We start from the raw sequence: 133498 nt of genomic DNA, 5'->3' as shown, positions 1-133498 counted from the left end.
ATAGAATGTAAAGTACGCAAATTAATAATTTCGCATTGCCAGTTACTATAGTGTGTATAAAATATTATTTTGCAGTAACGAGCAATGCGTTTTCCTAGTTATAGTCTCTAATACCTTGGCTCTGTACTCTGTTGATAAATAACAATTAGGTTTAGGGCAACTTTTCAATTTTTTCAAATTATATTGTGTAGATGTAGATCTTTAATTACGGATTTCAAGTTTGAACTGAGATTGTGCGTTGATTTTTACTTGAAAGTGTAATATGTATCATTTTCAAGTAACAAGCAATTCGCTTTCTTAGTTGCTCTCATAAAGCTTTCACACAAGTAATTAACTTAGGGTTTTATGATATACTTTTAGGATGTAAATTCTCATAATGTATATTAAATTATGCTTTCGCTTAGTCAGTTACTGTTGTACCATGTAAATAACTAAATATGACATTCTAGACAATGCGCTATCCTAGCTATATTTAGTATCAACTAGAAGTTTTATTAGAGAATAATCTAAAAATTATTAGAATAACATATTATTTTTAATAATTTGCAATTATATACAATATCCACACTATAAAAACATAGAAATTCAACTAAAGTCTTCAAGATAAAACTGGGATTCCGCATTTCCAGTTACTACAAAATGTATAAAGTATCGTTTTGAAGTAACGGGAAATGTGTTTTCCTAGTTATACTCAACAACAAAGGAAATAAATAACATAGTATTTCATAACACATATGCACAATTATAAACAATATCAAAAATATTAATGCAATTAATGATAATTATGGCCGATATACCAAGATTGGTCATTTTGTGTTTTACTTTTGGGTTTATTGTAATTATTCCAATAATCATGAAATGATAAAATTAGCAAAATAATACTTTTTTTGTAAACTGTTTATTATAATTCATAATCTAAAAAATATTATTTAATTCGTGCAATTAGACTCTTGTAGATTTTAAAGATTTCTAAAGGACATAGATTTGGTTGACAAAAATTTGTCATTTTTAGGGGTTATTTTAATTATTTTAGCCCACTATACTTTCATATATTCTGAACTTTAGCGTTTGTATGTTATATCGATTAGAAACATAATTCCAAAAGAAAGTTTTAGATTTCTCTGTGCAATGAAGTATACTCCATCCAGAACCATACCATATTTTTAAACGTAATTAGTTGGAGCGATGATGTAAATTTTGTATTCAATTTCGTATCAACGGATACAAATACCCAGGTGAGCACGAGGTTTTTGGGGCTTCGCAGTTTCAATTACGCCTCGTCCCTGAAACGGCGCGGTCTAATATTACATAATTATTGCACATGTACCCTTTCGCTCTGCGAAATGCGGAGAGTCCCTGTTTCAGCACTGAAACCGAACGAACGAGCGCCCAGCAATATTCATTGTGCAATCGCCGTTGGCATAAATCACCATAAACCACCCACATTTCGCGATTTCCAATTCGACATTTATTGCGGCCGCGAACTTTATCATTGCCTCATTAATCAATGATGTACAATTGATGAAAAAATATGCTGATACAATCATGCAGCTTCGCTGATCAAAAATAGTTATTTCTTAATTAGATGATTGGACTATTTCAATAATTGAAAGATTTTTGTTAATAATACTTAATATTATCTTTAAATATCATTACTAATGTCTATCATACCAATTTAATTATCAAAGGAAACATGTTTCTAATTATAACACAATTTACTAGATTAAAGAATTATCTAAAATAATAGTCAACCAAAGTCTGAAATAATTAAATTACATTTTATAAAATTACACCAATCTATTATATATAATCTTTTCTTTATATAACTGTACCTAAATTTTTCTATTTTCAAACTTAATTACAACATTCATCAATCTTGATTATTTAGATTAGCATATTTTTTTAAGACGGCCAAAAATATAGCTTTTATGATCGAGTGCTGCAGTCTTAATGCTTAAAATTTCATATGATGTAATCGAGTAATTTAGATTGTAATCATATTATATTGTTCACATAAACTTAATTTTCATTATTTTACAATTTGTTTATATTATAGTTATTATTTATTTCTATAAAATAATATAATTATTTTTTATTATTGGAAAACGAATTTTTAACTGTAATATAAACAAATTGTAAAATAATGAAAATTAAGTTTATGTCAACAATATAATATGATTACAATCTAAATTACTCGATTACATCATATGAAATTTTGAGAATATATGAATACTTTAATAATTACAGACAGCATCAAATGAATACTACATTTGAAGTAGTCTAATACAATTTGCTACTCTATTCTATAGACAAGATGTTTTTATATGTGACGCGTGTAATATTTCAAGTTGGCACTTCAGCTAAAAGTGTTTGTCTTACTAGATATTTTATGGTCCATTAAATACAAAAGATACCGGACATCTGTCCAAGTAGTAATCACTTTTACTTTTATTATCATTTTAGTATATGTAACTGTTAAAAGGTTTGTTTCTGAAATCAAATACGGTGTAGGCAGACAAATGCATTTTTTGGACGTAATCCAAGACTTTTCATCTCCGGACACTTTGTTCAGTCGATCAATAGCTGTAACCCTTTTAACAAAAGCCGCCCTTTAACACGCTCCCGCGTCTTCGCTTTCAACCTAAATATATCTATAAAAAAAGTTCAATAGCTCCATTTGGCCACTTCGCCCATCGCTGTTCTCACTCATCCCAAGGTCTAAATAAAACAGCTAATAAGATTATTGTCTCTGCCGAAGCTGCTACCCTATTTAATATAGGATTATTAGCTTAAAAGCTGCTGGAAAATAGGTGCGGAGCTCGGGTAGTCAGGATGTGTTTAAATATGAATGTGGTTCGTGAATAGTTTATACTTTTTATGAGCGTAACTAAAACGAAAAAGTAATTAGAACGCGACACACAATTTCCCTTTGTATGTATATATATATATAATATTTTTTTTATTCCCGTTGCGTTTTATTCCATTTTATTTCGCGGTTATCTTTACGACAATCCCACGTACACTTCATGTTTAACAAAATATAAACGCACTGTAACTACGTTACGAGGCTTTGTCCATTAAACCAAAAAGCTGTTTTATTTCCCCGAAACGGGTTGACAAAGGGCACGGGAATTATGCGGGTTCATTTTTCGGGATCCTAATTGTGGGATGTTGCAAACTTCGTGAATTTTGGCAGGTTTCTAGTTTTAGATTACCCTCAACCCAATATAATTCATGCATTGTCCGATTTGCAGGATTAAGAATATCAAAGGCGATAATATAAAGGACTCGATGTTCTTTTCTAAATTGTGCACACATAAACTTTGTCCCCATATTTTTCAAACGTTACTATACGTACCTCAATTTTATTAGATATTTCAAAATAAATAAAAGACCATCAAAAATAAATAAAAAATTCTCTGTGTATGTGGTATGTCTTATGTTCAGAACAATACGTTACTTATTTAGCTAATATTGTCTAGAGCAGTGTTTCTCAAACTTTTTGGTTAGCGACCCTCTTTTGCATTTAAAAATATGAAACGACCCTCGAAGAATTGGTAGAAAAATATCCCAGCTTGATCAATCATTAATTTTTCTGCGACCCCCACTTTGAGAATCACTGGTCTAGAGTGTTAGGACTATAGGGCTCAAAATTGATGTAAATTAAAGTTTTTGAAACGTGCAACAATTTTGATTTTGATCCAAACTCATATTCATCGTTTTATTTTATATTGCAAATTTAATATTATGTCATTTTGAAGGTATAAAAAGGACATTTGATAGATTCACTTTTTAACAATCGTGGTTTTTTTCTTGAAAATGTCTCTAAATGGTCCAAAGTTGGCAACTGCCCTTATAATTTACTTATTATCTCAATTTGGAGGAGACATACACTTCAATATTCAGATATCTCAATGCACACAAGGACGAATATAAGCCTTGCGTTTCATGCATGGACTGAATGACAATGTTACCCATTGTCGTGTTCGGGGTTTGCAGGATTAAGACTGACAGTGGCGGGAATTGCGAGGGCGGGAGGCGCGTACATTTTCGGGGATGATGCAGCTGCATTACCGATTTAATCTTTATCGCGAGAGGACGATGCTTGGGCTGATCTTTAGTGTAGTTGTGCTTGCACTTTAGAGCTACCCAAACTTCTGGAACGTGCACACATTAAATCCTTTGATGGCTTGTTTCAATTCCTATTCCGCCACCCCTCTTAATGTTGTTTACCGTGTGCCACACAGGCATATCCAATTTGCCTGACAAAAACTCTCTGTCTAAACTTAACTCAAACTCACCCAAGTATATGTACCACAGGGAAGACGATAACAAAGTAACCTTCAAATAAATAAGACGCAATAACTTTGTATCAGCTTTAATTCAATCTTGTAACAGAGTTAGGTTTATTTATGTAACTTAATTGACATGAAAATTAAATTTTACTCAGATATTAGATACATAAAATAAATTAAGTTTACTTAACGTTACTAATTCATAATTGTCAATGTATCAATTCTAAAAAAGATTGAAAATACTAAAATAATATTATAACATTAGGTTTATAATATTATTTTAGTATTTTCAATTCTACCTTCAACAATTTAAATTAAAAAGTCTTGAAATATTTTTTTTTAATATAACAAAGAATCTAAAATGGAATATATTCTTGATGTGGGAGTTGCTTTTCATTATTTTGCATGAATGTGCTTTTTAACAGCTTCCCTGTAGCCATAAAAGTTTTGCAATAAAAAGTGGTCACATATCGATATTATTTTATTATAGGTCGTTATGTGTATTATTTTTGTAATGATTTTATAGTATTGAAATATCTGTTCTATATGTTGTGTATGCTCAATATTAACAATAATTAGATAGTAGATAACTGTTAAAAAACACAATTTATAGGCAAAAAGTTTTTAAATTTCAATAGAAATGAATATAATTTTCAATTGTATTAAGTTTAGTCACTTCACAACCATATGATAATTACTGCATCTCGTTCTATTAAGATTAGTAGCAGAGATTGTTTGATAGAATCCTAGTAAAGAATATTGTAACATATTATGTATATCAAATATATCAACCAAGCAAGAATGTCTACGAAACAAACAAAAATTCAAGTATGCGATATCATCTAATAACTTGTCGAAATTTAACAAATAATCGGTTAATTGTTTGTGTTATTATCATAGCAACAGAAAAATATTGTACTCTTATTCTCTATGCTTTTTAATAAAAATTTCTATTCCAGTATTTTCTATAAAAGTGCAGTGCAGACCCAAGTAGTTTCTTTGTATGAAACACCAAATCAAGTAGTGGTTGTTTGTTACATAATTTGTTAAAAAGTTGATGATTCTACTTTTTTATTTTTTTCACTTTATTCTACTGGGAATGTAGAAATTGCTTTTTAGAACTACCTTCTGAGTTTTTTGTCTAATTTTATCATATACAAAATACTTGAACTGTACACTTAATATTTTTCGTTTTCTTTACACAATCCAGTTAAGCCCATTTCAGACAAAAACTTGTGCACTTGATGTAAAAAATTAAGTTCTGTGAAAATATAATGGTCCTGCGAACGAGAACATAACAGTAAAAGTAATTTAAAACTTGTTTCAATATTATTTTACTTTTAGTATTTCTTTCATGGACTTATTTAAACGTACATAATGAAAATATGAATATTTTTTAAATTTAAACAAAATTTGTTTAGAAATTACTTTTAAAAAAGTATCATATATTTACAAAATGGAACAAATCAACTAGAATAAATATAAATAACAAAATATGTGTTTTTTTCTTCTAAAATTAAATCAGAGTGAAAAAACTTTGTGAAATTTTATTCGACCTCAATGGATTCATTTCTATCATATTATAGTTTTATTTCTATAATATAAATAACTTAAACATTAACGATTATTTTAAATATTCCTGCTATAATGCAATGTGTACTATGTTTGTATTCCTGATAGATATTTATATCTAAAGCCTCATGTGTTATAGATTCAACATTATATGTTAAAGATCGAAAACTCACAGATCAACAGAAACACCCAATTTAATGTTTCTCGGAGTGCAGTTTAAGATCTCTGGAGGGTTATAAATTTGAGTTATAAATTACGGCGTACTAGACGACTGGACAGGGGCAGTAGCTAGATTCCAATATAGGAAAAGGTCTATTTGTGCACTTCCTTAATATATGTTCTAAGGGTGTATTTAGTGACTCATAAATTTGTACACTTATGACCTATGAAATACTTAACATTAAACAGAGTCGTCTGAGCTAATCGCTATTAACAGAGAATAAACTATATAAATAAGCACATAAATAGATCGTAAGTTGTGGATAATACAGTCAATAAACAGTTGAATAAATTGTAATCTAGTATGATACTTATATTTATTTATTGGTTATTAAAATTGTTTTGACTGCTATTATTAAATTTCTACCCAATATTAAATACCTCTATAAAAAACACATTATTTTTTTGTTTAAAAACTGATTTTCAGAATGTATCCTTCGCGATAAGCCGCATTGCGGATTCTTAGTGTGCAGTGAATGGGGGCGAAATGAGAATGTTGATTGCCCAAGAAAATTACAATACCTATTTTAAGATTATAACATGAATAATAATATTTTAGCGTTTAAGTGCTTTTCCTACTGCAATTTAGGTCATTTCGCTAAATGCTGATGCAATCCTGTCCCGAAAAAAAAGTTTTCATTTATCTGGAAAGTAGATTATAGTCTGCACATTAAGGGAATACTTATGGCATCATAAATTACAGTTACATAATAATATTTCTTGTCACGTGCAAAAATAACAAATTAAGAAATTTAGTAATTAAATGTGACAATTGTTTTCAAACATTTCTTAGATATTAAAATTTAAACAAATACAATATAATTAAATAAGAAAAAGAAGTCATGATTTAAAGTTTTCTAAAAATTTAACATGCAGAAAGAATTAGATCAATTTCGTTTTATATATTGTAATAATAATAATAATTTAAAAAATCAGTTACACTAATCTTAGATCTTCAAATATATAAGATTATGCCTTAAATACAGACTATAACAAACAAACAATCTACTAGAATCTAAATCTGTGAATTTTACTAAAAGACTTAATAGCATTATATGTTAATTTTTTTTTTAATTAAAATAAATTACTATCCAGCATTAATTGTCATTAGATTATGCAATCAATGTTCTATAATAAATTAGTAACACATGAAAGAAATTTATTAATAAGTGATTAGGAAATTGATATAAGTCACTTTATGTGATTATTTGATTGTTATGATTTGTTTACAATTGATAAAATAATTCATATATAATAAATTCAATGTAGAAACTAATACTAATATTAATAATTAATTAATGAACTAGTTTCATTTTCCAGAAAGTTATGGAGTCGATACTAACGCTAATGGAAGCATTAATAATGAAAGTATTTGGTTAATGAATCGTTATTTAAACGAAGAGTAATAAATTTTAATTTACGTTTTGATTTAGAAAAATAATTTATTTTTGTTTTTGTCTTACGTATTAAATATGTAACGAAAAATATATTATATATAAAAAATATAGCGAAAACTTGAACTATAAATTATTGCAGGAAATGTGATTTGACTTTCAATTTTAAAATCTGGATTTTTCTTCAAAGATTTGTTCAAGTTTAAAGTTTTTTTCTGAAAATATAATTTAATTTATATATTTCAGGCAGTAAGTAAAAGCGAAATAGGAAAGTTCAATAACCTAGTTTTTATTACGTTTTATGATGGACTGAAATATATTTTCCAGAAATTTCCTAATTACGATACACGCTGAAAGGAAAAGTTGTCTCTAATTGCGAATTAAGTTTAATTAGGAAACTTATGCTGCAATTACACATATGCTGGCATTCGCAGAAGTGCGTCAGAGTTAAAAATAAAAAAAAGTAGAAAAAGCAAGTGCAGAACCATATGTGTGCATATGGCAGTGAATATGACTGGAAATGCGTACGAAAGCACTGGAATTGATTATTACATGCAGAGACGACTTAATTGGAATTCACATGCGTTGCCTCTCCCTATTTATTTTCGGTAACTTCAAAATGTGCAGTTTCACCGCCACCATCAACCTCTATGTTCTATTTTTTTTTTTCCTATCTCTCTTTCTATTTCGAAACATCATCCATATAACTCTCGCTCCATCTCGCTTTCGCATCCTATATCCTCTATACACGTGTGTGCCTGTAAAGCAATTTTATTTCAATTTTCCTCACGCCGGTGTCACAAATATACACAAAGTACATTTCAAGTGTCAAAGAATGTCCTCATATGAACAGACATTTGTTCACACAGATAAATTGCATCGCGTTCTATAATAATGACAGTGGACAGGTGCACAACATTTGCAGAATGCACAAATTGCATACGGTTTCAGTTTCTGTAATTACACCCTAATTTAGCTTTGAAACTTAAAAGTCCGAGCCTGGTCTGTAAATTTAGAATATAAATCCGCCAAGTTAAAAATATGATTCTTGTTTTCTATCGACCCTCACTAACAATGTTTATCGACCACTGAGTTGTATTTTAGTTCGGTCAGTGGTCGAATGTTGTGATGTACGTATTATCGAACAAACATTAAAGGAATGTACGTTAAGTGAGCATTGACTGCAATACCGTTTTAAAATTTCAAGATTTAAAGTAATGTTCTAGTAGCTCTACATATACTAGTAGCTTTACTAGTTACTAAGAGATGTACCACTTCTCTTTGTACGTTCGTACAGATATTTGTAGCTTATTCGTTCGTAAGTAACGTATTACCAAACATTCGTTAAAAAAATGTACGTAAAGTAAATCTTATCTTAATATCTCTATTATGTTTAAAATTCAGAAAGGAATATTTTATTGTGATGTTAAAGCGGTTCTACATAAATCTCTTAATAAGAGATTCACTACTTCTCATCGTCGTATGTTATTTCGATAATTCGGTAAGTTATTATATATGTATTATATAACGACTATTAAAAATATATACGTAAAGTGAACGTTAACTTCATATAGAATATCTTCATTGTATTTAATATTAAATAAATCTTACATATACTATAGCGGTTAGTAAAAGAGATCCGTCATTTCCCTTAGGTATTCTTGGAGCGTAATTTTGTTTTGTTTTGGGTAATTAAATTTTGGGTGTAATTATTTTTTCGCCGCACGTTAACGTACATTGCGTTCGGCACCGGGAGGATGCGAAGAAGTACATCCGAGGGCGTGCTCTGTACACACGGTTTACGATGAATAATTTATGTGGGGCGCAAAACTGGGGGCCCTTTAGCCCTCCGTTATTTCATTTATTTTATTTATATAGCATTTTCTCACATAAAAGATACCAGAGTACGTCTCTTATCATCACGGCGAATAGCACGACCGTGAGAGATTGCCGGTAAGCCGACACCTGTGACCTCTGTGCCTCGACGCGCTATCTTAGAGTGCCGTCACGACTGTCCGCCCTCCTTCTCCTCTTCCTCCACTTCTTCGTCCGTTGCGCCCTGCATTTTCTTGATTAACAAAAACGGAATTCCTGCACTGCGAGAGTTATTTGACCCCTCCACCTACAACAATACCTACACACCATATAATTGTTCCAGTACACAGTTATTTCCATATCCATTGCAATTCTGAACAATAAGAGTAAAATTGCTGATGGTAATAATAAAATAAATAAATTTCAACATATAAAAACACTGAATAATATTAACTATTGCAACAATTATATAAATACATAAATATTTATAACAAAAAAGAATGAATTTTAAAAACATACATGAATCATAAATCATTCCATCCAAAAAACAGTAGTAATGTGTACATTTCATAGTCTGGCTTTATTATTAATTTTACTTTGTGAATCATATCATATTAAAAAATAAAGAATAACTTTTAATTTCGCCTTAATTTAACTGATTATTTTATTTATTTTTTAGTATTGTTTAGACAATAAAAAGTAAATTTTATAGAATTTCTGTTTTGTACTTTATATTCAGATCTTCTTCTTAAACAGTTAATATTTCTATTAAAACGTCATACATAGTTGTTATGTAACATTATCTTTATAAGTTCTATGTATCATGAATAAAGGGTGAATAAAGCTTTTCCTGCAAGGCACAGTAACTTACCGAACTTTGACGTTATAAATTTTATGTATATTTCATGGGTTGTATACGCCTGTTGCGTAAGTCAAATGATGACATGTTCTCATTAAAATTCGTCCTTTCTAGGTTACCTTGATCTTAGTTAACGTTGATCATCATGTTTCTCCTAAATATATAATTTATTGTCTATTCTAAATTAGTAAATAAATACTCGCGCATGTTGAATCTATATTGTAAGAAAACGTAACACGCATATAAAGTTGCCTATTAATATAATATAATAGTATACTTTAAATTGGTGGCAGAACAAGAGATGTAGTTGTGTGGAAAATATTGAATTCTAAATTATGAAACAACATATTTAATTTATCAATTTATTTTTATAATATTAGAATAGGACTTTATAAAGAGGTACATGAAATAATAAAATAATATTATTTTCATTTTTAATGAAATATTTAGTGAATTTATAGATTAACTACATTATAATTGTAACATATAATATAAATTAAATAACATTAGTTCAATTCATTGTGATAATTTCTTTCATTTATTTAGTATATCTCAAAGAAATTTTAAGTTGATCATCAACTTTGGTATCAGTTAGGTATTAGCTTAAGCAACAAAGGCACTGGCGAAAGCGAACAAACTCGAATTAATAAAGGTGATTAAGATTAAGTGAGTTTTCGCCGGGAAAACTGGGGACGATCCCATTACAATAAAACTTAATCCGTTGCACTTAGCGAGGGTTCTGGATGCGCCGAAACACACAATCGATGTAATTAAATTTCCCGTTTTCTTACTACACCGGCAATTTGCATGGAAATATGCAGGGAGGCGAAATATGATCGCAAATGGGCGAATTCGAACAGCAAAAGAAAAAGTCAACAAAAGTAAAATGTACATTACTTTTAATTTTATTTTTATCCATGTTAAATTACAAAACGTCGAGAGTAAATAGTGCGTGGTTCGTGTACGAATTAAAATGGAAATAAAAATAGAAAAACAAGAATGGTGATAGGATTAGAGAACCGGGTACATTGTATTTGCGTACGGTGGAAAATTTTTAGCACGAGCCTCAGCATATCTAATTTGTATTTGCTTTGCGCTTATTATTTTACACGTTGGAATTCTGAAATGATGATGACTGTAGTACATAATTATAATTCCATTTGAAGTTGGAACTTCAGGGAGGGCTACGCCAAAGCAAATGCAGAGTCTACTACTTTTGAAAGGCGGTCGCAAAGCTTCGCCGTCGTGCCCGCACCCTCGTCCATCCCCTCCGTGAACATTGTGCAACGACAAAACTTATATAATTCTCCCATTTCCATAATACGTATTTGCGCTAAAAATTAAACATTTGTCTTTTGCTCTAACGCAAATTTGGAAGAACTTCATAGAGCGAAACGAGCAAACCGACGTATTTATGGAAAAGAATGTAAATTTAATGTTGGATTTCTGCCCTAATGGAACTCTACTCTGCACAATTTTTTTGTTTTCTTTACAATAGTAATAAATTGCATAATGTAAGTTTCTAGAATAAACAAAAAGTAGGCGTTGATGTTGACATATAGTAAATGACATCTATCAAACAACTATTCAAGATTCTCAAACCGACCGTGTATGTAAAATAAAGGTGATTGTGAAAGAACTAAATCAAGTTTCAGTTGGTGAAATATGGACGAGGACTATCATGAAGTGAAAAATAATTCGGTTTGGATGATTCATGGTGAGATCAATGTAATTGGTAAAGTATGTAACGTTTAAAAACAACTATAAAAGCTTTAAATATGACAAATAAAAAAAACCATTTGAAATTACAATAAATATGTACATATAAACTAGACCACATCGCAAAATATTTTGGAGTGAAAAACAATTTTTCAGATTATATTTTTTGAGTAAAATATATCCAATAAAATGATTCTGAATGAAAAGAGCCGCAATTACTCATTCAAAGAGTCGGGTTACTAACATCTGAATTGGCATTATCGACACATCCCAAATCTGCATAGAAATTTTTAAATATTAAGCAATTCATATTTCATTTTAATTCAATTTAAAGTTTTGAATGTACAAATGTGTCAATTTAATTTCTTTTGCTCTTCGTATTGTTTAATTTATTAAACTTAGTGATTTCTATAATAAAAAAAATATATAGTTTATTGGTATATGCGCCGGGTAACTAATTTAATTTGATAATGTATTAAAATGTATAAAAGATAATTAAATTTATTTTTTACATGGTTTTTGTTTATTCTGAATGCTATTAATTAAGTGGATACAAATATTTATAATCAAAAAATATATACATTTTATTTTATTATTATTTCATATGGACTTTTTGAGAATATATGAATTTTATATAAATTTCAAAATATCATTGTTTATTTAATTACGTGCATAATAATGTTACTTTATATTTATGTATAAATAAATTTAATTTTAAAATGAGATGCAAACTTTTGTTTATAAAACGTGTTTGCGATAATTATGGGAACGCCGAATGTATTTTCATTTCTGCTTTACATCCACTTTAAATGCAATTGTTGTGCTTGCACAAATAATATTGTTAACGTTAATTATTTGCAATGTGTTCTTGATCCGCATATTCCACTTTTTCACGTTAGTCAATATTATTAATAATTTTCATAGTGTCGGGGATGAGGGTTGATGGACGAATTTAAGAAAGGGGTGGTGCTATACCAGGTCCTTCAAAAACCGATATTCCAACTCTATCATCATCAATTATGTTTATGGTCCATATTTATTACTTTTTGCAATATATAATAAAATAACCAAAATAACAGATTCTATAAAATATTACTAAACTAATATTTACCGTGAACTTTTTATAATCTTTCTGATAACGATAATCCATACGATTATCGTTCATATAAAAATAAACAACATTCTAGCAATTATTAGAAGACCATATGGTTTCCATACCTTCGATCATATCAAGTCTGTATCGCAATAAACAAAACAAAAATTCGAAAACAAAAAATGTATAGGCTCATTTCACATATTGTTCATAGATATCAATTATTTCAATACGGTAAATTGAAACAATTCAATTCATATTTGGGACGCAATTAAAACGAATTATTGTATTATCTGCATATTCAATTGTGATTTAAATTTCATTAAAACACAGCGAATTATTCGCCATTATTATTTAACATATTTTTTTTTTACTGTTTATTCTTCTGCGAGAACCATGTATTCCGGTGGAATTATCATGTGCAATCGCAGCTGTCTAGTTGCTATTCTTCCTGAAATTTCGATTTGCCGGTGACAATAGCCCTAATATCGATACAGTGTATATGCAGCGTGTATTATTGATTTTGCATGTTCAGTAATGGTTGCGAGCTCATCCACAAAGGAAATCATAATTCGGTTTCGGTTTGGACGCTGTCAGGATTATCGATGCTCTCATTTCCTTTGAGCAATAATAAAGATATGTTTTTTTTTCACTTCTAATTATTTTCAATTCTGTTTTCCGCACATGCACACCTCTGGTCCGATTGAAGTCGAGCTCCGTGTATGGTTGTATGTTTTTCTTCTTTCAGTGTTTTCGGCGGAAAATTCAAATTAAACTCGATAAATATACACAGACAAGACACATAGACAGTATTGATGGAGTATTTGTGGATGGATAAAAAAAAGTATTCAATGATTGCAATTCTGTAGTGATCCGATGATTTGTGTGTAAGGTATTCTCTTCAATATACGCATGTCATTGGCTTCATCCGACTCGATACAATCCCTATTCATTTAGAGCCGCAAATTCCTGCAATAGCTGTTTGAAATATATCTAATATTGATCAGTAGCAAAGTTCGATGTACCTTACAGTATAGTCTAATATTAAGTATTTGATCTAATTACAAAAAAAGTTTAGATCAGTTTAGTCATTTTTGTCTCTAAACTATACTCCATACAATGATTATTAGATAAGTCACACTTAAATTACATTTGAAAGAAATAATTTATAAGGAATTATGCACTAATTTTTAATAGTAACATTCTTTAGTAATTACAAACGAGCAAATTTTATGTCATCAAATATGTTTTAATTAAGAATTAAGAGTAAAACTTACATCATGTCGGATAATATAGGTTAATCTAATCCAATTTTTTTTTATTTATTCACTTTTATTTAGTCACCTAACGAATATGATATATGTTATATAAATACGCAGTTGAGCGAACTTTTTATATTTCGAGTATACAGGAAAGGTTCAACATTCAACTAAACATTCCTGCAATTGTAAACAGATTTATATTATATAATTTTTATATTTTTCGACTAGGAGCGACTAATAGCCGAATGGTTAAGTCGCCCTACCTACGATTTTGTGGGCGCCGGTTCGAATCCTGGTCAAGCCAGGCCCTTTGTGAGTCCTCTCGGTGCTTGCAGCAATAGCGCCATCGTTCATCACAGATGGACACTCAAATGAATGAGGTTCAGCATATGGACCTTCAACCAAGTCGATGGATGGACAGTGTTAAGGATAACAGCAGATTCACAGTCAAAGGAAATAGTAGAGTCGCAGAGCATCAATATACTATTGAAGTTAAACTACAAGACGATAGCCAACCAACAAATTAAAAATTAAATCATCATGATGGTAACAATCCACCGGGAAAGATTATCTATTTAATGTCAACCGCGATCTTAAATTTACTCAATGCTCACATTGATGAACAGATAGTCAATAAAATTATAAGACAGATAAGTTGAAAACTCAATCTTTTTAAATGAATTGGAACCGCGTAAGTCGAGGACTTACTGTATATGCAACTTATGAAACATAAATATCTATCATATGACTAAACTTCTAATATGATCAATATGCCTTTTTACAATGTTTATAATTTCTTACCATGTTGCAGCTGACATTAATGTGCATCCAATGGCAATTGATATAATGATCTTGAGACAAATAAGAACCCACGTGTGATTTCAACTATCTATCATTCAACTGCTATAATAAAATCAAGATGTTTCTTATTTTTTAGTATACTACTTTTTTCTAAGCTTTGAAATAAGTCTTAAAAATTATCATTTGTCATAACACATGTCATTCATAATAGTATAGTATCTTACCGGATACCATTAATGAAATAAATATCTTTTTATTCTATTGTCGCTTAAAAATGCATAAATAAAATTTAAAAAAAAAAAATGTTAAAATCATATATTCATGGATTTTTCTTAAACTCGGAGCTAATATCTATATCAAAATATATACTGTGAGATCTCGTTTTGCGTTTTCAATTCCAATATAAGCATTAAATGATCACTTTAACATATAGTATATATAGATATAATGGGCAAATTCAAAGCTATTTATGTTAAGTATAGATTACGATATATCGAATCAGCGTTTATAGATGAAGCGCTAAGTGAGGTCTTACTGTGTTTCTATTAAATAGAAGAAATCAATGTTGAATTTTTCATACAATTTCATCAAAAGTTGTCTAAACTGATAATATTGTTATTAGTTTAAAAATACAGCAATAACTCGTATGCAGGTAATCAATAAACTACTACTATGCAGTGCTTTTATTTAATATAGTAATGTTATATAATTTTAATGTTAACGAAGTGCATGCCCTTGTAAACCTTAGCTCTTTCAGCATAAATCAAGAAACTAAATATACTACATAACAAAAAATGTGATTATGTATTTTCAAACATAAGTATTCCTGTATTCGATATAATTAATTCGAAAGAAAATTTTATTATTTTATATAATATTTTTACAGTTGGTTGATATTTTATTTCAAACAAAAAAAAAATGAAAGTACGACATGCAAAGAGAGAAGGGAAGCAATTGGCTGTTAAATGCTTGAGTATTATCCTTTAATGTTTGTTGTGCGCTTTCTGCGAGGGTAACGATAACAAGCCAGAAAAGTGCCCTCACGAGCAAAGCAGAAAGGATTTTTAAGCAACAAGGCGTTAAACTTTATTGCACATGCCCCCTTCACCCCCTGCCCAAGCCGTTGAATTAGAAGGGAGCCGTTGCGGGAGGAGCGGAATGGCATTAGTGAAGCATGTAAATGTTTAATTCTTTCATCAAATGGCCGCTGCACCGGTCTTAACTGTTTATTTATATTATTCCGAGACTGAAATTACACAGGAAACGCGATTCTCCCTATCCGACTTAAAAATCCAGCTCCTCCCCAGATGCATTTAATATTAAAATGAGTTATGCCTGTTTACGGTTCCCTGTATTTTTCAGCAACTCGACGAATCCCGCAGACCAGAGTACTTTTAATCAAGCTAAACTTACGCTTTAAACATATACGTGTTTATTCTATAAATTAAAGTTTGTTTAACATTCATTATATATTTATCTTCTCAAAATCATACCGTGATTTCTTTTAGATATAGCTAACAACTGTATTTCAGATTAACTTCTTAAAGAAGTTAAACTGTTTTTCGCTTATAATAAATATAATTGTTACAAGTTAAATATTATCATAATTAGTTAATCTGTAATTCTCTTATATCTCGATTTCTCATATAAATAAGCCTCCAAATTACTAATACTTAAAATTGTGGTCACTTTTTACTACAACTAACACAAATACATCTTGAATGACTTACAGAATTCATGTAACAAACATGTTAGTTCTAATGAGTTTTGCAACATAAGTTAGTTAAGTTTTGCGAGTATAACTTGTTAGTTGAACAAATATTTGTATCCTATTACTCGTTTACCTATTACGTAATACTCGTAAAAATTTAGAGTAAAAAAGAATGTTATGTGTATGTACTAATATTATATAGTCTATAAAGGATTTAATGCCAGTATATAAATATATTAAATAAGATACTATAATAAATAAAAGAAAAAAAGATTTTTGTTGTCATTGCTACCATGTTTGCAAATAAATATCATTTTAATGAGTATTATTCGGATACATTTCCTGAACTGACGCAAAGTACGTGTCCACACAGTCGAATGAAAAGGCTTTATACTCTCGCTCTATGTTATTATCGTCTTTCCGCTTCAGTTAATCAGTATTGCGGGATTTAAAAACAAGACCGATATATCTGATACAGTTATCGATTAGCAAATGGTAATATTTGAATACTTGATTACGAAGCCAATTTCATTTTACATAATAGCCGTTTACAATTTTGTATTCTATTAAACTGATTCTGCAGTATAATAATGTTGTATTATAAGTACGAAAAATATAAAAGATTCATATTATGATATCATTATTTAATAATAAAAAAATTGGAAAAAATAATAGTTTATAAAAATAACTTACATTTATAGTGAATTATTTAACGCCTCTTTAGGTAATCTTTGCACTTCTGATTAATTTCAATGATTGTTTTTCACTTAATTGACAGTATTAGTTAAATCTCTGAAAATACAAACCTCAGTGAAAGTACTATAGATCCTTGATTTTAACATTTTCAACTTACAATGCAATTTTTCATTAACAAATCCTTAATATGATATTGTTTTCAACACTTTAGAAAATATGTATGTTACTTTTTCTCTTATTCTTGTGACAGTAAACTTATCATATCAGTTGTTTTTTTAATTATAAAGGTGCGTACACACAAGTCATTTTTGAAGACTTTGGTATGAAAAGCTGTTGCGCAAAACTTTAATAGTATTTGCTTAATTTTATATTATAAAGTGTAGGTCAGCACCTATCAGTTTTTGTTTAAATTTGGTTAATTGCAAAAGTCAAATAACAACCACAGTGGAATCTCGGTTGTAAAAAATAATTCATTTTGAAAACTGTTCAAAAACCGAAACCATTTACCATATATGGAATACCTTTAAAATAGAATATATGTATGCATTATATAATGTTAAAAAACAATTAGATCAAAATTATTATTTAATATATTTATTGGTCAAAATTTTTACTCTCAGACAAGGTTTTTCTGCCCGAAGAATAACAAATATAATTCGAGAAATAAAATTCTATTATAAAAAAAATTATTCTTGCTTTAGTTGCAAGATCGTTATAATCTAGTACAGAACAAATTACTTGTAGCTAATGTAACCTCCTTTTCTCATACATATTTTGTATCTTTCATAAGTTACTAAATGAAAAGTAAATGATGGACGCGTGATGACTAATAAAAATGAAATTCTGTAGATGAAATATGTAATTAGCTAATATAAGCTGGAGGACCTCGTTGTCTTTGCCCGTTTAGGAAGAAAACCTCTTAACGAATATAGAAACTGCGTACATTATTGAATCTTCTCATTTATGTTATCCCGCAAACCGGCTCTGATATTTACGATCATATTTTTTGCGATCGTCTGTGCCATAAGGAGTTGATGTAGTATATTGTTGAAGGGGGGTGTCGTTATTTTAGTTTGGGTAAAATAGATGACAGATCAAACTTGGTAGCATGCAATCGGCATTCCGATAAAGGCTGATTGCGTAGTCGCTGCCGTGGAAACCGGACGTCATAAACGACTACAACGATACCTGAAAAACGTTGAGGCCTTATCGTGGCCCCCGAAGATATGGATGTCGCCGACTCGGCTCGCTAACATACATAGGCATATCATCAACACGACCTCATATTTAGGATACGTTTTTAAACATTTTTTCCGCCCATTTGCAAACCCCTCGAAAACCACAATGAATATATTACATTTTATATACATATATATATACCAAAATATTCCCAAAGGATAAAGTGTATCCAGTTTTTCTCTCCCTCTATCTACCTCTTCCTCTGCGCAAATCACCGGTTCAACCTCATTAAGGATTTAACATTCAACCGAAAACAATGTTTTGAAGCATTTCAAATTTGAACTGAATGGATTTAGTTAAAATGTAATAATTCATAAATGTTTTAAATCGCTCGTCCGTGCTGGTATATTTATTGATCCGCAAATGCAGCTCTAAAGCTAATTAGGTAATTAATTAAATTAAAAATAATCCCGATGAAATTAATTAATTTCCGCTGTGCGTGTTGGCTACACATCAACACTTATTATTGTTTAAATAATTCGCGCTGCAAATACATTATTATGTTTCATATTTACTTCTCTACTTCAATGTACAATCTATGCAAGATCATTAATACACGATATATTTTAATGCAAATTAATGTTATTTACAAACCTACACTAATAATAAACAATATTTAATTTACTAATTATTTTCGTTTGTTACAGATCAAACAATTGTTAATTGGAAAATCGTTTGAAAAGGTAAGAATCAACATTTTTTGTAACCTTAAAATACATTAAAATGAAAATTTTAACTTATTATTATAGTTAAATAAACAAAATACAGTCCTTTTTTATACTGAGTTACTTACTGAGTGTCATGTCTAAACAAATATACAAATTTATTATTAATTTGCCAACATAGAATTTTATTTTAAGCTAATATGATTTCATTTTAGTATCTTGAAATTCCTACACTTTAGTAAGTATAATTTTAAGAAATTTATATAAATCATTGAATTATTTTTCTTTGTAACTTGATTAAATAGTATTTAGTATAAAGTTATCAGTAGATTTTGAGGAAAATGCTACAACGGCTGAAAACGTTAGTATTATGATATACCTTCATTGTGGAGCGTTCGAGTTCTTTTATATCTGATGAGGCTCGATTTATTTTTACGAGCTTAGATAAAAACTAATGTTTGCAAAACCAGACTTAAATATTCAGTAGATCAAAAAAAAAACAAAATTAAAGGTGAGAAATAAATTTAGAAACTTTCATAAATTGCAACAAATTTATTAATTATTATTTTTAACAAAAAATATGTTTTGTTACAAAATTCTAATATTTATTAATATAGTTTCATATAAACACAGAGTCACAATATTGAACTATGAATTTCAGCAAAACCTCGCGTAATAAGGCTTCGATTAGTCCGGATTAGTCCGGTATACTATTTTTTAGAATTTAAATATATATTATCAGTTTTTCCCTTTATACAGTCAAGTCTGTTTTATATTTAGTTCCTCGTTTAGTCTGGTTTCAAACAGTTCCACTCACCAGCACTATGTGATATTGCTGTATTATATAAATTCTTTGTAAAATCAAGTTTTTTATGCATTTTTATCTGTGTAATTAAATAGAAAGTCAATCATCCTTAAAAAGGAAAAACGATAAACTTGCATCTAACTTATAGACCTATACTTAACTATAATCACATATAAAATGGAACACGTTCTCACACATGTAATTATAAGACGTTCCTATTGAATAATTTAAACGTTAATTAAGACATTCTTTAAAAAAACAATGTCCAATTAGATTCAGCTTTACTTAACAAAACTATTATGCACGAATCTTTTTTTTTATAACTTTCTATAGGGATACGTATAATTACAGAACCTGTACAATAGCCTGACTATTTTTTTTACTTTCCATTAAATAATTAATTACCTAATTTAGTTATTAGTCTGACAGATACTTTTAAAAGCATTTTTTTGTGCTATCCAATTAGCAAACAATGGATGAATACATATATTTTTACTTTGAATGATTATATGAAAGTTTGTGTCTTCATTTAATAATTGACATACTTTTTCGATTGTATGCTTTGATCTCTTATATTATTCACGTTTTTTTACACTCTGTTCGGAAAAGTCTTATTACATAACATTATAATTGTGATGGCGAACTTGTTGTATATCTATACATATTTTTATTGTAAATGATATTTTCATTCGACAAAATAACTGACTTGCCTTTTAAATGTTTATCATTTTATAGTTTAGTGTAATTTTATAGTTTCTGCAAATACTTATGTCTGTGTAAATAAGAAATAGCGGAGTTTCATCTCGGAAAGTGTTCTTAGAGCACTGTTTCATGTTTCTCGCATAAAAAATGCATCGGTCTCTTAGAACAGATCATAAGTTCCCCTTTTTATAGGTAACTCGATTCGACAAAAAAAATGCATCGCATTGTGCGCTTTACTCTAGTTGTTATTAATAATTAAGTAATTCCCTTCTTAAATATTTACGTGTTTTTCTATCTTCAATTTATGTTCTCATCATTATTTTTATTTATTTATATTACTTTCATCGATCAGACTCTCTTTAGAACTCATATATTAGTCTCATATTTTATAACTTCTATATTTCGATCCGTCATACCATAATTAAATGCTTTTATATGGATTAATAGAAAAAAATCTAATTTAATAAATTAATAAAAAATACGAATATGAAGAATTTCATTCGATAATGGTATCAGAATTTATCTTAATTTTCTATGGTATCAGAATTTGATTGAAAATCATAGTTAAATTTATCAAGTGCACTATATTTTTTATATAACTGTATTTTATAAGCTTATAAAATAAATAATTTAACAACCAAACTAGTTATTAGAAAACGTTACGAGCGAAGATGATCCGAAAGTTTATGATTATAGTCTTCTAAACCAAGAATTAAAGTACATTTAAAATATTAATTATATATCGTTTTCAATGTAATAATTTACTAGAGTTATGGATCTTTTTAAATCAATTATTAATATTATATTGAAAGCAGATCTACGTTTGAGGCACAAATATCAATTTCAAAGTTTCTTATTGATCTATAAAACATGTTGTGCAAATGTTTTATACAATCCTATATTATTCCATTAATTTAATGTTTAAAAATGTCTTTTATAACGTTGCAAAAATAGAATTACTGTGCTTTTTAAACTACTATTAAAGTACATTAAATTATTAGATAAACTATGTATATAATGCTATGAATACGGACCGAGCGTGAAAGGCATTTTTTTGTACATAAATCCACTACGACTCAGAGATCCTCATATAAAACTTTAAAAGATAAATGGAAAGAATTGAAAGAAAAATGAGAGGAATAAAAAACTACACGCAATTCGTGAATTTTCTTTTAATCCGGCGGATACATTAGCGCAACTAAAATTTTAATCACTTTAATACTTGTTTCAACCAGAAAATAAGAAAATAAACTATAACGATCCAACAAAAGTTTTTTTAATTTAATTAATTTATATACCTTATTTATTATATGCCGTCCTTGCATTGTTATTTTCAGTAATTTCCACCCATTTAATAAATAGTTTATAAGCACAACAATTCATGTTCTTTATACTTGTTACAAGAAAAAATAAAATCTTTAATTTATACAAGACACAAATGAAATTGCTTTCAATCATTTTTTGTAAAGTTTGTACTCGTAAGATGAGAACTATTATTACATATTTCCAAAATAATTACTTTGGACCAAAATACAGGTATCCTCAACTTACGAACTAGTTCCGTTCCAAAGGGTTGTTCATAAGTTGAATTTGTTCGTAAGTCGGGGGAATTTTAAATATTTCAAAATATACTTATCTTACCACATATTAAATTCCGTATTACTAACTGCATAAATTTGAAAAATATATTAATATATACAAAATACTTACTTAGAAATACTTTTCAATATAGACATCACAATTATTTAATAAAAAGCTTTTAGAATATTCTTTATAAGTCCGGGAGTTCGTAAGTCAAAGAATACCTGTACTAATAAATATAATATAAATACTAATTATAAATAATTTAAATCTTCTTATTCTTTGAATTGTTTACCTAAAGTAGCCCAATCAACTTTTATTAGTACAGCAAAAGGTTGCAGATCTAGTCGCATTTCCTTTAAATGTATATAAATTGAAATATAACATACTTAAATATTTTTGAAGCATTAATAATTGGCTTACAAATTAAATTAATGCGCCTCGGAATTGTCAAAGCCTTAAGAGACAAAGAGCTAATTTGAGTTTAAAGATCAATATCTTCGTCCTCTTGCTCTTACATTTTTAAGAGATCTTCATTCATGACTTCTTAAGTTTTTTAACATCTGTTGTAAAGGTATGCAGTTTCAGTATATTAACAAGAGTAATGATCATATACACTCTTATGTGATTCTTCGAATTTTTAAAAAGTAAAGAGGAAAATCGACAGAGCAAAAAAGACAAAATCATCAAAATTTATATAGTTTTTCTGTAACATACAAATCCAGTTCTGATGTATGTAAGGAGAAGTTACTAAAAAAAAATAAAATGTGAAAATTCATGAAAATAATAACAAAAAATAATTTATTATAAGTTACTATTAATCAGTTTTAGACGTTTATAATTATATTTAAATGCACTTACAGTTGGATAATAACAGCATACAAAGTTAAGCATATGTAGACATAGCAATTTTGCATACCAAAAATATATTTAGAATGCTTTCTTATACAATTACATAAATAATTATAGATGCAAAAGAAATAAAAACTTCATGAACCTAGTTTTGCTAATATTAATTTATTTATTATATAATACAGTTGAATATTCAATTTTACAAACCCTTATTGGTGCTGAAATTATATCTGCATTGATGAAAATCGGATTTGCTCCCTATTTCCCGGACGTCATCCCTAGCAACCATCGTGTTGTGTAAAATTATAAATATTGTATTTTCAAAAGCAATCCGCACAAAAATAGGGTGGAGGCTGTAAGGGAGATTTGTATGCGATTTCCTCGGATTAATTCATGCAATTTTCGAATCAATACGAAATGTATTAAACTGTCCACCCTCTAGCAACTCGCCACCCCCTTTCCATCAACAAAAAAAAACAAAACAAAGCGAAACAGAGAGAGAAAAAATGATGTATTTAACGCGCATCGTCCATCAAGTGTTCCATGCATATAAACTGTTGATATATGCGCTTTAGTTACTAAGCCATCAGCGCAAAAAGTATGGACAATAAATAAAGTTTACGCTGTAAATGACGATGCCCCGAAAAATTTCACATTTTGGCCGCTCACTAATTACACATTTACCAACTGCAAATTGTAGACAGCAGCTTACCATATTTTTTCCACGATCATTACTCCATTGCGCATAAATTTGAATATAGTTCTGCTGTTTTGTCATCCGTTCCTCGTCCCTTTTTTTACACGAGGATTAATATATTTTTTTTATGTATAATTTAATATCTCATGAAATGTGTATTAAAAATAATTCCGCCTGTGCGGGCATGGGTATTCCACGTTTCATTTATCACCAAACAAATGCACGCAAAAAAGGCTTTACATTGGATATACGCTATTTCATTTATTTTATATTTCTATATGAGTAAATATATATAAATATTTTTTATTACACTTGTTTGTTTATTTTTACGTTGTTGTTTTAAATTAAACTCAAATGTTCAAATGTGGTGTTTACTTAAATAAAAGTTGGGGGTGGAGGTCAGAGGATGCGTGCAGTGGAATTAATGGAAGGTTTTGTCGGGTGTGTGGAGTGTGCAGGGGTGAGGGTATGTGCGGAAAACAAGGGGAGAGGATGGCCGAATTCTCCACACTCGCTCACTTCCCTCTCGCATCCCAGACAAATTGCCTGTGCGAAGTCGTGGAAACGGGATTTATAGATCTGTGGCCCATTGAGTTCATCTCTTCGCTCATCGCTCATGTGATAAGGCCTGATAATGGCAATATCCATGTTGGGAACCAACATCCACCCCCGCATTGACCCTGCACTCCCTGATCCTTTACACGCCTGATTGATAGGTAGCTTTTCTAACATATATACCGCAATTTACTCGCACCGACCATCCAAACATCCAACCATCTCCTGCATATCTCCTATCGTGATTTCATATTCCATTCCTCAAAGAATCGGAAATATCGGAAAAAAAAACATGCACACGGACCACACGCATGTGAGGGTGTGCGTGTGCGTCGATAAAGCAGCTTCCTTTTTTCTGTTCACTTTCTGACAGGTTATATATTTTCTAAAGCTTTTTCCTTAACATAAATATGTTTTACTCATATAAAAAATTGAGATCGATTTTAAGATTTTTTTGCTCCACATCCCTCCATGACGTATAATAAATTTCTATTGTAGCCAATATCACACTTAGTTATCATTATCTTTAATACTTTTAATAATTATTTTTTATATCACATGTAGACACTTAATTTAACTCATTAACCTTTTGAACATGCCTATTTAATATAATTTTCTAGAAATTTTACAGAAAAGAGGAATTACCATTTAATTTGGTTGGTATTTCAAGGGATCAATCTTAATAGGCCTTACCATCCTCTTTTGTTGCAAGTATCGAGTCTATATTTGATGACAAAATTGTTGTATCATCATTATAAGTTGCAACTGTAGTTTTTGTAATTGTTGGTAAATCAGATGTATAAATTATGTAAAGAAGGGATCCCAGTATATTTCCCTTTCGATTTAAAAGACTTTTATTTGTGTAGATATGCAACACAGAGAATGGTAATTGTTAAGGGGTGGCGTATATGTGAGATTGTCGGTCGTTTAGCCAGAAATACAAAATATATACATATTTCCCTGTGCAACGCCTGATTTTATTAGAAATAACTGGGATACCTCATTTTCAATTCTAATTTGGAACAGTCGATCGCATAAAAACTATTTAATTAAATTGAAACTTTTTTTCACAATTTTTTAGTATTTTATATCTATTTGAATTTTTATAGCAATAAAGTGTAAATGTATAGCATGTAAGTAATTTAGCAAAGTCCACTATTATCAACGATCTGTAACAACTACATTATAAAAGGACGGTAAACGAAGAAGTTGATAATTTCTTCAAACGCAATATTGAAACTTTATACGTACATCCATAATAAAAATCTTAGATTTCAAAAAACAAAAAATAACTTAAAAAATATTATTTTCTATTATCTACGCAACATAAATTCCTTTCTCCCTAAAGCCCACCTTATTAAATCCTATATAATTAAAAATAATATTTCCTGTTCCCTGTTTGTCGAAACAATTGTTAACTCCAGTTTTTTTTCCCTTATTTTTCTGTTGTTCATTGTATATTATTATTATAATACTGATATTATTTCATAATTAAATTTATGTTCCCGGGCGGAAAGACCTCGGTTCCTTTGACCAGCCTATTAATATATATTTTTTTATTGTACGTTAAAATTTATTTATGTATAAATTGTACTTTTTTCTTCTTCTTATGTATTGATGCTTGACCCATAAATTATTATTATTATTTTTTAATTACTATATAGTCAATGAAACGTTCAATAATAAACTTTAACTATATTATTAATCAGATATATAAACTCGTATTATATTTCTATATAATAGCTTTTTATATTATTCATTAGAAATTTTGTATTAACACCGATTGAAAATTCAATAAAAGTTTTAGATTGAAAATAGTTTTGGTGCATGGATTATATATATGTGGTAAAGTAAATAGAAAACGGCAAAAATGGAGCTGTTCCAAATCACGTACTATTAAGATAAATTGGTGGGGCGCGTTGGAATGGCGGAAACGGAAACGCGAATGCACATAGATGCAAACTTTAAATTGAAATCTGTTTATCTGATATGTGCTGCGAACGTGTCTGATGTGCGGTTGCTGGGATTTGTAGCGTTCTTTTTAAATATTACGACCGCTTTCTTCCTTTCTACATATGGGTCTTCAAGCATGCTGTACGAGTTTCTTTGGTCTTCTGAACGAACGGCAATCAAGTAAGAAGGCGAAATGTATGTACTATGCATGAAAGAAAGAAAGATGGAAACGGCCGTGCCACCTCTTCTTCTCTCTGATTACGTGTGTATCCGAGAAGAGCGTTGAAGATGAAAAAAATATAAAGAAGAAAACGACGAAGGTGTTCGTTCTCGTCCTTACCCACATCCCGACGCTAATTGGTTGCTTTGGGCGACCTGAGATGTATACATATATACTTCTGCACTGCGACACGAAACTCCGGTTATGAAAATCCAGCAATAGCCACTCTCATTACATGTTGGAATTGATGCGGCCCTCATGTTGCCCATTATATGGCCCATGTGTTAAACACACTTTTCCTCATGAAATATGCATCGCAGTCTTTATGCTTTCGCACAGGTTATTCCTTTTTTAACATTGAAACTGCCCTACGGCATCATGAAAACATGTCAAAGAGAGATCCCGCACATCCTATCGTCCCTTATCTACTAATTCGCAAATTAAGATATCGCAATTGCCATCTATACACGATGCTGCAGGCTGAACATCCTTTTAAACCTCACCAAGTACCAAATAATCTCCTTTATGTAATACTCAGTCTAAAATCAAAACATTTAAAGATATGATATCATCTGATATATATGATATTAATCTATGTATTGATATATTTAATGAAATAGATTTATCTAAAGATTTATTGAAAATTATTTAAAAGTCACTTTTAATTAATCAATTTGTAATATGTGAAACTCTATGTCACATACAAACAACTTTTAATTAAAATAATCATCTATTATCAATTTTTATATCTCTAATTTTGTTTTCAATATTCTATGAAATATAGAACTAGCTAGTATTATATAAAGTCCATGTACTACTAGGTTTTAACAACATGATATGTCATTTATATTTTTGATAACTTAACTAGATAATCTGTAATATAATACAGTTATATAGAAATAATAATATAGAATATTACTAAAGTTAGAGTATTCAATTGTTTAACGAAAATATTTCATTACACTCTTTAATGGTAACATCTATATTAGAATCTGCACGAAAATAGATTTGATTTTTTTATGTAAAGGGGGATAGAAAATTGCTCTCATCAAATGTTATCTATCTGTCGTCAGTTTATACTCGTCTTCAGGCAATCAATCACTAATGGAAATAATCGTTTTCGTAATCTCTGCATTTCTCTGTCTGCCTAGCTTCCATTTGAAATAAGTTCTTCTTAATCCTGCGTAGACTTGTCAGAACAGAAATAAGGGAATGGCATCAAATTTCCACCATTTCCGCTGTTAATCTCAAAATGCAGACTAAACTGACCTACTTTTTTTCCCTTTCATACTCAGAAGCCCGTGGATAATGATGACAAGTATCATATTTACATCCATTTTATCCAAATATTGTTTTAATATGGTAGCGAAATTTATTGTTTACTATAAATTAATTGTATATAGCTTGTATCCTGTTTACAGCAGTTACGCAAGTAATATTATTTGAATTATATAAATAATTACTACTATTGAAACATATATTGTACATTACAATATTTTAAGATATAAACAGTAATATTTTTAACTTTATAATATAATTCAAACATGAAATTTATTGCAACCTATATAATACACACAAACCGCAGTCTGTCCAACCAGTTTAAATTATTTAAATATTATTATTTATTTATTTCAGTAACCTTCACGTTTATTAATTATATATTAATCTACTAATTAATTAAAATTATCATACAAATTAATATTCTAAAAAAAAATATTTTTATTATAACGAGATATATAAAATAAACCAAACGTAATCAATTTTATATATATTAAAATTTCATGTCAATCTAAGTAAGATTTTATAGTTTATACGATTCAATTATTTTACAACTAAACTAAGTTTATAATTAAATAATCCAAAATAATATATTAATAATAATGGAAAATGTCCTTATATTATCAACAATATGTAATTAATTTTATTAGTACTTTGTGATTGAGATACAATTGTATACCATTTAATTATTTTTCACAATATATTTTAAGAAAAATGTTGTTACGGCTATATATATTAGGCTCTATGATTGAGTAATCTTAAAATTTGCATTTGTCAGGAAGAAGATAATAGCAGTAGAGAGAAAAATATTGCGACATCTGGTTGAAAATGTACGGTACATATTGCAGATTGAATATTACAGATGATGAAGCATAGAATTTGATGTCTTTCTTTTGTAATTCTACATACGAGTGGTATAGTCAGAGCGGATTTGAATAGAACTCTTGGAAACATGGGCACGATGCATTCGCTGGTTGCATTAGAATTGGTCTGATTGGGGTACAGGAACATAGTATACGTTTCCAGGTGCATTGGTTACATTTCCGGGAATCTATGCAATCAACTGTAACGGAATCGCGGGGCCGCAGTGCACATCAACAAGTGGCCATGGGGCGCATTTCTCTTCGAGCTCGCTTCGGGTTCATTGAACACGATGGGCTCGGCCAGGATATAATAATAAATCACTTAAAATTCAACCCCCGCAACTCCTCTTCACCATCCAAGCTTCACTTCCGAGATAACCGAAATGTGTCGTCCCCGTCCATATAAACTGGGGAAAGGAGAAAAAATTGTCTGCTTCGTTAAGTTCGAAAATAGCGTCACGTCTGGTCTCATTGTGTTTCGGTTTATTTCAGAAGGTACAAGACAAGGAGCAAAAATAAGAGAAAGGAAAAAGAACAAAACAGAACGGAGCTGTATGTTTTGCCGATATAGATATAGAGGGGATCTAGCTTGTTCCGCCGTTTATTCCTAGACTAGATTATGTACACTCGGAACATCCCCCTATGACATTTTCTTGTCTCAAGTATTTGCTAAATATATACCCGCAGACCATGTGCGCTCGACGTTCGGTATTCTAGGATGCGAAGGGTGTTTGCGTTCCGTACTAGTTGCCACCCCCTCACGTGATAACGTCGCGATCTGTAAATACATCCCAACCTAGAAATGCTCACGCTAAACTTGGTTTCAATTTCCTTCTACATCCAACAAAGAAGTACACGAGCATTGAAGCGACAAAATAAACCTACTGCATCCATCATCGACTCTGCAAAAACCGTTAAGACTTACAGTACTGAGTCTAATAAATTACCCTTCGGGATCTCCCTTAATAGCGTTGCGGTGGAACCTATCCCCAGTGTTAAATAAAAATGTAAATAAGTAAAAAAATAAATAAATAGAGAGAACGCCACGCGCTTTGTGTGTGTGTACAAAATTGGATTAAGCGCAGATTTATCAGATCACTGCGTTTTAATTCCCATGCAGTTTTCAATTCCGCAAGTTAACAGCCTTTATACTCTATATATTGATGGGGGACTCTCGCAAATTTCAATTTACATTCATTGCCAACTTACGGGAAATATATATTACCACTTTCGCGAACACCTAAAAACCGTTTTCCCTTCGGTAAAATAAAATCGATATATATCAACTTGTATAGAATAATTTTGTTTATTCAAAAAAAAGTCATCTAATTTAAATCAAAAAGAAAGTATTATTTTACAATAAATGAGTAATTAATTAACACGCTATGACAGTTATCCTTTTGCTCCTTCAGTCTTCAATTTCTTCAGAATAACAATTTCTAATACAGTGGAATCTCGCTTAACGAGTTTAATCCGTTCCAAAATTTCCGGATTTTTACTCTTATATTGAAATACTCGTATACATAATATGTATACACAAGTTTTAAAATGATGCGGCAGGCGCGCAATCCGGGACTTCTCTTCTAATCGTTGTGCAAAACGTCACTCGTTAAGCGAGTCATTTTTCTTACAATTAATTTTGCTCGTTATGCGAGGTTCTACTTTATACTTTTTTTTCAAATTTATTTATGTCTAAGTGTTACAATAAAAATTGTTATTATTTGCTTATTTAAGTTGCAATTTCAGAAAACATATTATTTACACTAAAAGAATGAGATAATGAAAGTCATCAATTACTCTTTGACATCTGTCATCCGAGATGGCAATCTGTTCGCGTTCGTTGAAATACATCAACGCCCTCACTAAAATCCATTAATATTCTTGGTAATATTCATTATGCACAAGAGATTCAATTAAAATATTCAACGTTGTTTTGTTACCATGCAGACATATTAATTTATTTCATCACAGCTAGTAAATCAACAAAATATTAATTAATCTCATTTAAATGCGTGTAGAAAATACATCAATAAATTGCATTTTTTAAATAATGTATTGTTAATATTTGCATATGTAAATTATACACGGTTATTTGGACAAAAATGACTGATTGCGTTTCGCACTTTCATTATAGAATTAATGAAATATTATGATAATCATGGAAATTAATTCAGGAATATAGTTTTTCTGTGGGTAGAAATTCAGTCAATTATTTTGAATGTACATAATTAATAGAATCACTACATGTGAAGCTGAACCAACTATTGCATATGTAATTAAAGTTTCATTTAAAAAAAAATATAATCACGATATGCATCATTTGATTTCTTGTTACAGTTAATCATAATTATCTTATTGAGTTAACTAATATATATCATTGTCTTGTAAATTGAAAATGCTGAAGTATACTTCTATAAGACTATAAGTATAATTAAACTAAATTAACTTAGTTCTATTTAAACTGGTATGAAATTGTCTTCAAGTTTTTTTGTGTATTTTTTAACCATAGTTTTCAATAGAACAATATTTTTTTCACATATAACTTATTTGACTTCAGGAGAACTTAGTAAATAAGATACCTATATTAGATCTGATCCCTTTCCTAGTTTCCAGAAATTTAAATGTTCCATATTATTCCATATTATTTAACCCTACTTGTTTTTATAAGATATAAAGTTTTTTTTTTGAACTATGACAATCTCAATTAGCAACTACAGTAATACTTAGAGTAGTGTAACTTTGACTAGTCCGGGATATTGGCGGAATCGATTACACGGATTATACCACGTATTGCTGTATTGTACTTTTTGATTATCAGAAATGCTATTACAGAGGAGAAGTTATATGGATATTATTGATTAAAGCAGGTTTTCCCAAAGTTTTCTTGAAACGAAACACTTCGTAAATCCTGCAATTTTCACGGAACACCTATTAACTTTTTGCGGAACACATAGTTTGGGAAACCCTCGATTATACTAACGTTTTGGAAAAAAATCCATTTATAAAATCTGATCAACTGTACTTTCAAGCAAATTAGTGTGACCTCACATAATTCATAGTCGCATAAAATAAATGGTAATTTCTGGTAATTAATAACCACCCCATTTAAAATTTACTAATTGGAATGTTTAGGTTTTATAAATAGATCACCATAAATCTCGGTTTAAAAATACAAAAATATTCCCTCCGCTGGACGTGTTTTCTCTCATAGTTCGAGCTTGTACACTTTTATTATGCCCCATCAATAAATTCCCGTTATACCCTTAAAATCGTTTTCACACATTTCCGTCCTCCTCTGCTAACCATATTTTCCACAGCATCTTGGAAATACTTAAAATATTCCGTCTGCAGATGGACACCAGAGGAAACTTGGTATAATTATAATTGCCTCCACCACAGACTCTCGGGGTCCGGGAATATCCTATTTACAAATACAGCGGAACTTCATTTTGAAATTTCTGGAAGCAACTTGTTGATACGTTAATACCATTCCAAAAACTTTATCCGTCCCACAGGAATGAGAAAAAAAAACTACATAATCGCGTATAATTAAACGGACAGCAATTCGAACAAAGCATCATTCTCTTAGCCTTTGCTGGTCCGTACATCCTTTTAATGTTTGCATGTACGCATAATTAATTCAAACTCATTTAACTTTCTTAATTAATATAAACCGACTTTGCTTACAATTGCATCAAATATATATTTAATTACTGGAGAGACTGCATTGCTTTTGTAAATGTGTATTTGTGACACGTGACTTCTGTTGTACACATGCTGTAGTGAATGAAACTAAAATATTTGCGGAGCACTATTATAATTGGAAGCTTTTATTTATACATTCGTATTTACCGTAAGCGTAAACAAGTTTCGGTGATTATTATTGTTAGCGCCCTTTGCGCGTTTTTTTTCGCCAACGTAATTGGTTAGCTCTTTGTGAAATTTGCACGAATTGACGCAAGCGAAAATAATGACCAAAGTAGGAATTGGCCAACGAAGGCAAACAGAAACACGCACCCGACTCGATCACATGTCTTTTTATGATGCTTTGATTGATAAATCACCGTCTCTTTGCTAACTTTATTTTTCTTTTCTCCCCAACGGCTTTATATGAAAGAACAAAAAAAGGAGCTTCTGTCTATAAATAACACATATCCAATCCATCCTATACATTTACTGGGTGTTTTCCACCCTGTCAATATTTACTCGATTTTCCTGATGATAAGCATTCGATCTTAACGGATTAACTATCCAATTTATTGACTTCAGACTGACCTTTATTTATATTTAATCGGTTACAAAAATATATAGATTTATCCAATTTTAATTCTTAAATTAATATTTCAATGAGTTTGTTTTCTATTTTATATTGCAAAATTAATTATTAATAATATATGAACATTTCCTTTGCAGCAATTCAATTTAGTTTTATTTTTGTTGTTATGTTATTGTGTTAAGTTTATATTATATTATGTTTGTTGCAATACATTTTATTATTATTGTTTATTATATGAATATCAAAATCATCCCTCAGCTCATGCATCTATTCTTAGTAGACATTCAATAAATTAACACAAGCTTGACATTTGTTAGAACGTGCCGAATGGCAATTTCCTTTTGCTACATAATAGTGTCGTACAAATACAGGTGTTAATCAATAATTGAAGGTAAATCTCGTCGTTTAAAACGTTTCTGTCATTGGGGTGTTAGGCTGTATATTAGTATGTTATTTAAGCCTATATTCTCGTTTCAGTAGTGTTTTTATGACTTCCCTGAATGTTTTAATCATATGATCGATTATAATATTTTTTAATTTAAATAATCTGATTAAGTTTTTGAATTTTATTATACAATTAAAGCAACAACTCACCTCGTATAGTCCGGCTTCGATCAAATGATTAAAAATGAAATATTTTCTCAAGTTTTATTATAGTCACATTCAATTTTTTTTTCCGAGATAGAAAATAAGACAATAAACTGAATTTGTGGCTCTGGAAAAAAAAAATAAAAAGAATCCTTAAAGGATTGGCCTATTGACCAACCTTCATGTGGGTTTATTCACACACGCACATGCACGTACATTCACAGAACACAAATCTGGTTGGCAGGTCCTGTGGTCTCTTTAGACGACTCTGGTCACCTGAATTTGCAATTCGATTAAGTAAGTTTTTTCATGACCAAAAATCTCACACAAATGTGGAACAGAATTATTTAATGTAATTAAAAAATTTAAAAATTGAAAGAATTTTGTCGCTAAAAGTTGTTTATAGTTTTAAATTCAATCGATGATATTGTTATAAATATCTCAATGCTTTACAAACAAATAGATAAATCATTGGAAAAAATATAATTACACATTTTACATATCTAATAGTAATAAAATAGACTAAGATTCAAATCTTTCTTGTATTTTACACATATAATTATAATCATGAGAGTTATTATTAATAATGGTAATGATACTTTGGTCACTTTCTAAACTTGTAAGAATTATAAGCTGTTAAAGTACATCTATTAAAATCCAGTTACCCGTTAACATAGTATCAAAAATGTGCTAAATATGGACAGAGGCGGTTTGGGTTGGCGAGGTACCGGGAATTTCCAGGCAAACCGTTGTTAAAATGGCCTGCACCGAGATTATATTATTTTCTAAAGTATTACCAAATTTTAAAAGTGTTAAGAAAGAAAAAGCATCCTTGGGACAAGAGTTTATAGCTTATCCTTTTTGAACAAGTAAAGAGGATAGAAGCCCAGATTTTCCTATTAAACAGGAACTGTAAAAATTCCAAATGTCCGTGACGCCTGGTAAAAATTTAATATTTGACACCTCATAAAAGTGCATGAATAGGTGACAGGAAAATTTTGCAAATATAGGATAAATAAAATGACACATAGTTAACCAACACTTCTCATGTACCACCTGAATAGGACACAAATAATGTTTACAAGTATATAATTTAAAATGCAAGAGATTTTGTTATAAATAATAATTATTATATATTGAAACATCCTCATAATCAGCGTTTCTCAACCTTTTTGCCACACGACATAGCATTTCACCAGTTCCTCTCTTTGACCATTCCTCGTTCCTACCATTTCACGACGCACTAAAAATTTAAAGTAACACGAATTTTCTAAACATCATAGGTTGAGAAACGCTGCTCATAATCATAAAAAATGATTATATGATTATAATTATTATAAATGATACTCTAATAGTTAATTCTCATATACAGTTTAGTTTCAATTGTAACAAATATAATGAAAAGTACAGTGGTACCTCGCTTAACGACTTTTATCAGTTCCATAATTTCCGGATTTTTACTCGTTAAGCGAGTCATTTTTCTTACATATCATTTTGCTTGTTAAGCGAAATGCTCGTGAAGCGAGGTTCCACTGTATATCAGTAAATGCACTAATTATATTATATACAGGGGATCCTCGCTTAACGAGCATAATCCGTTTCAAAATTTCCGGATTTTTACTCGTATAGTGAAACAATTTTCCCCATATAAACAAATGTACTATACGATAATGCGTTCCATATTGCGAGTCATTTTTATTTTTTTCGTTAAGCGAGGTTCCACTGTATATGAACAAAAACAATAATTCGATCGGTGTAAGTTTGGTTGCATATATTATTAAAAATCAATATTTAAAGCAAACTGTCCTCATAAACTAAATGTATCATAGGATGTGAAAGCGTGTAGGAAGAAAGAAAAAGAAGAAACCGTTCTCGTAATGCACAAACAAATTTTCTATAATTTATTTTTGTTATTGCATTTATAAATCTATCAAATATCAATTAATTTATAGTATTAATTAGATCAAGTGCATTTCAGAAGATTATATTGAATTCCGAGGAACACATGTAACCGGGGAATCAAATATGAATCATTGTTTATATTAATTCTTATAATTGGATGTAATTGAATTTGCTTGATGATTATAAATTTAATTCAATGTACGAGGGGGAAATTGATGAGAAAGATGAGTCTCTTATAAAGATTGTATACATTTGGGACATGACGAAATACACTAAATTGAATATATTCGTTCACAAATATGTAATTATACAAATAAAACTTCAATGTCAACTTATATAATTTCAACATTTTATTATTTATTTGTTTGTTATTAAAAAATTTAAATTATATTGTTTTGCACAAATTTGTATTATGGAATTATTGAAATTTCTAGACATAAATGAAGCTAAGTTTTCAATATATGTAGGCAGAAGTTTATATTGAATAGTGGTGGGAGCGCGTATTATTGAAATGGCATTGAATCCGTTGAAATGAACTAAAGCCCGGATTATCCCAGTAAACTAAAGTTTGCTTAATTACGGTTGTTCCATGACACACGACCCCAATTATTACTCAAAATCATTGTGATTTAAATATTTGAAAGATTATTACTGTGATTAATGATATTTACTTTTGATTGTACGATTCATTGTTTTTATTTAAACATATTTTGTATTCACCATTTCTGCATTTTTGTTTACATTTAATAAATTTATTTATATTTAAATAATAATTATTTATATTTTAATAGCAAAATAAGCAAAATGCAAGAACATTACCGTTTTGCTTTCAAATAATAAATTGAAAACCCATTATTACGAATAAATGTGTATATGTTTTGAGTTGGCTTTATTTACCTCAGTTTTTGTTTAATTTAATATATTTCTAAAATAATAATTCATTATATTATTGCATTAAAGCAGAACAACCGAAATACTATAAATCAATATATAATAGTTTTATTTAATTTTTCTGCAATCAATTCAAGCAGATATGATGAAAGAAGATAATTTTATGAAGTGAGAGCACACTGTTTATATTTCTTTGATTTTACTTCAGATTTGCATCTTAGTAGCCATTATTTCAGTAAAATTAAGCAAACTTTCCGCTTATTGATATGAATCTCTTTAAATTAATAGTACTATAAAATCAACTATTTGTAAAAGATTGAATCTTCAAATTAAATTATAAAGAATACTTGAAATTTTATTAAATAAAAATAGAGGCAAATCTAAACTTTACATTATCATTACATACTCGTTGCCTTCAAAGCAATTTTCATTACTCATTTCAATGTTCTGTTTCATGACTATATTATAGTATGAGAAAAATCGCATTATTGACATTAATTGTTTGTTCGTTATAATGATATAACATTAAGAATCTTTAAATTAAACCATTGAACTGTAAGGTTTTTCTATAAATTGAATGAAATGTACAAACGAGACAGAAGAAAAGGCAAAAACAAACGTATATTAAATTGACTCTATATTTTGCTGAGTTTTTTTTTTATATTTTTGTGATACAATTATTTTAATTTTATATACTTTACGAGATGATATCAGTTTGGAAATCCACTTTAGTCATCAAATAGGTCGAGTAATACGTTTTTGTTATGATTATAATCCAATTTATTTGTAATTGATGTGTAAATATCTGTAATGTAACCTTAATGTTTTGTTTTTTAAACCATACATAGTAATTACAAATGATTCATTATGACATGTTAACTTTCGTTTTAAAATTGTACTGAAAACTGATAATATTTTGTTTTGTTAAGTAAAAAGTGATTTAAATTAGTCTTTCTTTCAACTATTTAGTAAGTCACTTCCGTAAAAATCTGGTTTATCATCATATTGTCAATTTTTAAGTAGTTTGGAACACTACGTAATATGTGTCAATTATTTGTTCTCTTATGTAATAGTAATATTATTGTTAATACTTATGAATACATTTCTTTCAAATCGATGAAAATTTTAACAAAATAATGTCAATAGTTGTTAACAAATACACCTTAAATTTAAATAGTTTTATAAGGAATGTGATAATAAATTTTATAATCGAATATATTTATTAAACAAAACATAAATTTATACATTGCCTGACAAACTTTTCTTTAAAAAAAATTGTTTGTTATTGAAAATACACTAACCTTTAATATTTTATTATTTCTTTTATATTTGAATATCAGTTTTGTACTGAGAATACTATTTTCATAATATAATTCGACCTTCATTTTTCCGCCTGGGAAATCTAATGTAATTTGTTGGTAAAATTATAAAAATATAACTAATTACATCAAACTTTAAACAATAATACTTTATAAAATTAAACGCTTCTAATTAAACATTTGAAAGGAAATTAATCATGATATATTTTAGTCTTTTGTATTGCTTTTGGTTTTATGAATGAATAACTCGTTCTAGAAGCATGTTTCGAGTTATTAAGAGTGTTTAACTTTAGTAATCTGTGAAATCCGAGTATTTTAATAAACTTATTGTTTATAATTCCGTAGCTATGCATCCCACTAATTGATCCTAGGTCGTTAAGAATGAGGTGTGAAATCTTGTAATTTCCTTCGTTGTTCCACAGACGATCGGTAGCTAGTGTTAATTTCTTGGGGAGGTAATGATCCGGAAATACGATATCAATTGTTCTTAGGTCTTAGAAGTAGGTTGCGGACGTCGTGGTTTTGTTTATGTTTGTCGGCTCTGATTGATGCGCGTTCGGAGTTGGATTCGGTGGAAAATTATGCAGAACCTCCCTAACAAACTTACCCTACTCGATTTTATGGCATCACAATGGCCCCCAAGTCGATGCACTTCGTTCCATGCTCAAAGCCGACTCCTCCAGTCTGAGGTCCCCTCGAGTTTTTGTTAGTTGTGCTGCAGACGTGAGAGTGCGTGCAAGTGCGAAGTGAGACCGACCCGACCGTCCGTACTCCATGTGCTCATACAGTGTGCTGTTTGCCTGTGCCTATGCGTGTTTCCATCCATCAAAAACGAACGAAAAACTAAAATAAATAAATAAAAAGCGAGAGGAATAATATACATATATATTATAAAAACTGGATAAAATGTGAATTTAGGTGCGCGCTACGAATACGAAAATCCATAAAATTCACACGCTCACTATTCGCTTGAATTTTTTTAGTTTATGTTTTTATTATTTTGGTGTTTCATTTAATGTTATTATTATTAAATGCACACCAAACTAGATGAAAAGTGAAAACCGCGAAGCTGCGAAGTAATATAATAACGGTGAATCTCGAGTTCAGTGTGTATTTATATTTCCTTATAAACATAAACCGAATGGTGATTTTTGTTGTTACGGACTAGCCTAAGGAAAAACTTTGATATATCACCAAGCAATATTAAAGGTAATTTAAATTTGAAATTTATCGCACGATTCTCTTTTGCATTTAAATAATGCGCTTTCTACCTTTTCGTGTTTTCGCCTCTTATTATATTTGCACTTTTGTTTTGCTTCCTTTCGCGTTTGTTTATTTTAATAAATAAAAAAGTAGAAGTATATAAGAAAGGAGTCCAGAATATTTTATCCTTGCCTCTGTTGTCTGATGCGAGAGCATCAAAAGTAGAATGAAAAAGAAGCAATTTCCGTGTCAATGGTCTCGTAAAACTGGATTAAATTATATGTCCTCTCTACTCCTCGGCCATTGGCGAAAACTCTAGTATTATTATTTTCTGCACGGAATTTAGATCATGCAATTACGAAAACGTAGTTTTATAATTTAAAAATATAACTAAAAATTAAAGATTGTACAAAAAAACAGACAAATGTTTATATTTCTTTTCAAAATTTTAAGATCTATTGGAAATTCAGAATAAAATCTATAAAAGTTATCAGTATATTTATTATTTATAAAAACTTGAATAATCTAGAAGTTAAAAAAAATAAATTAAGCATATTTATTACTATAATATCCTGAAAAATTTACTTAATCTTGTTTTCATTCCAGCTACAATATTACCTGAATTTGAACATACTGTTTTATAACTTAATTTTTTTAACGTTAAAATAATAAATCTACCTTAATTTGGTTCTTGATATACCGAAACAATGTTTGGATTTGATATTATTACGACTTTAAGTAAAAAAATAAGTTTTTTATTGCAGTTTTACATATTAGACTATCAAAAACTGGTTTATGTAAAATTAAAAAACTGTACTCGTGTTTTACAAATGTATCCAAAAAGAAAATGTATTTTTAAAACCGGTTACAAAAAACCGTCAAATCCTAGTGAGAATGTTCAGAAATGATAGGAATGCTCTAAATATAAATGCATCTCGAACCCTAAGAGCGCGTGTTAGTAGTAATTCGCACTCTGATGGCTTTTACGTGTATCACCCAATATGATTTTCCGAAGACGCTAGACTGAATAAAGCGCGCAAAAATGTATCCATTAATATAATGTTGTTTCGTCTAAGTATCTTCTACAAAATGGTACTACCGTCCGTTCTGAATCAAATGGTGTATTATATTTAGTGGATGAGGGAGGCTAAATGTCTGCTTATCACGTGAGGTTACGCCAAATCGATATGCAGCAATTATAGTAACATATGTTTTAGGTTTTCGAGCTTTGGGGAATTGCCCTCAGATAATGTTAGCTTTTTGCCTGAGCTAAGCTTTTTAATCTCAATTAAATAATGCCTTAATCTGATCCGGCCGTTACTCACGGGTTTTCTCCCTTTATACTTTATAGATTCCGTGTTCGAATATGCAATATTATTACACAACCGATCTAACGTTTATGATACCCAGTTTAATGCATTGCTAATTCCACATCATTAATATCGCCGCATGCGTTTGTTACCATTTGCAAATTCCATGTCATCAAGCTCTCGAACCGCGATCAAAATCAATTCCTATGTTAATAAATACCATAGTTTCAGTCGTACAGGTACGTCGCTTGTATAACGAATATAATCTTATTTACTAATGAAGTTAACAGTTCTGTATTTATTCAGAGATGGAAATCTTATACTGTAAAACTAGCCATCATATTTAAATATTTATCAAATACTTAACACGTTTCTATTTGCTGGTTGTTATTTGTTCAGCTCACACTTCATTTGCAGACTGGATTTTCAATATGCTGCATGCTGAAAATTATTTATAATGACAAAATAATTTTCAATATTTACCTAAATGAACGTTCTAGTAAATGTGCAAAAGAAAAAGAAAAGGATCTAATAAGTTTATTTAAAACTATGTATATAGTATGGCTCGGAGTTTTCATCCGAATTGGAAATAAGTAGTAGTATCACTTTCACTATTTCTCGTTATTCTCGTTTCCGTGAATGTTTCGCTTCTTTTTCTCAGGTAGACCGACCATTCCGTGAAGAGAAAAATATAAAACGTGAACACAGTTTTGCCTCTCGACAAACCACCGCTCGCTTTATGAGTTTAACACTTCAACCTCTTCATCGTGATTAACGTTCGCAATGCATATGACAAAGGTTTCAAGCTTTTCTACTGCAGCTCTCAGAACTCCACAGTAACACCCAATCTTGACAATCGTCATATCACATCAGAATCTCACAGTTTCAGTCAACCTTTTTTTAACTTAAGTATTTCTACTTCTAATTTTAATAAAAACTGCCCCAAATACAGCTCTTTCAAATATTTTTATGAGAAAGAAATTAGTATACAAAATAATATATTTCGAACGAATGCTTTAAAAACGTTCACAATAATTGTAAACAAGAAAAATCATCCTCTTGTAGATTGATTTTCAACTGGAAAACGAATCTAAAAAAATATCATTTAGCGTGAAACAAAATTCGTATATAATACGCACCTTTAACTTTTCAAAATTAAAATACATAAAACATTTGCTAATGTAAATTTAATAAAATGAAACTCTCTTAATCTATTGCACATCTCACTTTTGTAGGCGTATTATACACGATAATTATAAAAATTAATAAGTAACTACATAGAAAGTATTATTTAAAAAAAAAGTGTAATATTCAATTATTCAAATTACATTTCCTCAATTTATTCACTATTTTGTTCTGACACATAATAAGTTAACGAAATCCTTAATTACATTTTAAGAAACCCATTGGCCTTCCTTTGTTTGGAATTAAGCCAGGGAGGATTTGCATAATCACTTTGGAGATGCTTTGCAAAACAAAAAAAAAGAAGAGGAAGCGAGTTGGATGTTCTCGTTTACGCTTTTCGATGGGATGGCAAACATTGACTATAAATTCGCTAACCGGAGCACCGCATTAATTAATTAAGTCTGAAAACAAACCGTATTGACCTTTCACTCATAATTGCGTAAATTTCCATTGCAAATAGTGTATTGGCTTCCAGCTGCTTCTTTTATTTTTGCATGGCACAGCATGAAAACATCCAGCGGATTCAGCTCGAACAAAGCACGTTCTTCAAGAACTTTCTTCCAGCCTTGGTGATAGTATCGAGTTTGATTGTTGCTCTCGCGATAAAAATAGAACGGTATCGTGATTTATTTAATTCATTCTTCTTATATATTTTTTTATGTATATATAAACAAACGGTTTTCTTGTTTGCGGCAGCAGAATGATATTTCTTCCAGCGATTATAGTGATAATGCATTCTGGGAAGAAGGATGGAGAAGCACTTATCAAGCGGATTTGATAATGGAGAGTCTGTTGGGATGAAGCGGGAAAATATTGAATGGAGCATAAAATGCTATCGTCCAACTGTTAATTGAATCAGTCGAAGATAAAATAGATATCAATTTCTGGAGTGTGTGCTTAGAAATTTAATCCGGATCCATAGCGAAGTGGAGGAAATTACGTTTTTAATAGTGTACAAAGTTTTTGAAGCAAAAGTGTTTGGAATACGCAATGCATTGTGATGAAAATATGTAATATAAACTCGTTTAATCCTATATTAAATGAAATGACAATGGGAAGTTGAAATGATGAATATATTAAGTATATGCCCGCATTTGTTAGAAGGTATTTTTTAAATTATCCATCTATTCTTTAACTGTGTGTTTGAGAAAATTTATAAAATGTTGATGTTCAATTCGTGAAATTTTACGCTCATATTTTTTTTTTAAGATATTATTTTAAATTGGATTTGTTAATAAAACAGATATCAATTTCTCCAGTGTGTGCTTAGAAAATTTAATCCGAATCCATACCGTTCGTTGGAAATGGAGGAAGTTATGTTTTTAATAGCGAAAAAGTTTTTGCTGCAAAAGTGTTTGGAATACGAAATGCGGGGTGGAGAAAAAAATAACGCGAAGGGTGGTAGGTAGGTACAGCTGAGTTTTGAAATATGTTTCCGTCGAGATGATGTCATTTGTGCGGTTGAAGAAATTACGACGGTGCTGTACTAAAATTCATGCCTGGGATGGTATAATCCAGGTATATATAGAGAGAGGGTGGTATGTACAGAATTCCAGGTGAACAAAAAGCAGCAAGCTGCTTTCTTGTCCTGCCTTTCTCTCTCTATCTCTCTCTCTCTCTCATACTCACACATTCTCCTATATGCCACACTATCTCACTTTACCCTCACACAAACGCATTGGATGTTGGAAGGAGGAAGGAGCCCACATTTCAATGTTCCGCATTGTGTTGTTGCCTACGAAAATCAATAGGCCGTAACTGAAAGATTCTGCAATATCGACACTTCGCCTGATTTTTTACGGCCTGCTGCATAATATATTATTATATCCAGGGAAAAGTAACGGACACAATACCAGCGGAATATATTTCACGTATTCCCCGGTATTGCCGAACTTTTTCTAATCCCAGCAACTCGAAGAACTCTACCTACGCCCGATGCACTTCCAAATTCACTACTTACTTTTTTATTTGCATTACAATATATTCATTTAAAAAAATAATAAATTCACAATAATAATAACAACGTATATTGCAACAAACATAGAATTACAACATTCATTACAAATAAATTAACTTTTACTCAAAATATTTTTAAATATGTTACAAAAAAATCCATACAATCATTATCATTACATAAATAACTTATTATAGATAGTTTTACTCAATTTTCATTGTTTACTTACTTTTTAAATTAATGTATTTTCTCGCAAAAAAATAATTCAATGTTATATCTATATATATGTTTTTCTCAAAATATATTTTTAAATTAATTCTGTTATTTTTTCTGATTATTATTCAGTATATTATGTAATTGATTTGAAGTTCTTTTATGCTTTGAAATGTGATTGACGGATTTACTTATTAATATTTGCAATTTTGAATATATGAATATATTTAGCTGTAATCGTGTTGTAGTTCATGGGAGGTTTTCAGCTTGTTCAGGTAAATGTTATAGGCTCGTAAATTTAGATCAATTACGAGACGTGATTATATTGAGGACTATTAGAAGATAACGAGCTAAGTTAAAATCCATCTTAATTTACATATTATTTATGGCTGGTAAGTGCAGCCTAGGGGAAACATGTACCAATAAAATAAAAAAAAAGACGAAGTTCCAACCTCCGAAGTATTTCAATCCCCAATGCGAAACACAAAAAAGCACCTTCTAATCCCACCTCAACTCGAACTAGACTACTATAACCCCGATAGAGAGAAAAAAAATCCGGACGAAGAAGCAAAACGAAATCACTCTGAAACTCGATAAATTACAGAGGAGGCCGCACTTCGAAATAGATTTTATTACTCAATAAGTTTTTTTTTTCTAGTCAACCGAGTAAAAGTCGAAATTTCTAATGGGTTCCACAACATCATTTCATTTACATGTTCGATTGAGATGCAGTTGCGACACTTTTCAGATTTCTAACGACGATTGGAAATTCACTTGGTTTCACTTTTAATTCCGAGTGAAAATGGAATGCGTCTCTTGTGCAACGCTGGTTTCTGATGTTGTTCGCTCAGTTTTGTCATGTTAAATATTCTAAATAATGTGAGGTGCTTCAAGGTGATGCAAGTAGGGTCATTGTCAATGGTGGATGGTCAGTGACCACACTGAAAAGGGGGACGTTCTGGCCATGCAACGCGAGTCCATTGTACTTCCAGACATTATTAAAGCTATTTCAGAGAGTCAATTACGATTTTTTTTATTCGGTGTATTCATAATGGTCATTTATAAATTGATATATAAAAAAGATGACCTGAAAAAAAAACGTTTTCTTTCAATTATTAATTGAAACTCATTCTGATATAACGATTATAAATTATGTTATTGTAATTTGAATTTGAACAAACATAATTCCAACAAGCTAATCTTGTCGGAGGTATGCGAAATGTAAGTAATCCAATTAAATATTTTCTGGATTATGAACTAATTACAAGAGTTACCGAGGAACTAATAAAATCTAATTTGGTTCAGGTTTGCTGCGAACTTGATACGCGTATGGTACAAAGTAGGCAAAAGGAGATCAACGAATTTGATCATTGCGGGGGCTGCAGTTGATGTTTTAAGTAGATTTTAAAGGAATTCTTCATAAAGCATTTAACACTTGAAACACCCTTATCGGAAGTTCAAAGGCATCGTCGACGGCCGGCATACATTTGGATTTTCAAAACCCCATAAACATGACAAACTGATCTGCTCCTAGTCCTTTCACACATGCTCACTCCTATTACCATTAACGAGTTAATATGCCGAAAGCAACCATCTCCCCATGCTCCACCTTCGACGTATTTACTTTCCGAGAAGTTTATTTTTAACGTCCCTCCTTCAAATAATTCAGTTCAATCAACTTAAGAATCACATATTTCTAATGCATATTTCATGTTAAACGTTGCATACACAATAAACTTATGTCAGACGTACAAACTATGATTGGTTGTCATAATCTAAAAATGACAGCCATAAATATACACGGTGTTGGTGTAAACATTACGTCTCAGGTCATGCACAGCGTGGATGCAATATTGGATGTATATTTTTGTTTGAATTTACTCGAGATAGGCGACTAAAACTGATAGGCTTTTTGTGATATTATTTTTATTTATCAGCTTTACTTTAAAAAGTGTTAGCTTTAAGAAAGGTAAACTTCCATATTTAAAGTTTATTTTGGATTAAGTCAACAAATTTCACGAAGAGTACATTCTGAGAAGAGGTTTTTAAAAACAGGCACGTAAACTACGTGTCTATTGTTTTTCTAACTGGTAAATTTAAAAGAAACCTTGTTTAGTTTCATACCCATTTGCTGACAAATAAAGTACTTTAGCTAAGCCAATAATAAGCTTAGAAACAACATCTCGTTAGTGTATTCAAAGCACTTATTTCTGATAAAAACAAGTCAAAAACAAATCTTATATAAATACATCGAGTGGAGAAGCTTAGCTGAAACTCTTATAGACTCGATCATCCATAATATCCAAACTACTCCACAGCGTGTTACCACATCGGAAGGGTTAATATTATTGAATTACGGCTGAGAAAACGGATGAAGATCTTGGTGAACCTTCATCTCCGTTCACACACATAAATTCCTCTCCTAACGACCCAATTATTAAATTGCATAATCGATATGAGGACTAAAACTTAGACAGCGTAACTACTAGTTTTTTTTCATCCCCTCGAATGAATCTTGGCGCCTGTGCGCAAGATTTATGTACTTCTTGGGTGTTGAATCATTGTGCGAAATAAAATAAATTTTGCCACATGCCAACATAGTACAAATCGATTAACATTCGAGGGGCATTCGTTGTCGGAGGTTGTATGTTTGTGAACGGAACAGACTCAATTTTTGTGCTCGCATGGAAGATTAATGCCTTCGACGTATATGAATTCAACGCCATAGACATAATCTATTTGGTCGGAAAGGGCAGAGGGTGCGCATGGCCGTAATACAGAAAGTGTTATGGATATGCGGAATGTTACCCTAATGTTGTGGTGGGTCATTGGGGCCTCAGCCACATCTGTTTCCTACTCACCATTTTTTTTCCCTTCCGCCATCGTCGAATTATTGTTCTACACCCAAAACCGTAGAACATAAAACTACGGACCGAGCTCCATTAATTTCGACAATGGTAAATATTTGTGTAAATAAAGTGTCTCCCCTAGTTTTAAAATGATAAAAATTATTTACATCAAACTAAAACGTGTTCCAATTGAACAGATGGGAATAATAGCATCATGATCTTATTTACTTCTGTATATTTCTATACATTATATTGTGTACAATTAGTAGATACTTATTCAAATTATCAAACAGTTTTGTAGCGAATACTAATTGGATTATCAGTGGTTATTGACCAAAGCAGTATCAAAAGTACTATAGTAACGTAGATAACGTAGTTCATGATTGTTAATTATTGTAAATAATTGATATTGCAAAACATGGTTAAATTAGACAGATTTTTGTTTTGTGAATAAGATGGGAACGAGTTCAGACAAAGCATTTACTTTGTTTATTCTTTTGCAACTAAAGTAAATACTTCAATATTCTTATCGATTTTTTTGCTTGCCAATACAAAACCGCAGACATGTTCATGTAAATGTGTTTGTGTAGTTTCCTGTTTATGTGCAAGTACGACCATTCTTTGGAACCCTCGATGTTTGGAAAACTGCAAAGTAAACATTCTTTGATACTGCACTGTACGTGATTTATTCACTGTGCTGCAGCTACTTATAGGTACAAGGTATAAACATTGCATCTATTTATGAACTCGCAGACGAAAACAATAATTAATTATATGAAGTTTTCTCATTCCATTACCTCAATCTACATATGTACATTGTAGTTACATCAAAAAGTTTCTTATTAAAGTTTGCTTTCATCTCGAAAAATAATATAATATAAAAATATAACAATAAACATAACTAAATATATGCAGCTCAGTTTCCGACATTAAAGTATATATATTTTTTTAAATACTTTTTTCTAATCTAATTTAAAATAATTATAGTTGATTATAAACTTTTAATAATACAAAAAGTTAATCAATAATTTTTTCTGTACTTTAGTAAAATAAAAGTTCCATTGAAATTATACATAGGTTGAACACTAATTATTTATTATGAGTCCGCATTCAATTGTGATTGTTAACAATTCAAAAGGATTTCTTTTTGGACCTTAAAAAATGTTGTTATAAATGAATTAGTGGCAAAAATGGAGCGACATTTATATAACGAACTTTTTTTTGAATAGACATTCCATTCATGCGCCTTATCTACAAATCTACACATACACACGATTTGACATGACCCAAATTCTCATTTTGCGCTTTTTTGTCATCTATCTAGTATTTAAATCTGGATGCTACGAAAAAAACCTGAGTAAATTGAATAAGCCATGATCTTGCATTGAAATGTTTTTTCGTCATTGATGCGAGGTTAAACTAAAAATAATACAGCGCGTTGTTATTTTCGTTTATTATTTTCGTTTTCGATAATGAAAAAATGCAGACTAATGGCTAATGCATGTTCCTAAAATAGCCACTCGAAAACTTGTTTTCATTAGTCCAAGTTGCACGATTGATGGTTTCTCGTTATACAATGAAAGCGCACATGCATGTATCTGTTAATTGAACGTTTATTTAGTTCAAACAAAGAGTTACAAGTAATCACTATTACAATAACATAATTCTGACTATAGAGAATATATAAACATTTTATTTATACTTCCAAAGTAAAGTAATTTATATTGTATATAAAATAATCGAAAATGGTTAAGAGTGAAAATTAAATACGTGTCATCGTAGTTAATTTTTGGTTTTGCTATGACCTAAATTGCCGAGAACTAATTAGATACGTTAACAGAAACACGTTTCTTTATTTACTTGCTTTTTACTAATCAGTGGCCCATCCATTTAATCCAGATTAAACAAATTCTGATGGCTTTTTAGAAACAAAACAGATACGAAGACAACATGTGGTTCTCAGTCAAATCTACCGCCCCAGAAGAATTTCCCTATATACAACCTTATTTTTTTGTTTCTTCTTCTAAAGTAAATATTATCTTTAACAGTAATATTTTCATAAGTCGTAAAAATCCTGATGATCATTGTATTTATTATTCCTGCGACCCGCATTCGATTAATCCTACCACATTTTCTTCCTCGTTAATCACTTAGCTCCTCTTTAATTGAAATCTGTTCGTTTTATAGTTATAGTATGTGCTGTTTTTTTTTTGTTTATTCTATTATTATTTTTTTTGTCTTGCCTGCTGCTGCGTTGTTCTGTGGAAATGGGGCTTTCGAAATCATCTAATGAAACGTCATAATAGACCATTAAATAAAATGAAACGGCTTCCGGTGAAATCGAAAATGGAAAATTCATTAAAAAAAAATCGTTTCTCCACGCCTTGTAGTCATTAAAACCTAAACTTGATTCATATTCATTAAATTTTTAAATATTTTAAAATTATATTTTTTTTTTTATATATAAATATAATTTTCATGAGTAGAATAACAACAGTTGATAGCTTTTTGGTATACATGAAACAGTTCAAATTAAATTATTATGTATGAATTTTGACTATTTTAGATCATTTTAATACTTCTTTTCTATAACATATTTATTATTTTGATGAAACGCTTGTTAATCTTCAGATGGAAAGAAACGGCGCTGTAATTACAGCCGATTAAAAATAAAGTCATTGTCTATTGTTATTCGCTTGATAAGAAATGTCTCCTAATTAAATCCGAGAGTATTTTCTACAAGGATTAACTTTCTAATTGACCAGTGACCGTATGTTGTGTTGAATTATCCAGACTGAGAAATGGAGCAGATTTCGTTGCCGGTTTCCAATGCTATGAGCTAATTAGTTCTATATTTTGGTTTCATTTAAAAACAATGACTTGGATAGCATGACGCCACGTAACTGAAGAGCGGAACAAGAGTAAACGGACGTTGTTGTATATATTTAAATAAAATAAAACTTGAAGCTATACTTTTTATACTAGTATGTTCTGTATTTATTAGATGTTTTTTTCCTTGTTAGGCCACTATAATTAGATTCAAATTACGTTACTCAATGTTTCAAAATATTTATTCAAATAGAAACTTGAAATTTTAAATTTTCTATTTATGAGGTTTCTCTCAAATCGATCGAAAGGTATTTTATAATTAAAATTACTATTTTTCTAATATAGAATATTCTTTATGATGATATATATATATGTCCGTCTAAAAGATCAATTAATACACTATCATCTCTCACTTTCTCTATGAGTAAATGAATAGTAGAACAACACGCATATGTTAAATTTCAAGAAATACTTGACATAGTTATGTATTTGTTAGGACTCCTACCGCGAGGTGCTTGAGAAATTCACATTTTTAACTGAAGTGATATCTTGGGTATATATTCTTTCAAATGTTCATTCATAGCTTATGAAAGTTAAGCAATTTTTGCTGGGGAAAGATATTAAATAGACGATTGACACCTTTTGCAGTTGATGTTCATAACTAACGGAAATTAAACAATATTTTTCGGGGAAACAAATGAAATGAACGATTGACACCTTTTGTCAACTTCAAGAATGTGGTCACCTAATGTTAATGGAAAGTTTGGACAGAAACCTTTTTAGTAACATATGCATAAAACTTGTAAGATCCATGATTCTCAGTATCTACATTCGATTACTATACTATACTTCTTCTATAATAGAAATATGCTTCTTTAGTGCTAAGAATTTGTATAGACTATTGACCATACAAATTATTCTAGTTATAGAATAATTCAAAATGCTCTTCTCTAAATCTTCTGTAATCTATTATATAAACGCCCAATATTCAGTGATTCCTTCATGCACCATAACTTTGTACATCGGAATAATAGCAATAATTGGTGTCCGAGATAATGGACTAGAGGCTTGCAATTCCCGGTTTTTGTTGTATTGTTGTAAAGTTCGGCGATGTGCAAATAGAATTTAAGCCCTATTAATGTCACGTCTGCATGGACTTGTACACAATGCTTAAGAAGAGAGCAGCAGCACAGAAAAAAAGGGAGCGGGAGCTTCGGGTCCCGCTTTTGTTTATATGCCTGATCCCTTGTCGAATGTCGACCGGGCATAAATAGACTGAGCCCCAATTGTCAAAGGAATTCCTTTAGGATAGTGCCTGTAAATTTTACCGCTCGTTTTTCTCTTTTCCTTCTCTTCCCTTTTCTCGCTTCTCCTAGTCCTACATCGTTCCCGAATAGTTCGTGTATTTTTCCACAGGACGAGACCCAGGATGGTCGGCAGGTCGTAAAACGCAAATGCCGTCCGCGCGTGTCTGCTGTTGCAGTGGCACGTATTAGGTCTCAATAAGGGCTGTAATTTCCCAACCCCTAAGGTCGGGGCCAAAAGGGATTCCCCATAATACTATGCTCACCCGCTAAGAGAGAAGAGGAACTCAGACTCATAATAGGAGTTGATTGCCTAATTCTTTTGTACGCTTCTCTTTTTTTTTCTGCCTCCCTTCTCAGTGAACCCCACGCATTTCAAAAACAAGTGGAGGGAATGAGGGAGGGAAAAAATATATTTAATGACCTCTTTTTCTTGCATCTCCGGTGCCGCCGTTTCCGCCTAGAAATTTATAATTTAATTTTTCCAAAACATAAAATTAACTTTGTTCATTTTCCTTTCAGAATTACATTTGGACTTTCAAAGAGGATTAACCGGAGACAAGTAGAATAACAAACAGACAACTGTAAGTATCCTTTTTTATTTGATTCGTGTAATTACATTAAATTTTGAGTGATTAGTTCAATTAGAATTACCTCTGATTGTATACCGTTATATCCTTGGAACTTTTGCTTAATCAAAATTTACATGTGTACAATAATTAATTTGTAGCCTATTGCACAGTAGAACTTAGTTAATTAAATTCCACTGAGAAATAACTCCGCCTATGAAAGACAAATCACGATTTAATTAATTAGCAATTTAAACTTTATAATAATGCATATATGAAAATAATATTGCTATATAATGTTAGCGTGCGACTTGATTATTATATTATTACATATTTAGCACGATATGAACAAGAGTCGTGCAAATTTCAACTTGTTAGAACATCGTTCGCGATATTATCTAGTATTAATTTAACTATACGAAACATTATTCCAAGGTAAAATTTACATATGACTATTCGAGAAGTTTAATGGTATTTAATGTTCAAAATTACTATAGTAATAATATAAGATGATTCTATAGTGCATTTTAAAAAGATGCATTAATTTTTAATACTTTTAGTTATAAAAATGTAAAAGCTAACACTATAAATTTATGATTTTGATTTATAATATTAAATTTGTAAGAAAGATATGATATTTTAGAAATGAATAATCTGAGATGATCACTAAAATTGTATCGATGCCTCATGTTGACAGAAGTCAATTAGTCAAATTGATGGACCAATTACGTGCCGATGGGCTTTAATAAATCAATGAGCTAAAGCTATGTCGATTAATCGCGCTTTTGCCGTTTCTAGAGCAAAAAAATGTCGCGATTAGATTTTGTGAATGAATCATAAGAAATGTTTTTGTGCGGGAATAGTCTCTCTAATTGAACATCTGCCGGGAATCTGGATTCCGAATTGCATGTGTTCGTAGGGGAATAAATATACAGAGGATAAATATGAAACTCGACAGACTGTCTGGACCAGAGGATGAACCAACTCTGGAGTGTTTATTGAGGAAAAAAGGCTGGTACGCCAAAAACACTTATATTCCAAAGGGAACGACAGACCGCCGATCGGTGGCAATCCCTCCCCCTCATCTCAGGGAACATGTGCACGTGTTTGGGGAGTTTCCACCGACAGACAAACACCACCCTAATACAATAAAGTATAGATTTTTTCCCTCCATTCAATTTTCGTACTAATAATTAGATGTTCCATATGAATTAGCAAAAAAAAAGAATACGTTTTGGTATTATGGAAGTATATAATACCAAAAGAGAGGGGTTTCAAGTCAAACTTTCCACACCCGAAATAATTCGGATTATTCGATTTTAATTCGCTTTTCTTTGCCTTTGCTCTCTAAATATATTCTGTGTATTTTCATTAGATCCGGGGATAAAATACAATTTTGTTTGTTGTTCTTTTTCTATGTGTTTTCTCTTTCTTTCTTGTTTTGTTTCGTTCCGTTTGACGCGCATTTAGGTGGAAAGGTCGACGTCTCATTTGTTTATTTTCCTTGGCCCGCTCATATACATTTAGTGTTACATTTGACACATTAATAGGAAGCTTAATGCAGTCTTGAAATGCGCGCTAAAAACTTAAAATAAGAAACAAAATTTTGATTCGAATTTTGGTTGACTTTATTGCAACGCGAATGCCACGAGATTCAAGTTAATTTAAATTATAAATTCCGTGCTGCAGGACTCGAAATTAAAACCAGTCACCCATCAAAGTTGTACCTAAACCAGTGTTAGTAGCTTTATTTGCAAAACAAACGGAGCCCCATTACACGTTTTAAATTAAATTAAATTTAGAAAAGAGGTCAATAACCATAATTTACATTGATTATTTAGCTTTGTGTTCCATGAACTATGATAAAAACTTCTCCACACACGTACGTGTTTGTCTTCCTCATTAACCATTGGATTTATTTCACGTTCAAACGACGAAAAGTGCATGGTAAATGAAATGCGAAGCTATGACGCATTACAGAATTAACTTCGATTACGTTACAATTGATCAAGTATTATTTAATTAATCTCCCATCCGAGGCTGCTAATGGTTTGGAAAGAATAGTATATTTTTTTTTTGGTTCATCGTGTCGAAACATGAGATCTGCAAAACTTTTCTCTCTCACTTACTAAGCTCAAACAACAAACAATAAAGGAATCGGGTTACAACTTCTGTATCTTTATGGACGCAATAAAAACGGGAATCTCTCCTCTCATTGATGCAATTAGCTCGACGACGCAAAACAAATATGAACGACGGCGAAAGAGCAAAGGATATTCTTTACAAACTTAAGACTAGTCGTGTTTTTATGGATATGCATATTCAAATGGCTTGGAAACGTGCGTTGCATTCCTTAGTAATAATACGTACGTATTCCCATTTAATCCCATTAGGTGTCATTGGCTTTGGTGCTCTATGAACTTTGATAATCTTATTCTGCCTCTGCGGCAATGCTGATGCTCTTGTTGTTTGTTATTAGCATCGAAACTTCCCATTAATGATGGAAAACCAAAACAAGGAGAGTACTTTGCATAATTAATACGAAATATCAAACTGAAATATTCATATTTTACTGAAATTTTATAAATAAGTTTATTATAGAATATATAAAATAAATATTTATTTCAGTATAATAATTATAAATGCATTTTTATGAATATGTGATTTGTTACAACAACAAATTTTTTCACATTATTAAAATATCTGTATGAACGGTAATATTTAATTTATTTATCAATTAATTTTTACGTCTATGATCACAAAATTCTTAATATGTAAGTAAAATAAATATGTAAATTTTTATGTAATTTCCGTATTTATTATTTTTTACTTAAATTAAAATGCAACTGAAAAAAAGTACACATTAAAGAACTTAGACAATTTTTTACAATTTTTATAATAACAAAATGTATATAAAGCAATGGTCATATTACTTAATTTTTAGCAAATAAGCTGTATTATATTATCAATTTAAATATGAAGTGTTTATAGAAATTGGTAACAAAATGTGTACGCTTCGATACAAACAGATGTAACATCGGGGATATCCAGGTGTGTGTTGGAAAAGGTGTTCTGAAACGATAAATCATATCTATGGTTAAATGGTTATTTCCTATTGTGAAATTTGAGTTTATAAATTAAGTGTTAATAGGTTCCATAATAAGTCATAAATAATATCATAAAAGGAAATATAACAAATAAAAACTATTTTTAAAATTAATAATATAAATGTAAGATTTACTGTCTCGTATCTTCTGAATGTTATATGAAGATGAGGTGTAAATAAAAATGCACATACTGCATGATTTGAGAGGCTTAAGGACGTTAGCCTTTCACCTAATAAGGATAATATTATTCGAACTGGAAATATCTCGGATTTACACACAATGACTAATGGTATTCTTTATAAACATTTCCATTGACAACTCTCGCTGCTTTTATTTACGTTGAAATGTTTAGAAATAATAAATGCGAGCTGTGAACTTGATTGTATTGGAACTGTGAACAAAGGTGAAGATGAAATCAAGTAGCGTCCTTCGGCTGGATTCGCGTTCGTGTATTTATTTAACAATTTGATTGCGAGGTCAAGTGCGAGTAAACTGACAAAAAAGAAATATAAAAGGTAGTTGTTAATTGGTAGTAAATACTTTATAAAATTTGCATGCGAATTGTGGATTTTACGGTTTTCGATGAAAACGAAACCAGTCGATGATCGTATGCACACATATATACTCATCGTCGGAAAGCTGGAGGCATTATTGTGCACATACAATGCTTGTCTTTAATTAACTTCTAGAGTTAGTAACAAGTAAACTGGTTTAAGGCATGTTCGCTCTCCCACCAAAAACCCACCAGTCGCCGTGCAGACGACGAAGCTTAAAGGTCGATTAGATTTCAATATGAAACGAAACGTAACCGACTGTGCTTGTAGTGTTGCTGCTGTTATGCTGTTCATCCTTCTGCATTCTTAGTTCTGTTCGGAATACGAAACCAACCCCCGGTGCGTGTGTAAAAGACTACAAAGATCTACCCTCCACGCCCAAATGTGCCTGTTTCCTCCGGAGCCGGTTTTTGTTCGAACTGTAATTAAGGATATTCCGCCATGATAAGACGACTTAACGGCCATAAAAATGCATAAGGTATGATTCACCGCGCAGACCTTCTTTCGAAACGTGAATGCTGTTGCTGCTTCTCCGGCTCTGGCTGGATGTGGCTTCACTCTTCAACTAAATACAGTTAGCCGAACCAAACATGGCGGCCCCCAAGAAGATGGATTTTCTGACACTCCACTAACGAGAGAGGAACTCGCCTTATCTTCTCGTAGAATTCCGAATGCAAATAACTTCGTTACACAGTTTTGAATACACTTTGATAATGCACTATTTGGAATTAGATAACCTTTTATACATCCTTACTATCTTATATTCACACATATAAAATAATAATATAAAACGGGTTTCAATTCCATTTTAATCAAATCAAGTAAATGCATTTAAATTACAACAAGAAAATGCATCATACAATAATTATCATATCATTCATTAATTCAATTGTATTGTTATTGGAATAAAATTAATACTAAAACTATTTCAAAGAATATTATTATAGATTGAATTCCGCATATGCATCGCATTTCCGGTATTCGCCTCCATGTTTTATTTTAAATTGACTCACTTAAATATAAGTGATATTCATTCAAGGTCCGGTATTCCCATATATATTACCTACCATATTTTCAGACTATAAGACAGAGAAATCGAAGTTGTTAAAAAAACATTTTTTGAATTAGTTTCAAATTAAAAATCTTAAATTGTGTAATAATAATTACAATATTAATTTTTAATAAATTTACAATAAATAATTATGTACATAAGTGTGAATCATAAAACATACATCAATATAATTTAGTAATAAATATTTTCTTCTCAGATTTTTTAAACAAATTTAAAGTTCGTAATAGCAATAATTGTTAAAATTACTGGGAAATAATAAAACGTTGAATGCGTTTTTATTTATAACTGCAGAAACAATAATAAACTTTAAAAGCATGTCATTAATAGCATTTTTTCTAAACAAATCGTTAATAATGAAATTTGATATTTAAAGCGAGTACATTCTCAATAGTGAAACGTAAATATTTTGTTTTCAAACTAATATCTGGTGATTAAAACGGATCATCTGGGCGCCGTAATCTTTAAGGTCTGAGACCTTTGCAACCAATTATATGAACCAACAATTTTGGTATATAAAATATCAATTAATATCCGATGATAATGCAAAAATTCACACATACATTGGACGGAGTGATTTTCATATTTATTGCAGTTATTTAATGTCCACAATATAAATGAAGCATATAATAATATGTATATTCAATTAACAATAAAATATTCCACTCGCATGGAATAAAGTCCTATAATTGAACCAAATGTAAATTATTGTGACATGTTGCTACTGTTTTTGCCCTTCCGCCCTGTTCATGATTTATGTTACTTTTAATATATATTTTTTTTTGTTTCGCTGTTGCTCGCAGTTGACATTTTTCTGTAATTCCCTGAATGCTTGAAATTTGCATCGATTTGAATTTATCGTATGACATATTGCGTAAATAACGAATAGTTTAGTTTTTTTTGTTGGATTTTGTTTTTGCTCCAGGGAACTTCCCAGAAACATGTTGTTTTAACTGATTTTATAAAAACAAATTTCTCGCTTATACGTGTATTCTTTCGTAAATTGAAAACTTTATATTCAAAATTTTATGGTAAATTTATTATCTTTGGTTGATTTGTTCCAGACTAATTAGAAGAAAAGATATGTTTTTACAAATTTTCTTTACACTAAATTCGTAAATTGAGAAACCATAAATGGAGTTTGTCTCAATTTTCTAGCACACATAATTATAGGTACATTTTATCAATAATATCAAAATTTGTAAAATGACTTAAAATCTTCATATCGATAATTACACGTTTTTTATGTAATGTACGTTAATTATTAAAGTTCAGCTATGTAAATGATTATGCAGATTATTTTTTTTAGCATTTCCTGTTTAATATTCGAATCGCATGAGCGAAGAATAATTTAATGTACTGTTTCAAACGTACCGTCCATTTGCTTTTATGTGAATTGAAGTATTAAATAATTATTTTCGGATGTGTCCCATGCGTATATTTAAATGGAAACATAATGTTTTCAGGTTTAAACTCTCCAGTTCGTTATGGAATACAAACGTAAATGTATAAACCATACCCATTTTCCAATTACAAAACTTTACATGATTCTTGAATTTTCTCCAAACTCTTACATCTAAAGTTTAGAAGTTCTCAAAGCCAGTTATCGCATGTTTTAAATTTAAATAAACCCCAAAGTGTATTAAAAACATAACTGCCTTGGGCGTTTCAGTACTTTTATACCAATAAGAATTACGTTTACATTGGATTGAGCAATTCAAGTTTTCATGATTTAAACAACAAAAAATGTTTAACTGTCCTCGACGATATTTACGTAGGATATTCAATAACATCTCGAGCGACGACCATATTTGGAGGAAGGTTACAAATCTGAGTTATGACGGTATTAAAATGAAATTGCTTCGAGTTTCTTCCATGAATTATTTTATTGAGTTGTCCGTTGTTCCAATTGAACAGGACAAGTGGTTGCATTAGCCGTTCTTTGGTCGGCGAGGAAGCGCCTGAAATTAATAGAGTGTAATGAAGCGGCGTTTGCTTAGAGTGCTGGGAATATGGCAAATTGCTATTTCCCCTACATGCCATACTGTAGTTACTATATTTAGTACAATATATTAGTATATTTTCGAGGAAAAACCGTTACAATCGATATCTTCGATAAAATGAGAAAAATCAACAAACGATTTTTTATCATTTTACACTGAGAATTAGTTGCGTAACATCAAATGTTGATATATTTATAGCTCTATATATAAATGATATTTCTAAAGACTGCTATATAAATAGGCTCAGGCCAATATCCATTAATGAATGCGTTTCAAAGAACTGCAGATAAATAACGTCGTCGTCTGTTTTTCTTTTATGTCTGAGCTGATTAAGTTTAATTCAGCTGAGGCTATTACCGTTTAAGATTGTGGCCAGAAGTTGATTAGGAAATTAAATAGTGATTATTTGTCTAGGATTTTTTTGTTTCAACTGCGCCTATCATATCGGGATCGGGATCTGCGTTCCAAATAGGAAAGAAGTAACGCTAATCTTAATTGCATCCGGTGTTCACCGAGGAAGTGGCCCAATTACTAATGTACTTATAACCGGAGACTTGAATAATTCCACAATTAGTTCAGTTTATGATAGTTTCTTTTTACACATGTTTCGTAGTAAAATTTATTGCGAAACGGTATCATTAATTAATTTACTTATTTTAGAATTTGTTTAGTCGTTATGTCTAGCTTAAATTAGAGCAATTATAGGTATTTCTTATATAATACGGTAGTCATGTACCTATATAATTTTGTGTAACCGTATTATGTAAGATTTAATGCTTAGATGATGATTAGCTTCCATAACATACACAAATAAAGATGGTGTATTTTTGGTGGTAAATTATTGTTAATTCGATGAAAGTAATCAAGTAGTCGTTGATAAATTTGCTTAAGTTATAACAAATAATATATTAAAAATTTGGCATTAGATTTAAACCGGTTTTCGTTCTTTAATTGAAAGTGAAGAACACTTCCCCAAATACTTCAGTCCTTACTATATCGAGTTATTTGAATGTATCAGTGATGTAAGAGTATTGGGTTTAATTCATTAATCTCGTTAAAGCGAAACCGTGTCAAAAAAGTACCGTGTTATACGAAGGATACCAGTATATAATTGCATAGATTTTGTCGGTTGGAATACAGCTATTTGCATTATCTGTACGATGTCTGAATGGTCCCTATGGTAATGAGGATTGAGAAGTCTATAGGAGAAGGGTGGTATGTTTGTGCCTGAAGTCGTCAGTAAGTGATAGGCCTCGGTGTAATTTGAATGTGTACTTCAATTAACAATAAAGCCGTATCGATTGTGGCCAATACGTCACGAGAGTACAAATTCCCTCTTGGCACGAATTATTAATTAAGACAATTAGATCCAGTCATCGTGCGGTGGACCTTGGGGACAATAACTTTAATGCAAACCGGGAAACAAATCGGAAAGCTCTGGTCAATTGAATGGAAGTCAGGAGTACATAATTTACCACCTACGTTGATTTGTCTGGATGCCAACAAGCGTCCGCTAACTTTATTATGCAAAACAAGGAGCTTTTTGCATATTTAACTGGCAGTTAATTTGAAGTGTATTATTATGTTCTTTCCCGATTAATCAAAAATATTTTATAAAGCTTCAATACTTCTGATTATATTCCATATTAATACAACTTTGAAACGTGAATATTATTATTAATATAATAAAGTACTAATTATTCAAATATTTGTAACAAAGAAAAATTCTAGAAAACATAAAAAACTTTTTACTTTAAAAACTTTACTGTGAAAAATAAGAAACATTTTGAATATTTAACATAAAATATTGAAAAGTATTATAGCAATGTTTTTTTTTGTCTATTGATCTCATGTATTAAAAATGTTCATATCACTTATAAAACTTTTAAAATAATAGATGAAGTTCATACATAACGCATCATATTTTTTTTTAATAATGAGTATATGTATTAATATAATAAATATAATCATTTGTAAATTACTACCAAAAGCTTCGTTTTATGCAATTTGGAGCTTTTAGTTGTAGTAATTTACATATATAAATAATATATTACTTCTAAGAATTGTCGTCTTCTCGATAGATCTCTGAACGTCGAACTAAAATATGTATGGCTTTTCCTATGATTTGTTTTTATGCTTTCACGGATAAAAGGAGTCGGTTTTTGTTTGCTGCCCAGAAAGAACCTGCAATCTTCCACTCTCCTATGTTTTTTTCTTCCTTCGCACAGTGCATAAACAACATCCAGTGTGAAGCCTCTGCTACACCAGGCAACAGCCAGTATTCATATTAAAATTCATTCCAAAGCCACAAGGAAAAGCACAGAAGTTGTAATTTGGACGCGCATTTCATCGCCGCAGCTTACAAATCCACGTTTATGTCTGGAGCTCTGCAAGTTAATGTTTCTTTTTTTTGTAATTTTACGGCCGTTCAACATGCGTTATTGTTTCTGCGAAAACTCTTTACTATGTTTATGCATATGGCTCTCACGTTTTCGGTTTGCGTTCATTAAATACTATTGAGTTTTGACCATTTATTTAATATTCTCGCAGTACATTTACTACAAGAAATTTCAGAAAAATAACAATTCTGTTAAAATAAACTATGTTTGCAGCTTGAAATTAGTTTTTAACTAACAACCACAGCGTGAACACAATTCTTAGATAATAATTTGTATACAGCTATTATATTTGATTATATCATAAATAAATGAATAATAATGTAAATAATTTAATCAAGTGAAAGAATATTTTTATATTAATTTTATGAATTTTCTATTAATGTTTGTTATCAATAGTTTTATTCTGGCGATTGAAAATATTTCATAGGAAAAACCGTTGAGTATAATCAACATTTGTGTGACCTTTATCTATAATAGCTGGATTATTGAAGAAGAAAAGGGGCGAAGCTCAGTCATTTACTTTGAAAATTTCCATAATTCTCTCGTTTATATAATTTCAATGTAGAACAAAAGGTCTATTAATAAAGACCCCCCTCGCCTGTTCCAACGAAATCGAAAGGTCGTTATGCATCAAAATGAAAATCTTTTCCAATCGTATCCTGCCGTTTGCTAATCGCCAAGCATAAATAATTTATGGCCAATCGATTCGATACCCGTTCTAATTTGGAAAATCTATTTGCTGCCGAAGCACGTGTTTCTGTTTTATGGGTTCTTTGCATGCCGCCGATTCTTGTTGATTTTTTTCTTTCTTTCTCTGTTGTATATTTCGTAAACGCAACGAGACTTCGTACCGGACGGAGGTGTTTCTGTAATGCTATAATTAGGGTTTGCTTATTATTATTATCGGTAGAGTCAAATACTGTATCGAATCGACGTGGAACGTGCGTTTTCCAATTTACCCAAAACTGTTATCTTATCGAACGCGGCACTTCGTTTGCATTGGTGTGTTCACATATAACGATTTTTTTAATATGTATATAGTTCCACATTCTTGCGTGATTCGTATGGATCGGAATCATCGTTAGGTACAGAGTGCATTTCCATTCCGAGATTTATTTTTATTGGAATCAGTGATTCAGACTTTTCAACTCGAGATGAATCTCCGCTATTGAAATAATATTAGGTGATTGCATTGTTGATAACTAATAGAGTTAAACTAGAAATAGACTTACCTATTTTTTAATATTTTTAGTCTACAAAGAAATACTAAAATGCGTAAAAATTTTCAATTTGTTTCATATTTATGAAAGTGCAAAAATATAAGAAGAAATAAAATATTCATACTAAAATTCAATAATTCTGAAAAATATATTTTATATTTTTTTTACCTCAATAACTTCGGTTATTTCAAGAAACCTATGATTTTATTTTTCAAGGTTACTTTCTCTCATTAAATGTATCTCGTCTCAGATATATTTGTCATCGGAATTTGAAAAATGTAAATATAAAAACAATTTTTAATACCAGTCTTATGAGATGACCATAATTTAAGCTAGGAGAATTGATTCAAGTATGTGTGGGCATAATATGCAAGGGCTATCTCGATCCTCTCGATTCAATTTCCTCTCTCTCGCCCGTTTTTAAAGTTACAATAGGATTTCGGTATGAACGCAGCCCGCATTTAGGGATATTGAACGTAGTGAAAATCCCTTCGTCCCCCGTTCTCCTGTTTACATTACATGACACTGAATGGCCTCTTCTGCTAGAATTCTGATGCGAACACCACTTTGGCCCTAAGCGGAAGGACGATAAGAACCACCAAACCTTCATCACACACACACACGAATTCGGGGTTGTCCCCTTTTCTTTTTGTCCCGAGACTTCAGAAAAAGAAGAAAGAAAAAAAAATAGAGTGAGACTTTAAACGATAAAGCCCACACGTTCGTATAATCCAAACTATTTATAAAACGCTTCATTTAATACTACCCCCTTTGGAGAGTTCATTGAATAAATCTCTAGAGATAAATTGAACATTACTTTCATATTTTGTCTGCAGCACAACATTCGTTCATCACCTAGTTATTAAAAACGAATTCAGAATGAATAAAAATGTCGATATTCGATGATTGGTTAAATCAATCTTAGTGAAACCTTTCAACACTTAGAGCTAGTTTCCGGTTTTTCGCGGCAATGGTCCATTAATTTTGTTTTGCCGAAAGATTGATGGAGTTCCAAAATGCGCCATTAGTTCACTTATAAATTACGGCGTGTTAATTTTTCGCCACTTGCAAAACTATTTCGTGTGTTTCGTGCTTTTCATCTTATTTTTTTTCTTCTCTCCTCCTCTCGTTGCCATTTTAATTCTTTTGCTTTCAGAAGCTGCCAACAAACTTTGGGGTTTCATAAAAATGAAAACTTTTTTAATATAAGATTTTAATTCTTTATATTCCTCTACTTTCTCTCTCTTTTTCTTTCATACACACATGCAAACTCTACATCTCTTTTTTTTTGTATCGCATCGAAATTAAACAGTTTAATTAAATGTTTGCATCGGATTTCAGTTGACTACTGCATGCAAGGTTACGAACAAAAAAAAAGGAGCAATCGAACGTCGTTCAATAAAAGTCGAGCGCCCTCATAAATTCTCATATGATATTTAAGAAAAACAAGCATATCGAGTGGCTGCTGACTAGACATGAAACTTGGGAAAATCAATATATGGAAATTTTCATTTCTCAAAGGCGAACGAACCAAATTGAAATAACTTTAATATCGTTTTTTCTTCTACGTTCTTACGTATTCATTTTGGAGGCGTAGCTGCTGCACACATCAGCTTCATACATTTTATTGATTATATTATTACAAATTATAAAAAAAATACCCATTACTTAAAGAATCTAATATATTATATAATCAATAATTTACATTATCATTAATGTAATTCTATAATTTATTATTATATATTTAAAATAAAAAATATCACACAAGCTATTAAGCTATTTATCATATAGAAACATGTAAGACATTTATTGTATGCTATAAGTTCAGTTAATCTGTAAGGTGGTGAGAGAATCGATCTATTTAAATTGGCCTTAGCATTTAAATTAATTTTACATTCGCGTGAATTATTTTCCTTGCCTTTTTCTTTCTTGACCAATATAAAATTATGTAAAATGTCATTTGGAATATTAATAAACAGGAAAAATGTAAACAATCGCAAATCATTATAAGCAATTTTGAAATTCAAACAAGTCCTTTCCATTGTCATTGGTTGTTTCAATTAAGAACAATTGAGTGTTCCTTGTTAAGAGAAAAGAGCCAAGTTCTTGTACTTCCTCTGATGAATTGTAAGTGCAATGCAAATTTTTCAATCATGGTCATTTAGTCAATAGTCTTTTTTGTCGATGATGATACTTCTGTCTTATATTTTCTCACCTTAATTGTTGCTTACAATTTAGTTTTATTTTGTGTTTTCACTATTCAAGTGAATTCAAATGTATCTTCTATATTATAATTATTTTTAATTTCTTTCTATTATAAATTATTTCTTAACCTAAATACTTTATTATAGTAATAAATTACTCCTACTTGAATGTAAAAGTTGTTTGTCTCAATCTGCAATTTTGATGGAATGTTGCATGACATCATAATTTTGAATTTGAAACGTAATTTCGTAATGTTTGAGGAATAATTTTTAATAAATATTGCTTTAAATGTTATATTAAAATTATTTTTAATTATTTATATTTGCTTTTATAAGATTACGTAATTTTAATATAATGTAATATGTTGAATAGAATAATTTAAAAGAAATGTAAGCTTTTATCAGAAATTGCTTGATTTTTAAATAATGTAATAACATGAGATCATTGCGTTACAAGACATGACGCATAGTCTTGGAAACGGTTTGTTTCTTCAAAGTAAGTCCTACGAAGTTTGCAATATGCAAAATAGGCGCGATATTAATTAAGAACGTAGTGAGGAATCTTATTCTAATTATTTCGTTGGTTGGGAAGATAAAAGTAAATGCGCTGTGTTCTGTCTATAGACTGAAAAGTTCAATTAAATGGGAACATTTGCACGTAGCGATAGGACTGCGAAACAAAAATAAAATAGTGTAAAGCAGTAAACAGAAACAGGCAACAAAAGCAAAGAGTGCAAAACAAACAAATAAATAAATAAGCGGGAACCGGGGTCCGAAATGGGGCGCTTATTTAGCAATACATTTAAATTACTGTTAGCAGGAACTGCTGGTGGTGCTGCGACCGGATGGAAAATAAATTCCATTAAAAGATAAATTGGTCAAACAGTGCATTTGAAAGCAAATTAAAAACCAAACATTGGGACCATTCATCCAACGCCACCTACCACCGTCGGATTCAAATATTGCACATTCACAAAACTCAAAGCACACACAAACAAACACACAAATTTAAATCCCGCTCACACGCTGGACGTTCGAAAGCGTTTATTTATTTATTCGCAGTCTTTAATTTGTGCGGTAATTAAATTGAAAAATGAGTCGTAACCGAATAATTCCATACATTTCCAGCCTTTTATTACTGAACACGCGTTCAACTACTTATGGATTTACATCCCTTCTGTGGCGATTCCAGTGGTGCCCTTTTTTATTTTTATTTTTTTAATTGCTCTCTCTCTATCTCTCTCGTGTAGTCAGTATGTGTGTTTTAATTACTGGTGCTGATTTATTCCCATCGATTCCAGTTCATTTGTCCGTGGACAAATCGCCGCTTTCCTACTTTTGAAAAATGATCGAATGCATCGAATCACATAAATTCAATTCCGCTGTATTTGCTCGTGGAAGCACGTAATCTCAATTACAGAAAGGAAATAGTCCGTTTATATTTCGCCGTGGAGTTCTCAAAGGACAGACAGGCGCTCTTCATAATGATCGAATTGCCACGGAATAACAATTCTTTAACGACTCGTTTGTTAATACTTGATAGTAGTAATCTATTATTACCAACCACTTATATACCACTTCAATATTTCATACTGACTTTAATAGTTCCATTATGGTCTTTCAACAAATTTAGCTATTATAGACCATTATATCGAAATCGTCATAGAATCGTGAATATTTTATTATTTAACAATATTGTTTCGATAACTTTATATTTTTTTAATAATTTAGACATCATATCAACAACTAAATGTTTCCACCCACCGTTATTCGATGTTTTCAGCGTAAACTCATTAAATATTAACACAAGTATTAAAACAGTCAGATTTATTAAACGAAATTAAGTTAAGTCATAAATTCATTTTATCTTGTTAATGATAATAATACAAATTTAATAGAACACACTTCAAGTTATAATTCATTTATTTAAATTACTTACGTTTATCTTAACATTTATTAAGATTATTTTTCTCAGTTATTTTATACTTTGCAATGATTTATTAATTACTGCTTATGACTATTTATAAATAAATACTTTGACGATTTATGCTATTACGTTAGTATCTGTTAAACATTACTCGTTTTTCTGTTTTGACACATTAATGAACATATTCAAAATTCTGAATGAATAAAATTGTACATTTTATGTCCTTATTTTATTTATTTTTCAAGACATACTTATAACATTTCATAAATACTATTAAATATTTATAAACTGACCATTTGACAACTGTTATCCTTGAAACACATATATAATTTTATGACTGGCATATTATGCAATTTTTGATTGAATTCTTTCAATTTTTAAAATTTCAACAAATAAATATGTATTATAATAACATAAAATCATTATTGGAAAAAGCTTAATCACATCTGATTATTAATGAAAAGGCGTAATTTATAATGTTGATGCTCAACAAATGGCTTTAAACTGTATACTTTAATGCACTTTAATATTAAGTACCAAATATGTTAAAATCTAAAATTATTTCTGATCAATATCTGTACTTAGAAACACGAATGATGGTTGTATGTATTCTAAGAATCCTAAGGGGTCAACGATTTACCGTCACGTTTGAGAACCGAACCCATGGTCTAAATACAGGACAGTGGTAATAAAAAGCACGTGCCCATAGATAAATATAAATAAATAAATGCACGCGAAGGTCGCTGACTTGGCAATAGTAAATATAAGCAGAATGGACAGGAAGCAAATCTGGAGAAGGAGATGGATATTCTAGTCTGCACAACAGTCTTGTTGTTTATTCCATACACTTCTTTCGATTATATTCCTATCTTCCTCGTCCGTCCTCCTCCTAATTGGCTTCAATTACGCAACATATGCAGTATTCTATAGTACGTGGTATTTCGTTTACCGCACGTTCTTCCTCTTTCATAATAAAGTGGTTATTCATTGCAGCCGTTATCATTGATAAATACAATTGCACACGACTTGCGTCAACAGTCTGCTTTATTAGTTCCATCAGAAAGTACAAAGCATGCTATCGTGATTCCAATTTTGTTTCTCTATTTCAACGATGTGGTCCTACAATGGAAGCATAATAGAATTGACTAAAGTTCACCGAAGACTTTTATAAGTAAACATTGTTTACACGGTGTAAAAATTTACCAAGGACGATCAAAGAAGGTGAATAATTAGTTTCAGGAGAGTATAAAGGAACGACAAGCCTCAGTGAGTTTTCTTGTTTGACTTGGCTTCTCGTGAATAATGAAATTTATTATCGGAAACTTGCACGTTGATTGACTGTCAATTAATTTAAAAAAAAACAGTTTTATTATTTTTATTTTTAAAGAAAATTTCATAAGCGAATGTTTTGAGACAATTAATTATTAAGATAAAAGTATAACTGGGTTATCGATCTAAAAAATAAATAATTGACGTACAGATTGTGCGTCTCGTGATTCATTAAATTGCACTACATACTTGTAAAACATTCTGCTCCAATTTTAGATTGTCCAAGGTCAAAACATCAACGCAATGGAAATTATTTTACACAAATATGTTTACACGTTTATTTATGTCCATAATTTAACTTAACTAAACTAAATTAAACAAATGTTATACAATTTTATTTAGTTTTCATAATTTCTTTCATGACTAATTTCTAAAATTATGTATGTATAGTAACATATATAGTAATGACTAATAATATGATTAATTTATTAATACGAAAAGTCAGTATTTCAATATTAATAGAATTGTAAAATCCATAGAGATTTCTGGGTTAAAATAGAAAAATTTATTCATATATGGATTTTGAAATAACTGAATCAATCCAGATGGACTGAAGAGAGAAAAGTGTTGTTTATATAATATATCGAGTATTACTAATAAAAATATGAGTCCACTTATAACGATATATCCTTGTAACTATTACAAACTTTATACCTAATAAATATAAGACATACTTCATGATTGTATCTCAACTAATTGGAATTTTCTTTTCTGTTACAGATTGCGTTGTTCCAACTAAAATTCGGTAAGTAAAATAAACATTTCGACTGATTGAATTGAAACAAATCAAATATTAAGTACAATTGTAATTAATTATAAAATTTATATTTTATAATAATCTTTTGACAAAGTCACATAATAAGAAAATATGTTACAACGTAACAAATTTTAATTAAAAAAATATATAATTCCATTATTTTATTAATAAATAGATACATTTTCTTTGATAGACATGCAAAATATAATACAGGTGGAGTTTCTACTTCGTGGAACCGTTTAGCAGACGTACACTTCCCGTGCAGATATTTTCTATCAATTTACGCTAATAAACGTCCAAGGTTGACGTTGACAATTTATTAAACTGCTGTCGCAGCGTATCACGCGACGAATCATTCATATGATTTTTATTTTGTTAAATACAATGAAAATTGAACACGAGTTACCGTAAATTAAAAGCATAAAACTGATACACTTATATAAACACCAACAATTTTAACCAGAAATTTACATTTTATAATTTAACTCGACGTTTCTTCATTTAGATTATTAGAATAATATAAAACATATTTCCTTGAAATGTAAAGTAATAATTATTAATTTTAAAGAATAATTGTAATTTCATGCAATTATTATTTGATCTAAACATTGATTGTTCAAATTCCTCTATTATTATTAATTATTGAATGGAATTGTTATTTGTTTATAAACTTTTATTGGTAAAAGAAAAATATAATTGAATGAAATTGTTTTTATTTTTATAAAACCATTCTCTTAGTATATTATTAGTTACGGTTACGTGATCTTGCTAATTTCTACCTGGAAACGATCCAAACATTACTTTTTTTTATTCGACTGCATTTTCTGAAATTCCTCAAGCTTCTACTTTCAATTTACAACCATGACATAATTTCTTGTAAGCTCTTTGCAATATTTATTAATAATTCTTCATACATTGATTTATCAAATAAAGATGATTAATGTACAAACATAGTTGAATATTTTTTATTTTTAATATAGCATTGATGATATTTCCAAAATAAGTTTTATATATAATCACTGTATCATCAATATTCATTAGAAACCTGCCTTCTAGGAATTATTTTAATTAAAAGAAACAGCTGCATTTCAATTATATAAAAAGGAAGTTAACGTTGAAACTGAGTAATCAATAAGGCCCACACGTGTAAAAAAAAACTTTTCCATGCGGCTGGATTTACACAAATTCGATACAATGTCAACATATTTTATTTCAATCTCTTCAAGGTGACAATTAATGCGCAGGCAGCAATTTTTCCTTTTTTATTCTTAAGCAATAGTCGAAACATAATACATTTAGAGCAACAATATAGCATCACGAATGCTGATCTCGAATAGACATTCGATGCAAAGAAGTATTATATGTTTCTAGATTTTTCTAGCCGCAGGTAACGTGTCCCTTCATCCACAACGGATTATATTATTGACAGTGAGGCAACGCAAAGCTTTGGTCTCAAGTGACTTTGGGCTTTAATTGCAACTCGATCGATAAACACATTGCTTACCTACTGGAAATTTCCATAGGTAACTTTATTAATTCTATTTTTAATTGACAGTTAAAACCGCACACTATTAAATTTATTTTTACAAAGTATTTAAAAAGAATTTGGTTTTATTTGAGTTTAAGTTTTTTATATATTCTTATATTTTTTATAACATTCTTATATTCTAGAAGTGTTTTCTGCAGAGCAAGAACTTTAATCTTATTTTTTTTTAACTAAAGGTTTATTTCAAATGATGTTCATCGACAAACATAAGAAGTTGTTATCAATTATTAATTAAATTTGAATATATAATTAAAATATGTATTGCACTTATAACAAAGTATGGATATTATACTCGGAAATTACTTTCTTGACAAACTTCTTATAAGTGTAAATTGCGACAGGAAACATTTCGGAACTAAATGCTATTTGCAGGATATTGCAATGCAGAGTGGGTGATTGTGCCAAGTCCATAAAGCAACTTTAAAGGTGTATGGATGTATGTCATATTAATGAGGGTGAATTTTATGCATTTTCTGGTACCGCGTTTATATTATTATTTGAACAATATGTAAATGCGCCCATTTATATGTAAATTAAATATGGTGCAATCGATTCCGGTGGAAAGATGATGCCGTTAGCACGACCCACATTGTGTAATAAAGGCGACATTGTGTATGTATCTAATGGTTCTTTCTCTCTCTTCCTCTCAACTTCTCATTTAACCCTGTCTTTCTCTCTGCGTCTCATCAACCCAGAACCTTCATCGTACAAAGAAATTTCCGAACGACCAAAGAGGAACGAGAGTAAAACTTCACACAGGCACTGTAATTGCATGTGTACACTATAGTAGACATCGGCCTTATGTAACTATCCGGGATTAGCATCCATGCATCATCGATAACTTCACACCGCATAATAAACACTTAAACTAAATTAACGTCTCGTCCCTCTCCGAGTTTTCAAACCCAACCATTAGAGGAACATGTCTGCACTTTTACACTTGCCATAAACTTTTCGGGTTGATGATGCAAACATACTTTAATTATATTCTATTTCGAGATGATAATTTCTGGTGGGTTAAGTGGAAGGATTAGAAGCAGTTGAACTTCGCCTACACTTTATATTATCCACGGTTACCATGCGGAAGACCAAATAACAATAATCATACCGGCAATGCAGAAATACATGTATCCTCTCTCTTATACTCATTCAGATTCCATCTGCAGCGTTAAACTTTCTTAGAATCACCAACGCTAATTATATTTGACCCGGGTAATTACACGCTTAAGGTCATTGCTATTTTTAGTCGACGCTTAATAAGCATGATCAATTTCTGAAAACGCGCAATGCTGCTACTTCTTTCGCTCCTTCAAAAAAGTAAATAAACTGAACAAATTCAAGCACTCGCTTACGAAATACTTCCTAAGTGTAGCGTAAATATAAAATGCACTTGCATCTGTTTAGCTTTCCTTGCAATTGATTTTTGTGGTATTTATTTTCTTATTGCTCAACTGGTTGACACTTAAACACGAAAATAAATTTAATGTTATTGGATATTTTCTTTACTGTTATCAATCTTCTTAAACCGAATAGAAATGCATTTTACAAACAAACAGTGCCAAAGGCCATCGACCTCTATGATAATATATTTCATATAAATCAAATTTAGATAACAAGATCAAATGTGAATCATCATAAAATTAATAGAATTAATGAAATCAATGAATTTGAACAATACCATAAACCCTAATCCTTCTAGGTTGTATCAACTTTGTTGAAGGACGGAGTAAATATTGGCAATGCTTTGGGATCATAGGAAGAGGGGAGCAAAATCTATTATTTTATCACTTTCGGGGTTCACTGAGCAAGAAAGAATGTTTTTTTGAGAAAGGTGACAGGGTAGAACAGTATTTCCGTCTTGAGCATCTCATAGCGCGACATTCATCCAGTTAAGTGACTCTCAGCAAAACAAAACACATCATTTATAATAGAAACACTTCTAAATTTAGTTGACACCAACTTTTTTTTAACTATTACTAATAACATTTATATATAAATATAGATTTTTACATCAACACATATCCTTATTATTCTGAACGAGTAAAAAAATATGAAACTTAGCATTTTATTCACATAAGAGAGTAACGCAATACTAAACAATGGGAATAACTGGAATGATTCAGCAGCACATGCTAATAAAGTGAGTCATTGCAGAAGATCAAAGCTTATTACCTTACTTACATACACTGCATCTGATAACTGTACAAATATTAACAGTACTTTTACCAAGACCATTTCTATGTTATCCATTTAAATAATTGAGTCATTATACAACAATTAACCAAATAAGCATATTAAAAATAATAATGAGAAAATGTTATTTAAACTTTAATTGGTTCATTATTTATTATATTAAAATATATGTGCTCGGCATTTGTAAACGATAGGAATTTAAAATACTATTTTTAATTTTTGTTTGCTAAGAATTCAAAGTCGTGCATGTTTAAATGCAATAACAACATTATGTAATAATGAATTTTTAGACCTTGACCAGAGGAGCGAAGTGTGTTTATTCAAAAATGATGATTGTGTACATTTCTCAGTACGTTTCTTATTTAATGAATTGCAACGAAACAATAAGCAACAACAATCGGGCTAAAGTTGCAGTCATAATATTGTAATGCTTTGAGTAACATATTTCAAGATAAATAATCATTTTTTGTATAGTTATCGTACTTATAATATTTAGTAATTTTATAAAAATAAAACTTAAAAATTTAAAAAGGATATTTTGCGATGTTTGTGTTAAAATTTTGCTTTATAAAGGAATTCATTAATGAAACTATATAGTGTATTCGTTATTGATTAATAGTTAATGATCATAAATCAACATACTAAACTATGAGTTTCTAATAGGTATGATTGTTTTCCAATATTCCAGTGGATCTAGTAATTGTCATTAAAAATTATATGTTTTTTGAGTTTTGTTTGTTTGTAAGATATATATTTAAACTGTTTTGAGTTGTCGTGAGAACGAGAAAGTTAAATAGTAAAAGGGAAAAGAAGATAATAAAAATAATTAGTACAGACGATGGAAAACGTTGGCGTCGTGGCAGGAAAACGGAAATTTCAGGCAATAATAACTTTGTTATTATCTAAAGTATCTTTCCAGCCGTACGTGACATGTAATTTTATCCGCTATTCACATTACAAGCATGTCTTGTTCCTGGCGCCTAATTCTTATTACAATGGAAGCATGCAACAGCAGTAGCGACGTCGAATATTTGGTATGAAAAATTAATGTATTCGTTTTATGTTTCAGATGGACATAGCGTGAAGATAATTGGATGAAAGATGGCGCTAAGATTGGTAGCTGTTTTGTGTCTTTGGGTGCTGATGGTGACGGCAGATAACGATGATTGGACCTCCAAATGTAGCAAATGCAAATGCACCTGGAGCAGCGGCAAGAAAACCGCGGATTGTAGAAGCGTACATTTCAATGAGATTCCTTTGAATCTGAGCAGCGAGCTGAGGGATATAGATTTTTCAAATAATTCGTTTTACGAATTGAAGACGAAGGAGTTCTCTAGCGCCGGCCTCGCGAACGTGCACAAACTGAAACTGCAATATTGCAGTATAGAGAATGTCCATCCTTTAACTTTCGATGGCCTCAAATTACTTATCGACTTGGATCTCTCCAGAAATTCCATTAAGGAGTTGGATAGCAAAGTCTTTGCAGACAACTCGAGGCTGCGTATAATAAACCTGTCTCATAATAAACTCAAGAAACTTGAGAACAACATGTTCGAAAACATGATCCATTTGCAGCAAATATTCGCGGACAACAATCAATTGGAATACATAAGCGAGTACATGTTCGGTGAAAATAGCTCATTGCTGCATCTGAGCTTGGAGAACAATCGTCTTACTCACATGAGCGTGAACTTCAGTAACCGATTGAGGAAATTGGGGAGCTTGGTTTTGGCTGGAAATCCGTGGATATGCGATTGTAAGCTGCAACCGTTCAGGAAGATAGCGCACGATAATAATTGGATAACGAAATCCACCGAGTGCGACCTGCCGGAAAGATTGAAGGGCCGGACTTGGTCTGACTCGTCGGTGATCTTCGCCTGCAACCCCAAAATAGTGGTTCCATCGCCTGGTGCGGTTCTCGAAGCGGATACAACGAACTACACGATCCCATGCAAGGTCGAAGGTGAGCCAAGACCGAGCGTCGTTTGGTACTGGAATGGAAGAAGCGTCGACACGCAGAGAAACGGAATGAAGTATTTCATTACATCGACCAAAGAGACTCCGTATTGGGACAACCTGACCATTATTAATATACACATCCGAGATCGTGGCGAATACAAATGCATCGCAACGAATGCCGGAGGAAGTGATGAACGCAATGTGACGGTCTACTTAAAAGGGACCGACAATTTTGGCGGGGGTGCATCATCGTCTACATCTATGTCGAACATAGTAATCATGATCACCGCCCTCAGCGTCGGATCCGTAATCCTCCTGATCATTATCATTCTGATCATCTGCTGCTTTTGCAAGCGCAACGGTAGGAATAGAGGTCCGATGTCGAAGAATCGACATCTGAGCCAAGATGAATTCATAAACCTGGACGGTCGGCCCGGGGAGATGGAGAAGGCGCTTATAACCGACGTGAATCCGATATTGAAGCCGCCCCGACAATACTCCGTCCCGCCGTCTGTCACCAGTGGTGGAACCGAGGTCAGCGAGGCGAAGAAAATGCTAATCGACGACGAATCTATATTCAGTAAGTGTCCCCAAACCGCAGTGTTCTTTCTTGTTTTATTACTGCTATTTACATTTACCACCTCACCGCAATACCACCATAAACGTATTTCCTACTGCAACCATTAACTATTCCTATGTAAATTAGTTTATCCCAATACTAATTACAGATGCCACCAGAAAAGATGTATCCGTGAAAATATCACCATTTGAAGGAAGACGTAAATCAAATTTATTTCCTTGTTATCATCAAATTGTTCTCCGCGAAAAAGCACCCTCCTGAGGGTTATTTGATATTTTCAAACAACCAGTTTCAGTTTAGTAAACTAGCGGATATCATGTTTGCTCTCCTCAAATGTTCCTTCCCCAACCGAATTGAAACTTACATATTTTTAAATTTAATATTTGCAAAGCGCGAACAAGAGGGACGGACGGAAAAGTGTAACTTAATAATAAGTTTTTTGTTTTTCTTATAGTAATGTTTTATAATTTAATTTTCAGATGGTGACGAGGAGACGAGATGCTATGATTACATATCTCGAGGGCAGCTCAAGTCCCAGAATAATCTGGATGCTGATTACAGGAACGAAAATCAATATCCACCAGATTTATTGTCGTTCCCGCCGCGCACCTTGAGTCAGATCTCTCCAGCTGGAAGTTCCGCATCAACAGTTGCAGATACGTCTCGACTTCCGCTAAACCACGGCCTGCAATCGCCCATTCACAGCCCCATTTATGACACTGCAAACTTGTATCGTACTCTGCCCTACTCGAGGTCTCATTCGCCCTTTACCTCGCCGCACGGAGCGCCCATCAGGGTTCCCCGGCAAGGAGCCTATGTGACCATTCCGAGGAGACCTAGGGCTAGCTGGAGCAGCGAACCACCGAACATGAATCTCTCCGACATAGGAGAACCTCTCTACGACAACCTTGGACTTCGCACGACGGCCACTGGAGCTTCAGCTCTGTCCCTCAACAAATTGGCAGAGAACAACACCAGCACCCCGAGAGGTCCACGCACGGCCTTCCCATTGTCACCGCAACCCTGTGATCCTATAGCCGAGCACGAGTCTTCACCACCGATGGCCGCAACGCTTCCTAGGAGTGGTCAGAGGAACCTCAATGCAGATGCCATTCGTGGCAGCTGGGCTAGAAGCCCTGACAACGATTCACGAAGAGAATCAACGGCTTCTCTGTTGCCCACCGATGGAAAGTCCCCGAAGGTTCCTCCACGTCCACCCCCGAAACCAAAGAAAAAGATCGTGACCGGACCTCTTTTCGAGGACGAAGGCGAGGATGGTACGGAAGTGTGAGAATGGCTTATACTAGTGCTTCGAGCGCTGGTCATTAACTAACGGTAGAGACAAATCTGTGGTGCTTAAGTGGTGTGGACCAAAACGTACGATCAAGACAAAACGATACGAAGAATTTGAACGAATCCGCTTACAGGGTTTTACTTCTCGACAAATTTTATTAATTATATAATATTATCATGAGTGCCTTAACGAATCACACTCCACATTTTAAACGAACAAATTCAAGATATTTCAATATATTTCTGCATATTTAAATGTATGCATATAAAACGACCCAGAACGACCCGCATACAGTTTATTTGTTTTGTTTTAACTATTCTTTCCTATTCTATTAGATGTGCTTTATCAATTAATGAACTAATTATGAAACTCGGGCTTCCAATCCGGAAATGTACTAAATAACGAACGGAAGTTGTGCGCTCTTCAACTCTCCAAAAAAAAAATCCCCCAAACCCGGAACACTACTATCGACTAGTTGATTTTATATTTTTATATAACGTGTTTGTGGTGTAGAGACATGGATAACGAAAATGTTTACGGCAAAATTCGAATTAGAACGCGGTATTTTTTATTTTTTTGAGTGGATCCGCCGCGAAACAGTATTATTAATTAAGGAACAAACGCTGATCTCTCTCCTCTTCTCTCATTCTACCCCTACCCCAAGCGAGATGGCTGATTGTGTAGTGAATGCTGTGATCTTGTAGCCCATAAAATGAACTGATTTGTATAACTTGTGTAAAAAAAAAAGTTGACACGACAAACTATTGGTATACATTATGTTTTATGTCTTAGCATAGTTAGATTATAAGGTAAATTGAAGTAAAAGAAAAAAAATAAATCTTCGAAGGGCGCCATCAGGACGGCGTTGCTTTGATAAATATATTCAACGTATATTAAATAAAATAAAGCATCATCGTCATGCCCTCATCTCTGTACATTAAAATATATTATTATAAATATATAAAAATAATGAAGACTGTATGCCTAAAAAAAATAATTATTGTTTTAATTTATTGAATACAAAAATATATACTTGTTAATATAAATAAATAAATATATGATTATTATATAAATAACTATATAATACATGAATATAGCTTTTCGGTGTTTATACATTTCTAGTTTCAAGATGACGGATATATTAACATACTGTACAGTTATATAATCCGCCACCTTTAAATAATATCTAAACTAAGTGGAATAATAATTAATAAACAATTAAATTTAATAAAAATAACTGCTTGTAAATTGTATTTAAAGTAAAAAAAAATAATCAATTGATATTGTAATTATACATCAAAATGTAAATATTCCATATTTTCCCTATTTTTCCCTACTTATATATATATACACATATTTTAATTTTTAAAATATAGCTATTATATTATTAAGTGTAATTAAGCAAATATATATGTAATAAATGACATTTTTTATTTTGTTCTCTCCTTCCTTTGATGTATATCTCGAATCAAAAATAAACTATTAAAAATCTAGTAATTAGTTATTTTTTACCCAAAACCATTTAAATAACTTTCATCACCAACACATTTTATGACTCTTTCAAAATGTAAAAAAAAGCTTAACATAAATTATAATTAATTTAATTGAATTAAAAAATCTAATAGAGAAAATATCAAAAAAATATAATAAACAAGTCTGAAGGCTAACAATTTATTAAATGAGTTTTGATATAATACATTTTTTTTATTGCCCAACTACTATATGAAAATCTATTACAATTACTTTAATAATGTATAGGTATTTTTGACATAAAATAATTAAATTAATTGACAATTGTTCATCATTTGTTTTTCTGATTTAACAATATTAATAGTCAAAGTCAAATTTTAAATTTAAGAAATATTGAAAAGTACTTATATATAATTACTTATTAATAATAAAGTCAAAAAAAGTAGTGACAAACATTATATATTTAATTTTCTGTCTCAAGAGATGGCGCTCTATGTACATAAGAAAATATAAGAGACTTTGGTCACATAACTTGACACTCTGATGTAAATACAGAACCGGACTAAAGATTTGTTTTCAAATTTCTTTAAAAAATTATTATTTTATACCTTTAATAAAAGTGCAAATACTTTGGGATTTTATGAAAATTCTTACTGTCATTAAATATCAGTAAGTTAGTTTAATTTACATGTCAAGATTTGAATTAGTAATTACATCATTATTTTTTTTAATAATAATAATATTTATTGATACAGTAAAATTACAAAATAAAAAAATCAATACAATATTATAAATATCATAAATCAAAAAGTCAACTGCTTCAAAGGGCTATTGACCACTTTTTTTTTTCTAAAAATAATAATAATATACTAAATTATATCAAATCCCTTTGCAAATATTAATATTTTTATTTTATTATTATTGCTGTGAACGAAACTGCTTAATTTTAATATAGACTGATATTTGAATTTAGAAATGGTGTATGTTTGTTTGCCTACATTAAATACATGAATTGAAATGCTAAAATTAATAACAAGTAATTTATTTATTTAATAAAATATAATTATTTAATAATGAATTATTATCCAATAGATCTATTATAATAAATATATTTTAACGTGAACTTATTTTGATTTCATTTTCAAACATTTTAAGACGTATACTATTTTTTATCGATTACTTTTTATTACCAATTTTATTATTCCAGAAGTACTTTCACAATCTATACTGATGAAGATTTTCTGCATGATTGAGTAAATCACTAACTATTTTCATTCAACTCTGTAAACAACTTTTTCTGTGCTATTAAAATACATTATAATTAAATTGTTTCCAATATAATTAATTAAATAATTTAGTAATATTTGTTTATTTATAAATATATATATTAATATATTGATAAAGTATCGTAATAAGTCATTATAATTTTGCATAATTATATTTCTACCTTACAGTGGAACCTCGCTTAACAAGCATAATCCGTTTCAAAATTACTCGTATAGTGAAACAATTTTCCCCATATAAACTAATGTAATATTCGATAATGCGTTCCATTTTGCGAGTTAATTTTATTGCAATTTATTTATCTAAGCGAAATACTCGTTATGCGAGGTTCTGGTTAAACGAGGTTTCACTGTATTCGTAAATTTGGAATAAATATATCAGGTATACTTATTTGGATATAATTGACTCCATGTAAATCCAATTATTGCTTCTGTAATTGTACATAATAGTTGGTACACCTGACATAAATTTATGTTTCATGTCATGGATAATGTGATGCAGTATATAATATTATAAATTTAAAATTATAAATATAAATACAACAATATTTACTAAAATAACTTGTGTTATAAGTGGATGAATTGCAACAAATTAATTTCAATTACAATCTTCGGACAATCCCTGATATTTTTCTCAATGTTGATCATTTTTGAAAAACTGTTAGTTTTTCTTTAATAGAAGCCAAAACTTCTTTATCTCTTAATTGGGTTAAATTAAGTAAAAAAATCTTCACCAGATATTGTAATTGAGTATTGAGTAGTAATATTTTTGTTTATTTATTATGTAAATTAACCTAACAAATGTAAGACGGTTTTAATTGAATATGATTTGTAATTGTTAAATTAATGTGTGAGTAACTCGTAACATTGTAGATATTGAGAATGTAATTATAAATTTGTTCGATTAATAAATTGATTGGACCACTTTCCAAATAAGTCTTGCAGATAATCACAATCTTGCAAATCTGCAACAAAACACAAATTATAAATTGATAAGTGTATACACAGCGTGTAATGTGATTATTAAACAATATTACGAAACACGTACTTTCCACTACGAATAACAAAATCAATTCTTAGAAACGATGGAATTTGTTTGTATATAACTAGAGCGTTCCACCCCCCAGAATCAATCGATTAGGTTTCGTCAACGTCCGCTGTTAAGAAATGTTTAATGTCTCAACATTAAAATATGTACTTTTCTTCGCCGCACGAATAATAAATCACTCTTCACACAGTCAACACTTATATAACGCATGAATTATGACATATGGAGATCATTGTGGTATATAAATAATATTGGAAGCGAAAATCTAGATCCGACTATTGGGTACAGACAGTATGGATTCGGTTTAGAAAGCTGATGTTGTAGATACATTGGGAGACTTACCTGGTCTTTTTGCACGAAGAAAAAAAAAAAGAAATGTGCTGGAACGGAGGTCAAGGCTCGGACGAACGACGAAATTTCATTGTAAATGGACTCGTGAATTATTTATAATTGTGCGCAATTAAACTATTGGCCTACTTGTTTAAGGTGAGCTGGGACCTCTATTGATTTAAATTAGGAAGAATCAACAAAGAAGAATAATAAGTGGGTCAATCAAATAGATATATTGTTGATGTTAGAGTTAAATCTTCTGGAAATATTGAAAGACTTATTTGTATCTAATTAAAGAACTACTTGATGTCAAGTAGAATTAAGAATTTATAAATTAATATCATAAGAATATCTAAACTCCATGATCTATTTCGTAATGTAAGTTAGTACCGGTGGCAATCGAAATACCTTTTATTATTTGATATAGATATATAATAAAATAAGATTATAAGTCTATATCAAATAATAAAAGATACTGTTGAGATTATGGTTGTCGGGATATCGAATGTCAAGAATTTTATTGTCGGGATTTCAATATAAACTGAGTTAGTACAACAATATATTGCAGAGTACGGGTAAACGGTTCCCACAATATCTTGCACAGTTTGTTTTGAAATTTGCAAACCGTACTATTGTGAATCCGCACTGGTCGAAACTGCACGCTGTGACTTATTTAAGACTTTTAATTTAATATTTCCGACTTGAAGTTTCTATGCGAAAGTACTAAAATGTTATTGTAGTAAAATTTTTGTCTAAAGATTCGAAGTTTATTTAAATGTATATGTATTACTTTAAACATGTCACCATCTGTTTTATGTTTATTTATAACTCATTATTTAAAAATTAAAATATGCGGAAAAAAAAGTGGAAAACTTTGAGAACATTTTTGACATTTGAAAGATTTTTTGAATTGAAGCGAAAATGTAACACGTTTCTATTTTAATTTGTAACATATTTTTCTTAAATGCACGACGTCCTCTGGCGCGTGTATGTAATACGCTGCCAAAAAAATAAAAATTGATCTTCCACTTTACGACTTCCGAATATTTCAAGCGTGTTTCTGTCTCGTCCTCTCTCATTTCTTTCGTGTTTATTTTATTTTCTTCGCTTTTTTTTTGCTCTTCGCCGAAGCTTCTTTTTCGCTGTTAGATTACGCTTATTTTCGGTTGCGTTCCTTTACCTTTTAGCGACGACTACTTTATTTCTATTTATGGTGCGACATGCTTATTTCGATACCATTGCAACACGCTTTGTTCAATTTCACCAAACATAATACAGCATTGTTGAGTGTGTAGTTTTTGGAGACGAATTTAATCCTTATTGATTACTACATGTGTACTGACATTTAACATTTTATGACACGCTGCGAAATTTTCATATAACCAAGATTTATTAGACTTTTTTAAAGCAATAAATTACAATACATTATGATTTATCATATTTCAGATTTGATTACATCTGTATTGTACAATTAACAAATAATTACACTAATATAAGTTGTTAGTTTCATTATAACAATTAGTTCACATAATATTCTATTTATTTTATTTTTTTATCTATTTATTTTACAATTCAAAATTAATAACTAGAACTATGGTCAATAATGTTTTGTACTTTTTTTTATTAAAGTAATTATTCATATTTATTAAAAATTTATAGTTTTCAGTTCCTATTATTTCCCTTATTATTTAAGGTTCATACTCTGAGTTTTAGTCTATAAATTGTGGATAATTTCTACGTTCAACGTGATAATTATTTCTTATAAATACATTATATAGCAGGAGTGGCGAAAGTGTGGCTCGCGAGCCGCATGCGGCTCTTCAAGAGTTTTATTGTGGCTCAGTTAGATTACAGTAATGTAAAGTATATAACAGGAGTGGCCAAACTGAGGATGGCGAACCGCATGCCGTTCTTCAAGAGTTTTATTGTGGCTAAACTAATAAATAAAATAAATTTTTATACCAAAAAACTTTAGGTGCGGCTCCAACCATTTTCTGTTATATAGATTCAAATGCAGTATAATATTAGCTTATTATTATTTTTTGTTTCAAGTGATTAAAAATAATTAATAGAGAATATTTTCTTAAATTGAACAATTAATGTAATCATTTGATTTTGTCAACCTTTATTGAGAAAAAAGAGGTGTTTTGGACCTTAAGATTAAATAAAAATATCCTTGTAAATAGTAAAAGATAAGGTTTGATTATCTACAAGAATGTTCATGTCCGATTTCCGAATACTTTCTTATACAATAAAGTAAAATTAATTGTATTCATTAAAAAAAAAGTACAAGGAGTTGAACTGTTTATCATATAAATGTTCCATAATTTATGATTAACATTGTTGAAACATATCAATTGATAAAACAGAGTTATAGCATTCTTTAAAACATATGTCTAATGGTATTCATAATGGTATATATACAAATTTAAGATGCTATTACGATAAATGTTTATATTTTTTTTATTGTGAAGCAACTTCCTTATGGAACGCATGGTACTTTACCTTCGAAAGTTTCAATAAAGAACAGAAACATAGTGTCGTAATAAACAATCCGTCCATCGAATTTCCTTATAGGGATCTCGAAAAGACATGTGGCATCGCCTCTATGTCGTTTTTATTATTTTTATTTTATTAAATTAAAAAAAAAACATTGCACTTTTCATTCTGATGAATAAAAACGTTTAACGATGTCGTAAAACGAATTTTTCGAAGGTCATTTTCTTTTTCGGGAGTTGTGATTGTCATCGTCTGCAAAAGCGTAGCTGTTCAAATTTATACACAGAATTCATCCCCCATTTACGTAATCATCCACGTGTCAAAATGCTTAACAGATATGTCAAATTTTATGTAATAGTGTATTGAAATGATTAAAAAAATAAGATTGTAGTGATACAATAATAGAAAAAAGGAATAACTCTTTTCTAGTTGTTTTATGGGTGGTAACAAGATGCGCATGTAATTTGCAAATATTTTGCTTGAATGCAAAACACTGGGTCGGAAGTTGGATGTCCTCGGGACCTATTCGTTTCCTCTAATCTATCCGTTACATCTCCTAATAAACTTTATATTATACGAAGACATTGAATCCAAGTTATTTGCGGAACAAAACATCTTTATGTATCCAAGCATTGGTATACATAATATCGTCGGATATATCCGGGCGATCTGATTTATTTCCGGTGTGCTCCTTTCTATCTGGCAATACCATCTATACTGAGATGTAGCCCGACCCGACCCCTCATTGTTTCCGAAATCCGACAAAACCGATCATGCAATCTGATAAAAACCTATCATTTTTGACCCATAAAACTGGCGTTCGAATCCTTAAAACGATAACAGTTTAAAGATCCCAATAAAAAGCATAATCGCCACCTAAATGTTTTTCGCTACGTCGATTTATATTAAGTACACTTCAATATTTATTGCAGTGGTAAAACTTCTACATGATTCTTAGAGATTCCCCATTTTATATAATATTTTCTACTCCACTCTTATATTACAATGTTCATACTTAACAATAAAGATAAATGACATATTTGTTTTTTTTTTTATACAATCTTTAGTTTCATATTTAACCATCAACTTACAGTTAATACAAATACAGTGGAACCTCGCTTAACGAGTTTAATCCATTCCAAAATTTCCGGATTTTTACTCGTACAGTGAAACACATAATATGTGTACACAAGTTTGAAAAATGAAGTAGCAGGCGCGAAACGTCGCTCATTAAGTAAGTGGAGACCTGTATATATTGTGTAGTGAAGTTGGTCAATATGAATCATCAAATAAAAACAACTTTAAATGTCAAACGTTGTCATTATCACCTCTCAAATGAACTTAAATAAATTTTATTCATTCATATTATTTACCATGAAATTACATAAATAAATCCATGCAAAAAAAGTACTTGAATTGGACGTAGGTCTTTCTCTTATTACAAGATCTTCTTTGCTTTTTTTACAAACAAATATTTATAATTTATTTTGACATTGGTATGATAAATCATAAATAAATTTGTCAACTTATGACTGATTTAATTATGTGATTATTATAAAATATTTGATTATGTAATAAAAATTGTTATATAAAAATTAAATGACTTCAAATATCGTTGGTAGTTAAATTGAAACATGACAAATTTATCCGTAATCTAAATATTGCATCAATGAAATGCAATTCGTTGAAAGGTAGATTTAATAATAGGATACTGATATTGATGTTATGTATGAAATTAATTTAAAAAAAAAATACTCTAGTCAATATTTTGATCTTTACGAAACACGACCTGCTCAACGTCATACAAAAAAAACATACAACGGCGAAATAAAAATCGTATGATTAATATCGTGGCCAAAATTATATTGCATCATTGAAATTTTAAATTGTTTCTATGTGAAAGTAATACTGGCAAGTCTAAAAATAAGTACAATTGAAAATAATAAAAAAAACCCAACGGCTGTTTTTTTAGTTGAGAAAGTCTGAATTGGTGAAGTCATTATGCTAAAAAAAAATGTTTGCATTTTCTTAATTGTTTATTGACCTTCAATCTGGTAGTTAATAGTTGCTCTAGATATTGTTAATTAAATAATTTGTTACAAATAAGCTACAAAAATAGTTATTTGGTATAATGTTAATAGATGCACAAGTTATTCAAATATAAAGTGTACATTATAATTAACTTAATTGAATTATGGATTATGATTATAAGATTTTCTTGATTAAATTATTAAAATAAATATAAATCAAAAGCAATATTAAACGATTCAATTCTTAGGATCATCTTGAATTTAAGAATAAGATCGATTTATTTAGAACCAAACTGATTGAAGTTTCTTAAACTAAACTATTGTTAATATCGCGATCAGTCAATTATGTATCAAAGTAGAGACGTACGAAGTATTATTATATACATTTATATATAACTGAAAACTACACTAATAAATATAATGAAACTTGAATGTATTAATTTATACCTATTGTATAGATTTATGAAACAACCAAAATAGCAAATGTCATCAATTCAAAAGCCAGATGTTGGCTGCACGAGAAACGACAAGGATAAATTTGAAGTATTTGCCAATCAGCTTTCAATCATTCATTTTTAAACACACTGAGGATGAATAATGAGGCATATATTACATTTATCTACAATGCCATCCTGCGACTTGGATACTTTCCATCATACTCAAAAGAGGAGAAATCAACTTATACAAACTCATCAGTCTTCTGCTAATCGTCACCACTTAAACTTTATCGAAGAATATGATACAATAGAATAATTTCATCTTGTTTTAAATACATATGTAGCATATATCTTCTATATAAATGCTTAATAAGAAAATTACCTAAAATAATTATATTATTCAATTATGAATATTCATTCAAATGCTTGAGACTTCTTTATATCAGTAAATAATATGTACAGCTATACCTCCGCATAGTCCGGGTATTCCGTTCCGCCAATATCCTGGACTGTTTGAATCCAGACTAATTGAGAAACTTAAAATCGTATAATAAGTTACCATTATGATGATTTTGAACATTAATAACTACTTAAATCTTTATACTAAATCTATTAGTTTGCAACGCTTTAGCTTGCTTGTTGTTTCACTGTTTTCGAGTAGACCAATAGACCGAACATTAGTATGTGACTCCAGTCTATCTTGGTATCTACTACTAAAGGTTAGTATTTGTATCCTCGACCATATCTATATGAAGATCTTCGTGTATTTATTTATTCTTGACGAACCATTGAGCCCTAATAATATTTTTTTAGTCATTTTGGTTGGAACTTTTGTATGATTTGTATGTTCGATTTGCTGGCTGCACCTCACAATTGTTACCATATGTCCATACTGGTTTCAGTTATGTTATTTGAATAACTTATTATTATTATTAATAAATTTGAATTAGATATAAATTAAATACTAAAATATTGATGCTAAGGACTAAAATAAACTACATTTGGTTTATATATTATGCTTATTAAACGAATTATTTTGTCCAATCTATATATAACTTGTAATTAACAATAAAAGAGAAGGAATACATGAATATTTGGTAGATATATTTTCTCTTGTAAAAAAAAACAAGAAAAAACTGATGAAGTGTGGACAGAGCAGCAGCGTGTTAGTAAATAATTTAGTGCCGATTGAAATGCAGGTCTCGAAACATATTGGAAATCCTTGCCATTGGGAGTGAAAAGCGAACACGCAAAATCGGGTGTAGTGTATGTGCTGTACGTAGTAGCATGGTTTGTGCATGATGTGGCATTGAAACCGAAATCATTCGATGACACATGCAGACCCAGAAGGCCGAAATGGCGTTTCGCAACAATTGCAATAAATTTCCAGAAAGCGGCTTTCTTTCAGTTGCAATTACGACGACAACAAACAAACAAAAAAAAAGAAGAAGCAGAATAAGAAAAAAAGGCGAATCGAAATAACGGCTCCACGTTTAAGACCCAGGAGATGCAATATTGAACCAATAAGGAAATCGTTCGGGCATAAAATCAACGATGCACAATCGCATACATTACATATTAATACGATTTTCCTCTTAAAGACACTGAATGTACGGCTTTCGTCATGCTCGACGAAGCACGTCCATAATAGAATTCTTAATTATTTAAAGCTCGGGCTTGTTGGATTGTCTCGTTGTTGCGACGCAGTCAGTGTGTACGTACTCTTCAATCGTCCGGTCCGTCCTATTTATAAACAAATTCTCATTCTCAGCAGCCGATTATAAAGAGCGAAATATTAACCGCATATCTTACGTAATTTATAATTGCAACGCACATCTATTAATAATGTGTCTCATGAGTGTATTTCAAAGAGACTCTCGGCGCAAAACATCGGCCTCTGCTAACGGGATCTCATAGATTTCAGTTACTGCTTGTGCATGGAATAATTATATAATTTAACTTCATAAAAAATATACATTATACAACTTTTTATCAATTATATTACTCTTATATTAGATAATAATCACTTAATAATCAATTAATATTTTAATTTACTCATCTAATCTCACATATTGGTCGGCATTCTTCGGCTCTTTGAATTAATTGCGGCTCATTTTGTTCTTAAAAATCTATTAGCTTTATCAGCCGGCCCGCGAAGCATTAGTTTTTCATCTAGGTAGTTTCTATATGTAATTTAAAAATTTAAATAACGACTATTGAATGTATGAATAATAGGTACACTTTACAATCATAACTTATATAATAGCACTTAACGTAAAGTAAATTCATGAATACACATACAACCAGATACTGTTAAATTTTGATAGATTTTTAATAATTATTTCAAGTACTTTAAAACTAGATTCTAACAGTATTGTTTTTCACTTTTCAATTATTATGTTTAAAAAGTCACATGCTCAATTATATATACATGACATTTAGTTAATTATACTTCCACATGTTTCGACTAAATTTGTGTAATATAAAAATAATATGTAAATTCTATAATGATGATGATTAGTTAATATTTTTATTTAGATTATTACATAATCAACACTATTTAAAAGTATATACTAACTGAAATGCTCTTAATAATATAATATACGCACTATATTAAAATAATTATATATATATGTTTTGTTTTATACATTGCCTATTATACATAGTCTAGTGAACAAGCCAGGAGATTCTTTATCGAATCTCGTCCGACTATAAATTTTACCGATTATTAATACTTTCAGAACGCTATTGATATATTGCAGTAATATATTGTACTTGACCCCTTACGATAATTCAATCTATTTATAAAGTATGTTTCATATAAAAAATCTGTTAAAGTATTCCATCGATTATAAATAATATCTGTAATTAATAATTAGCAATGTTCACATATATGATAATTTAGAAAAACGAACAATTCTTTTTAATGAAGCAATTAATATTAAATATTATTTATTAAACATATAAATTGAAGTAATATTTTAATATATAATGTATATATTTTTATATAACATATTTCGTATATATTTTATATGAAATAAGGTCAGTCAATCCTAACATGAAAAATGTGGTATAATTGTTTATAAGGGTAGTAATTATATAAATACGTTTTATATTTTATTTGTTTAACTTCGAATGTTTCAATGAATATTAATATTAATATTATTATTTATTTTATTAATTTAATATTATTAAAGCAATTAAATATGTAATTTTTATATCAATAAAATATTAATAAGATAAAGTTCTTTTTCTTCATAAAAAAAATAATTTCTTTCTTTGCAAATTACTATAATTAGATTGACTACTCTGGGTTCCCACAATTATTCACCCCACTATAAATTCTTCAGTTTTCATAAACGCATTTATATTATGTACAGTGGAATCTTACTTAACGATTTTAATCCGTTGTAAAATTTCCGGATTTTTACTCGTGAAACATATTCAAAAATACACATAATATGTGTACTCAAGTTTTAAAAATGATCTAGCAGGCGCGCAATCTGAGACTTCTCTTGCCATCGTCACTCGTTATGCGAAACGTCGCTCGTTAAACGAGTATTTTTCTTACAATTCATTTTGCTCATTAAGCGAAATGCTTGTTATACGAGGTACTCTTTAAGCGAGGTATCACTATACTTCTATAATAAGTGTGCATTGAGAAATCCAGAAAGCCTTTTACACTATTTTTTTTTCGTTTATTATCGAAATTAATCATCAATACTCTAAATATCGTTCATTATAATGGTTTGTTCTGTATATGTCTTGAAATGATTGGTAATCTGTATAGTCTGTCTTCGAACAGTCCGGATTCATTATAGTCGAGTTTTTAAATTTAAAAACAAACTAACTTTTAATTGATCTTTGGATCAATATTTATATTTAATATTTATTGTAAAACATAATACATACGTGTTTCCCCTTCATCCGGTTTCAAACAGTTCGGGATATTCGCGAACCGCTTACCCGCTTGCAAGATATTGCTGTAAAATTATGATAAAATTAAATTTAATTATTACATTTCAAATAATTATATATAAAAATAAATATATGAATCAATATAAATTAAAAAAAATATTACGAATTTTTTATATTAATTAAAAATTAATTATAACATATTGAAATATCCCGCTTTAATAAATATATTACATAAGTACAAAAAAAAACTACATAAAACGTTACGTAATTAAATCTGAAGCAGACGCGTATTCATTACATAAATTTGATTTTTATGTAGACATAGGTAAAACTTCTTACGTGCGTCACATAAATATAGATATTCTCTCCTGATTGGCCAATAAATGTAATAAACGCAAGTTGTTGATTACGGAAATTGATGCTTCGTGACATTTTAAGTGTTGAGGTTTAGAATGAAAAGTAGCTCAGATTTTTCTAAACAGGTCATCATAAATCATTCAATGCTATTTTACAATTTACACACCCGACACTCAGTGAAAACTACGTCAGTTTTTTTTCTATTACATATTTATACATTGAATGTTTTATTTTAAGACATATAAAAGTTTCTTTTCTGAAATTTAAGTTAATACGAAATATTGTATATTGTTTACATTCGTAAACGTAAACAAATGATATACACTACTGACCTTGTAATTGAATAAATACTCGATTTAAAAATAAAATTTAAATCGAATTGATTTGATTTGATTTATAATAAATATGAAGTTATTTACATTCAAAAATAATTATCAGAAATAGATTTTAAAATACTTTGTATAAAGGAATTCCTTTTCTTTCCTTTTCGGTATTGAAATGTATTAGATGCAAAAAATATACAGCAAAATCTCGCATAGTCCTTCTATAGACTTCGATCAGTCCGGATTCGATATAGGCCGGTTTGAACATTTTAAAACAAACTAAATTTTAATTGAGCCAAATAAAAATAAATTCTGAAAAAAATTGTACATATTACATACATTATTAGTTTTTCCATTTATACTCTTAAGTTTTTTTAGTCCAGTTTTAAACAGTCCGGCTTATTGGTGGAACCGGATATATCTTTTAAGTTTAAATAAACTCTATTAATGCGTAAAGTAAGTATCGAAAGAAATCAAATTTGTTAATACTCAAACATTGAAATTGGAATTTATCTAAATTTTCCAATGGACAAATACTAAGAAATATCAGCATTTCTATTTGCTACAAAAATACATATAAATGGAAATAGTAGAGGTAGTTATCGAAACAAACAGTAGCAGTTACAAAGTAGGCTTGAAAGCCATATACATATAAGCTATAAATCTACTTTACAACAGTTTGCTAACCCAACTACTGAGATGTTTGAAAAACTGGATTTACCTTTAAGATTTGATTAACACCTTATAGTATACATTATCGTTATGTAATCTAAGGAACGTACCTTCGCATAGTTGCCAATCGCGAGTTAATTTACAATATTTATATAAAATAATATATTTTTTTAATATTTTATAATATGGTAAAAGTTATTTAATAATTTATATAATCTGCATTGACGTATTGGTTTTACGCGTGTTGGAATCATTTTCTATATCAGACGTTAAAGATTATTGAGATTTGCAGATACATATAATTAAAAATAGACAGAACGAATATTTATTGCTAAATCCAAAATTAATTAATAGCATTTGCATATAAATTGGAAATATTTTTTGCAATCGCCCAAAAAAAAACATATTTGTGCAATATTCTTATCATTTTTAAGATAGCTTAATTACTGTCGTTCATCAACATATTAATATGCAATTCTGTTATCTTCATTATTACCTTGTATTATTTTAATTCTGTAATGCTTATCATGCAATGAAAAACCATTTTTATTTACAAATTGAAAGTTAATAAGTATTCAAGTATTCCACACGAAGCAACACAATGGAGTTTCCAGATGAAGACTGCCGCTTACCGAACTCGAATATACTTCAGTATCAATTATAGTTATATCTCATAGAAGACCAAACACAGAATACAGCCTCATTCATAATTCCCACACGCTCCGCGCTTTCAATTCGTTTTTATTTCTCTTTTCTTTCTTTATTTCTTCTTCGTCGTCGTCTTCTCCTTTGCCATTCGATCCGAATGTCTTGGACTTCCTATTTATACCCTAGCAGGATTTACGTTTGTCCTACCTCACTCATAATACGACTCGACTCGTCGACCCGAATTCAAATGATACCTAGATTATTTATTTTTCACATCTTAATGAGTAAATTCAAATAAATTATTTTCTATGCTGAATTAAATGTATTTCTTCTTTAATTCAGTATTTCAGTTCTGGTCTATAAGCTATAATATTAAATTATAAAATAATACAACAAAATACATTTTTTTTATTTTTCATCCATATTTTTATCTAGTAATAATAGTTATCATTAAGTTAGTAAACTAGTTGTACATAAAATATATTTCCTTACAACAAAAATTGATGTTTTGATCAAAAAATAAAAGATATTTTTTCTTTTTAATGAGAAAACAAAAATCGGTGGCAATCGCAAGCCCGACAACCGAAATTCCGTTTATCGAAATCCCAAGTGTATCGAAATCCCGACTATGTCAAAATTCCGACTATATCGAAATCCCGACTGTATCTTTTATTATTATAAATTTTTACAATAACATTTTTATGGTAGTCGGGATTTTTATTGTTGGGATTATGGTAGTCGGGATTTCTATATAGTCGGGATTTCGATATCATCGGTATTTTGATTGTCGGAATTATGGTAGTCGAGATTTCAAGCGTCGGGATTTTGAAACAGTCCGGATTTCGAATGTCGGGATTTCAATAATCGGTCTTTCAGTTGTCGGGCTTGCGATATAGAATCGACAAAAATATATATATTTTTAATCGATAATGAATTCTGTTTCGGTTATGTTTCAATTAAAAGCTAAGGTCAAATGTTACGTGTGAATGCAAATGCTATCGATATTTAAATTCGGGTCGTTGTGGCATTATGCGTGAGGTCGGTCGGACAAACGTAATTCCTGCTGGGGAATAAATGGGGAACCCACGCGTATCGAATCGGAAGGAAAAAAGGAGGAAAAACAAGGAGAATAACAGTGCAGAATGCAGGGTGCGTGTGGGAATTGTGATTTCAGATCAGAAGTAACAATAATTGATATGGACGTATTTGAACCAGTTAAGTTGAGCGGAAAATGTGAATGGTATAATCAACTTCTTAACATATTTATCATCGTTCCATAGAAATATCGACCGAGTTGAAATATCGATGTTTTAAATGTAATGAATTTACAGAATTCTTAGTTAACAAATAGGAATCTTCATTCTAGAGGATAACAAAGTAGGTCATTTATATATTATCTAAATTACTGTTCTTATAATTATGTAATACTTTATGTGACTGTATTATTTTAACATAGCTATACCTCGCATACTGTGGGTAATCAATTTCGTCAAACGCACTGTTTGAAACCGGATTAATTGAGGACTTTAAAACCCGCAAAAAATAGACTGTACAAAAATAAATCATTATTTAGGTATAAAAATATGTCTACTATTTTTTAGAAATTAATTAATTAAATGAATCCGCACTATGCGAGGTATATATATGATTTATTACTTTTATTATTAAATATTTTTATAAATCTTCATTTATATATTTATTTACTTTATATTCAATATTATAAAGAAAAAATGTATAATATATATTGCTTGTTTGTGTATATACAAACTAGAAAAATATTTGTCTTGATTAAATTATTCAAAAAATTAAATTTACATACTCATGCGAAAGAATTAAATAAATTAAAGAGGTTTTAGAACATTACTTTAATCTTTCAATTATGTGGTTTGGAACCAGAATGTATGTTTTATTTATATTTCAATGTTATGATTTATTTGTTTTATTTACATTTTATTTCTTCTTGATAAATAAAGCAAATATTTATTAAAAGTAATTCTTGAAGAATTTGCTAATATTGATAATATAAAAACTATGAACAATTATTGTTTTTTTTTTTAATATTTGAACATGTATGAAATGTCAATTAATTGTACAGAAATACCTTGTTGAAATTTGTTGTTATTTGGATGTTATTTACTTTTATAATATTCTAATTCTACTACAATCTTACATTTTATTTAATTAATAACCTAATGATTGGATATTATATAATTATTTTTGAGATCATGAAAACTATGAACAATTATTGTTTTATTATAATTAAATTAGTCGAACTTCAAGTTTGACATTTTTTATTGGATGGAAATACCGGATTTTAAGTTATGCATGATTGATGGGCGCTGGGATTGTGAATGAGGTCGGCTCTAGGTGTTTGTTTTTGTAGTGGAGGTGCAACAGCAGCAGCAACAACAATAATAATTGATATGGAAGTATTCGAGGTGGTTAAGTAGTTCGCACCTGGAATTGTGTGGAGCGCATGGCGTGGAGGAGGTAATGGATGGAATAAGGCTGGTAGTGATCATCGGCGGTGGCAGCAGCAGCAGCAAGTGAGCTAGCTGGTAAGAAGCAGGACTAGCAGTAAGAATGGAAAACCGGTCGGAGTCGGAGTCAGAGAGCGACAGACTGAGCGCTGATGATCGGGAGAATTGGTGATTTCGCGTCGTCGTCGTCGAGTGGCCGAATGGTGTAGGATAGGGATAGGATCCAGTCGAAGCCAGTAGTAGACTGGCGTACGCGACCAAGTGAAGGCGAACGCGAGAGGTGAACGCGAGGTGATCGCGTGCACACAGCATGCGTCTGCTCCTGCTAGCAGCTGTGGTGATGTTGTCCATCGCATCGAACCCCAGGCCGACCGTGGCCCGCTACCAGAGCAGGGAATCACACTACGCCTCATACTGTCCGATCATGGAGAACCACTGCCGATGCACCATCAACCTACAGGACTTCGACTGCAAAACAGCAGGATTCACCACCGTTCCAATAGCACTGCCCAACTCGATAACGAAACTGTGAGTGAAACTGCTTGCACACATTGAAACCAACAATTTCAACCAACATCTGCATCCAATTTTCGTGCGGATCTCCCAAAAACGAATATACAGACGCAAGAAAAATAGTCTACAAATTAAATGAAACGAACCAAGTTAAAGTCTAAAAAAGACGAAATAAAAGTAATGCAAATAAATCCGAATGAAACAGAACTCGCGCTCATAGAACACGTTATGACATAACATGCACCGCACACACACATAATATAGGTGAGACGCGCGGTTATGCAATCTTTGTTTTGTCTTGCTCTCACTCATGCAGAACGCTGCCGGGCCTCGGCCGCAGAAAAGAAGAGAAAAAGAAAGAACGAATCCAACCAAAAATCACTTTTAAAATACTGGTTATGTATGCATATTATGTACGCTTTAAAAATGCTCTGCGATCAAAATAAGACCCAAATAACGTAAATCGCACGCACTTCCCATCAATAACATCGATATCGACGTTACTACATCCGATGGACACGATTGCAGCGCAATCACCTACGTGATTATTCCTCCTCTTCCAATCACCATCATCAACGGCGACATCATTGTTCTTAAGAAATTTTGCAGAATCATAAAGTCGACCGGCGAAATACCTTCATCACCGTGCGGAAGAAATGTAAACGTTACTTGCTTGATGACTCTACAATGTGTACTAACCACTTAACAATCCGTGTCAATATTTGTATATTTAAACCGAACGCAAATATAAACATAATAAAATCACACCTCGCACTAGCAAACCTATCAACGGAACTGTTATTGGGCAGTAAATCCAACATTACTTGATTTATTAACCATAAAATGTGAATCAATTGGTTCTACAATTTCTAAGTCCACAAACCTACAAATTTGCACACCTTCTTGTGTATTTTACTTAAATCATATGTTAACTGTGCACTAATCCTATACAATACCAAATTTATTCATATACACTAATTACAAATAATCATACATCAATCAATGCGTACAGTGTACCTAATTACACATTGAAATTTAATTTAATTAAGTTTAAACACGCATATGCACTCACCAAGAAGAAATTAATAAGTGAAATATATAGTTTAATAGCACCAGCATTATTGAAATAATTTGTTTTGTGGATCAGAGTATATTTTTATCAGTAATTGGGCAGATTACAAAAATAATAATAATTTATTGGCATTTAATTATAAACATTATTAGCCCAAAAAATATTCAAATAACATCTGGCCGAAGGGCTATAGACCTTTGTATTTCCACCCGGGATAATAATTTTTAGTATTATAGACATGATAAGCATATACAATTAATATAGTGAAAAAAAAAGCAGCGGTGATGAACAAAAGAGAGGACCTTAATTTTTGGTAAAATAAAACAGAAATTAAGAAAGTATATTATGAAGTTTATTGAATTAATTATTATATTTAATATTTTGTATGTCGGATTGTATATATTTGCGTGAAGTGAGAACATAATTATGTGTATAAACTAAATGTTTATATTCGTGTTTTTTTAAATTCTAACGTTATATGTTTATTTTTGTATTTGTAATTGATTACTCATTTAACCTTTGGAGAAATTTATAATTTGTCATGTTCATGATTTTGTATGTATTATTAATTATAGGATCCGTTTTTAATTTATTATATATGTGTAATTATAATGATCAAAGTTTTAAGGGCAGTTTACTATGTTTTTGCAAATTGTTTTATGTCAGTTGTAACTAAATATCCCCTGGTAGGTCTCACAATGGCCCTTAGAGCTGTTTGGTTTTGTTGGGATTTTAATACAAACTTGGACATTCGGGCGCCATAGCTTTGATTTGAAAGAAAAATAAGAAAATATTTACCATTTAATTGTTCTATTCTTGCAATCATATTTTAAATCAATAATATATAATAACAGTGTAAAGGAATGATTCACATAGTACGGTTTTAATCAGTTCGAATTCATTATTGTCCGGTTTGAAAATTTCAAAGTAAATCAAACTTTCAATTGAACAAAATATACTCTAAAAAATGAATACTTGAAATTTATTTTTGTATAAGGAAATAATTATTTTTTTTCTGTAATTATTTCCTCGGACTATTGAACAGTAATATATAATAAAGCATACATAATATTGACTTAATCTTCATTTCTTAAACAAAAAACTTCTATGAATGAATGTTTCACTATTTATTTTTAGTATTTTAGCAATTTATAAAAGACACAGAACTAGACTATAAATTTCTTAATAAAAGTTTTTAGAGCGTTTTACTTTCTTGAGTTCTTTTCTCTGAAAAATAGAATATTGCATTATTTAAACCTTCAGTAATTTAGATAGTTTTTTTCACTTTTTCCAACAAATCGGAATGTTCTAGTTTCAATGGTTATGTAGAACTTATGTAGAGTTTTTTTTAACAACTTCAGTAGTTCTATCAAAGTTAGTTTTTTTTAAATGTTTCGTATATTGAAGGCATGGTAAAATAATAATATGAAGTTACACTAGAAACATCATTTTTAGAATTTGTATGCAAATTATTTATAGTTCCGTTTGAAAATTTCAAAACAAAGTACATTTTAATTGGATAAAATAAAAATTGGTAAATAAAATTATTGTTATACACATATCTAATCAGTTTTTTTTTATAGTTCCTCGATTACTCCGGTTTCAAAGAGACTGGAATCTATTAACCGCACTATGCGAGTGATGTATTTTCATAATTGTTAAATCAGTTATGTATATTATACAAAACAATTAATATTTAAAAATACAAGAACAAACATAAAATATTACCAATTAGAACGATTCGGTATTTATTCTGCGGAAAATTAAGTACATATTTTCAAAATAAATGAAATCGATGCTATTGATTGCAATCGATTGAAACATTCCGCGTGTGTTTAAAGCTAAATTAATATTAAGTATCCAAGATGTAATTTAAATAAAGTAATAAATTAGCGCGGATGCAAATAAATAATGGTGAGTTTGTTGTGTAAGAAGCATCCGTTTAACGTAAATTACGCGATTTTACGTGAATGTGCGTCGAGTTGAAACTAAATTGGCACTAGGCTAGACGTTAATACACTTAAATTAAATAAGCATGCAGCATAATATATTAAATGTATATAAAGCAAAGAACGTAGCGCGTAGGTATTTATATTTATTCCAAGCGGATAATTTTAAAAAGACATAATTTAATATTGATTTTCAAAGTTTCGTTGCTCATTCATATGTAAGATGGAGATAATTTGCAGTAAATCATAAAACCATTTTTTAATCAAAAACACATTTTTTTAAACTTTAGATGAATGATAGCCATAATAAAATCATCATGAATATTTCATAAAAAAAGGAGATATGATAATTTATTTAATTGATTAATTAATTTCTATTTCGTCCGTTGTTGTATTTGGTTAAATTAATAAATTAAAAGTAATAGTGCTTAAAATTGAAAGATTAAAAGATATCACCTACATAATATTATTTATTATATTAATTTGCGTAATGGAAAAATTTTAAAACAAACAATATAGTTAAATCTGATTTATAAATAAACTTAATTATGTGCATAAGTAAGATTATTTATAATATAACATACATAGATTTCGTCTTAACATTGAAAAATAATGTTTTCAATTTTTGATACAATATTGTTCATTTTTTATTATCTCCTTTCAATCAACCAGGTTTAGGAATTTGTATTAAGTTGATAGTTCCTACGTTAAAAGCATTAAAAACACATGCATATACGAAAGTAATAAAAAATTGTATCATAATTAACTTAGTCCGATTATCTTTCAAGTGCATTGCTTGGTGTGATTCTTGTTAAGTTATTCCAGATATGTAAACAAAAATATAAAATGCATAGTTTATAAATATAAATGTAATTGAAATGCTCAAGTACACAAATTTCTATTAATTTAAAACATGTTTGACGACACTTTTAGCTTCTTTATTGCACTTATGTAGTTTTCATTTTTAGTACAAGCTTTACACATTTAATCGTTTAAGCTGGAAGTATACACTTTTAAATGACCATAAATGAAATTGTACACTTTACGACTAAATTCTTTTAACATTACATAACTCAGCGTTGCGAGTTTCTTAATTAATATACTTCTATTAAATAAGACACGTATTTGAGAAACATTTTCGACAGTTTTGAAAAAACATCCTCTAGGAAATAATTTATTTCTTGTAATTTTCATTAAATTTTATAGCATTTTGATCCATCTAAATAATATTCTCCTTTGTCTCTTTTATTATCCATTTCGTGTCAACCGCCATCATAAATTTACTCAATGTTTACTCATTGATGAACAGATTGTGAATAAAATTATACGACATAAAAAATTGTCTCTTTTATGAACTATGGCATTAATTTGATTTAATTAATTCGAGTATTACTTAATTCAATTTCTAACATGTGTGCTTTTTAAAATTTGAAAGACTACGAACAATTTGTGAAAATAATATATTTTTAGTGTAAAATTGATCATGGTTCAAATCATCAATTTTGTAAAATGAAACAATAACAACAGATGAATCTTAATTGATACTTACTTGTCTACTTTATACATTTTACTAAATATAAAATACAGGAAAAGGCATGTTTCTGATTGAATTTTCTAATAAAATCAGTTTGTTTTCGATCAGGTTAAAAAATATATTTGAAAAGTTAGTGTTAAAATTATAATTGATTTTATATTTGATTTGATCCCTCTACATTAGTAATAGTAAAACTCAACATTTTATTTTTTACTAATGTTTGATATTTCTATTTCTAATATGCGTGAATGATCAATTATATATAGAAAATGGTTCTTTTTATTAATATTTAATATTTATTATGTTACAATTTTGTTATATGTAATGTGTAATACTGTAAATCTTCACTTATTTTATCTTTATCATGTGTTAATTAAATGAGCGTTGATTTATGTTGTCTATAAGCCTCACGAGGATATGATCAACACCTGTGTCCCAAGCAATATGTGCCCAAGGAACCGCCAATTTTAAGCTTTGGGTAAACGACCTTACGTAGCAGACAAACATGAAGTATAAATCGATTTATACTATCGATACTAAAACTCTATTTATATGGAACATTATTCATGTTAATTATTTATTTTAAATATCGAATCTAAACGAATCAAAAATCCATTTATTAACATTTTTTATGTCATGAATCTAAGCAATTTTTCGCATAATGTGCGTAATCGGTTCCACCAATATCCCATTAGAAATCGAAGTAATTGAGGAAAAAATTGTGAAGAAAAAAAAATGGTGTATTTTTTTTTAGTCTGTTTTGAAATTTTGAAACCGGACTATAGTAAATAGTGAGACTTCGATCAATCCGGATTTATGTGAGGTGTTGCTGTAATTGTAGTGAATATTAAAAAAATACAACAATTATTTCAATAAACTATATATATATATACATTATTGAATAAATGAACAAGAAAAAGTAGTATTAAAAAAATAGACGTAGAGAAAAGAGTTATATAAACCTGAAAGTGTATATTTAATAAAAGCAAAAGATGAGATGGTGGCAGCGTATAATACTAAAATGATCAAAATAAAAGGATATAAAGAAAATAAAAATGAAAACTTCAAAGGACAATGCGGAAGGACAAAGGACGGTCGAAAACATATATACATATATAGTAGTATGGACAAAACATAAAATCTCGTAAGTTACGATGATAAAATATATTGCTTTTCAATGCATGCAGAAAAATTTCGCATCGTAAAATCAAATATTCCAAGAGTGAAACGTGTCCAAATTTGGATATAGTCTTGTTTATTATTCTTATAGCAATATTATATTATTTAAATACAGTCATACCTCAGTTAACGTTATCCTTCGTTATCCATTCGAAAATGCCAATGAAGAGTATATTAGAAATTTATTGAATCCAGAAGATAATGGGTTTTCGGTGGAAGATTTAGAAATTCTTGTTAGAAACGAAGATAACGAGAATGAAAACTAATTTAAATAAATGCTTCTACAAAGAATAAACAAAATTGCTTGAAACGTTGTATTTTTTAATGAAAATTATCTCAATTTAGTAATAAGTAATAAAAAATAAAAACTTTGTAGATGCAATTGTAAAACGAAAGAGAAAAAGTACAAATAATCAATATGAATTTTAATATGAGATTTCAATTTGTATGTAATTTGACTGTTTAACACGTTAAGGACCCACCGCATGACCCCATTATGAATATTAGTTTAGTCGCAATGCACGCCACTGAAAAATTCTCGCATCCTTAACGTGTCAAGTAATTAAAGTTTCCTTTCTTCGAAAGAATGTATTTCTATACTGTCCATAGTATTTTTACTTTTGAAAGCGAAGTTTCACTTAACGTAGTATTTTTGTGGAACGTATCATATTTGTTAATCGAGGTATGACTGTATATTCATTTCTTAGTCATTTTGATGCAATTTGGTTAATATATATTTTATTTATTGTAAATTTAAGTCCATTGAATAGCGAATGTCATTGAGATTAAGATGCTAAAACTAAATCACTTTTCATTGCTTGCTCCATTTCAAATGGTATATAATTATACAGTTAAGTAAGTAAGTTAACAGCACGAGAAGCCAATGGCACCAAACGAGTATTTTTTTTTAAATGTAATATTGTAATAAGTATATTATAAGTAATTGCTACGTAGGAAAGTTTTAATTTACGGCTTCAACAACTATTGTCAGCATGTAAGATTTGAAGTTCGCTTTTTAATTTATTATACCATCAATGCACGTCTGTGTAATTTTAATCACAGTTATTTGCATTCATGATTCAATTGAATTGCTCCATTTCTAATATCGTGCCATGAAGAAATAGTCGTCACACCATTATTTTCATACAGTTGTGATTCGTTTCATAATGTTCGTAATTAATTTTGCGAAAACAGTGTGTGTTTAATGCATGTATAAGTGGCATGATCAATATTTCATTCTCATTTAAACTAATAGTTATGTCATTTAATAAGCGCTCGAGCGTGTTCCGATTATTCGCTTTGCCTTCTGTGAATTATTAAAATCTGTATTGTAATTATATTTATTGGATTTACCCTGCTTACGAACTCCCGGACTTACGAACAAAAATTCTAAAAGCTCTAACTTATTCCAAAGAGATATATAGTGATAAAAAAATTAACTGTCTAAACAAAAAATGATAATTTCTTTAATAAAATATACTTCCTCTGCCCAAAAATATGGTATATATTTGAAAGAAAATCTTAGATTATCTAGAGTTTAGAAATTATCTGTCAATATTCATTATATTGGTATTCTTTACAATAATAATTAAATGTCCTAACATATTTGACAGTCGTTGCGTTTGAGTTAAGTAATTGGAATTTGAAGATCAAAAATTAGTTTTTTTTAAGAAAAATCTAATAGTAACAGCTGTAATTTCAAAATGGAACATTTTAACCCAATTGACAACATCATTATCTTGCAAAAGCTATTACAGTATACGAAGAATAAAGAGAACACGATTCTACTGATAGTTGGAATATTCAATTTAAGTCACAACCACCAACTATTTAAACGTTTTCGATTTGTTTTTTTTAACTCTATTCAATCACTACAACATGAAGCTACGCCAAACACGATTGATGAATTGATTGAATGTGTTCAAGATGCATTGAATAAATTAGAGAGCAATACTCTTGATAAAGTCTTTATAAAATTACAAACTTATATGGAATCAATTATGTTAACTGTAGGGACCAATTCATATAAATTTCCTCCTATCAATAAGGTAAAACTTCGTCGTGACGATCAATTAACTGAAAGGTATATATTTTCAAAAGAAGCGTTCAACAAAGCTAATTGTCACTTTAAGTAAATTTGGATTACACTAAAATTATTTGTATTTGGTTATAATGTGAGAATAATATGATTTTTTTTTATATTTAATTTTAGATTTATTTGATTTTTTCGCATATGTATACCATATTTTCAGCGAAAAATCATATTAAAATGTATACCATATTTTCGGACAGATTGAGTTTGTTTGCATTTGTTTCTTTTGTCGTTATTTGTTTATTTTAATTCATTTTTTTTTCAAATTTATGCAGTCAGTTAACATATAAAAAAGTAAAAACCATGTTAATGTGTGGTAAGATAAGTATATATTTATTTTTAATTCCTTGACTTACGAACAAATTCGACTTACGAACAACCCTGTATATAGATTGTGCAAAAATAAAATGAGATTATTTTTGAATTAATATTTTTTATTGTATTGACATTTAAGACTAAAACACTTGCGTTTTATGTATGTTGCTTTGTGTCGTATATAGAAGTGGTTACAAGTTTATAACTAATTTAAATGTACAATAATAAATTACCATCATCGTTTATGGTTATTTTACAATCTGCTTACATTGTGCTAATGCATTTATCGATGTTATTTTATGTCTTGAATATTTAATATTTGCATCTTATTGATTACGCTTACAAATGTTATTTAATGCGGTTTAGACCTCTTTATTTGTCATCTAGGTTTTAACCTCATTCCATTGATGAAATTAGTTATAAAAAAAATAAATAATGTTAAAATCATGCAATTTAAAAACGTAGACATATTAAAAAGTGGATAACATCTAATATATTTTATTTCTGTTCACTACTTTCATGAATTTAATAAATAATAAACAAAATTTATTGAAAAAACTAAAGCAGAATTATGCCACTAAAGCAATAACTAAGATATATTCTGCTTAGTGAGAAGTTGCTTTAGCTAAATGAACTTTAGGCCCATAATTCTATAAATTTAGAGTTGATGATTTCAGCCTTAAAGTTAAGCTTGTAATAATGATTTTCATAAAAAATCGCCACGAACTTTCCGGACAACCCAATAATAAATTTCAAAATTTAAATGATTTCTAAAAATAATGACAATAATACTAAACCAAATAAAAAGAAAAAACCTGATCAAAGGGATTGATGAATTTATTTTATTAAATATAGTTAATCTTAATCTTTAGATAAACAAGGTTTAAAAAAGCAAGAGAATCGGAAAATTTGTTTTCTACATAAAATGATAGATAAAATTAACTTGAATGTTTGTTCAAAACTTGGTTTGAGATAATTTTCTCTAATTATGTTCCGTAGTTCAAGAAATTAGTACAGCATAGTGCGACATCGATCAGTGCGTTTTGAGCAAAATACAAACCAATTCTACGCGTGTATTAGTTGATAATTCAGTACTATACTATAATTGGAAAAATCCGGTTTTAAACAGCTGAAACTAGTTTTCCGGACTGTACGAGGTATTTCACTTTTATGTAATTTATCATAACTCGGATAGTAATATAAAATAGGTTAATAGCATTCTCATAAGCATGTACTTGTTTATTAGTTAATTTAGATATTGTTTATTAAATTTCTTATGTAGTCGGGAAATAATTGATGAATGTTTAAACAATTATTAAGCTTTTAGTTGGACAAGCACGTTGCAGGTCGTCTATTACCTAAGTAATTAGATAATAAAACATTGCACGGTAAATTAATCACAGGAACAAAACATCGTTTTACGCGCTCGCCGTTTTATAATCGTCGGCTTTCGGTCGATGCAGACAAAACGAAAGTAAAATGTGTTATGACAATTAATTAATCACTCGTAATTACAATGTAATGCAGCCGAACGGAACGACGCCGAGATATATCATTACAATAATAAACATAAACAATAAATTGCGTTGAAATCATTAAGCACGAATGATAATGCATAAGCGATTTGTATAAAACGTTTAATAGTTCGTGTAATAAATTCATTAGTTTTACTAGAACTATTATTGCCGGAAACCTTATTTGAATATAGCGTGTTTCCGTTTCGCTATTAGGGCATGGAATTGCAGTTTTGGGAATTGAGCTGCTAGTGTACTCTGCAAGAGCAGTAGTAGTTGGATGGAAGGCAACAAGAGAAGCTGAAAAAACTTTCGCCTCCTTATTTATATAGGCAATTAAAATTTTAATGGTCGCGAACCCAGCGTTGCGCCAAACCCAGCAGTCATTGCTTTATCCAAACTTTTACTAATCCCGAACCAACTTCACTCCGTTATCCCTAGGGCTTAAACGCAGCCACAGCTAAAAATAGACGCTGGACAAAATTACCCAACTCTTATTTCTTCATTGTCCTCTGTGTTTCTCTTCCATGTCGTCGTGTTTTGTTTTATTTTTGTCAGCAAATACAGAAGTTTATTTACACGCCGTACATAATTCATATTTATCTAACACATATTACAACTAGTATATAGTATTAAATCAATATACGTATTATATTTGCTAAGGGATGTTTGTAGCTTTACTCCGGCTTCACTTTATTCCGGTTTGAAAATTTCTAAACAAAGTAAGTTTTAATTAAATTAAAATAATATTTTTAGTTCCTTAAGAAGTTTTATAATTAATAATTGTTTTCTGGCTTTTAAAATAGAAAATATTGAAGTAAAATAATTAATTTAATAAATGTTATTTGTATATTTATGTTATAATTAAATTTTACTTTGATATTTTTATTATTAAGATTTTAAATTCCAATTGGTTACATTGAAACGAGTTAAATTAATAGTGAGTATTTAACTTCATATATCCGCACCGATTTGCACAGAATAACGATACAAATGCCTCAATGGATTACGCTCTCAATCTGTTAACCATTAAGAACATCCTCATCCTGATATACTTTCTTGCCACATTTTACTTTTTGTATCAAATGGATATTAATAAATTCCAATCATAAATCATGAAATCTACTTTTCAAGAAAGAAAAGATTTAGATTCTCATGAATACTTCACAGAAGCGAAACATTCAAAGATACTCCATAAAGAGGAAGGACTAAAAGGAAGGACTCTGCACAAAACATACAAGGATCAGATACTAGTTTTTTCTACAAATTGTTTCTTCAATGGTCAATCGAATAAATTTTATTGTTAACATCTCATGCAAGAAGTCATAAGGTTCTTATAATTTTAGTTGATCCATTGAAAACAATGTATATGTACATTTCTAAATAATATAAGTTTTTGATCCATTTTTTGAGATAAAAATTAGGCAATAAAAATAAAATAATTGTTACTATTATTATTATATTATTTTAAGTAAGTATAGTATCTTCACATGACTCAAAAAAATATAGAAATATTGATTGAATATATTTACATTAATTAATTATTTAGATAAAACAATATGTATAAACTTTCTGAATTAGTTATATGGATGATAACTAGTTGAAGAAGTTATTTGCTTAGAAACGTAGAAGCGATGTTTAAATGTCTTAGACAAGTTACATTATTTGAACAATTTGTTTCCACTTATGAAATAAGTGTTGGCGGAAAAGTTCTAAACAGTGCGTCTTAATTTAACAAAAAAAATGTATTGTAGTTGCCAAACACAATTCATTCAACCACGAAAACTGACTATTTAACAAACGAGTTTTTATTTTGAATTGAGATATTAAATTCTATTTGTTGTAATCGACGACGCGAATTAATTGCGTGCATCTCCGCAAATGCTGTAAACTAAGTGTGATAAATTCGAGATCGGTGAATGTTATGATGAAAAAGTGTGATAAATTGTTTCATGTTTGGTTTCGAGCATGTTACGTTATTAGAGTTGGATTACGGTCGAGTTGATGCGCAAAGGCAGAAAAGTCTCGTGCGAGTGCTAATATTAATCGATCTGGAACCGTCTGCTACAAGTACTAATTGCCATCTTATTTTGCACTTTGCAATTACCACCGAATATCGTGGACTTAATGATTCATGGAACCACGAAGATATTTTTGGATACGTCTATTTTTAAGCTATCTATCAAATTATTGTGATCGCTCGGCGTTCCGTGGCCGCTCTTTTCATCTCCGCATCTTCCACGCTATCGTTTTAGATTTTTTTTTATATATATATTTTTGATGTTGTTTTCAGCGCGATCTTGAAAGATCTCCAAATTGTGTCAAATCAACACTTTCCGAGCGAGATCATTACGCGATCGCGGTTCCATTAATTATTTCATTTTTTTTTTAAATATTTTATCCTGCTGGAAATACACGTTTAATTGGGAACCATTAGCGAATATTTATTGGGCAGTTTTTTTCTTGTAAGTACTTGTGGTCCTCATCGAGTCGCTAATTTATTACATTTTTATTTTATTTATTTATTTTGAGGTCAATTAGTTTCTCAATGAAAAAATGAATCACACGAATATTCCAGAGATGAACAAAATTAAATGATAAATATATTGGACAAACGGTTGTATAGGTAGGTCAATGGTGAAAATAGTATTAAAAGGAATACTGTACATATTAAATAATCATCAGATATAACATTTTTCTCCTTTTATATCATTTCGTTTATTTTTTTTATTTCATTTTTATTAACACCATTAATTGATCCATTCCGGTTAAAAGACGATTATCCAAAATATTTACGCCTTATTTTTATTATTTGTATAAAATTGTATGTTTTTTACAGCCGCTAATAAAATGTACTATGAAAATTACCATAGAATAAACAATTATAAATTTTAGCTATATCATTTATATTTACTAATACTGCAATAATAATTTATAATCATTATAAACTTTCGAAATTCTTATAAAACCTTGAGCAGATTTAGCGCAAAATTTTCAATAAAAATTCAAATTTGAACATAATACTAAATTAACTGAAACATTGGATAACAAAACTTCGACTTTTCTTAAACAAATAAACGATAATGTTTCATATCACTTTTAATTATTTTCACCGAGCGTTTTTTTAATGTACGCGAGTATTACAATATGATTCTTGTTTATATAGGATAAAATGAGAAAAAAAATGTTTATTACAGTCGAGATTTTACTTTATTTAGTTGGATAACAACAATATTTATTGCAAAGTTATACAACTATAAAAAATAAATAAATCATTTTGACTGATGGTCTTCAAGCCGAAATTAATATTTTCTTGTATTTGTTACTTTTTTTTATATTTTATACCGTTGCAAATATACGTTTAATTGAGAACCATTATCGCATATTTATTGGGCAGTTTTTTTGTAAGTACTTGCGGTCCTCATATTTAATTTAAAAAAATTTTATATCATTGAGGTCAATTAGTTTTCAAAATATTGTCGTTCGTTTGCAGGATTTGTTTCGTGAGCACGTCGAAAATTTGTAGGTCATTTGCATACCCACTTGTGTCTTGGTTAGCGAAATTAGCTAATGGCTGTTTGTAGGCAAGTGGACATCGCTTTTCATATTCATTAGAGATAGTTTCATTAATTTATGCTCTTCGATTGATGATTTTGAGGATCATACAAAGTGTGCCAATCAACAAGTTCTCTTTCTCACTCTCCGTTGGTGGACTCTTGAATTGGCGTGTCGGTATTTTTAAAGCTATGAGTTTAAAACCTAAGCCGAGCAAAGCGATTGAAGTGGCGAATGGCCGCGAAATAGTGCGTCTCTTCGTCTGTATAAGTCTGCATGTATATGCGTATATGTATATACTTGTTGTGTACGTGTTTGAGAGTGTGTGTGGACGGTGAGGCAATATACAGGCAGGTCTCGATATATCGATAAACGGTCGATTCGGTTTTGAATTAAACATGTCACGGCGCGCGTCCTGTTAATGGAGGCCAAGATGACAACACCGATTCCAAGCAGTCCGCGTTTGCTCTCCTCCGTCTCTTTTATGTATGAAATGTTGCGAGACCTCGCTGCTTTATTTGTAGAAACATCCCGACGACCGCAGAAAAACGGAACGTTTTCATAATCAACGTTTTTCTTCGCTCCGCACAGAGAAAGAGAGAGAGAGAGCACAAAGGAGAGGGCTCCTCCTCGAGCGCCGAAGATCTCGGAAATCTCTTGATAAACATCGCAAATGGTCATCGCGGCTACTAAATATTTATTTTCGTTTTCCTCGAAGCGCAATCGTTGTAGAAATTTGCGCAAAAATTTTCTCCTTCTTGTAAATAGCATAATTATAAACTGATTTGAGCATTGTCGGTTCGTTGTAAATGTCTTGCATTATGACCAAATCGGATAGTTCTTCTAGCCAAGAGAAATCATATTGGAAACGAGGATGGTAAACTGGGTGCGGTTTTTCTTTATTTAGGGTATTAAGAACATTCTTGAATTCTTTATTAAATTTATAAGAACATATACACTTTACATATTACTCAAGAGGCATTTTATATAATTAGAACTGCTGAATGATCCAAGTACTTAACTGTAGAAGATATCATGAATTAAATAATAATAAACCAATATATATGTTTAATTTTACTGTCATAATATTATATTTAATAGTAGTTGTATTTACTTTATAAAAGTTGTGATTCAATGTTTCTGTAAATTTTTCAAATATATCTTGTTATCAAAACTTATTTACTGTTAAAAAAAACTTAGTGTGATTCTGATTATATCAACAGTTTAAATAAATATGTTCCAAGTATAAGGTAGAATTATGACTAAAGTAACATTAAATTGAAATCTGAGATTAATCACCTATCAAGTTTAACTATAGGTTCAAATGTCTCTTGAGATAAAAAGAAACATTGAAGTTTAGAATATTTATTATTAATGTTGTTCTTTTGTTTTAATAACTATTAATAATAAGGTGTCTATGGTAATTTTAATTAAATTATAAAATGAATATAAATGATGTAATTATATAAAATTGTTCACTATTTTTCATCTCACTACAATTGATTACAAATCGTATTAATTACTGGCATATGCTCTTTCATTACTTAGTATTAGTTATAATATATTGTGTATAAAAAAGTTATAGTAAATGCTAAATATTTCTATTTCTTTATTTTAATAAATGTTATACATTTACGTAATATATTTGAAAAAAAAATTCACATTTAGGTTTACTCAATTTTTAGAAAGATTTTTTTTTAAATAATACTAAATTAGATTTATTTGTAAAGAAAATTCTTATCGTTTGATTTTATCTATAAATTTTGTAACTTTAATAAATTAATTTGTTTAAATGAAAATTAATGGATGTCAAAATAAATGAATATATATAGAAATGTTTATTAATAACATTATTTTAATTAATTTAGGAAAAATAATAAATAATAATGCAGTACAATTATTTTATATAATTGCAGGAAATATTATTTTAAAAACAAACTGTTTATTGCAACGCAAATAATGTCGGTATTCGATGAAATATTTGAACAGGGAAATGAGTGAAGAATTTACAATGTCTAATAGTAATTATTAATCATGTTATCTCTTCATGGATGCCAGTAAGAATTTCGACACGCAACCCGGATGTCAACTGTGATAGTGTCATAGGAGCTTTGTAATCGGTCATCAGCTTAGGTTACTAAACTGAAAACTAGTCCAACATCAGGCAACAATACAACAAGTACTCGAATCTAAGCGGTTCATCGACGAACCGCATCGTCGCTGCACGGATTTGTCTTCAACCCTTCAAGAGCACTCGGATTTTCAAGTGACTTCTCCAGCTAAAACTTCGTTAACTCTTCAACACAATTGCATCCTATGAAACTCTTGGTTGCATGTTTATTATAGTTGCTTGATTAATTTAGTTTCTTGCCTAATTTCTGTACGTTCAAGGAAATCATCATGTGTTGAGGATATTTAAAGTTTATCCATTCAATACTACCTTTAGTTAGGGTATAAAATAATGTAAAAGTAGATTTATTATGTTAATAGTAAATAGTTTTATAAATCTTGAATCTTTTATTTCAAATTAATTTGTTAAAAAAATCTTGTAATATTTTATTGTAATTACTTTATTACTAATTGAACTATGTATTTTATGATATAATTGAATGAAATTGTTATCAATTATTTGTGTAATTAGAAATACCGCCTATTGATTCATACATGTGTTATTGTCAATAAGAAAATACGATTTCTAAAAATGTGTTGTCGATATGTTTACTAAATTTATTCAAATTTCACCTCCGATGTCCCCGGGCTAACAAATCAAATTGCGCGCCGTAAATCAATTTAACGTTCGCAAATTACATCACAAAGCATATATCAATTTACTATTCGGAATAACGACAATCCTGTCGGACTTTGTAATCCAGAAAATGTACTGCGTGCATACATCCAGAATGTATTGATCGGGAGATGATTAATCAAAGTATCACCCATTCATTCACATATTTAGTATCTGGTTGGGATTTTAATATCATAACCAAACAAAGGGTTGGTTAATTTTTGAAAAAGTTAATTCTAATGATTTACAACATGTGTATGAGTTATTTCGAAAAATATTATTTTTTACATTCGTTTTTGACATATTACAAAAATCAGGTTAACTATCAGTTGACAATAGAAACTAAATCAAATAATAGAAAGTTTCTGGTGCTTAGGTTGAATGAATTTGCATAGTAACAAACATAGGTTGCTTATATTTGCAATTAAGTGATGTAATGGTAATAGAAGCTATGTGGCTGTAGTTGCAGTTATTTTCCGAAAGTTACCAATTATATATTTTATTATAAGTTTATTCTTAAGTTGTCCAGAAGTAAGTAGCAAAATATGTCCGTATATAAAGTACACTTATTCTATATAGAATTGATTATAATAGTTTTAATAATAAATTAGCGAAATATTTTGAATTATTTGTAAAATCTGTCTAGTAGAATAACCAGTAATACTTATAAATCGTCAAGATCCATCCTCTTCAATTAAAAAAAAATCTCACTTCTTTCCAATGTTCTATAATTATTCTTCAGGATCTTTAAGAAAGTAAGAATAAATATGAGTATTAATGTAGCATGAAATTACTCCTAATTATATCAATTGGATATGTCTTTTTATTTGTACATATTGTAATGCAATTTGTGAATTTACTACGGTTAATATATATTTTAGTTATTATTTATTTTTGAAGTGGAATTAGTTCAAAAAAAAGTTATATCTTAATGAAATATTACATCTTGTGTCAGTGGAATGATTCAATACATTTCGTAACATTTTAATGAAATATATATAAGAGATGGAATTATATCTCGCTTTTTGCGTTCTTATTTGAGTCATGTATTATTTTAAGCCGATGATGATGATGATGAGGTGAAAGGGATGATTAATGATGAGTTCATAATGAAACACCCAATGGGTGGATTTAAAATTTCATCGAACGGCACACGACGACGAGTTCCCGTTCCATCCTTTTATTATTATTATTCTTCCTTTTCATTCTGCCTTACTCTGCTTTCTTCTGCCCGAGTAATTAATTTGATAAACTCAAATAATATTTAATCAAAAATTTCGGAACCGCCAATTAAACTCTTAAGCTTTTCACCACGGTCCATTCTCTTGCGTTTATTTTTTTTTGTTCATTCTTATTTGTTTTTTCCTTCCTCCGCCCATTTTCCTTAAATAAGACTTGCAATTATTGCGAACGTGCGGGTTTTCGGCGGACCACGATCATTTCAATTTAATTAAATTGTAACGTCCGCCTTCACATTTAAACTAGGCGCCCATAAAATTGCATTTTTTTTCGGCCGATAAACAGCAAGAGAAGTAATCATAATTAAGCATCTCTTTCATCAACCTAAAATGTGCAAAAATGTTAATGTGAATTTTATGTAACATATCAAAAACTAATGTATTTTGAAATACAATAGAAAAGAGAAAGTTGCCAAATTTGGATCGATGCCTAGATGGAATGAATATGCACTATATATTAACAAACAGGTTGCTTAGACTTATAACTGATGCAATTATAATAAGTGTTATTTTCCGACAGTTATCAAATATATATATTTTACTATAAGTTTATTCTTAGTTGTCCTGAAGTAATCTTCAAAATATGTACTTATATAAAGTACACTTATTTTATATAGAATTGAATATTTTAAATTTTTTTGTAAGAATCTAGTCTAAGTCTAGTTTATAATTGCTTGAATGAGAGCGGTCTAAATTGGAAGAATAACATCCAAATTCATCCTCTTATTATTTCAAAAATTGATAAAGTTATGAAAATCACGAAAGAAATTTGATGATTTTATCAAATTTAAATGAATAAAAGAGAAAGAACAAAATATTATCATATTATATTTTTAGGTAATTCAGGAAGAAAACAAATTACAGTGTCACTTTATTCCACTTAGAATGTAATGAAATATTATAAACTTTAAACATTATTTTTGTTTAAGTGATCCATCCTAGAAAACCAATTGGATTCAAATATTTTGGATTCATAATGTTTTTTATTATATTTTTGAAAAATAACATCCCATTTTACACATTTTTGAGAATTTTAAGATTGTTTTCAAATTTACATGATTTAAAATAACTCATTATAAAAAAAAATTCCAATAACAAAATTCGAAATATGTAATAATTAGTAAAGTATTATTTCAGCTCAAATGATCCATAAGCACAAAAAAAATGATGAGAATTGTTTTCGTTTTTGTGGAAAGCTTTTTTTTTATTAAACTTTACGCTTAACCGGTTAAAAGGCTCTTTCCCTCAGATCGGATTTGTTTCAGATGATTGAATCGTCGGCGAAATCAATTAGCGGCATCCGGACAATATTTTTTTTTTTTGTGTAGAAGAAATGTGGCAAATATCAAGTGTCTGGCAGCAAACCAAAAACTTGATTTTGTCCAGCTGTGCTCTTATTTTTATGATGGGAATCCTGCGAGGGCGTACGAAAATATTAGGGTAATATAAGTCGAGCTGCTCTTCGGGGTACATGCACGAAATATTGTGTACATAAAAAGTAGCATAAGCAGAGAGAGAGGTGAAAGTGGAAATGGTTTCGGCGAATGCTCCAATTCCCAACATAAATATTCCATAGCCGTCGTTCCTTGAGCAAACGAAGAAAGAAGAAAAGTCTTTCATTCTTTTTGGGTAGATAGTATAAGTTTCGTGCAGAATTTCCTTTTTGATCCTAACTACGCAATCCATCACGTTTTGAGTGAAATCAACAATTTTGGATCGATCCCGATTGCGAATCTCAAGCAGTGTTTTGTATGTGATTTACGGCCCAAACAACGTACCGGGTAAAATGTCTACATCGCACCTAATTAATTTCCACGCCGCGCCTGGAGTTAATTAATGTCTTGAGTAGAGGTTGGCCGTTAATTATGTTTGCCATCTTTGCAAATTAGCGAATTATTAAGTTTCATATTCCCTCGGGAGTTATGCCCGATTCATAAATAACTCGTCGAATCACTTTATTGAGGATGTAGGTAACTGCTCCTCTCACCGTGATGATTTACTTATATTTACATCTCTCGACTTCAAACGGAGTCACTAGATCTGCGCCACTGACAAACTGTGCCTTAAAATTCAATCATTCCTGTATCAAACGCACGCTAAACTCCATAAAATCTTCATTTCATACTCACATATAATTCCGTTTTATTTTCATGCTAGTAACATTTGATGTTTATGCTTTGGTATAAACTAGTCCTTAAGTAGTTGCATAGAAGTTTTGCAATTTATATTCTCTGACAACATTAATTTCACTGATATATACTCTCCGCACACCAGATTTAAATTTTGTGTTATATTTCGTAATGAGTGGATCTATTAACTGATATTAAATATGACTTATTTATGTTATCATATAAATTATTGTTTTATATGAACTTGTGGATAATTATTTAGCAAGAATATTTGTCTAAAATATTTATTTACATATATAAAATGAAAACTTACAAAAATCATTTTATAATTCAGTTAGAAAAGTTAGTGGTGTAGAATTATAAAAAAACATATTGAATAAATTAAGTAATTGTTAAGTAATTTACAATAATATCAATATAAGAAATTATAAATTCAGTAAAATTGTGGAAAAATTTACAAGAAATAATTTAGTAACAGTTATCATTAAAGTTTGGCAAACCGGTGTAAATTACTCCAAATGGGGTAAAAATAAATCCTTAGGGGTAATTGTTGAGGGTTCAGCATTTATAATTGTATGTATCCATGAAAATATCGTCCCATTATGACCCCAACCAACGTTTAATTTTGACAATGATAAGAATATGTCAGTTACAATTAGGAACAATCTATAGAAAATGAATTCAAGAGGATACGATTAAAGAAATAGTAGAATCGAAGTACGTAGTTTCAAGTAAAATATGGACAGAAGAAGAATATTGCATGCAAGATATTAGAATGTAAGTAATCCACGTGGTTACATTAATCAGTTTCGAAAATGTCAAAGAGGAAGTTATAAATTTATTGAATGAAGAATATATATATTCAGTGGAAGATTTAGAAAAACGAAATTGAAGAAGTTTCTGATGAAAAAAGTGGTAACAACCAAAGATTAAAAAAGATGCTTAAGTTACGATTTTTTAATGAAAATTATCCTGATTTAAGAAGTTTCGTCATTGTTAAGATAAATGCAATAACTCCGTATAGGAATTATAAAAATTGTGAAATGAAAAAGAAAAAAAAAGCACAATCAACTTTATATTCAAAATTTAATTTAATTTTTTATGTAAGTTTATGTAATAAAACTTTTCTTTTGTTTCATTTAAAGCTTAATTAAATAAATTATAATACTATTTTTTCTGAAGCTTACTTTAAATTTTTATCAATATACTAATTAATATTATTAAATCATCATACTTTTTACATCCCATTATTTTTAGTAAAAATATTTAAAGTAAGTGTAAATTATAGTATTCTAAAATGATTTCTATCCAGATTGAATTATATATTCTAAACAATGATATAAATCATTAATAAGTAGATATCGTGGTATAATATCATGTGGTATAATAAATAACATATAACAAAAACATTATACGATTCAAATTAATAGCGATTATTCATCGCGAAACCAAAAACGGTCTTTATGGTCCCATCCATCTTACGTATTTACTTCGTCCCTGAATAATAATATTATTTTTATACTAATATATTCGCACAGTTTCTTTATTTTCTTTTACTTTTTTTGTGTCTTCCCTTCGCGTTTCTAGTTTTTTATTGTTATTATTATTTCGCGTTCCGTCTTCTTTATAAAACACTCCCTTATAAAACAGTGTCAAGTAAATCTTGTGCGGATCATGATAAACGTTCTGCCCTCCTGTTGCCAAGAAAGTTTTAGTGTGGTCACTAAAAACTCGATCCGAAGTGGGCCAAATAGAGTAGATAATGTTCGAAATTAATGGATAACTCCCATGAACGGAATCATTGTTTTTCCCACAATTGCCTCGCTAACTACCTTCTTATATCCGTAATGGTTACCGCACATTCCGACACTTCAGAATCAATATCGACATCCAACAAAAAATAATAGATATTTCTTTTCCTGCAGTCGATAATAATAACAGTTTTTTTGTCTTTTTATTACAGAAGTGTAATCAATTTCGTTTCCAGTTAAAAAAAAACAAAATAAAAACAATTTTATTTTAATATTTTTAATTTTCATCCTTTTGTGATTTCTCTACATAATTTCCATTTATTAAGTTAGTAGAGCCACCTTTCAAAACATTCCTCAAAATCGTTTTTTTGGAGCTTTTCAACTTATAATTAATAATCTCTTCATTGGAACTGAAGATTCTTTACTTTATTTTTTTAAATTTTCGGAAACAGCCCGAAATCATAAGGCGCTAGATTGGTGGAATAAGGTGCTGGGCGAATTTCATTGATGCCAGATAGAGCAAGAAAGTGTCCTTTTTTTCTGGTTTCTAAATAGTCAAGATTGATCACCTGTTATTATACTAAAAGTAAATCTCCATTGTCATGATTTTCCAAGAAATATGGGGCAAAGTGAACTTGTGTCTTTATTTGGTCGTCATTTAAAAATCGTGGAACCCGTCAAGCGGATTTCTTCGTGCAGCCAAAGTGATGAATCAATATTTGCAACAAAGCCATGGGTATTCAAGCCCAGTTCAGCAACTACTATTTCCTGTGTCACTCTTTTATCTTTGTCAATTTTTGCCTTCACCAGGGCTACATTTGTACCATCGGTCGAAGGTTTAATGCAAGGATCATCTTCCTTAGAAAAATGTTCGGTCTGAAATGTTTAAAACCAATTGGAAATAGTAACAAAGAATGATGCATTCACTCCATATGCATTTTGGCATTTCTGGAATATTTGCATAGGCTGTTTGCTGTATTGGTGATGGAATTTCTACCAACCTTACATCACTAATCTTGCATTTTCTCCTATACATTCTTACCAATCATCTTGAAATTGGACATGAAATATCGTTAAACTTTTTTTCATAAACAAATGAATTAATGCCAACTTAGCGAACTTTTGTAAGATCACTTGTATTAATAAGCATTAACAATATTTTAATTATAATTTAAATAAAAAGAACTTCCGAGAATTAAGAATAGTGTGATTTCTTTGTTTTCAGAGAACATTTTTTTCTGTAAATAATAACAACAAGATTAATTAAAATTACCTTAAAATTACATCAATAATTACAAAAAAAGAATCAACCAAAAAACATATAAATCAATAAATATTGTTTTCTTTTTCTTGTTGTTATGTGTATCAACTTAAATAATATATGTCACGAAATTTAATTCATTCTTGTTATTTCTAAATTATACTAAGCATACGCTAAGTGGGGATTTAAGTGGGTAAGAATAAGAATTATTACTGTGAGTATTTTCTTTGGTTTACGCATCATTAACTCCATCGACATTCTAAGCAATTGACGGTACTTCAAACGCAGTAAAATATTTAATTTGACGTAATAGTATTTTATACATATCAATATACTGTATATTGTACTTTTAATGTGAGAGCAAATGCAATTTAAATTGTCAATAATATCATCCGAAACGTGTCCGTGATTGATTGGACACGTCTGTGTCAGAAGATCCATATTTCATTCGGTGAGCAGTAGTTTCGGATTAAATATTTTAATTTGATGTTTTATAACTTAGAATATTCCGAAACGCATGAATAATGTATTTTGTTGCTGATGTAAATACGAAAATATGCAAATACGGTAAACTCGTAAATCCGAGTAGAGGATTTTAATTTATTTATACCCGTCTCCAGTTGATTAAATGGATTTTCATCATCTTCAAATTCGATTGGATTAGTTTTGCATAATTTTCAACAAAATTTCTGTATTTTTTCTTTAATATATTCATTATTTATAATGTGTTTTTTGAATGAAATAGCAACAGTGTTTTTTTAGTAAATTACATACAAGTATTAATTGCAAATTTGCAAATTTATAACGTTTTAATAAGTTTAATTATTCAAATAAATTATATTTTTCTTAAGACAATTCACGTATTTATAAAATAAATTATTTATTACAAAATATATTTGTATAATTTTTGTTATAATAAATATTGTAGATATAAACACATTAATTAACTTGTAAGAATTAATTATTTTAGTAAACAATTATGTGAAAGGATAGAATTTTTGTATGATATTAAAACTGGAAATGGTTTTTATTCTTTTCTATTCAATACATATTTCTCTCCTTTTTCAATCTTCATCGTTATTTATTTAAAAGTTCCTATAAAAATCACTTTCTTGAAGAGCCTCGTAAAACGTTCACGGGGATTCAATGAAACCTGCGGACTTTTGCAGAGAATTTAAAAGAATTCAGCTGGAGAGAACCTGATCCGGATTTATTCCTCTTCAATAGCCTTTTCAAACACATTCTTCAATCGAAGTGAAACGCAAGTCAATGCGGTCGTCGCCATTGCTAATTGTGTGTTTTCACTCTAAACTTTGCAATTATCTTCAGTTTTTTTTTGAAGGTATTTATTTAGTTTCTGTTATTTATTTTTATCTAAGTGGAACGAATTGTCTATGAAATACGAAAACCGCATATTGTTTGTTAAAATATGAAAACCGCACATGTGGTTCATGTGGTTTCCTACGGACTTATTATGCTCATAACAACTAACAAACATATATAATTTAATATTTTGACCTATTCATATTACATAGTATTTGATCTCCATAAAGAAATTAATTTTAAGTACTATTTTTTATATTAATTTACTGAAGAAGACAATAAAATCTATGAACATTATGTTGAAAAGTTTAAAAAGTATTTTTTTACTATTTTCAGAATTTTATCATTAAAATATGTAGAATGCAATAATCTTATTTTTATGTTGAAATATCCTACTCATTAATCTGAAACGTGTAGGTTAGAAAATACAGCAATATCTCACATAATTAATAGTTTCCTGAGAGACTTCTTGAAACTTGAAGAGTTATTCAGTTTATTTATAAAATAAATATTTTTCCAAGTAAATATTTTCGATTTTTCTTTAATTAAGGAGAAACATTTATTAGCTTTTGGAAAATCTTTACTTTACTTTGAATTATAGTCGATTCCACTTAATTTGGACACCGGTTAATAGAAACAAAACCGAGCAAATGGAAATTGAACTTCGGATAATTGGGCCAACCGCTTATTCGGGACAAATATACTAGTCCCGATGTGTCCCGAATAAGCGGAATCGAATGTATTTGAACGGAAACAAAACCGAGCAAATGGAAATGTAACTTCGGATAATTGGGCCAACCGCTTATTCGGGACAAATATACTAGTCCCGATGTGTCCCGAATAAGGGGAATTGACTGTATTTGATTTATATATTACCATTTTAATTTGGAAGAACGACAGCAATAAATTTTATTTTATAAAATTAAAAAATTATAAAAAATGTGTAATTATAATTAAAAAATGTATGTTTATTGTAATAATTATAGAACTTTATTAGCAATTTTGTTAAGTCTTAGGTTTCTTAAATCTGTTATACTATAAATGATTATTTTTAGTAATGTCGATCTTATAGATGTTCTTATATTTCTAGTGGAGTTGGTTTTTCTTGATTTAAGTATTTGTATTAAATGAGTATATTGATTACAGTACACGAAGAATATTACATTGGGTTTAAAGCTTTTATATATTGTCAATCAGTATCAATTGTGACATTGTTTTGCTATTAATTATTTTGTGTATATTAATGTTAGTTTTTCTTTCTTTGTAATATGATTATTCAAATGAATTATTAAGAATATGGCTGAATAAATTCGAATTATGCGAGGTATTAGTCTATAGTGATGTTATATATATATATTACTTTTAGTCTCGTTTTATAGCATAATTCAGTCATACGGAGAAATGCAGTAATAACGTTATTTCTGAATGCATCGAATCAATCAGCATTGCAATCATGCTAATTTGGAGTTGATCTTGTTGGTATTCAATTCGGTTATTGGATTCAGGGCAGGAATATGCGCATAAAACTAAATGTAAAGTTGTTTTCGAAGTAATGAAAACTTAGTTAACGGAAGGGCGGTCGTTCGACTTTAATAAAATTTATCTGAAACTAGCCACCGAACGAAATTGAAAGCGATTATGTTAAGCGAAACCTTTCCAATTTGGTAAAAATATTTCGCTTTCGACTAGGGGCGCGACGAGGGCGGCGTTCTGCGCTCGAGAGACCAAAGTGGTTAGCAGAGACCAACAAAAACAAAAAGAAGAGGAATAGCAGGAGTGGTGGAGGATGAGGGTAAATAAGTTGCGTTTTGCACCGTCGTCGACCTTGGTTGCCTTGGATGGAGCATTCTGGTCTTGGGGGTGGCGGCGCTTAGGATCCATGGGAAATTACATGCGACGACGACATAAAGACGAAGGCTATTATCATTCCGAGGGCAAGCGATAAAAACTATATGTGTGTGCGCACATTGAAACTTTTCGAAATAGATATAGTTATATGCTGTATCCGAGGCATGCCAAGCCCGGATTTCTTTCCGACGACTACCACTATAAGTTTTTATGTATTATATCCGTGCTAAGAGAATGAGGCCCATTTATTATTTTCGGAGGGATAACAAAGCCGATTCATCATGTGCCACCATGCCGATGCGATTGATTGGCCACCCAGACATGATCCTGCATCCTCCATACTCCACCATTCCAACTGCAAAACTAATCCGATGTTCCCCCCGTGAAACAACTGCAAAACAGACGTTAATAATCTCGTTATTTCGGATTCCTCGAATATTCCAATTCGTTCGCTTCATTTATTTATCTTCTTTGCTACGTGCAACCTACGTGCATTCATGCATTTCCATTTTCTCAGATATTTCATTATCTGGCTTCGCGAAATACGCCGAGCCGATGTACTTAATTACTGGGAAATGCGGCATTTTAATGGCGAGCGATAATATTAAAACCCAATTTGAGTACGAACGGAATGTTAATGTTTCTCTGTTTCTTTCGCGATGGGAAACAAGAGAGAGATGGCTACCGTTGCAAATCATTTCTGTGCGTTTTTTTCGATGATTCCGCTTAATGGGCACCACTTTAAAATCCATTTTCCGAAGTCGTCCAAACACGCAAATTCCGTGACACCAATTTACTGTCATATTCGTGAGCACTGATTCTTTTCTTTTTGGTTTCTTCATCTCATCGTTTCTTCTTTGACGTGCCATCGGAACGCAACACCTGTGAACTTCTTCTCGCACAACATCTTGAATATTTTACGCCGGAAGTTTTCCGAAGTCTCGACGGAAACCATCAAATTACACATTTTAAATGAGACGCTGCGTCTGTTTCTCTGCAACTCCTATATATAGCTTTTTTAAAACTATTCAGTAATCTTCTTTCGAATTTCGTTACGAACACAATTCCAAGAAATTATATGTATATGGTTACGTATCTATAAGCCAATTCCTATCATTCGATTTGCTCGAAATGCTTATTCTCTCTACATATAACTATAACTACTCAACGAAAGTACTATTATTTAATGAAATTCATATTCAAGCAACAATAGAAATACATAACAAATATATTTTTTTATCTATATCATAAATATATATTTCTTTACAACCAACTGTATTTTTTAAACAAATTTATAAAAAAATAATGCATTAATATATATAAAATAAGTAAATTTAGATTTTTTATAGACTTCGAGGAGACCGTGTTAATCAGGTTTAATCAATACTAACATGAACATGTTTTAATCCATTAAATCCTTAATAATTCTCTGTAGAAGTTATAAAACACAATGTATACTTATGAAATATTTGTCTTTGCAAAAGTTGTTGAAAACAAGAGTACAGACCTTGGGTAAAGCAGAGGAGGAGTTGAAAAGAGATTTAAACGAGTATACGTCTAAATATTTGTTCTTATTCAAAAGCAGTGGACGTTGATGAAAATAGATTGGCAGTGCTTCTGGAAATATTTATAGAAGATAAAAAGAGATGTTGCGGTGCTTTGTACTTAAATATATTTGATGGTACCTGAAACAAAAAAAGCACTGAAAAATCCAAATAACACATGTATCTCAGTTGCACAGGATATGTAAGAAAAAAGAACGACGATGAAGTTAGTTCTGAGATAAATGCGGATCAATCCATGCCTGACCATAAATCATACTAATTGACAGATAGTATGAGAAGTTCAGATTTAACGAAGATATATTATTCTAAATAAATATATGTATATTTTATATAGTTTAAACTACATTTTCTAAAGTTAACTGTTTTATTATTATTAATTTATTTCAATGTTAATAACAATACTAATTTTTTTTTTTACTGTCAATAGAAAAATAATAATACAGTGAAATCTCATGAATGAAATATGTTACTAGAAATTTTTCTATATATGGTTGTGATATATCGTGTTTAGAAATTGCGTTTCTTTATGTGTAAATATACTATGAAAAAGATTTATCCATACAAGGATAATTTCCGTCAATGAAAGGTGTGTACTAATGTAGATTTCACTGCACATTAATTAATTTCATAAATGGTAATATACTTGTATATTCAACTCTGAAAACGAAAATTTAAAAAATATAAAATCTGCAATATTTGCTAAAATATTTAAATTTTCTAGCTTGAAAATTTATATATTCAAATATGTTGAAAAATATAATTTTTTTGTGTAAGTTTATAAGCAAAATATTCAAATTACGCTGCGTACAAATATATCTTGTATTCAAATATATAATATTAAATGTTGCTTAGAGAAATAATGATTTGTTTTCATAAGTCGCTCTATTAGAAATGGTAAACCAAATGAAACTGTTTTCCTGTTACTCTTGGCACTAGTGCCAAATAACTTACTGACATCAAATATTATCTTTCAGAATTCTGGGAATATTAATGTAAGTTATTGTACTAAGTCACGATTTAATTAATTGATTAAACCGCGCATATTTAATTATTGTCGTATTAGTATAAATTTAGTATCATACCAAATTGAACAGCATGAATTATAAACAAAGTGTATAAACAATCGTGATATGAAGTTCCGAAATGAAAGCGCATTTACTTTCGGATCCAAAGATAAACGTTCTATAAAATGCATGATATACAATACTATGGCATTCGTGCAAATGGAAAGCTTTTAAAATTCTTCGCTTTTTGCGGATTGTAAATAATCGACTGGAAGTAGAACGTAGGTTCATTCTATGTACGACAATAAAGTTCTACGACAGACATTTTGCACGATCTAACAATATTAATGTATTTAAGTATAGTAAAGTACATTGATTGAAACTGAACGGAGCAGATAATCAGTATACGTATGTAAACTATTACAAACGTGAAGAACTTTAAAAATGTTGAATAATATACTAATGCTAGGTATACAGCAATACCTAGCATAGTACGAATTCTATCTAGTTGAAAATAAAATGATCTAGTGAATGTGGACTGATCAAAGTCGTATTATTCGACGTATTTCTGTACTCTCATCATATGTATAGAATAATTTAATAACAGCAATACTTTGCTTCGATCAGTGCGGATTTACTATAGCTAGGTTTGGTTTCAAAACAAATATTACTCAAAATTATTTTGTATACATAAATGATCGTTTTTTTCCACTTTGAAGTCTCCTTTTTTTGCACTGTTTATTCATATTTTATATAGTGCCTCATTAGTTAACTTTCAAAGAGTCCTGTATATATCAGTGGAATCGATTACCCGCACTATGCGAGGTATTGATGTATATGATTTTCAATTATCCAAACCCTAAAAATATCATTTTTATTACATATGTATGGAAATTTTGAAAAGGAAATGAATATGATTTTAAAAGGAAATCTTGTCATTTTTAGAGTGATTCAACATCTCGAAAGATAATTAGATATTTAAAAAAATAAACTACACATTAATGATATACCAATATCATTACGTATTTCTTTTTGTGTATTATTACTTATTGGGAATTTTACTTTCACATGTCCAAATCTTGATGCTAAATACAATGTGCACATGTCATATGAGATGGATAAAGCCACTGCTGTCTCTTGCAACTTTAATTATAAATCGTTCATTACGATTCCGTGACCTTTCCTAATGGTTTCATCATTGGTATCTAACAATCAAAGACATGAAAAGATATATAATTTTCTCGAGAATAGAAAAAAATGTAATTGAGAAGCCATGTAAATTGTAATTGAAAAGCGAAAAGTATTATAAATATCTCGGTAATTAAACAGCGTTTCGTAACGTTTTATAATTTTCTTGAAAATAAAAAATACTTTTCAATTACCTCTAATTAATTGTTATTTTTTAATGTATTTATCCTTTAAGTCATCCAATAAGAAGAGTTATCCGCTGTTTTTCTATGATTAAATGGAAACTTATTTTAGTTTCTGAAGTTCTCCCACAGTTATGATAAATTCGCACACCAGGTATTAAAGATAGTGAAACAGACGTCAGCAGGTCATATCAACTTAAATGATTTTTTCACTTTGTTTTGTTGTTGTTAGTAGTATTGTTTTTCTGACCTCAATGACACTTGTAACGTCATTTTTTTATTCAAAAAATTTTTCCATTGAATATATGAAGTGGTGAAAAAGCATTATGTTCTTCTTTGGTACTGGAACAAATACATTTTTGTTACATAAATAAATGTCTAATTATGATATAATGGATTAAATGTGAAAAACTTAATTCGAACGGGCGGAGTTTTATTTCGGAATATAGCAGGATGCTATTGAAAGCAATTGCGAGTATTGCTCAATATAAATAATTGAATGGAATTTATAGCAATGTTAATGCCGTTGCAGTGCTTTCACAAAAGTATAATTTCCACATAAAGAATCAACAACATTGTACGAGCAGAGTTTATGGGAGGTAATAATATTAACAAATTATATTCAGCAAATATGAGACAGGATCGGTGGTGAGGCAATGCAAGGGGAGTCCGGAGGCAAATGCATTGGCGGCAATAACATAATTTACACGCCTCCTCCTTGTTCTTTCGGATCTGGCCTTTTGGTCTTGGTGCAGTGCAAAAATCTCGACCGTTTTGTCCTGAATAAATTTACAAGAAAAACCCACTTGCAGTGATATCTCGCCGCTCCGACGCCCCCGCTAAATCCCGAAAAATATTATTTGTGTGTACACGAAGAAATGATAAATACCACCTTTTCGCTGAAAAGCTGGTGAAGAGGGTAAAAAAAGAGGGATGATGTAGAGGGTGGCGAAGTAGACGGGAAAGCACGGAAGATTCATGATTGATGGCTAATCAATTTCTTTAAGACCCGAGAGAAGCCACTCTCTCATATACGCATCCAACCGAATGGCTTTTATTCCGTGTTTGACTAAACATTGATGAATCATAATTCATTGCCAATGACAGCTTTTTTAGATACACTTCATATTAATTGATCTGCCGCGTCTCTTTTTCGCCCCTTTTCGTTCGAATAACACTTCTGCTTTATCGCCAAAACTACTTTCAATTTTCTCATCAATATTTAGGGAACATCAATAACAGCACTCTTCGATAATTACAAGAAATCCAATTCATAAATACTTACATCAATTATAATCGTGTTATGAACAAAAATAATTTCTGCGCATTAAAAAATTAACAAATATTGTTTTGTTCTTAACATTTAAGTATTTTTTATTTGTTTGTCATAAAACCTTTTCTTAAATGCTAAAACTTACATTAATTACATAACTATATTTTTAGTATATATTTAAAATATAACATACAACTTTTTTGTTTATAGTTGAAACTACAGTAAAACGTCGATTATACTACCATTCGGGAACTTTAAAGCATCGCTAATAACATTGCTTTTATCCAAGAAATATCATTTTAAAAGGAAATCTTAAATTTTTCATTGTTTTCTTGTAAAAATATTAAAATTTGATTTACTAAACGACAAATTGCCAATTTGTACGCCGCGTAAATCGTAAAGTTCGCCCTGAGATAAACCAATGTTTTTTAACTTGTGGCGACTCGGAAAAAAAATCTGATGTATTGACAGCACCGTAATCCGAAAAAGTTTGAAAACCTCTGATTTAGCTTATAAAATAAGTAAACATAAAGACGGCCACAACCACGGAAAATTGAGACCCGGATAATCTGCGTTTTACTGTACTCAAAAATATCTGTGAGACATCTTGAAAAGCAAAGTGATGGTCTGGTAATAAATTTCATATACAGTGGAACCTCGCTTAACGAGTTTAATCCCTTCCAAAATTTCCGGATTTTTACTCGTATAGTGAAACACGTTTTCCCATATAAACTAATGTAAATTACAATAATGCGTTCCTTCCTGGAAAAAAAGTATAACTTGGTCTCGATTTTTACTGATTTTGCTTTTAATATCTATGGTTCTCTTTATTCATTGGCTTTTTATTTTATTAAATTTTGTACAAAAAAAACACAAATAACATGTCTAATCACAAGTTTGGATATTTTGTGATCACAAACAATACTAAGATGCAACTAGAATGACCACTAACACTAGGAACTGTTTTTCAATTCACACACGGTGAGTTTATATTTGTTTATATTAAGCGAGGTTCCACTGTACAGTGGAACATGCCTGTTCGATTTTTCTTTTCATATCTATGTTTATTTCTATTCTTTGGCTTTTTATTTGAAGATACATAATATATGTAAGATTTGAAAATGATGTAGCAAGAGGACTTCTCTTCTCCTCGTAACTCGTTATGCGAAACATCGTTTGTTAAGCGAGTCATTTTTGTTACAATTTATTCGCTCGTTAAGTTTTTTTTTTAAGATTTCCCAAAAGGAAAATAAATATGATAATTTACTAAAAGTAATAGAAGATATTTAAAGTTATTTATATTTTTTTGAGGTTCTATGTTATAATTATATTTTTCGCTAATGGTTTTTGCGAATAAATATATTGAGTATTTAGTATTCATATTAACGTTGAATTATAAAAGTTTTTTTTACTTAAAAGTTTAACTGTTCCAATGGCATCAAGGAAAATATATTAAATTATAATGTAAATATCTACATGTATTATTTTTATTATTTTTTAATAAAAATAAATCAATCTAAGTATAAAATAATATGTTATATGTTAACAGGATTGAAAATTGTTCATACATATTAATTTCTTTGTATTTAACCGTATTGATGATATAATATAAATATTTGAACATGCGTTATTTATGATAATGTGTTCCGTGCAAAATCGGATCATTTACTACATTACTGTAATAACATAAATCTCGTTGTACGTTAGATGTCAATAATATTGTTATTCGGTGTAATTATGGGAACAGCATTATTGACCGTAAACTTTATTAGGGCTCAATAAATTTTATTATCATTAAGTTGTTTAGGAAGCAAAGATATGGGTCAACAAGAAGGGGGCTTCCGTGTTTTCCTTTGCTGCAAAAGCAGTGATAATTGAGTTTCCGTTTTGTTGGAACGTTTATGTCCCCAGAGGTATAAGCTCTTTATTTCATATATAATAAAAGCAACGGAAAATGTAAATGGCTCGCAGTGAGATAGAAATTAGCATATTAAAGCTTACACTTTAATCAAGGAATAATGCATCATTTCGCATTCCATTTCAATGGTTATTATCAACGATTTATTCCATGCTTATCCGCACACCCTTGAGATATTTATAGTCCATAATTAAAACTGTTTTTCTTTATTCTCTACGTGTTAAATAAAACTTGCATATATATTACAGTTGCATATTTATGTACAACTGGAAATCGCAGTAACATATTTCAAGAATATTATATTATTATTCATTTATACTTGATTTCATTCATCTACTATATAATAATATATTATTCATTTATAATTAACTCAGTAAATAAATCCTTATTAATAAATAATAATTTATTATTGCGTTTAAAAAATATCGATAATTTCAATGAAAATTCATTCAATCTTAAGTTCCCTCGATTAATTTTCCAAATCGAAGAAAGGGATCCTCAGTCTCAGTAAGCAAATATAATTAGATCATTCGGTTCATTAATTCTAGCGAAATATTATTTTCAACCGATTCGCTTTTTATTCCAGATCTGTCTGTTGTAATAAAGCTCAAATGTGTTCGCAAAACAATATGTTAGATATTTTAATTGGCCTCAATGTAATTTTACACTTTTTTTATTCAATTAGTTATTTCTTGCGCATTTAAAATTTCAAATGGAAAGCTGGATATAATTACAGAATGTTATATAAACTATGCTAGTATCTATATATGGCGTCATTTGTTCATTAGCTATGACCTAAGTTGGTAAAATCAATTAGATTTTAATTGAAAATAGGTAGGAATTGTGTTACAATATTTAATTCTTTTTTTGGACATGTACATAGATTCTTCAGTATTATAATATTAATCAAAGCTTACAGCATGTATCTTCCTCAACAGTTGTTTACATATTAAGAAAACTCAGGATAAATTCAAATAATTTAAGGTTATCTCATTGATTAATTCCATATGACTATACGATTTATTTATATATAAGAAAATAAAAATGGTATTATTATATACAGTTAATTTTTATAATACAAATCTAGTAAGCGTTTATTTGTTTATTAAATCAGTATTAAGTACTCAACGTTACAAAAAAAAAGTGTTGATGATAATTGAGATGTTAATAAGTCCCTTTCATAAATGAAAGTTGTTTTCCATAAAAGTTTAACCTTATTGTCGTTTAGGTCTTCTTCATGGTCGTTATCTCATTTTATGTTCAATTTTTTTCTCCTCTTCTCAGTATTTTCCTTTCCTTCTTCGATATAGTTCGAACGGTAATTGAGCTGTCATTATATTTGCTTGTATCGTTATCTTAAAGAGGTAACGGAACTGACTCTTCTCATACTTATATGTGTCCGTGTATACGGAAATCTCGCAAAAAGCTCGCTCTCTATTTTCGGACATGTGAAAAGACGGAACGAACACACAAAATGTCCTGGAAATGAAATGGCGAGAGGAAACGAAGAGGCGGAAAGAGGAGAGGAGCATCGAGGGGAAAAGAAAACAAGAAAGAAGGAAAAAAGTTGTTTTGTGGACCTTCCGGGAGGCATATTACAGCAGGGAGACATGGGTCCTGCTTTAAGGTCATCCAACGCAAGAGAATCACGTATAATAAAAAGAAGTTTTGCAAATGTTTGTTGCAGCTGAATTGTATTTAGCAAGTTTCGGATCATATTCCTGTTTACACTAGACAGCTAATATATAAATCGGTGTGGGGTTCTTCTTTGTGAAAGATCTTCTCTCTCTCCTTCATTCTCTCTCTCTCTCACACATACATCGAGCCACATGCTATACCGTAACTTAGGGCCTCGTCGGATCGAACAACACATTTTATCTGATTCTACATAAAAAAGGGAATAGGAAATGGAAATGCTGACTGTATATATCATATACTCGATATTCCATTGATGTATGTTGAAATACATTTCGGTTCTAAATGGATATCATTCATATTTTCAATTAATAATAGATAATTATAGTTAATAATAATAACTACAGGAAAAAAAGATCATTTATGTATAAAATAAAATTTTGTAGGGCAGAAAGACCTATAGTCAATAGCCCTATGTATCAGTTAACTTTTTAGAAATTATATATATTTATTTTGTTCTTTTTATTTCTGTATATGTTTTTTTGTACGACTAATGCAATAAACATTATTATTATTATTAAAATTTTGTACTTCTTTTTTAGAATTTATTTTTATTTTGTTAATTAAAATATTGTTTATACTACATCATTTTATGAATGAATATAAGACATGAACTATATATAATGAGATTATAGATTTTATAGAATTTTCGAATATATAAATTTAGAGATTGAAACGTGTCAGAGAACGACGAGAATGGGGATACATATGAGTTCGGTATAAGGAATTTCAATTTTTTCGACAAGGATGTATCATTTCCTCTGAATTTTGTGTTCAAATCTTCTAAAGCTAAATAGAATACACTAGCAGTTTATATAGATTATATTAAATTCAACGTTAAATTGCATTTTAACTTTACTATACGAGTTTTGTTTAGGAACAAAATACAAGCAGAACTAATTTTCGCGGTTACAGCGCTGTGCAACACTTTACAAAGTACATAATTATTATAGTCACTGTATTAATACTAATGAAAAACATAACAATTTATCATTTTGAGTACAAGAGACATTTATATGTTGAATCGCAATACAAAATACAATTTTGGATACTGGAGTATCTTTAATTAATATTAGAGCAGAAAGACTGTTTTCGTTAATAAATAAATAATAATTAATCTTAATTAGCTTCATTATTTACGATTTAATAGTTACACAATTTTGTATTCTTAACAAGATGTATTAATTTCATAACTGTAAAATAATTTATGTATGTGTATACGTTAAAGAATATCATAATTTAGATTATATATACAAGTCTATAGTCGTTTGCTGTCTTCATGGTCTAATATTTTTTATAAAATAAATATTAATAGTTCATAGAAAAATATTAATATTCGATAGCCCTTTGGCCAGCCTATTGATATATATTTTTATTATATGTTAAAATTTATTTAAGTATAAATTGTACTTTTTTTTTCCTTCTTCTTATGTATTAATGTTTGGCCAATACATTATTATTATTAATATATATGAATTTGAAAAAATGATATATTTATTGCGGCCAATGAATTTTATTTTGTAAGTACTGTAACACGATAACGCTCGTGTACATAAAAAACACACAGATATACCAATCTTCAACCCGCTAGGGCGTGAGTCCGTGACGTGGGAAGGTTCAGGGCGCCACTTCCTTTTATAGAGAGGAAGAACTCTAACAACTGCTTCCAGATCAGCAACTTCTTCTCCGACGGTGGGCCTTAGCTCCTCTAGAGCACCAACACCGTCCTCTTGGAGATTACAAATATATCAGAATATCTTCTTAAACTGGAGACCTCAACCGTCTTCTTTCGCGGTTCGCTGCGGTCTCTCCGAATTTTGGAAACATAGTTGCAACGTGGAGCGCACTTGCAGCATTGTCGATTTTACCACGTTACAGTACCAAAGTAATTATATATGTATATGTGTATACATATATTATATTAATATTTGAAATTAAATGTACATTTCTTATACATTATTTGCTAATAATATGGAATTTTGAGGTTTAAAATGAGCATACTTTTATCATAATAATGTCAGTAAATTTTAAATATGGACGTAATCGTGCAGTAACTTAAATGCGTAAAAAATCTCTTCTGTAGTGTCGTTGTATAATCTTGGACCTGGAAGTGAACGATTTGATGAATTTATATTTTGGGCGTCTGGATTTAGAGCACTCGAGTACGTAAAAGTGGAACAAGAAAGGGGAGTTTAATCTGCTAGATGATTTATGGAGCAACTTACACATTTTTTAGTTAAGATATGAACAATACATTATTTTTTGAAATTGCGAAACACCCTTTGGAGGATTTAAGAAAAACAATGTTTGCGAATTTCCATTTATCAGGCGAATTCAAGAGTGTCGGGTTTTGGTTTGTCTCAATCACGTAAACAGCTGCTGCAGCGGCACATCAATTCCATTCATTTATTTATTAAAAGCCGTTCGGGAGTCTCTCGTTACGTAATTCAGTGTTGTGGCGGTTACGAAAACTAGGTTAGTGAGTATCTGCAGTGCGCATGGGACTAGTTCTTCTAATTTACAGCAGCATCCTATTAGACGCCTCTTGCACGCTACCTTTTAGCTTCTTGAGATGCTTGCACAAAAACAAAGAATAATGTTAGAGCGAAGAAGCAACTATAGAATGATGTGAAAATCGAAACACAAAAGATGAAGATGAAAAAAATATTGCCTAATAAAAGCGAGTTAGTAGGTAAATTGAAAAGTTGTTGCAATAAATTGTTCGTAAACACGGCAATAAAAACGAATGGACGTCGGCACTTGAATGAGCACATCAATTCGGAATTCAAAAAGCCATAACTTTCGCATTATTGCCAACGTTAACAATGGCACGGAACTTCTACCATCGATGCGCTCTATAGTCCGGTCCATCTCTGTCTCGTTGTAAAGGTTCCGCTAGCGCGTTATAAGCAAACACCATTATGCAAAATTAAAATTGTTGATCCGCTCTCAAGAAACCATTCCGGGGTCCGAGCTGGCTACGAAAGTAATGCGGCCATTGCCATAAAACACACCACCCGACCATTAACCCCAACCATGCCCTTCGTTCATTCTTTTTTTCATTATTTTTTCCTTTTTTTTATTCTTGAATTTTCGGTATTATTTAGTCGAGGATGAAAAGGGGAAGGCTTGGTGTTAGTATATTGATCCTGAAAGCGCGACATCCATCGGTGGCTCAAGATCGTTTAACAAACGGGATCCTTGATCCTGGTTAAGTTGCGGAACAATTAACCGAGGCGGCTAATAGATTTCACCGGCGCCTCCACCAGAACTTCTTCCGGTGTTCTATCTTTCTATCTATGCTCGGCGTTATCTTACTCGCAGTTATTAACTTTACGATTTGTCTCGAACACGCTACATCCTTAACTCCACGCAATACATTCGTATTTGCTAACCGCATATACATAAATCTAGACCAGTTTTCTCTCTTAACATTAAAGAAAAACATTATAGAAAAACGTTACTATGAACCAAAACTTACTTTTCTATTTGAATTGACTACTGAAAACTTTCTTATAAAGGAAATATACTAAAATAAATAATACAATTATAAAAATAATTACAGACAGGTCGAAATAACTGCGAAAGACTTTGTATAATATTAAACATAAATGTTATTTGTTATAAATGACAAAAAGTATGATATAAGAAAAAAAATATGAATAATTGCAACAAGCTACTTAGTAAGTCTTTCTGAAATATATTATAGTCATAAACACTTTTAATTGTTAATCAATTGTTACTACTTAACAAAATAAAAAATATAATAATTATATGACATTTTCCATAAAATGTATGTTAATTTGCATTTAATATAACTAATTAACTACGAATTAATCAATTAAATACATTCTGTAAATGGATTTTCTTAAAGATTCTTTAAATAAAAAAAATGTATATATTGACAGAAAAATCTCTGTCTTTGGTCATAATTATGGACAATAAATATGTTATATAATATATATATTACTTTTTATACTGATTAATTTCTATTTTATAAAATGTAAAATTTGACAAAACTAGACTTTTATACAAAGTCGTAGAAACTATGTTTAATGCCTCCTACTATTCTTTAAACGAGAACATTTACAAGCAGCTTTTTGTTCAGGAAATATTAAAATACTTTATGGTATATATTTCTTGAACTAGCTTTTACAGTGAATATAAAAATGCAAATTGTATCTATCTTTTTTGTATCATTTTTTCAAAGTGTTTAAAAAAATTTCGTACTTTACAATATTAACATATTTTGTTAATTATTTAGAATTATTTCTATCATTATTTATTAATAAAATATTAATTATTATTTGTCTTTAGTTTAGATTACAGTATTATTTAGATATATTTTTTTTTATCAAAATGAATACTAGCTAATTTAATGATTTAATTTATGTTTTTAACTTACTTTCAATAACAGTAATATTAAAGAAATTATATAAGAGTGAGATATTTCTCAAAATTTAATTAATTTAGATAGCATTTGAAAAAAATTGACCTTAATTTGGTCCAAAGTAACTTTAATTTAAGTAAATGACAATGATTTACTTTTCATTACCAAATTTGTTATCTTAAAAATGACAATAAATAAATAATAAGAAAACATAATATATTTTATATTTAACATTAATTTAGACCAATCACTTCATTGTGTTTTTTATTTAAAACTTTAATGACTTATAAATATGCAGCTACCGTGACCAGACTCAGGGCACTTTCTCGACGATAATGTTCATTGTCTGCACATTTGCACTTCAACGAACAATCACATTCCTCCGGTTATTTATTTTCCAAAGTATTTCGATAATGCATTATTGATTTTTTTAGCCTTAACAGAATGCTGAACAATCGAAAATTTCTCTGTATTGTTTTATATTTAAAGTAAACCAATGAGTTCAGATTATTCGTATAATTTAGTTAAGCAAGGGAAGAAAATATCAGTCAATTAATTAACAAATTATTTATTATTTTATAATGAACTCGTTATATTTATAATTATTTCTACTTACGACAATAACAATAATAATAATAATATATTTATGATTTATTTGAATTTAAACTTTATGTTTTTCAATGTTATTTATTCCTTACGTAATAATGATTATAATATATTATGTAAGGACCATACATATTATATCTCAAACTGATTGAATATTGTGTCTTGTTATTATATAAATTTGGTTCGTTTGTATTAAACAGAAAACAGTTTTATTTTTGATGGAAATATATTTTTCTATAATTAATTATTTCCTTAATTACGTACTTTGATTGGTTTTCAATGCAAATATTATATGTCTGCTTAAATATACATGAAAGTACTAAACCCAAATTACTCCTTTCACCTTTTGCATTGATTTGAAACCATCTTCATTAAAGTTTATCCTTCGATACTACGAAAGGAAATAATTGCTTGGGGACGTGCCCTTCCGCGCTCAATAAAGCGACAGTTTCAGCCATTAATTATTCATAGACCGCGATACAACACCCCACATCTTCGCACCCTTGAGGGTAAGTTAGGCAAATGATTACATTTCAGAACTTGATTCGTACACATTTGATTTGAATTTATGAAGTTATTTAAAAGTTATCTATCTTATATAATATATCAAAACTGATGTATGTAATACAAAATTGAAACTATTTATTTACTGTAATTATATTTAGATGCAATGAATAATTATAATTACAAAAAAATATATACAGTGGTGCCTCACACAACGAACTTAATTCGTTCCAGGAGCAAG

The 133498-nt window shown here is 29.9% G+C and overlaps 1 protein-coding gene across 5 annotated transcripts; it reads left to right on the top strand.

Annotated features, from left to right (window-relative positions):
- The first annotated feature begins 19341 nt into the window (after nucleotides 1–19341).
- Nucleotides 19342–76134, top strand: LOC108566574 (amphoterin-induced protein 2). 5 transcript variants are annotated; one of them, XM_017926539.1, is made up of 5 exons: nucleotides 19342–19358; nucleotides 51192–51253; nucleotides 67771–67795; nucleotides 72616–74085; nucleotides 74565–76134. In XM_017926539.1, exons 4-5 carry the CDS (start codon nucleotides 72648–72650, stop codon nucleotides 75374–75376), a joined length of 2250 nt encoding a protein of 749 aa, XP_017782028.1. In that variant the 5' UTR covers nucleotides 19342–19358; nucleotides 51192–51253; nucleotides 67771–67795; nucleotides 72616–72647; the 3' UTR covers nucleotides 75377–76134. The 5 variants fall into 5 exon arrangements, with proteins under 5 accessions (XP_017782028.1, XP_017782027.1, XP_017782026.1 ...); XM_017926538.1 differs by lacking the exon at nucleotides 19342–19358 and adding an exon at nucleotides 38523–39031; XM_017926537.1 differs by lacking the exons at nucleotides 19342–19358; nucleotides 51192–51253 and adding an exon at nucleotides 55108–55377.
- Nucleotides 76135–133498: the final 57364 nt, after the last annotated feature.

This window comes from Nicrophorus vespilloides, unplaced genomic scaffold (genome assembly GCF_001412225.1).
Source record: "Nicrophorus vespilloides isolate i.1.1-1 unplaced genomic scaffold, Nicve_v1.0, whole genome shotgun sequence".
Lineage (NCBI taxonomy): Eukaryota > Metazoa > Arthropoda > Insecta > Coleoptera > Silphidae > Nicrophorus > Nicrophorus vespilloides.
Note: the sequence above shows the minus strand (reverse complement) of the source record. Positions and strands in the feature narration are given on the sequence as shown.

Bases quoted from the DNA above. Each gene is read 5' to 3' on its own strand.
- LOC108566574 (XM_017926539.1), top strand. From the start codon at position 72,648: ATGGCGCTAAGATTGGTAGCTGTTTTGTGTCTTTGGGTGCTGATGGTG. The intron at 74,086-74,564 runs GTAAGTGTCCCC...TTTAATTTTCAG, and splicing joins CGACGACGAATCTATATTCA to ATGGTGACGAGGAGACGAGA.